Source organism: Giraffa tippelskirchi, chromosome 5 (genome assembly GCF_054371585.1).
Source record: "Giraffa tippelskirchi isolate mGirTip1 chromosome 5, T2T-mGirTip1v1.2.pri, whole genome shotgun sequence".
NCBI classification, from domain to species: domain Eukaryota; kingdom Metazoa; phylum Chordata; class Mammalia; order Artiodactyla; family Giraffidae; genus Giraffa; species Giraffa tippelskirchi.
In genome coordinates, this window is record NC_137279.1 from 63,562,616 (window position 1) to 63,706,794 (window position 144,179).

Consider the following 144,179-nt stretch of genomic DNA (forward strand, 5'->3'; position numbering starts at 1 on the left):
AAACTAAAAATGAAAATATCATATGATCTAGCAATCCCACTCCTGGACATGTATCTGGACAAAACTATAATTCAAAAAGATACATACACACTTATTTTCACTGTAGCACTATTCACAATAGCCAAGATGTGGAAACAGAGAATTATATTCCATATCCTAGGATAAACCATAGTAGGAAAGAATACATAAAAAGAATGAATGTATGTATATAATTGAGACACTTTGCTATACATCAGTGATTAATATGACATTGTAAATCAATAGTACTTCGAGTTAAAAAAAAATACAGACCTGGTGATAGGGTTTTCTACCTTTCCGTTATTCTTGCGTTTATTTGAAATAATTTCTAATACTATTGGGGACTTTTGAGGTGGTGCTAGTAGTTAAGAACCTGCCTGCCAATGCAGGAGACTTAAGAGACGTGGGTTTGATCCCGGGGTCGGGAAGATCCCCTGGAAGAGAGCATGGCAACCCACTCTACTATTCTTGCCTGGAGAATCCCATAGACAGAGGAGCCTGGCAGGCTACAGTCCATAGGGTTGCAAAGAGTCAGACAGCACTGAAGCGACTTACACACCCGCGCTAATACTATTGGCCCTTTGTCTCCAAAGTAGAACACACAAAACACAGTTCCTCAGTCCTTAGGGCAGTCAAGTCAACTGCTGGGAATCTGAATCCACCAACTGGTAAAAGGGAAGGGAGAAAACTTCATAGGTTTCCTTTGATGACTAAATAAAAGAAAATAAAAAAGGAAGCTTAGATTGGAATCCATTTCATAGACAGAGATTGGGTGGACGCCTCTAGATTTCAGAGATGGTAGAAGTTAACACGTAGAACTGGAAGGGGAGTAGGGTGGGTAGAAGACTTTTCCGAGCAGCAATATCGTTCTTATCAGATCAAGTCTATACCATGATTGTATCATTGTAATTAAAGCTTAGTCTTAAACCTCCTTCTTTATTTCTCTCAAAATTTCTGCAACTGCTCAATCTCAACTTCCTTTTAATTATTTTGTGCTTGATCTGCACAAGTCACCTCTGTTCCCTAAAACTAAGAACTGATATTAATCTATCTCTCCTCCCTCCCTTCCCCACTGGTAACCATAAGGATACAAATGAACTTATTTACAAAACACACAAATTCACAGACTTAGAGAATGGACAAATAGTGAGTGATTCCTATCCCATTTCTACCTCTTGATTCCTGGTCTTTTGAATCTTATCTATGAGAAAAATAGAACTGATTGGACACTGATTCAGAGCATATACATTGTTCTAGAAACCTTTGCTGCAGCCCTACAAGTTTTTGCTAAATATCTGGTGTTACTGTTAAGTCTCCAAAAGGTCATTCACCATTACATCAAGTCAGCTACTTCAGAATGATGGGAACCATGGTAAAATCAGTTAATTACATGATCATGGATCCATTGCACACTTATTTTCCTGTGAAGTGAGTTCTTTCATCAGAAATCAATTCTGATATGTGGAATACCAGGATATAGCATTCTGTAAATTCAAAGATGATAGTTTTATCAGAAGCAATGCATACAGGAAAGGCAAATCCATATCCAACATAAGTGTTATTCCAATAAGAACAAAATGTTGCACCTTTCATGATGGACATAGTGAGCCTGCCACCAGGCAGCTAGTTAGTCATGCCAGAGATTGGTTCCATATGAGGTCTTGGCACTGTTCTTTGCTGCTCTCAGGCTGATTGACCTTTGTGAACTGAAGTCCAGGCTGTTGAACTCATGAGTAATCTACCTCCCTGCTATCATGGCCACCTTGTTCAGGAGCTCTGGACAATGACAAGGGAGACTAGGGGAAGTAATTGCTATTACAGAACTGGTCAACTATGTATTTGATCATCAAAAGCTTCCTCTGCTTAGGTCACCCACTGATGGGCATTCATATGGAACACAAATATCTTCACATTTTTGCCATTCAGAAATCCCAAACTACATACCTTTTCCCTAAATATTTCTGTCACCAATTTTTCAATCATATTCCTTTTAAATCCCTAACATTTCACCCATTCCATTGGCCACAGCCCATGAATCAGTGGACCATCACATTTCTGGCTATTTCACCTGCAGAACAAAGTGGCTAATCAAGTGCCCTGCTTTGAGAAGACTTCCCCTCACCATGTCCTTCAGGGATGCTCCAAAAGGGGGCTGTGGTGCTACAGATGTCAACTTCATTTCTACAGAACCATCTGCAAACCAGGCTTGTGTCTCTTCTGTTCTGTTAACTGATCTTAGTTACTGCCCATGAGACCATAACTGCAAGGTGAGAGAGAGAAGATGGTGCAGCAGGAGTAGAGATCATGGGCATTTGGGCTACTCTTCATGTAATATAATCATACCTTTAGGGCCTTTTCAGGCTCTGTTACATATATACCACTTCAATTTGAGGATGGAATGTTGCTATGCACGTGAAACTTTATGACTTGGCAGGTCAGATAATGCCCAGCTCCTGATAAGAGGATCAGGTCAATGGAAATCTAGTGGCCCATCAATCAGCATTCAGTCTTTAAGGCTCAATTGCAGGCCAAGAGCTGTTTCTCAAAAGGAGGATATTTATCTGCAGAGAATAGCAGGGATTTGCAGTAAAATCCTAAGGTTTGCATTACTCTCCAGCTGAGGGGCCCGAGAAAGAATCCACATAGAATTTCTATGTTCTGCTGACACCATTGAATCTGTGAGGGCCATATTCCTAATGTGGTGAACAACTTGAACAGCAACTTGGACCTGCTGCAGAGTCCTCTCTTGTTCTGGGCCCCACTCAAAACTAGCAGCTTTTCTGTTCACTTGGTTAAAGGGCTGGAGTAACACACCCAAATGGACTACATTGCCTCCAAAGACCCAAGAGGCCCAGTAGGCACTGTGCCTCATTTTTGGCTATAGAGTGGCCCAGATGCCACAACTTTTAGGAACGCTAGCAGTTCCAATCTTTCTAAGTCTTTGAATCCTTTCCTCTACATTAAACCAAGATGGGAAAGGAAGAAGTAAAACTCTTACTGTTTGCAGATGACATGATCCTCTACATAGAAAACCCTAAAGACTCCACCAGACAATTACTAGAGCTAATCAATGAATATAGTAAAGTTGAAGGATATAAAATTAACACACAGAAATCCCTTGCATTCCTATACGCTAACAATGAGAAAACAGAAAGAGAAATTAAGGAAACAATTCCATTCACCATTGCAACAAAAAGAACAAAATACTTAGGAATATATTTACCTAAAGAAACAAAGGACCTATATATAGAAAACTATAAAACACTGATGAAAGAAATCAAAGAGGACACAAATAGATGGAGAAATATACCATGTTGATGGATTGGAAGAATCAATATAGTGAAAGTGAGTATACTACCCAAAACAATCTATAGATTCAATTGCAATCCCTATCAAGCTACCAACGGTATTTTTCACAGAACTAGAACAAATAATTTCACAATTTGTATGGAAATACAAAAAACCTCAAATAGCCAAAGCAATCTTGAGAAAGAAGAATGGAACTGGAGGAATCAACCTGCCTGACTTCAGGCTCTACTACAAAGCCACAGTCATCAAGACAGTATGGTACTGGAACAAAGACAGAAATATAGATCAATGGAACAAAATAGAAAGCCCAGAGATAAATCCACGCACCTATGGACATCTTATCTTCGACAAAGGAGGCAAGAATGTACAATAGTTTCTCTTCAACAAGTGGTGCTGGGAAAACTGGTCAACCACTTGTAAAAGAATAAAACTAGAACACTTTCTAACACCAGACACAAAAATAAACTCAAAATGGATTAAAGATCTAAACGTAAGACCAGAAACTATAAAACTCCTAGAGGAAAACATAGGCAAAACACTCTCTGACATAAATCACAGCAAGATCCTCTATGACCCACCTCCCAGAATATTGGAAATAAAAGCGAAATAAACAAAGGGGACCTAATTAAACTTACAAGCTTTTGCACAACAAAGGAAACTATAAGCAAGGTGAAAAGACAGCCTTCAGAATGGGAGAAAATAATAGCAAACAAAGCAACGGACAAAGAATTAATCTCAAAAATATACAAGCAACTCCTGCAGCTCAATTCCAGAAAAATAAATGACCCAATTAAAAAATGGACCAAAGAACTAAACAGACATTTCTCCAAAGAAGACATACAGATGACTAACAAACACATGAAAAGATGCTCAACATCACTCATTATCAGAGAAATGCAAATCAAAACCACAATGAGGTACCATTTCACACCAGTCAGAATGGCTGCTATTCAAAAGTCTACAAGCAATAAATGCTGGAGAAGGTGTGGAGAAAAGGGAGCCCTCTTACACTGTTGGTGGGAATGCAAACTAGTACAGCCACTATGGAGAACAGCGTGAAGATTCCTTAAAAAACTGGAAATAGAACTGCCATTTGACCCAGAAATCTCACTGCTGGGCATACACATCAAGGAAACCAGAATTGAAAGAAACATGTGTACCCCAATGTTCATTGCAGCACTGTTTATAATGGCCAGGATATGGAAGCAGCCTAGATATCCATCAGCAGACTAATAGATAAGGAAGCTGTGGTACGTATACACAATAGAATATTACTTAGGCATTAAAAAGAATATGTTTGAATCAGTTCTAATGAGGTGGATGAAACTGGAGCCTATTATACAGAATGAAGTAAGCTAGAAAGTAAAACACCAATACAGTATACTAACGCATACATATGGAATCTAGAAAGATGGAAATGACAACCCTGTATGTGAGACAGCAAAAGAGACACAGATGTATAGAACAGTCTTTTGGACTCTGTTGGAGAGGGCGAGGGTGGGATGATTTGGGAGAATGGCATTGAAACGTGTATATTATCATATGTGAAACGGATCACCAGTCCAGGTTCGATGCATGAGACAGGGTGCTCGTGGCTGATGCACTGGGATGACCCAGAGGGATAAGATTAGGATGGGGAGGGATGTGGGAGGGGGATTCAGGATAGGGAACACATGTACACTCATGGCGGATCCATGTCAATGTATGGCAAAACACTACAATATTGTAAAGTAATTAGCCTCCAATTAAAATAAATAAATTTATGTATATATATATATATATATATATATATATATATATATATATACCAAGATGGGATGGACATTTCCAACTCACTCACTGTGGGACTCCTTGTTTCAGCTATGCAACTAAACAGTGTTAGAACCCTTCCTGACTTCCTAAGTTGAAACACTGAATATAGAATCTCTGTGTAGTGAGCCTGTGTTATTCATTATATCCAACTCTATATTTCTACCATTAGTGTCCCATACCCTAATTATCCATTCACACATATGGTCTCTGATTTTTGTCTGTGTAAGTTAGGAGCCAAGTAGTTCTTTTGAAGTGTAACATGTCTACTCATGAGTCTCACACTGTACCTCAACTTTAGGGAACTGCAGTGACTTGTGTCCAGCTGTTGGTCTTGATGCAAAGTGGGATGCTGGCCATGAGTTCTGAGAAGAATCAGCAGTATCTTGCATGGCAACTGTCCCAAAGGAGGCCAATAGAGTCTGTTCCCTTCTCCCTTAGACTGAAATGGAAAGAAACATATGACCATGGGTAGAGAGGTCAATATCACTGGGGGTAGGGAACCCACTTCTGTAGATGGGGGAACTACTTCTGCTTGGAATGAAGGACCTTCTTCCACTGACAGAGAAAATTCATGAGAACTCAAATGTCAATGTCCCCAGTTTCACAAGGGTCCTCCCATACAGTTATATGTCAACATACAAGATCCCATTCTAGGAACTACTTTTCCATTTCTACCCCAATTTATGTGGCTACTGGATATTTCTTTAATTACCTTCTATGTGAATCAGCAGAAGTCACCTTCTATTCCTTACAAGTAAGATATATCTGATATCTTGTTTTATTTCTATATTTGATATAGATTGATATAGATATATCAATACCAGGTTCATAATATTCTAAACTGTTCTATAAGTGGAAATGTTACAAAATTCATCAAGTAAATAGAGCACAGTTTCTTCTTTATGCATTATTTTTCTTTTTCTAATTAAGAAGTAGTATGTGTCTGGAATATTGGCTTAAATTTAATCAGTAGCCATTTGTTTTTTGACAATTCTGAACAAATCAGACCTAAAAGAAAGCTCTAAGAGCTACAGCCATGCATACCCTGCAGTAATCAATTTCTCCACATGTTTAATACTGTGTTGGCAGCCACAGAACTCCTACTATGTGATGAAAAAGTGTGTGTTTCTTGAAAACACATGCTCAGCAATAATTAAGGACATTGGTAAAATATTTGAATATTCATGATTTTTTTTAACATCAGTACCAATGATACAGATGCTACCTCATAATTTACTTTGGCCATATTGTGGATTATGTAGAAAGGGAAATCTTGTATTTAAGTCAAATGTGCAAAATGAATTGCAACATACAGGTATTGATAGTTACAAAACCTTAACCATATGTTTTAGAAGAGCAGCTTTCCCAGATGCCAAACTATAAACGACCATGCATTCATTTCTTCAAAAATCACTGGATGGGTGACTATTATGTGCCAGGCATCACATTATCCATTGAAAATACAGCAGTGAACAGAAGAGTTGCAATCTGTCATGCAACTCATATTCTAGTAAGGTGTGACAGATAATATAAAACAAATTTAATAATAGAAAAGAGCTGTGATTATGTATATATAGAATAGTTAGCCTATCTTTTGGCCTACCTATGATAAAACATTAATATCAGGAAAGTTGTTTCTGTAAAGGTGAGATTAAAGGAGATAGTTAAATAAAATCAGAAACTGAGCCACATGGAGATCTTGGAAAAGGGTATTATGTAGACATAGAATATATGATATTTTGAATCAGGAAAAAATCAATGTATATAAGTAAAGATATTACTGTGACTAAAATACAGTAAATTAAGGAAAAAGTAATAGGAGATGAAAGTAGTCAAATGGGGATTCATATGCTTCAGATGTTATGGGCCATGGTTGGAACTCAGATTTTATTTTGATTACTGCATGCTCAGTTGCTCATTTGTGTCTGATTCTTTGTGAAACTTTGGGCTGTAGCCTGCTAGGCTCCTCTGTCCATGGGATTTTTTAAGGCAAGAATATTGGAGTGGGTTGCCATTTCCATCTTCAGGAGATCTTCCCTACCCAGGGATTGAACCTGCATCTCCTGCATCTTCTGAATTGCAAGTGGATTCTTTACCTGCTGATCCATCAGGGAAGTCGATGATTACTGAGAAGTCATTAATTGAATTTATGACTCATGTTCTGTAGTGCACATCACAAAGGAATAGATTCCTAGTCCTCTGAATTTCATAATGGCCACTATGTTGCCCTTTATCTTAGTGGCCTATTTACAAATTTATTACTTTTCCTTAAGTCCCACTAAGAATATATGAGGATGTTGGTTATCCCTCATTCTCTATAATATTTAATGTTTCAACCTTTGTTAATTTTAGTCATTCTTTGATGGGAGTAATTGCATATCATTATAATTTTAATTCATATTTCCTTGTTGACTAGAGGGGCTGAGCAAGTTTTTGTGTGTTTATTAGCTATCTGTGTATCTTTATTGTGAAGTGTATATCCAAGGTTTTTTCCCATTCTTATATTTATCATTATTGATTGTTGTTGCTATTCAGTTGCTAAGCTGTATCCAACTCTTTGTGATCACATAAAGTGCAGCACACCAGGATTCCCTGTCCCTCACTATCTCCCTGAGTTTGCTCAAACTCATGTCCACTAAGTCAGTGATGCCATCCAGTCATCTCATCCTCTGCTGCCCTCTCCTCCTCTTGCTCACAATCTTTCCCAACATCACAGTCTTTTCCAGTGGGTTGACTCTTCACATCAAGTGGCCAAAATATTGATTGTAAAGGTTAATTATATACTTTAGATACATATCTCTAATATCTGTATTCATCTAATCTATCATATTATACACACGTTAATATGTGGGAATTCTGCTAGATTTCAATGTATCATATTTCATTATTTATGTTTAATACTTTAGTGTTTCTTCATAAAGTCTTTGCCTACATTCAGATTGCAAAGATATTTATATTTTCTTTTAGAAATCTTACATTTTCAGCTTTATGATGATGGATATCTTGAATTAATTTCTGTGACTGGTATAATGTAGAGACTGCAGTGCATTTTTTCTAAAGTTATCCAGTTTTTTCAGCTCCATTAGTTGCAAAGACACTTAATTCTCCATTGAATAGGTTTCCTATTTTTGTTAAGTTTAATACTAAGTGTTTTTGGTGCTTTTGTAAATGGAATTGTTGGTACCTTTTAAACTGAAAATCAATAGCTTACTTGAAATTCCAGAGCTGTGGACATCTATTTCCACTTAACTGGTAAAAGTATGTCATGCACAGCTACCCACAAAGACAAGAGAGCTACAACATGCACTTTTTGTTTTTCTCAGAAATGCTCACCTTGAATCAAATTGTAACTTTTACTTTAAACAATATGAGATTAACATGAAGTAGATAAATGACTTTCAAGATGTGGCACCATCTCTCAAAGTCACCTTCAATTTCTGTTTTCTTCCCAAGACCACTCAATTGGAGTAATTTTCCACCATTCCTCCCTCTCCTATGGCACTATTACACCACCAAAATCCCATTCTTGAAGAAATGCTTTGCTAGTTTCTCTTTAAAGGAAAAGCATCTCACTGTAAAAAATATCCTAATTCACACAAAATCTACTGTAACTTAAACATATTTTTAAACACAAAATTGAATTAGTTTGTTGTGTACATTAATGTTAGTATCTTTACAATTATTTGGATTATATGCTCAAGTAAGTAATTATTCTTCATTACTTGCATCAGAGCTATTATTTCCTAATCAAGATCCTATCTTCATCTATTTCCTGTCGTGTACTTTTAATTTACAAGTGGATTTTTAACCAAATTATCATAATTTTATTTATCTATCTTCTTTGATAATGCCTTCCTAAATAGATTTAAGGGACTAGACCTGATAGACAGAGTGCCTGATGAACTATGGACAGAGGTTCGTGACATTGTACAGGAGACAGGGATCAAGAAAATCCCCATGGAAAAGAAATGCAAAAAAGCAAAATGGCTGTCTGAGGAGGCCTTACAGATAGCTGGGAAGAGAAGAGAAGCGAAAAGCAAAGGAGAAAAGGAAAGATATTCTCATCTGAATGCAGAGTTCCAAAGAATAGCAAGGAGAGATAAGAAAGCCTTCCTCAGCGATCAGTGCAAACAAATAGAGGAAAACAACAGATTGAGAAAAGACTAGAGACCTCTTCAAGAAAATTAGAGATATCAAAGGAACATTTCATGCAAAGATAGGCTCGATAAAGGACAGAAATGGTATGGACCTAACAGAAGCAGAAGATATTAAGAAGAGGTGGCAAGATACACAGAAGACCTGTACAAAAAAGATCTTCATGACCCAGATAATCACGATGGTGTGATCACTCACCTAGAGCCAGACATCCTGGAATGTGAGGTCAAGTGGGCCTTAGAAAGCATCACTACGAACAAAGCTAGTGGAGGTGATGGAATTCCAGTTGAGCTATTTCAAATCACTCAAAGATGATGCTGTGGAAGTGCTGCACTCGATATGCCAGCAAATTTGGAAAACTCAGCAGTGGCCACAGGACTGGAAGAGGTCAGTTTTCGTTCCAATCCCAAAGAAAGGCAATGTCAAAGAATGCTCAAACTACCGCACAATTGCACTCATCTCACATGCTAGTAAAGTAATGCTCAAAATTCTCCAAGCCAGGCTTCAGCAATACGTGAACCGTGAACTTCCAGATGTTCAAGCTGGTTTTAGAAAAGGCAGAGGAACCAGAGATCAAATTGCCAATATCCGCTGGATCATCGAAAAAGCAAGAGAGTTCCAGAAAAACATCTATTTCTGCTTTATTGACTATGCCAAAGCCTTTGACTGTGTGGATCACAATAAACTGTGGAAAATTCTGAAAGAGATGGGAATACCAGATCATCTGACCTGTCTCTTGAGAAACCTGTATGCAGGTCAGAAAGCAACAGTTAGAACTGGACATGGAACAACAGACTGGTTCCACATAGGAAAAGGAGTACGTCAAGGGTGTATATTGTTATCCTGCTTATTTAACTTATATGCAGAGTACATCATGAGAAACGCTGGGCTGGAAGAAACAAGCTGGAATCAAGATTGCCGGGAGAAATATCAATAACCTCAGATATGCGGATGACACCACCCTTATGGCAGAAAGTGAAGAAGAACTAAAGAGCCTCTTGATGAAGGTGAAGGAGGAGAGTGAAAAAGTTGGCTTAAAGCTCAACATTCAGAAAACTAAGATCATGGCATCTGGTCCCAACACTCCATGGGAAATAGATGGGGAAACAGTGGAAACAGTGTCAGACTTTATTTTTTTGGGCTCCAGAATCACTGCTGATGGTGACTGCAGCCATGAAATTAAAAGACGCTTACTCCTTGGAAGGAAGGTTATGGCCAACCTAGATAGCATGTTTAAAAGCAGAGACATTACTTTGCCAACAAAAGTCCGTCTAGTCAAGGCTGTGGTTTTTCCAGTGGTCATGTATGGATGTGAGAGTTGGACGGTGAAGAAAGCTGAGCGCCGCAGAATTGATGCTTTTGAACTGTGGTGTTGGAGAAGACTCTTGAGAGTCCCTTGGACTGCAAGGAGATCCAATCAATCCATCCTAAAAGAGATCAATCCTGGGTGTTCATTGGAAGGTCTGATGTTGAAGCTGAAGCTCCAATACTTTGGCCACCTCATGCGAAGAGTTGACTCATTGGAAAAGACCCTAATGCTGGGTAGGATTGAGGGCGGGAGGAGAAGGGGACGACAGAGGATGAGATGGTTGGATGGCATCACCGACTCGATGAACATGGGTTTGGGTAGACTCCGGGAGTTGGTGATGGACAGAGAGGCCTGGAGTGCTGCAATTCATGGGGTCACAGAGAGTCGGACACGACTGAGCGACTGAACTGAACTGAACTGATATTGACCATGGGCTTAGAGATGTGACTTGCTTTGGCCAGTGGGACAAAACAAATTTCATTCAGGTAGCATCTTCAAAAAAGCACTTGCATAATTTTATTTCTTCACTTGCTCCTCTGCCTTTTCTATGAAAATATACTCAGGCTAGCCTAGTGATGAAATACCAGAAACACTAGTAGAGCCAAGTTTCCCCAGTTTAAGCCAGGTCATCCCAGCCAAACAAGAACAAATTCTTCAGCTGACTGCAGATGTGTAGGCAAACACAGATAAAATTAAGCAAACATGGCTCTTATCATCTGAAATATTTAAATGTCTGGTTGTTGTCTGAAGTACAACATTAAGCACACAATTTTTGATGCAGAAAAAAATAAAAACCTGATTGACTTTTCTCAGAAGGCAAATGAAGTCATTATTCGAAAACCCAAAAAGCCATTAATATTCACTTATGAAGATGGGTATAAAATGTAAAAAAACTATCTACGTAAAAGTTGAATTCAGCAGTCAAGTAATGCAAGGATGGTTTGCTATAACACATTAAGGGGAAATGGAAGGAAATTACATGACTGATTTAATACATACCAATGAAAATATTAAATTAAACAGAATTTTCAAACATGGAAACAAATATCACTTAGAAATATAAGTGAATTCATCAAAGCCTACTGAAAAAATATTATTTAACATCCCCAATGAAGTCAGGAAGAAAAACAAAAGTGCTCCCTAGAATTGTTCTGATTAAATGTCATACTAGGGATTGTAGCTAATCCACTCAAATGAAAATGAATCCACAGTGGAAAAAGTGATATATAAATTAATAAAGAAAGTAAAAATGTCCTTATTTGAAAATATAAAATTTTGTCACAAAAATCTAACTCTTTGTGACCCCAAGGACTGTAGTCTGCCAGGCTCTTCTTTTCCTGGGATTCTCCAGGCAAGAATACTGGAGTGGGTAGCCATTTCATTCTCTAGGGTATCTTTCTGATCCAGGAATCACACCAGTTCTCCTGCATTGCAGGCAGATTCTTTACCCCCTAAGATACCAAGGAAGCCCCACAAAAATCTAAATGAATGTATAAAGTTTAGTAATTAATACAATAAGGGGTTCATGATCTGAGCCACAGTCAGCTCTCGGTCTTGTTTTTGCTGACTGAAATTGAAGAAAGTAGGGAAAATCACTAGACCATTCAGGTATGACCTAAATAAAATTCCTTATGATTATACAGTGGAAGTGAGAAATAGGTTTAAGGGACTAGATCTGATAGACAGAGTGCCTGATGAACTATGGATAGAGGTTCGTGACATTGTACAGGAGACAGGGATCAAGACCATTCCCATGGAAAAGAAAAGCAAAAAAGCAAAATGGCTGTCTGAGGAGGCCTTACAAATAGCTGAAAAAGAAGAGAAGCAAAAAGCAAAGGAGAAAAAAAAAAAGATATTCCCATTTGAATGCAGAGTTCCAAAGAATAGAAGGAGAGATAAGAAAGCCTTCTTCAGTGGTCAATGCAAAGAAATAGAGGAAAACAACAGAATAGGAAAGACTAGAGATCTCTTCAAGAAATTAGAGATATCAATTGAATATTTCATGCAAAGATGGTCTCGATAAAGGACAGAAATGGTATGGACCTAATAGAAGCAGAAGATATTAAGAAGAGGTGGCAAGAATACACAGAAGAACTGTACAAAAAAGATCTTCATGACCCATATAATCACGATGGTGTGATCACTCACCTAGAGCCAGACATCCTGGAATGTGAAGTCAAGTGGGCCTTAGAAAGCAACACTACGAACAAAGCTAGTGGAGGTGATGGAATTCCAGTTGGGCTATTTCAAATGCTAAAAGATGATGCTGTGAAAGTGCTGCACTCGATATGCCAGCAAATTTGGAAAACTCAGCAGTGGCCAAGGACTGGAAAAGGTCAGTTTTCATTTCAATCCCAAAGAAATGCAATGTCAAAGAATGTTCAAACTACCTCACAACTGCACTCATCTCACACGCTAGTAAAGTAATGCTCAAAATTCTCCAAGCCAGGCTTCAGCAATACATGAACTGTGAACTTCCAGATGTTGAAGCTGGTTTTAGAAAAGGCAGAGGAACCAGAGATCAATTGCCAACATCTGCTGGATAATTGAAAAAGCAAGAGAGTTCCAGAAAAACATCTCTCTCTGCTTTATTGACTATGCCAAAGCCTTTGTCTGGATCACAATAAACTGTGGAAAATTCTGAAAAAGATGTGAATACCAGACTACCTGACCTGCCTCTTGAGAAACCTATATGCATGTCAGAGAGCAACAGTTAGAACTGGACATGGAACAACAGACTGGTTCCAAATAGGAAAAGCAGCACATCAAAACTGTATATTGTCACTCTGCTTATTTAACTTATATGCAGAGTACATCATGAGAAACGCTAGGCTAGAAGAAGCACAAGCTGGAATCAAGATTGCCGGGAGAAATATCAATAAACTCATATATGCAGATGACACCACCCTTATGGCAGAAAGTGAAGAAGAATTAAAGAGCCTCTTGATGAAAGTGAAAGAGGAGAGTGAAAAAGTTGGTTTAAAGATCAACATTCAGAAAACTAATATCGTGACATCTGGTCCCATCACTTCATGGGAAATAGATGGGGAAACAGTAGAAACAGTGTCAGACTTTATTTTTGGGGGCTCCATAATCACTGCAGATGGTGATTGCAGCCATGAAATTAAAAGATGCTTGCTCCTTGGAAGGAAAGTTATGACCAACCTAGATAGCATATTCAAAAGCATGGACGTTACTTTGCCAACAAAGATCTGTCTAGTCAAGGCTGTGATTTTTCCAGTAGTCATGTATGGATGTCAAAATTGGGCTATGAAGAAATCTGAGCGCTGAAGAATTTATGCTTTTGAACTGTGGTGTTGGGGAAGACTCTTGAGATTCCCTTGGACTGCAAGGAAATCCAACCAGTCCATCCTAAAGGAGATCAGTCCTGGGTGTTCATTGGAAGGACTGATGCTGAAGCTGAAACTCCAATACTTTGGCCACCTCATGAGAAGAGTTGACTCATTGGAAAAGACCCTGATGCTGGGAAGGATTGGTGGCAGAAGGAGAAGGGTTCGACAATGGATGAGATGGTTGAATGGCATTACCGACTCGATGGACATGAGTTTGGGTAAACTCTGGGAGTTGGTGATGGACAGGAACGCCTGGCATGCTGTGGTTCATGGGGTCACTAAGGGTCGGATACGACCTAGGGGCTGAACTGAACTAAACTGAGTCAATAAAATAAAATTTCATTTGTTAGTTGCATAAAATCAACATGAAATAATCTATGATGCTATGATACATCCTTAACACTCAAAGATTATTCACAACAGAAGGAATACTCATAATAACCTTAACATTCTAATTCAATGTTGACTCATCACAATGACATCAGCCTTATCACAGGTGTACAGTTCTAAGCCAGTTTGATTGTTGCATGTGGATACATTTTTGTAGAAAAACAGGCATTTAGAGGTTGAAAAGTGAAGTGAAGTGAAAGTAGCTCATTCATGTTTGACTCTTTGTGACCCCATGGACTAATGCCTGCCAGGCTCCTCTGTCCATGGAATTCTCCAGGCCAGAATACCCTAATGGATAGCCATTCCCTGAGGGCTCAGACAGTAAAGAATCCTCCTGCAATGCAATAGACCTGGGTTCGATCCCTGCGTTGGGAATATCCTTGGAGAAGGGAACGGCTAACTACTACCATATTCTGGCCTGGAGAATTCCATGAACAGAGGAGCCTGGCAGGCTATAGTCATGGGGTAGCAAAGAGTTGGACATGACTGAGTGACTTTAACTTCACTTCACTTTCCGTTTGGAGGTTGAAGTGGTGGTATTTACAAGTTCACAAGAGATCATTTTCAACCATTTGACAACTAGTCAACCAAATTTTTTTGAGAGCTTGTACAAATGTATCAGTTCCTACCATTTGAATGTCAACATCAACCTATAATAGTTAATAATTGTTGAGTGCTTGTTATGTGCTAATGATATTCTAAGCATTTTAATTATTAACTCATTTAATTATTATAATAATCTTATGTGTAGACATTATTATTTCTATTTTATATAGAAGCAATCAATTTTTCAGTGATTTTTTTTTTCCAAGGTTAAACATAAAGTTAGGATTTGGACAGATACATTCTGGATGAACCCAGTTTCTTTACTTTTGACTCTAACACTTTATATAAACCTAAAATTATAAAGTTGAAAAGTCTATGAGGAAAATTATATTACTTTATCTAAATATTTTTAGATGTACAAAAATATATTGTTATTATGGGGTATACTTGTTAGTATTTTAAAGACTTTAGTTATATATAAAGACAAACCTAGAGAGCATATTAAAAAGCAGAGACATCACTTTGCTGACAAAGGATGGAATAATCAAAGCTATGGTTTTTCCAGTAGTCATGTCTGGATGTGAGAGTGGACCAAAAAGAATGCTGAGCACTGAAGAATTGATGCTTTCAAAGTATGGTGCTGGAGAAGACTCTTGAGAGCGTCTTGGACAGCAAGGAGATCAAACCAGTCAATCCTGAATATTCATTGGAAGAACTGATGCTGAACTCCAACACTTTGGTCATCTGATTTGAAGAGCTGACTCACTGGAAAAGGCCTTGATGCTGGGAAAGATTGAGGGAAAGAGGAGGAGCAGGCAACAGAGGATGAGATGGTTGAATGGCATCACTGACTCAATGGATGTGAATTTGAGCAAATTCTGGGAAATACTAAAGGACAAGGAAGCCCGGTGTGCTTCAGCCCATGGAGTCACAAAGAGTCGGACATGACTCAGTGACTGAACAACAATAACAAAAACAAACTAAACAGATTCTTACAAAACTTTTACAAACTACCTGAATGAATAATGAAAAAAATATAGCCAGGATAACTTTTGAGATGGAAGAGAAAATGATAGAGTTTGATACATTGAGGAATACAATAAAGTTATAACATTTGAATCTAGTAACACTAACACAGGGATACATACTTCAACCAGTGGGAACAAATGCTGTATACACTGAAACCAACATATACATATATAGACATTTGATTCATTTTTAAAACAGCATTACAAATCAGTAGGTTATTTGGGACTATTCCTTAAATCACTAAGTTTTGCTGAAAGAACTATTTGTCCATATTAAAATAAATTAAGCTAGTTTCCTACTTCATACCAAACCTTACTAAACATTGCAGCTATATTGAAGAAACATTAAAATTACAAAAAAATAATATCGGAATATCTTCTGACTATGACATAAGCAAGGATTTCTTAGGCATATCACAATGCCCCAGACTTCCAAATTTAATATATTCACAGTAATAATTATTCAGCATGACAAAAGGTACTATAAAGAAAATTAAAGAACAAGGCACAGTTCAGAGCAACTGCTTTTAATGTCTACCAACTGCTTCAAATGTCTACCATCAATAAAGGAATATCCAGAATACTAAGGCCTCTTAAATGATCAAAGCAAGCATTCCCTCTAAGATAGAAATAAGACAAAGACACTACTCTTGCCACTTTTATTCAACATAGTTTTGGAAATCACAGCCCCAGCAATCAAAGAAAAGAAAGAAATAAAACAAACCCAAATTGGAAAGGAAGACATAAAATTGTCACTATTTGCATATGACATGACACTACACTTAGAAAATCCTAAGACACTATCAGGAAACTACTGGAGCTCATCAATGAATTCAGGATACAAAAAAAATTTCAGGATGCAAAACTAATATACAACAATCACGTGCATTTTCATACCCTAACAGCAAAATATTGGATAAAGAAATTAAGGAAATAATCACATTTACTATAACATCAAAAAGAATAAAATACCTAGGAATAAGTCTGCCTAAGAAGGCAAAGGACCTGTACTCTGAAAACAATACAGTGCTGATTAAAGAAATCGAGAATGACACAAAACAGATGGAAAGACATACCATGTTCTTTGATTGGAAGAATGAATATTGTTAAAATGACCACATTACCAGGCAATCTACATACTCAGTGCAATTCCTGTCAAATTACTAGTGGCATTTATCACAGAACTAGGGCAGTTTTTTTTTCTTAATGTGTATAGAAATACAAAAGACCCTGAAGAGCCAGAGCAGTCTTGAAAGAGGATAATGAAGCTGGAGGAATGAGTCTCCCTGACTTCAGACTATAATAACAAAGCTATAGTAATTAAAACAATATGGTACTGTCATAAAACTAGACACTAGAAAGCTAAGAAATACACCCATGCACTTATGGTCAATTAATCCGTAACAAAGGAGGCAAGAGTATACGTTGGAGAAAAGACAGTTTTGTCAGTGTGTGATGCTGGGAAAACAGGACAGTTAAGTGTAAAAGAATTAAATGAATGAAATCAGGTAACAACATATACCAAAATAAACTCAAAATGGATTAAAGACCTAAAGGTAAGACCAGATACTATAAAACTCCCAGAAAAAAATACAAAACAGTCTTTGACATAAATTGCAATAGTATTTTTTTTGGATCTATTTCCTGAGTACTGGAAGCAAAAATAAACAAATTGAACTTAATCAGACTAAATGCTTTTACACATCAAACAAAACCATAACACAACAAAAAGACAACCTGTGGAATGGGAGAAAATATTTGTAAATGATGCAACTGACAATGGATTAATATTCAAAACATATAATAGTTCATAAAATTCAATATCAAAAAAGCAAACAACCCAATCAAAAATGGGCAGTAGACCTAAATATATATTTCTTCAAAGAAGATATACAGATCAAAATCAAATCTACAATGAGTTTTCACCTCACTCTGGTCAGAATGACTATCATCAAAAAGTCTATAAATAGCATGCTGGGGAGGGTGTGGAGAAAAAGTTCTCTCCTACCCTGCTGGTGGGAATACAAATTGTTACAATCACTAGGCAGCATGGTATGGAGGTTCCTTAAAAAACCAAAAATACTGTTACCATATGATCTCACTCCTGGGCAAATATTTGGAGAAAACTATAATTCAAAAAGATACATTTACCCCAATGTTCACAGCAGTACTATTTACAATAGCCAAGACATGGAAGGAACTTAAATGTCCATTAAAAGATGAATGGATAAGAACATGATACAAATATACAGATGAGAATGCATGCACAAAATGGAATTTTACTGTTATAAAAAAAAAATGAAATAACACAATTTGCAGCAACATGGATGGACCTAGAGATTATCATACTAAGTGAAGTCAGAGAGTCAAATATCATATGGTATCATTTAAATGTGGAATTAAAAATGACACAAATAAGCTTATTTAAAAAATAGAGGAATAAAATACAGAAATAGACCCATAGACATAGAAATAGAAAACAGACTTATTGCTATCAAAGGGGAACAGGGCAGAGAGATAAATTAAGAGTTTGGGCCTAACAGATATACATCACTATATACAAAATTCATAAACAACAAAATACCTACTACATAACACAGGGAGCTCTATTCACTATCTTTTAATAACTTACAACAGAGAAAGAGAATACAAATATATGTTTGTGTGTGTGCGTGTGTGTATGTGTGCATAACTGACACACTTTGCTATACATCTGAAGCTAACAAAAAACTGTAAATCAATTATGGTGGTGGTTTAGTTGCTAAGTTGTGTCTGACTCTTGTGACTCCATGGACTATAGCCCCCCAGCTCCTCTGTCCATGGGATTCTCTAGGCAAAAATACTGGAGTGGGGTGCCATTGCCTTCTCCAGGGGATCTTCCCGACCCAGGAATCGAACCCAGGTCTCCTGCACTGCAGGCAGATTCTTTACCAACTAAGCTATGAGGGAAGCCCTCATAGCTCAACTATATACGTCAATTAAAAAAAAGATCAGCATGCAGCTGATTTAGAACTGTATCTTGCCAAAAATGTAATATAAGTTATATAATAACATCAAGACTCACCTCACTTAGTAATCAGAGAAATGCAAATTGAAGAAGCAAAAATTTCCATTTAACAGCTCTTATATAGGTAACATTAAAACCCAATTATAAGATGAGAAACAAAAGAAACCGATAGTGCTCTGGATGAGTACAACTGCTTTCAAAAATAATCTGATAAAGTCTAAAAATCTTTAAGGGAGAACACAATTACAGGGAAGAAAACAAAGACATAGGCACCATGTGTCTTTCTATAACATCAAAAACATGCAAGAGGGTTCTACTCATTGCATGGGTGCAGAAATATGTATTAAATTCATAAACACATACACAGAAGGACAAACATAAATTTAACGTTGGTGCCTTACACTGAGGAAGTTGGAGATAAATGCCACTGGCAGGACCCTACCAGCCTAACACCGTCTACGATATTGATAAGAAAATCTAATAATATGGTGGATATGAATACATTTGTTATCTTGATCTTTACACACATATTCATGTTAAAATCTTTAAATATAAGCACATTTTGTAAAGTAGCCATTAAGTTTTTGACTGAACAAAAATAATTGAGCCCCTCATTTGTCTCAGTTAGACTTTAAGTTCACTTGGCCCAAAGGGTAGTGTGTATGGTTCAGGCCAGTAGGGAAGGATGGGTGGAGAAGGGTAAGCAGGTAAGCTGTAAAAACGTAAAAATATATTATATGTTTAGTGGTAAGTGGAAAAATATATAAAACAGAGATAAGGAGGCAGAGATTAATAAAGAATATTAAGTCTGTTCAGAGAAAGCCTTTGTGGTAAAAATGTCATTTTTATAAATGAAGAAGTGAGTGAGGGGAAAGCTTGGGGGAGATGGCTTAAAGAGAACAGCAAGTGCTAGGGTTTTGAAGAGGAAATGTTCGTCATTTTCAAGAAACATGAATCTGAAAGAGGCCACTGTGGCAGAAATGATTACATGCCACATCTTAGAAATCATTTCCAAAATTTAAAATTGTCATTAATAATGAAAACACACACCACATTTAAAGTTCTTTAAAAAATAATAATAGAAACATAAAATATGAAGCCTATTACAACCACAGGAATTTCATTTTGTGAAACAATTTGGTATTTTATTTTCCCCCAAACAAATAAGAAGGATCTTACTATGTTTTCACTGTATTTTTATGTAATATATGAGAAAAAGACTTTACCAAAAATTTACTGTTTAAAGTCAGTATGTTAGCTGTCCATTTAAACTTTGTTATAAAAACATAACTAGTAGGTGCTAAAAAAGCACTAATGAAAATTCACCCCAAATCAGTTTGTATGCATGTATTTTAATGAAATTAAGTGGTGTTGAATTTTGCTTCTGTTTTCCATGTAAATGCATTCAAATTCATATTTGTGCTGCAGAATTTGAAGTGTGCTTCAAGTACATTCAGAAGTGTCAAGAATGATGTATGGGAGAGACAACATCGAGATGTAAACAAACATAGAACTCTTTTGATCTCTTAGGGATTTGGAGAGCTGCAAATTTTGATGCAAGTCAAAACTATAATTTGAACACTGAGAAACAAAGATGGGATGGAATAAAAAAGAAGATTTAAAACCTAAAGGAACAGCAGCAGGACATCAAAGTAGCTTACAGACAAAACTAAATTTAGCATGAGGCCAAGGCAGAAAACTTCTTTCCCTTAAATATTTCTTCTCTATTAAAAAAAAAAAAGAATAACTAGGAACTCTTTATCAGAAACAAAGAAATTTCTTAAAATTATACATTATATAAACATTATAATACATACAAAATATGTTCCATCTAGTCATTTTATATTATATATATATATATGTGTATGTATGTATTATGGGCTTCCCTGGTGGCTCAGACAGTAACAAATTCTCCTGCAATGTGGGAGAGCTGCGTTCGATCCCTGGGTTAGGAAGATCCCCTGGACAAGGGAACAGCTACCCACTCCAGTATTCTTGCCTAGAGAATGCCATGGACAGAGGAGTATGAAAGGCTACAGTCCATGGGGTTGCAAAGTGTCGAATACAACTCAGCAACTTTCACTTATGTGTATTATATGTATACAAATTTACAGATAGATCATGGTAGATAAATAGAGATTAATGTGACAATGATAGAGACAGAGAGAAAGAGGAAGGAAGAAAGGAAGAGAAAAAGAAAGGAAGGAAAAAAGAAACTTTTAAACACTATTCGCCCCTATAGTCTGTATTCTATATCCTTTGACCAATGAATTTTGGAGCACAGTCCTTGGTTGTTAGACAGACCTGTGTTTGATTTTTGACTCTACGTTAATTAGAAATAATTTATTTGTATTGTATTCTTGTGCCTGCCAAAAAAATTAGCAGAAATTGTGAAACAAATTATCACAAACAGAAATCTAGTGTCTCAGATTTCTAAAGGACAGACATCTGAAGACAGTATCACTAGGCCACAATCAAGGTGTCTACAGGGTCACGTTCTTTCCAAAGGCCCTAGGGGACAATCCAACCCCTGCATCTTGCAGGTTCTTTTGGCTGCATGCAATCTGGCTTCTGGGTGTATCATTTTCATTTCTTTGTCTCTGTTTTTCATCTTACTTTCTCTTCTAGCAAATCCCTTCTCCCTGTCATAGGACATTGCGATTGCATTTAGAACCTGCCTGGATAATCTAAAATAACCTTTCCATCTCAAGATCCTTGATTTAATCATATTTTCAAAGCTCTTTTTCCTTATGATGTATTTATAGGTACCAGAAATTGGGACCAGATATCTTTATGGGGCCATTATTCTGACAAAATTGTAAAACAAGACAAAAAAAAAGCACAACACATTTCAAATGAAAATTAAGAAAGGAAACTTTACATCTCCTAAGAATACAAAAGAAGGCTGGCTCCAGACTAAGTGATTTGGAGGCCAGTGGTGTCATCAGAGTGGCAGCTTTGTGCAGAGGTGATTTTTTCATTCTGCTTTGCCAGGTAAGAGAACTTCAGCCTCAGGTTTCCTTCCTCATTAAATAAATAAATAATTAAGTAAAAATAAAAACAGCAAGTATGCTGCAACAGTTACCAACTATGTAGCATAGCCATGTCAGTCAACTCCAATCTCTTTGGCTTAAATCAGGAAATACACCCAGATCAGAATAAAACATTATGATCAATGGAAACTTGGTTTAAGTCACTAGGATTTCACCTGTGATCAGAGCTACCATTTAATTAATCATACCTAAATCACAGCCCAAATAGGACAGCTTAATTTGGCTCAAAGTAAAAGTGGCTCATATGATAAAGAATCTGTCTGCAAAGCAGGAGACCTGAGTTGGATCCCTGGGTCTGGAAGATCCACTGGAGAAGGGAATGGCTACTCACTCTAGTATTCTAGCTTGGGAAATCCCATGGACAGGGGAGCCTGGTGGGCTACAGTCCATGGAGTTGCAAAGGGTTGGACACAACTGAGCAACTAATACACACACATAGAAAACCTTTGTGTTTTCAGTTGGAGAAGGGAAAGAATGATGCTAGGGTGTAATCATTACATCAGACTCCCCAACTCCTGGGCCACCGACTGCTACCAGTCCATGACCTGTTAGGAACCAGGCTGCACAGCAGGAGGTGAGTGCAGAACAGTGAGCGAAGCTGCATCTGAATTTACAGCCACTCCCCAAGGCTTGCATCACCACCTGAGCTCTTCCTCCTGTCAGATCAGTGCCAGCGTGATGAATATAATGTGTTTGAATGATCATGAAATCACCCCCACCCCACTACCCTGGTCCATGGAAAAATTGTCTGCCATGAAACTGATCCCTGGTGCCAAAAGGTTGGGGACTGCTGTATTAGACTAAATGAGTAGTCTAATCATTTAACCACTAAGCCTTACTTTCCTCTTCCATAGAGTGGTGTGTTAAGTCATTGACCCATGTGTGTGCGCATGCTTGCTCAGTCCTGTCCAACTCTTTGTGACCTCACAAGCTGTGGCTTGCCAAGTTCCTCTGTCCAGGGAATTTTCAAGGCAGGAATATTAGAGTGGCTTGCCATTTCCTCCTTCAGGGGATCTTCCCAATCAGAGATCGAACCCATGTCTCTTGGGTCTCCTGCACTGGCAGGCAGATTCTTTATGACTGACCCTTAACCAGCCATTGACTCATCCTCAATGGTAACTAATCTGTCAGCTAGAGCATTATTACTGTCTTACAGGAGGACAACTGTTCCTGGAAATAATTGATAAAGGTTGTTCACCAAACTGACAAGAAACTTGCTTTATATACAGTTAAAATAGGCGATATTGTATATTAGATGTTACTGTTCAATATTAATGCTGCTGCTAAGTCGCTTCAGTCGTGTCCGACTCTGTGCAACCCCATAGACAGCACCCCACCAGGCTCCGCCGTTCCTGGGATTCTCCAGGCAAGAATACTGGAGTGGGTTGCCATTTCCTTCTCCAGTGCATGAAAGGGAAAAGTGGAAGTGAAGTCGCTCAGTCAATATTAATAAATATCTGAAATTAAATGCACTTTTCTGACTAAAAAAGAACTGGAGTCTTATGCAGCTGACCAGTTGACTTGTAATGGCTTGTAACTACCTTTCTAGGTAGCTTTTGGAAATGTATGTTTAATTCAGTGAACTGAGCTTCTAGAGATATCTTCAGGCTAGAAATAAAAATATAATTTTCCTGCTTGATTTCAGAAGCGATATTCAACAAGCCTTGTGCCTTTCATATCTGTGCTACAGAATCTGAAGTGCACTCAAACCATTCCTAAGGCATAGACAATGATATACAGATATAAACAAACACAGTGGATTTTTTTGTCACTTAGGACAATGAGCAATGATTATTAAACTTTATTTTTAAACAAGGATTTCTTTTACTTGTTCCACAATTTTTCTTTAATATAAAATAAAAATATTAATATAATTACAAAATTTTAAATAATATAATCTTAATTTATTTTAAAAATGTTGAATGCCTACTGTGTGCTACACAATGCCCTTAGTACTAGCAAAAGAGCAGGTTTTCTGATTTTGGGATAGATAGACAATTTAGCTCAAATGGTTCTCTCTCCCCCCCAAATGCTAATAAAATAAATAATTGAACATAAAATTACAAGAGACAATGTTCATTGGACTAGGAAATGAGGATCTTGACACATTTATATTACACCAACATTAGGAAAATGTCAACAAATTAAATGAAAGCAGCAAGGATGAGTTGATTTTTCCCCTTCCTGAAACATTATAGTTTGATGAAAAGTAACAGTAATAATATTTGCTGGTTACATTTTAAGTACTTGAGCATTAAGTGATGTAACAAGCTCTATGGCTATAATATTGTCATCCCTACTTTCACAATGCAAAAATTGGGGTACAGAGAGGCTAAAGAACTAGTCCATGGTCAGGACCAGGAAGAGACTGAGCTTCGAATACAAACTCAAAAAGCTGAATCCTAGTCTTCACTCAGTTATGCAGTATATGCTTTCCTGTGTAAGTCAGAGTTTGAGCAAGGAAGCAGGATGATTAAGAGTGATACAGAAGAGACTTAATGTAAGAAGTGATTACACTTCAGGCAACTGTGAAAGCCCTTAAAAAAATACTCTATGGAAGACGGTTACATCTGAGCCTGATGCTGGGCCTAGTGTCTCTACAGGTCAGTAGAAGTCATTAGATGAAATGAAAATTTGGATGTGAAGAAGAGGAGTATGATGAGCGCATGAGAACACAATGGAATCCATACCACTCTTCCTCTGCCTCCAACCTTGACTATGTGGAGACCAGCAGAAGGAGCTGGCACCCTTTACTGTGGAGCTCCTTGTGTTTCTGGCTTAAGACTCAAGGCAGCTGAAGCAGGAGATCCATGAGAGCTGAGGGGGCAGCAGCTTCCCCAAGCCTGCCAGACAAGTCTGCTGTTGTGTGACACTGTGTGCGAGTCACAGCACTGCCTGACATCCAACATCAAGCTTGAAAATGTAATTGTTGTTACTTAACCTACTTCTCTTAAATTTCATGCAAATATCCTTGTGGCCCATGCTAACCTAGAACTATGCAAAAAAGGGAAGTTATGAGAAATGTAGTCCAATCTTAGCTAAGTGATAATGATACAAAGTCATCATACCACATATAAGACAGACAGATTTTGAAGCAAAACTTAGATAAGACTTAATTTGAAGAAATATTCATAAACTTACTGGGAATGTTTGGAGCATTTCCTTTGGAATCCTTTCATCAAAGCAGCATGTTAGAATTTGAAGTCTACTACCTTGGGAGGCTACAAGCAACAGCAACCTACTACCCTCCAGAAGAAAATAGTTACACAGTGACTCAATCTCCCCATCCCATCTGGAAGGGTTCTTTTATGGTTTGCCAGGGTCTTGGAATAAGACCAGAAAAAAAACCATGTGGTCATATCCAAATTTGGAAGTTAGTTAAAATGAAAGTTTCGTTAAGAAAAATGACCCTCTTGTGAGTAGCTTTACTAAATAGATAATATTGTGAGGGAAATGTTCCATAGCACTGGGGAGTTGAGATCACAGAACTGGTAGTTGATTGGCCAGACTTCAATTTTAAATATGAAAGGACTAGACTAACATTACCGAGGACATTTAGGAAAGTAAAAATTACCATCAGCTTTGAAGCAAATTAAAATTTCTTTGTTTTAAATATAAAACAAAGTTTTAAAATAAATCATTCCAGAAATGCAAGAGACACAAGGACAGAAGAAGTTTTAAAAAGCTAGTTTATAGCTAGGAACTCTCAAGGAGCATTTGGAAGGATCTTACAAATATGGAATATTGTCTAAAAATTGTCACTTTTTCCTGAACCTCCAGAAACATTTACCACACTGCATTTCCAGTTTTCTCCAAACCTACCCACTGCCTTCTATCCTGTGCTTGTTGCCAAGCTGCAAAGTCAAAGTCAATTTTTTTATGGCAATAAACCTGTTCTATGTGGTAATCTGTGTGTCAGTTACATATTGGTGAATATCAAACCACCACAAGACTTAGTGGCTTAAAACAATGATTTACTATTTTCCATATTTCTTTATGTTGGCTGGTCTCAACTGGGCAGTTTTTCTGCTGCACATGTTACTGGTTGGGGTCATTCATATGTTTGTATTCATCTGGGAGATCACCTAAATTGGCTGTTAGCTGAAACATCTGGCTTCTACTCCAAATGGCCTCACGACAGAATAACCAAGAATTCTTTGTGTGTCCAAAATCTAAAAAGTAAAAACAGAGACTGTCAGTATTTTTTTAATGCCCACTGTCAAACTGTCACTTCCACCATATTTTACTAGTTAATGAAATTCACAATAAAATTCATGGAAAATTGAAACAGACTCATCTTCTTGAAAGAAAAAAGTAGCACGTACCTACAGAGATGGGAAGTGCAGTTGGCAAGCATTTCTATAGGCTAGAGTCAACAATGCTTTTCCTAAAGGACCAGATGGTAAACATTTTAGGTTTGAAGGCATCTGGTTTCTATCACTCACAACTATTTAATGCTGTTTTTACTATGCAAAAGCAGTCATAGATAATATATAGATGAATGGATGTGGCTATGTCCCAGTAAAACTTTGTTCACAGAAACAGGTAGTGTGCCTCTGGCTGTGGATACCTACCGTGATACTCTCTATGAAAGGAAGAGTTCTCATACTTAAGTAATTTACCTTCAAGAAATATGGATATATAGAAATGTTTATCTGTTTATAGGAATGAGAAAGCAGAATAATCCTAAATATTTATGAACAAACACAACTTACATAAAATCATGTAATGTCATATATTTAGATTTTTAAGTGAATATTCTCCCCACTCCTACTCTATGGTCAGAATACAAGTCCACACCCAATTGATGTTGGACATGGATATAATAATCATTTGAATTGAAGGAATGAATTTGGGAGTGACACTGTCTCCAGTTTGAGCAGCAATTTAAAAGACAACTCATGTTTCTCTTTCCTTTCTTGAGTAGCTTTGATTTTTTTGTTTGTTTGTTTTGTTTTGTTTCCTTTTTTTATTTTTTAAGTTTATTTATTTATCTATTTTTTTACTTTACAATATTGTATTGGTTTGCCATACATTGATATGAATCCACCATGGGTGTACATGCTTCCCTTCCAGAACCCCCAGTCCATCTCCCTCCCCATCCCATCCCTCTGGGTCATCCCAGTGCACCAGCCCCAAGCACCCTGTTTCATGCATCAAACCTGGACTGGCGATGAATTTCACATATGATAATTTACATGCTTCAATGGCATTCTCCCATATCATCCCACCCTCGCACTCTCCCATAGAGTCCAAAATACTGTTCTATACATCTGTGCCTCTTTTGCTGTCTCGCATATGGGGTTATCTTTACTGATTTACTAAATTGCATGTATATGTGTTAGTATACTGTATTGGTGTTTTTCTTTCTGGCTTACTTCACTCTGTATAATAGGCTATAGTTTCATCCACCTCATTAGAACTGATTCAAACATATTCTTTTTAATGGCTGAGTAATATTCCATTGTGTATATGTACCACAGCTGCCTTATCCATTCATCTAATGATGGACATCTAGGTTGCTTCCATGTCCTGGCTATTATAAACAGTGCTGCGATGAACACTGAGGTACATGTGTTTCTTTCAATTCTGGTTTCCTCGGTGTGTATGCCCAGCAGTGGGATTGCTGGGTCATATGGCCGTTCTATTTCCAGTTTTTTGAGGAATCTCCACACTGTTCTCCATAGTGGCTGTATTATTTTGCATCCCACCAACAGTGTAATAGGGTTCCCTTTTCTCCACACCATCTCCAGCATTTATTGCTTGTAGTCTTTTTGATAGCAGCCATTCTGACTGATGTGAAATGGTACCTCATTGTGATTTTGATTTGCATTTCTCTGATAATGAGTGATGTTGAGCATCTTTTCATGTGTTTGTTAGTGATCTGTATGTCTTTTTTGGAGAAATGTCTGTTTAGTTCTTTCGCCCACGTTTTGATTGGGTCATTTATTTTTCTGGAATTGAGCTGCAGAAGTTGCTTGCATATTTTTGAGATTAATTCTTTGTCCGTTGCTTCGTTTGCTATCATTTTCTCCCATTCTGAAGGCTGTCTTTTCACCTTGCTTATAGTTTCCTTTGTTGTGCAAAATCTTTTAATTTTAATTAGGTCCCATTTGTTTATTTTTGCTTTTATTTCCAATATTCTGGGAGGGGTGTCATAGAGGATCCTGCCGTGGTTTATGTCAGAGAGTGTTTTGCCTATGTTTTCCTCTAAGAGTTTTATAGTTTCTGGTCTTACATTTAGCTCTCTAATCCATTTTGAGTTTATTTTTGTTTATGATGTTAGAAAGTGTTCTAATTTCATTTTTTTACAAGTGGTTGACCAGTTTTCTCAGCACCACTTGTTAAAGAGATTGTCTTTTCTCCATTATATATTCTTGCCTCATTTATCAAAGATAAGGTGTCCATAGGTCCGTGGATTTATCTCTGGGCTTCTATTTTGTTCCATTAATCTATATTTCTGTCTTTTTGCCAATACCATACTGTCTTGATGACTGTGGCTTTGTAGTAGAGCCTGAAGTCAGGCAGGTTGATTCCTCCTGTTCCATTCTTCTTTCTCAAGATTGCTTTGGCTATTCGAGGTTTTTTTGTATTTCCATACAAACTGTGAAATTATTTGTTCTAGTTCTGTGAAAAATATCATTGGTAGCTTGATAGGGATTGCATTGAATCTATAGATTGTTTTGGGTAATATACTCGTTTTCACTATATTGATTCTTCTGATCCATGAACATGGTATATTTCTCCATCTATTTGTGTCCTCTTTGATTTCTTTCATCACTGTTTTATAGTTTTCTATATATAGGTCTTTTATTTCTTTAGGTAGATATATTCCTAAGTATTTTATTCTTTTCATTGCGATGGTGAATGGAATTGTTTCCTTAATTTCTCTTTCTGTTTTCTCATTGTTAGTGTATAGGAATGCAAGGGATTTCTGTGTGTTGATTTTATATCCTGCAAATTTACTATATTCATTGATTAGCTCTAGTAATTGTCTGGTGGAGTCTTTAGGGTCTTCTATGTAGAGGATCATGTCATCTGCAAACAGTGAGAGTTTTACTTCTTCTTTTCCAATCTGGATTCCTTTTATTTCTTTTTCTGCTCCGATTGCTGTGGCCAAAACTTACAAAACTATGTTGAATAGTAGTGATGAGAGTGGGCACCCTTCTCTTGTTCCTGACTTTAGGGGACATGATTTTAGTTTTTCACCATTTAGGATAATCTTTGCTGTGGGTTTGTCATATATAGCTTTTATTATGTTGAGGTATGTTCCTTCTATTCCTGCTTTTTGGAGGGTTTTTATCATAAATGGATGTTGAATTTTGTTAAAGGCTCTCTCTGCATCTATTGAAATAATCATATGGTTTTTATTTTTCTATTTGTTAATGTGGTTTATTACATTGATTGATTTGTGGATATTGAAGAATCCTTGCATCGCTGGGATAAAGCCCACTTGGTCATGATATATGATCTTTTTAATATGTTGTTGGATTCTGTTTGCTAGGATTTTGTTGAATAGCTTTGAAATACTATGAGGGAAACTTAAAATGTAGTGGTTTCTCCAACTAGGTTCTACAATGAGGAGACATGAGGAACAGAATGTTCCAGAACTGACTTACAGCCTAGGGCTGAGACTAGCCAAGTGCAAATCATCCACAGACCTCAGCACCAAAAAGAAATGTTTGTGCCTGTAAGCTACTGAATTTTTAGAAGTCTGTGAGACAAAGTTATTAGAAAAGATCTTATAAATATGCAAGGGACCTATTAAAATTTCTGTTTTGGATTATATATTGATTGAAAGCAAATTATGACTGAAAATTAGATTTGGAAAAGCTATTTTGTGATTAAATTTATAAATAATCTTTTTTATTATGATTGCCATCATGGCTGTCACTGGTTAGGAGAGATAATATGTGCTTCATATAATTTTTTGAGTATTTTCTTTCTAGATTATTCTAAATTAAGCATTGCTTCACTGATTAAAAAATTATTTCAATACCTCTACTTTTCCTTTCTAATTCTCACCTTAAAATTTACCTGAGAAAGGTAAGGAAGATAGTGAAACTATAGTAGAAGCATCTATGCATAGCAGAATAAAAATCCTCTATATAAAAATACTGATGAATATTATAATTATATGAATATTATACCACATAAAAGTTCAATAAATCACTTTAAAATATCAAATAATAATATGCTATTTGGGTCTTCTAATAAATTGAAGCAATACTGTTTGAAAAGCATATGCTTTGCTATTAAAGGTCTAATTTGTATTGTTTCTATAGAAAGCACCATATTTATTTTGGACAAAAAGCTTTATAAGAGACAACTCAAGTTCATACTAATTGTATTCTTACAAATTAAAAGTCTGACAGACATCTATGACACGATACAGCTTTGGTTTCCTTACTTTTGTATATATCCACATGTGCTAACATTGCCATCCCACCATAAGGAATTAGATGTAACCTTAAGACATAACTCCAAGCTTCTGAGTATGTAATAATGTTCAGATACTAATAAGCATCATCCCTAATATGCATAAAACCTTAGCATATTTGCATCATTCTCCACAACTAATACAAAATTAATGGTTTCAAAGATAGGTTACTATGTTCAAGTAAATCCAAGTAGAGATTCAAAACCAGCTATGTCTGATTCTGTAGTGCATGCTTCTAGTAATATAATACCTAGTTTCTAAAATAGTACGTAATTGTACAAGGTAAAATATATGATAAAGATTTTTGACTTGTTTAAAGCAAAAACTAATGGAAAATTTGATGTGCATTATGAACATTCTGTTAGAGTGACTGCTTTGATGGCTCTAATTAATAGTCTCTCTGTTTCCACATCCCTTGTCTGGTACCTTTGAAGTCCCTACACATTCTGATTCTGGAATGAACTTGGAATTTAGTTTGGCAAATAGAATGTTATGGAAAGGATGCTGTGATATTTCTGAGTCTAGACCTCAAGATGTTCTGTTTTTCTGCTTGAAGTAGCTCTCTCTGTCATGGCCAACTTGCCTCTGCCATGAGAACCTTGCCTCTGCCATCCTTGCCCAAGAATGCTTGGGCTGCCTTGTTGAGGATGAGTCAATACGTGGAGGAGAGCCAAAGCCTCCCTCAAAACAGCCAGTCAACCTTGAATAGCATAGCTACCTACCCCCATCTCTTCAGGAAAATGGGAAACATCAAGGGTGTATTCTGCCCAAAGATGGGCACAGTAAAGGATAAAAATAGTAGAGACCTAGTATACGCTGAAGAGATAAAGAAGAGATAGAAAGAAAATAGAGGAGAATTATAAAATAGATCTTATTGAGCCAGATTACTATGATGGTGTCACACAGAGCCAGACATTTCAAAGTGCAAAGTCAAGTGGAGCTTAAGAAACACTGCTGTTAATAAAGCTAGTGGATGTATGGAATTCCAGCAGACCTATTCAAGTCCCTAAAGGATGATGCCATCAAGGTTTAGTATTCATTATGTCAGCAAATCTGGAAGACCCAGCAGTGGCCACAGGACTGGAAAAGATCAATCCTCATCCCAATCCCCAAGAAGGGTAGTACCAAAGAATGTGCTAACCATTGGACAATTGCACTCATATCCCATGCTAGTAAGGTCATGCTTAAAAACTTGCATGCTAGGCTTCAGCATTACGGAAACCAAGAACTTCCAGATGTCTAAGCTGTGTTTAGAAAAGGAAGAGGAACTAGAGATCAAATTGCCAACATCCACTGGATTGTAGAGAAAGCAAGATAATTTCAGAAAAAAAAATCTATCTCTGTTTCATCAACTACACTAAAGTCTTTGACTGTTCAGTCATGACAAACTGTGGAAAGCTCTTAGAAAGATGGGAACATCAGACCAGCTTACCTGTTTCCTGAGAAACCTATATGCAGGTCAAGAAGCTACAGTTAGAACGCTGTATGCAACAACTGATTGGTTCAAGATCTAGAAAACAGTAAGACAGGGCTGTCTGCTGTCACCCTGTTTGTTTAACCTATACACTGAGCACATCAAAAGAAATGCCTACCTAGATGAGTTACAGTCTGGAATCAGGATAGGTGGGAGAAACATCAACAACCTCAGATATGTGGATGATACCACTCTAATGGCAGAAAGCGAAGAGGAAATAAAGGGCCTCTTAATGAGGGTGAAGGAAGTGAGTGAAAGAGCCTAAGTCTAAATATTAAAAAAAGCAAAATCATGGCATCTGGCCCCATCACTGCATGGAAAATAGAAGGGTAAAAGGTGGAAGTAGTGACAGCTTTCCTCTTCTTGGGCTCCAAAATCACTGCGGACAGTGACTACAGCCATGAAATCAGAAGAGGATTGCTTATTGGCAGGAAAGCGATGACAAACCTAGACAATGTGTTGAAAAGCAGAGACATTACTCTGCTGACAAAGATCCATATAGTCAAAGCTATGGTCGTCCCAGTGATCATGAATAGTTGTGAGAGCTGGACCATAAAGAAGGCAGAATGCCAAAGAATTGATGCCTTCGAACTGTGGTGCTAGAGAAAACTCTTGAAAGTCCCATGGACAGCAAGGAGATCAAACCAATCAATCTTAAGGGAGATCAACCCTGAATAGTTACTGGAAGGACTGATGCTGAAGCTGAAGCTCCAGAATTTTTGTCATCTGATATGGATGGATGACTCACTGGAAAAGTCTCTGATGCTGAGGAAGATTGCAAGCAGAAGGAGATGAGGGCATCAGAGGATGAGATGGCTGGACAGCATCACTGATGCAATGAACATGAACTTGAGCAAATTCCAGGAGATGGTGAGGGACAGGGAAGCCTGGAGAGCTGCAGTCCATGGGGTCGCAAAGAGTCAGACATGGCTGGGTAACTGAACAACAACAACAACAACAACCTATTCCCAGCCCCCATAGCTTGGGAGCAGAGTGTCAAAACCAGATGATCTCTAATTGGGATTTCTATCATAATTAGTGATGTTGAACATCCTTTCTTATGCCTGTTAGTCATCTATATATCTTTATACAAAAAGTTATAGGATAGTCTATTTTTCCTTTTTTCCTTAAGATTGTTTTGGCAATTTGGGGTCTTTTGTGGCTTATTTCAGGATTATTTGCTCTAATTCGGTGGAAAATGCCATGTGCTTTTTTTTTTTTTTTTAAGTAGGTATTTGCATTACATCTGTAGACTGCTTGGGGGCAGTATGGCCATTTTAGCTATATTAATTCTTCTAATCCAAAAGCATGGGATATCTTTCCATTTACTTGTATCAAAAATGAGATAGCACCTCACATCTGTAAGAATGGCCACCACCAAAATGTGGACAAATAACAAATGTTGAAGAGGATATAGAGAAAAGGGAACCCTTGTACACTGTCAGTGGGAATGTAAATTGGTGCAGCCACTCTGGAAAACTGTATAGAGATTCCTCAAAAAAACTAAAAACATAATTACCATGTGTGTGTGCTAAGTCGCTTCAGTTGTGTCCAATTCAGTGCAATCCTACGGACTGTAGCCTGCCAGGCTCCCCTGTCCATGGGATTCTCCAAGGCAAGAGTACTGGAGTGGGTTGTCATGCCCTCCTCCAAGGGATCTTCCCAACCCAGGGATTGAAATTCCGTCTCTTATATCTCCTGCCTTGGCAGACAGGTTCTTTACTACTAGCACCAGCTGGATCTAGCAATTCCACTTCTGGGTATGCACCCAGAAAATATGAGGGCACTATTTCAAAAACATACCTGCTTAAGGATATTATTTGCAATAGCCGAGACCTGGAAGCAACCCAAGTGCCCATCAACAGATGATTGTATTAAGATGTTACTCACACCAGAATATCACTCAGCCAGAGAAAGAAGGAAGTTCTACCATTTGCAGCTATGTGAATGGATGAACCTAAAGAATATTATGCTTAATGAAATAAGTCAGAAAAAGGCAAAATTGTATGTTATCACTCATATGTCTAAATCTCTCTCTCTCTATATTTATATATATAATATATATGCAATGAATATATACGCAAAACAGAAAGACTCACAAATATAGAAAGCAAACGTGGTTACCAAAGAGGACAGGGAAGGAAGGAAGGATAAATTAGGGGCATGGGATTAACAGATATAAGCTGCAATGTATAAAATAGTATGTGACAAGAAAATGCTGAATAGCACAAGGAATTATAGCCATTATCCTGTAATAACTTACAATGAAGTATAATCTACAAAAATATTGAGTCACTACACTCCATGCCCAAAACTAATACAATATTGAAAATCAATTGTATTTCAATGAAAAAAAAGAAAAAATCAGATGAATTGTCTTGCCGAATCCAGTCTAAATGCAAACCTGCTAGCAATGGAGTGACAAGATCAAGATGACAAAGTAGGTCATTCCTGATTTTTAGTTCCCGTCATCAAAAGATCAGCTAGCAAGTATCCATAGACTAAACATCAATATGAAAATCCTGGAACACAGGAGAGAAGCTGAAGCACTGCCTTGATCCAGAGACTGAGACAGGCAAGAATAATGGCATTAGAAGCATGAGAGGCAGGCAGAGTGCCAAACCACGGGTTTCTCCAGTAGGAAATAGAGAGCCCAAGGACATTCAGAACCCCTGCACTGTGGGTCACTTCCTGGGAGGCCCACTCAGGTCTTGTCCCATAGGGATAGAGGGTGGATTTGAGGAACTTGACTACTGGAGATCAGATTGGGATGGAGAAGGAGAAGGAGGCTAGGACCAGCATGTAGACCTCAGCAGGCTGCCTTTCTCTGTTCATCTGCTCCAGAGTGGACATCCCAGGCAGTACCCTGCAGGACTATAGAAATGAGTTGATGAATCAATCTGGCCAAGCATCTTGAGATATAGTTATGCTTGATTTGCATCCACAATCAAAGAACCATAGACGCCCTAGAGCCTTTTCTATCACCTTGCCTGGGAAAGACAGCAAATTTGCAGTGCTTCCTACTGCTGAATATAGTCCTAAGTTTTACCCAATCATGGAGCCTAACCAAACGACCTGAGAGGTGACATGGCTCATCCAACAAGCATGGTTAAAGTGGCACCAGAGCAGAGAGCCCAACCAGTGGGTCTATCCATGTGCAGAGACAAGATGGTGGCCCTGTTTGGCCAGAGAGCCCAGTAAGAAGATTTGCCTGATTCAAGCCTCAACCAACAAGCCAAACTGGCCTCGGAGCCAGTTCTGCAGCCCCAACAGGACGGAGAAGCAAATTCAAAGCCCAGTCCACTGGGTAATGTATAGCCCCCAGTACAGTCTGGCTTGGGAACTTGCTGGAGCAACTGGGAGCACCATGTCTGATCCTCCAGCCACATTTAAAGCAGTGTCAGAGTAGTTCTGCTTGTTTTGGGTCCCCAGCTAATCAGCCAAACCAATTTGGAACCTGTTCCACCCACTCAGGCAAGGTTTGTGGCCCAGCTTCATGTTGAGCATTGCTTTCAGTACCATTTAACCAGGAAATCTGACTAGAACACATGGGAGGCTTGCTGCAGTGTCCAACCAGAGGACCTGTTAGCAGTTCTGCTCCTCTTCAGAGCCCAGCTTATGGTCCTACCTGGCCAAGGAGTTCAGTGGGCAGATATGCCTGATTTGGGTCCACAGCCAACAAGCCCTACAAGCTATGAAGCCTGATTACCTAACCCATGATTGCAATCAAATTCAAAGGCCCACTTAAGGCTAAATATAGCTTCCAGCCCTGTCTAACCAGGAGGCCTAACCACAGTGTCTAGAAAGCTGTGATTTTTTTTTTTCTTTATCTCTGCCAACAATGGCACCCAAGTGGAAAATTCTATCCATCTACATTGGGCCTGGCTGGCCAAGAGCTTCATGGAAATTCTGCCTGATATGGATCCCAAGATATTCAGAAGTAATAGTCATGGAGCCTCTTCTATAGCCCCACCCATGTAGGAAAGCAAATTCACAGCCCTGTCCAGCTACTGAGTGTAGCATCTAATCTCATCCAACTAGGAAGCCTGAGTGGAGAACCCAAGCATCTGCAGAGACTATCATAGCCACTCTTGAGCAGGCAATCCAGCCAGCAGTCCTATCCAAGAGCTCTTAGCAAGGAGCATGCACCTAAACTCATAGCTCAGGCAGTGATGTCACCAAATAGAGACCCCAATAGCAAGTTGTACCTGTGCAAGGATGCTACCAGTAGACTCATCCAAAACTGCAAGCTGAGTTGACTGGTCAAAAGGACTGTCTCTGCTGAAGCCAAACTGTAAAGTGTGGAAGAGGAGACTGCTTACCCAAATGCATACATACCAAGGCAAGGAATCATGAGTCATGAAAGATCGGGTAAATATGACACCACAGAAGAAAAATAAGTTCCAATAACTGGCCCTAAAGAAATGATTTATGAACTTTCTGACAAAGAATTTAGAATAATCCTCTTAAATAAGTTGTAAGCTAAACAAGGACAAACAAAATTGAGAAAACAATGCATGGTTAAAATGAGAAGTTAAATAAAGAAACAGAAACCATTAAAAAAGAAACCCTAGAGTTTAAGAAGTCAATAATTAAACTGAAGAAGTCAACAGAGAGCAACTCAACCAAGAAGAAGAAAAACCAGTGAAACTCAAAAAAAAAGTCATTTGGAATTATTAAGTTAGAGAAGTAAACAAACAAACAAAAGAACAAGAAAAGAGAAAAGAAAAGTTGTGGAGTTTACTGAACTTATGGGACACAAATAAAGGGAACAATGTACACAGTATGGGGATCTCAAAAGGGAAAGAGATAAAGAGACGGACAGAAAGTATAGTTAAAGCAATAATAGTTGAAAACTTCCCAAACCTAGGGAGAGAAATGGACATTGAAATTCATGAAACTCCAAAGACTCCAAATAGGTTAAACCAAAGGGGCTACACCAAGATACATTATAATTAAATTTTCATGAGTCACAGGGAAAGAGAGGACATCACACTAAGTAAAATAAATCAGACAAAGACTTACACTGCATGAGCACATGAAATTCATGAAACTCCAAAGACTCCAAATAGGTTAAACCAAAGGGGCTACACCAAGATACATTATAATTAAATTTTCATGAGTCACAGGGAAAGAGAGGACATCACACTAAGTAAAATAAATCAGACAAAGACTTACACTGCATGAGCACATTTTTATGTAGAATCTGAAAACAAACAATCAAACATAAAAAAGGGAACAGATTGATAATCACCAGAGGTGAGAGACAGGAGATGGGATAAATGGATGAAGGTGTGCAGATTCCCAGCTGCAAGATCAATACATTCTGAAGATATAATGTATAGTATGGTGAAATATGTATATAACGTACGCGTGTGCTAAGTAACTTCAGTCGTTAGTTCATTCTGACCCTCTGGGATCCCATGGACTGTAGGCCACCAGGCTCCTCTGTCCATGGGATTCTCTAGGCAAGAATACTGGAGTGGGTTGCTGTGCCCTCCTCCAGGGGATCTGGAGGTTCAATCCCAACCCAGGGATTGAACTTGCAGCTCTTATGTCTCCTGCGTTGGCAGGTGGGTTCTTTACCACTAGTGCCACCTCAGAAGCCTCATATAATGTATAGTGTGATGAACTCCAGGAGATAGTGAAGGACAAGGAAGCCTGGCATGCTGCAGTCTATGAGATTGCAGAGTCAGACATGACTTAGCAACTTAACAACAAAATGGTAAACTAGAGTTAGCAACACTGCACTGTATATTTGAAAATTGCTAACAGAGTGGACCTTAAAAGTTCTCATCACAAGAAACAATAATTTTAAGTATGTGAGGTGATGGATATTAACATTGCAGCAATCATTTTCCAATGTACACATATATCAAATCATTATGTTATGCACTAAGTTATATCTGAGTAAAACTGGAAAAAAATCCTCATGAATCATGAGCTTGGTAAACAATTGATAAAAGTCACTTTTTTGGAGGAAGGATGTTAATTAAAAGGATGTACTGAAGAGGAAAATTCTGGAAATGTATTTTCCTACTAACAAATATTGAAAATTATTCTTTTAAGAAATGGTCACAAATTCAAAGTATATTCAAAAAACTGTTTTTATTCTGATAATATTTTGTACTTTTTTTGAAGTCAAATAAGATCTATCAAAGGACATAAAAATCTTGGGACTGCTACAGAATGTATGTATATGTCTATGTGTTTTGAAAATGCACAAAATTATTAAAGAAAGAAAGGTTTTTTAAGTTAAATATGGCCATGAAATAAAACTAAAAATAAAACATAAAACCTTCTGAAGTCTTCTGGGAATTTCAAATAATGTAATTTTTATTTATTTTCCAAAAGCTATATATTAAAGAAGGGAGCTACCCTTGTGTGTGTATATATATATATATATATATATATATATACACACACACACACACACACACAACGGAGAAGGCAATGGCAACCCACTCCAGTACTTTCACACTCATGTAAAACCCCATGGACGGAGGAGCCTGATAGGCTGCAGTCCATGGGGTCGCTAAGAGTCGGAAACGACTGAGAGACTTCACTTTCACTTTTCACTTTCATGCATTGGAGAAGGAAATGGCAACCCACTCCAGTGTTCTTGTCTGGAGAATCCCAGGAACAGGGGAACCTGGTGGGCTGCCGTCTATCACGTCGCATAGAGTCGGACACGACTGATGCGACTTAGCAGCAGCAGCAGCATTTTTATTAAAAAGTTTCACATATTTCAATTACTTAGGTCTGGCATATACATAAGTATGCAATAAAATGTATATTGCTTTGCATTCGGACTTTGGCTTTTATCCTTTCTTTAGTTGTTATTTTCTTGGTCAGACTTGCTGCTTTTTAACTATGAGCCAATCCCCTATTGTAAGGAAAGCTGCTGGTTTCAAACTGTACCACCCAGCAACCCTTAGATGCAATACAGCTGAGATCAGCTGAGTATAGCCAGTATTACCTGACTTCAAACACAGAATTTATGATCCTATGATAGTAATTTTTAAAATATTTTTTAAGCCACTAAGTTTAATGCTTTTTTTTTAAGAACAACAATAGCTAATTGATGAAAACTTTTTTAGACTTATCAACTAAAATTTTTGATAAAGATTTAATTACAAGCAAATAAGCTTCCCTCTTTAAAATTATTTTTACAGTTTTCACACGTTCAGTTAATGTTACCATCATCCACTAAGACTTCTTGAATTTACTGGTAGTTACCCTTGCAACTCTCATCTATCATAACTACAAGTCCTATTTACTCTATGCTTGGTATATGTGACATACAATTTTACCTCTCAGGATCTGAAATGCTGCCACATGCCATATCTAATCTCTTAGAAATTCATTTTTTCTTCAAAATATATGCATAATCTTATTATTGTTCATCACTTCCCATACTGTTAAACTCTTCAAGGGACTGTCGTCTCCTGCCTGCATTGCTCATGTAGATTGGCAGTGGTTTTCCATGCTTCTACAACTGATACTCAATATTCTATTCATAGGAAAGTTGCAAAAATGATACTTTATACCATAAGTCAGATTATGTCTGTTGTCTTCCTTGGCTTCCCACATCATGTTATAGGTAACAGAAGCATATTCATCACACACACACGTAGGAATTATGTCTCTGTAATTAATAAGCTAAGGCTAAGCTACATTTATCGGAGAAGGCAATGGCATCCCACTCCAGTACCCTTGCCTGGAAAATCCCATGGACGGAGGAGCCTGGTAGGCTGCAGTCCATGGGGTCAAGAAGAGTCGGACACGACTGAACAACTTCACTTTCACTTTTCACTTTCATGCATTGGAGAAGGAAATGGCAACCCACTCCAGTGTTCTTGCCTGGAGAATCCCAGGGACGGCGGAGCCTGGTGGGCTGCCGTCAATGGGGTCGCACAGAGTCGGACATGACTGAAGCGACGCAGCAGCAGCAGCAGCAAGCTACATTTATAACCAGGCACACAGTTGTGGATTATACTACTATATACTACATATACTACTAGAATATACTACTAGTTGGAATATAAATTTCACACTCATACCCAATTGATATGTATCTGTGTTTATATGTGTTTATTCCCTGTATAGTCTTCCTTTTATATGGAAATGCTTTATGTAAATCAGATCAAAGTGGATTCATTCTGGTTGATAGGAAGGAAATGCGATGGAATAGAATAAAATTCTCCTTCCTCTCATCCATCAGAAACTTCTGATATAATTCTATTGAGCCCTTGGTCTTCTGAGAAACACCTTAGAGATCCACTAATTTGAAGAACAATAAATAAATATAATATGTGATGAATACATCTGATAGAGAAAAAAATTATAGCATCTAATGTGCAAAAGACGTAACTCTAAGATGCATTAAAAGTCATAGTACCAGTTTTTACATTACCTCATCATCACTGCAGCGGAGAACAAACCAGAATCCTTATGAATTTGCTTTGTAAATTACTCTCAAATACAAAATCGCTTCACAAGTTTGTTTTATCTTTATAAATACACTGGGCTGTGGAGGCTGAAGATAATGACCTACAATGGGATGCATCTTTGGCTTCTATCTTTCTAAAGAATGGCTCTAGTTCTTAACTTTTTATAATAGCAAATCATTGGAAATATTTTAATAGCTGCATTTTTACAGTCTCTTCCACACCACTTTGCAAATACAGTCTCTTAGTATTAGGTTGAAAGAGGTAGGATGTAACAAGGGCGGGAACATGCCTGAATTAGCCCTGTGGTGACAGTTCTCTGATCATTTACAAATCTTGGCCCAGGGAGTTAAAATTTAACAAGTGGAGTAGTAAATATAGAAGATTGCTTTGAAAAATGAAATCCCTGTAGAGCAGGATTTGTAAGAATCTGAAGGAAATTTACATTTCAACACATTGTTCATTTCTACTTCCTATGGAAGACTCTCACAGAACAATTGCACTTTTCAGAGTTCTTTGCTTTAGTTTGAGTCAGTGACAAAAGTCCTGCTGCTAAGCCACGTTATCAGAACATTTTGAAAGGACATTCACATAGTCCAAAGTCACTTTGTTAAATAACACCCTTTACAAATTGGTGCTGTAAGAAAAAAATTAAAAACTCTGGATTTTGTTAATCATGATTCAATATCCTCAAAGGATTTCAGCTTTTATTTATGTAATTTATAAGATCATTTAGGGACATTGTTTTTTTTCTTTTCTTAATATGGAAAACTGATAAATGATCTCTTTATATGCATTTCATCAGTTGTATGTTAAAATTCTGTGAGGAATTGTATATATGTAGATGTTCTGTGAAACTTGCAAAACGTAGTCTTCAAGGTTAAAATTTTGTCAGTCTCTAAAAATTAGACTACCATATTCACTGAAGTAGAGTATCACTTATCATTCACAAACCATGCCATTTCCTTATAGAAAAAAGGTACCTGAACATTGTAAAGAGTTATTCTCTGTGCAAAATCTTATGCATATTAATATGTATGTAGCAATCATTATGTTCAGTGATATAGTGTAAATTCCCTCTTGGTATGTTTAACATTCAGTTCTATTCTTTAACTATTTTCATGTCTCCCTTTACTTGCCAATAAAACATATGATTTGCATTATAGCAATTACCTGTTTCAAAATTCCAAGTAAATGTTCTAAATCTACTAAATGTACCATAGCATAGTCCTACCACTTTAGAATATTAGAATTGGAAGAGTACAGAAAGGGTAACTAGACTACTTCCACACATGTGAAATTATCTCCAACATTTCAGATATTTATTCAGCTTCTATTTGAATCTTTTCAATGATGCATAACTATCTGGATGATAAGATATTTTATTACCCTTTTTGAATAACTGTGATTATTTCCAAAAATCTTTTTTTTTATATTAGAGTGAAAACTTCCTATGCTTTTCACTATTGCTCCTAGATGTCTCTAGAATCATGTAATTCTTCAAATGTGATAAAAATCTGTGTATTCAAAGACGATTGTACAAAATACTTGTGACATCTTAATTCATAATAGATAAACTCTAGAAACAGCCCAAATGCCCACAAAAAATAAATGGATTAATGATATGTACATTATTTATATAATGAGAAACAATTCAGCAATAAAATAAATGAACTACTAATAAAAGGAATGATATAAATGATTTCAAATACATTTTGTTGAATAATAGAAACAGGATACAGAAGTACATAATGTAAAGTACCTTGGATATGAAATATAAAAACTTCATATCCTTATGGTGATAGAAGTAAGAAAATGGTTGCCTCGGGGACTGTGGAGAAAAATGCCTAGAAATGATACAAATAAAAACTTTCTAGAAATCCATTTGTTTCAGGTCAACAATAATCAAATGCTGGTATTAAAAAATGATCAATGATCTTCTGTAAAATATAATGAGCAGTAAATGTTTAACAATGTTTCAAAAGTCATGAGTCTTTAAGGAAATCTGCTGCAGTTGGAAGTTGGCAATATCTCATCACACTTGATTCTCAGTCCAAACTACCTCATTTATTCACACAAAGTACAACAAAAAACTTGGATGAAAGATTAACTTTCAGCACGACACTTAAAATAATCAAATGCATCATGGAAACTGGTTTCTCACAGTCTGAATCTGAGAGTAATAGCTTTGTATCAAAATTAAAGTTAAAATTTGTCCAGTATTAACTAATATACCTCCAAAAGGAATACATTTTCCCCTTAACTCAGCTATTCTTAAAATGACTCAAAGAGATTAGATTCTAATCAAATGCAGTGTTTTATTTTTGTGAAATATCTCATTTAAGTACCAGGCAAGCACAATATAATTTGGAATTATTTGTAAGCAGATGCTTTATGCCATCTGTTAGGTACAGCATTCTATAGTTGGAAAGAAAATTTGGGGGCATAGATGCTTTTTCTAATGTAAGTTTGAATGTTTGATAACCAAAACTTAATATTTTAGAAGGAGCAATTTAAAATTTATGAACATAACCCCCCAAAATATGCTATGAGACCTCTTGTCCCATGAAGTGGTTTTCATCTTTGGGCAAGGAAGATTTGCAATTGCAACTGCAGTATTTAAGATGTTTCAATACAAATATACTATCAAGATACTTTTTATTTCAAGTGATTATGACATTAGATTTTAAAGTTATAGCCTTGTGTGTGTGCATTTTTTGTTTAGTTTGGCTGAGATTAGTATTCATTTAAATATACAATATCTATTTCTACTTCAATGAATTTTCTTATTGTTTAAAGATATACTTCTTTTTTTATGAAGTCTGTGTGAATTAAACAGTGATTTTAAGCCATTCATATAGTGAGTATATCTTTATTATTAATAGTTCAAGAGGCTCAATTAGAATTGGTAGGACTGATTTTCAGTTATTAACAGAAAATATTTCTAAATTCTTTTCACTGTGTGACTGTAGTTCAAGTTAAGGCCTTAGATAGAGTTTTAAAAGTTTTTATTTAAAAAGAGCAAAAAGAAAAAGAAATACTGTCCAGTGAACCAATCAATTGATGACTTTCAAAAACTCATATATAGTATTGAAGCAGTGGTCCACATATGCATTGACTGTTTATCGTATTTGTAACATTTTAACTTACCTTTTTCAAACACTAAAATCATACCATGTTATGTCCCTGAAATTTCTATGATAATTGAAACATTACAGAGATCATTATTCTAAATATCATCGTATTTTTCACATCGCTTATAAGAGAAGGTCAATAGGAGAACTCGATATGTGGCTATATATAAGGAAAATATTGATATTGTGCACACTGAATCACATCAGAAATTTTCTTAATATAAAGGGGGATCCTATGCATAGTCTTTCATTTTAGATTTGCCCTGTTTATTGTTCAGTAGCTAAGTCATATCCGACTCTTGTGACCCCATGGACTATAGCTGACCAGGCTCTTCTGTCCATGTAATTCTCCAGGCAAGAATACTGGAGAGGGTTGCTATTCCCTTCCCCAGGGGTTCTTCCAGACCCAGGGATCGAACTCGGATTTCTGGCATACAGACAGCGTCTGAGCCACCAATAAAAGATGAAATTTATTTTTAAAGTTTTCAGAGAAATTATTGTAAAATGATGTATCTAATTTGAACAAGTTAAATGCTTCTCTTTAAAAATCTTTGTCCTTTTGCAAGAAAGTTACATGTACTAATTTTCTTTTGAAATGTACTAACTTTTTAGGCTCCGAGTATTTATACTTCTTGTATACTTATGGAAGAATCATTTAAAGATTTGTTATTAGTTTTAATATAAATAAGTTTTTTATATTGAGAAAATATAACCAAATTAGATCACCTTTGCATAAAACATGAAGAAATTAGATATATTAAAATTATTAATATGGTAAAACTAACCAAATTCTATGATACTTTACTAAATATTTTCTAACTAAATCTTTTCTATCATCAAGGACAACTCTATTAAACATTAAAGATACATTTTTATCTCAAAGTTATTTATGATGGTATCACTGGGACAGAATATTGCAAGTAAATTTTGTGGTATCCTTTGAGAAGTTTTAGCAATTTCTTGGGCTACTTTATACATATATCATACTACTGAAATATAAACATAATTCAGCTTACTGAAGTTATTGCCTGTGGTCATATTTTGCAACATAGAACTTGTTCTGGGTTTCTGTGATAATAATATTGAGTTACTGTTATTGACCAAGGGAAGCTAACACAGAAAATTAAAATTGTGAAATCTTATATGTATGTCAGCAAAACTAATTTGAAATTACATGGAGAAAATTATAGGGTATAAACCATAGAAATCAAACAAAAATAAGAGTACTTAGGATATTTGAAAACACACAAATAATAAAAAAAAGTATAAATTTAAGAGAAACATATCCAGAGTGTTTTATAGAGAATATAAAGCTAAATGTCTGTGGCAAGGAGTAAAATTTAAAAAAAAAGAAAAGAATTTGAGCATTCTATCTTAATTGTATCACAAATGTGTACAGGAGATCAATATTCTTAGGTTGCATTTAAAATGCCATTATTTACACTGCATGAAAAATAAAGGGAAAATCATCCCTTTATAACAAATGATATCATCATTTTTTGGTGCCTTTCAGATCTTCCAATGTGAGATTCTGATGGACATAATAAGAAACCTTCTAAATCACATTTGTGCCTGCCATCCTTCATTACAAAAGTACTAAATAGGTAAATCTCAATTTCTGCTCTTTCCTTCAAAGAACTAATCACACACACAAAATTTGGTACACTGTGTCTTTCAGAAGATGGTATCTATTTGTTCCCAAAGGGTAGGTTTGAGTACTAAATGTTTTGGCAACTAAGAAAACATTCTATTGCCCTCAAGAGCTTTTATGTACAAAATTGAATATACACATGCAACATTTAAAGTATCATTTTATCATTTTAGACATTTTTATAAGTGATGTCAGAAATATTTTTATCTAATCTAAGAACTCTTTAAAATGTTTGGGTTTCTACAATATCATATGTTCTACTTTACATAATGAAAATTATTGTGCTTTCAGGTACACATTAGGATCTAATGAGGTGTGAATCTGTCAGTCACTCAGTCCTTTCAGACTCTTCGCAACCCCATGGACTGTAGCTCTTGAGGCTCCCCTGTCCATGGCATTTTCCAGGCAAGAATACTGGAGGGGGTAACCATTTCCTTCTCCAAGGGCTCTTCCCAACCCAGGTCTCCTGTATTGCAGGCAGTTTCTTTACCATCTGCACCACCAGGAAAGCCCAGTTACATCTAAGTTCACAGCAATTAGTTATTAGTAATAACTAATAAGTATGTAGCCATTATTCTGAGAGCATGCACCATTTTCCTTATTTTTAAGGATTGCTATTTGGTGTGAAAGATTAGTTTTAGATATTAGTTTACTATTTATATGCTTGAATATGACACAAGAGGTGCTAGAGAAAGAAGCATGGAAGTCTGAAATTTTACAAATCACTGAGTAGTAGCAAAATTGAATAAAATGTTAAATAAATCAATTTGTGATTTACTAGTGGTTAAGGTTATCTGACAGTGTAAATTGATGTGAATATCAGGATTAGATAACTTACATCACCATATAGATACAATTTGCATTTTTATAACTGATATAGATGCTGGCTCCTTGGAAGAAAATCTATGACAAACCTAGACAGTGTATTAAAAAACAGAGATGTTATTTTGCCAACAAAGGTACGTATAGTCAAAGCTATGATTTTTCCAGTAGTCATGTATGGATGTGAGAGTTGGACCATAAAGAAGGCTGAGTGCCGAAGAATTGATGGTTTCAAACTGTGGTGTTGGAGAAGGCTCTTGAGAGTCCCTTGGACATCAAGGAAATCAAACCAGTCAACCTTAAAAGAAATCAACCCTGAATATTCATTGGAAGGAAGGACTAATGTTGAAGATGTAGCTCCAATACTTTAGCCACCTGCTGCTAAGAGTCAACTCATTGGAATAGACCCTGATTCTGGGAAAGACTGAGGGAAGAGAAGAGGGCAGCAGAGGATAAGATGTTTAGATAGCATCATTAACTCAACAGACAACAGAGTTATGAGCAAACTCAGGGAGATAGTTAAGGACAGGGAAGCCTGATGTGCTGCAGTCTATGGGGTTGCAAAATCTGACATGACTTAATGACTCAACAACAACCAAAAGAGTTTTGTAAGATCTATTAATAGAGTTTTTTAAATCATTTTGCACCTTAAGAATTAGAAAAAAATATGCAGTTGACAAATACATTGTATATTTTAGTCACTCAAAAAAAAGTTTCAACCCTATAGTTGAAAAATTATTTTTATATATGATAATATGCTAAAATTGTTACTAGAATATATAGTATATTGATGTTGCAGATGTCAGCATAAGTGGGGTCACCTTCAAGAGAAGACCAACATATAACCTACCTAATGATTTTATAAGTTTTTTGACTATGTTATATGTAAATGCATATTTCAAAATATTTTTACTTTAAAATGAAGAATATATTTCTAGCACAAACATATATATACATAATGCATACATATATCTACATACACATGAACTTACATATAATAAAAGAACTTTAATATCATCATATTATATAATATGGAAAATATAATTTGTACTTTATTGCATATTATATTGGAGAAGGCAATGGCAACCCACTCCAGTACTCTTGCCTGGAAAATCCCATGGACAGAGAAGCTTGGTAGGCCGCAGTCCATGGGGTCTCGAAGAGTCGGACACGACTGAGCGACTTCACTTTTACTTTTCACTCTCATGCATTGGAGAAGGAAATGGCAACCCACTCCAGTGTTCTTGCTTGGAGAATCCCGGGGACGGTGGAGCCTGGTGGGCTGCCGTCTCTGGGGTCGCACACAGTCGGACATGACTGAAGTGACTTAGCAGCAGCAGCATATTATATGCCATATATCATATTTCAAATGGCATATGTCATGTTATACAATCTCATTACATATTTACATACACATTTCATCTGTACATTGTACCGATGTTAGCAAACATTTGAATTTCATGTGAATAACATTTAATTAAAATCGAATTAGTTTTCAATAACTAAATAAAGAACAGATAATCAGAGATTGATTGAACATGGAATACACAGAGACAAATGTACAAATTTGTCCAAGCACTAGCCAGGTCAGACTGGGTCTTAGTCAATGGCTGGTTATATAGTCCCATTAGCAATTAACATTCCTAACACTGTGATGAAGGTGAGCATAGCACAGTTTAGCCTGATGCAGTTCAACATTCAAATATTGTAATGATCTCACACTCATCAAGTCAACTATGCTTATTATTCAACTCCCTACAGTTTCTGACTTTAAAAGAGTATGCTAATTATCCTGCTTAGTTTTCTGGTCTGTCGAACAAATATATTTCTTAAGACAAAGAAACAAATTGATATGGGAATTTTATACATCAGTATTCTGAGCCTGCATGAAGTGAGAACCCTCGTGAGAAACAGGTCCTCTTTTATCCTAAATCATATTGAGAATTAGAGATGGTATAATCAAAGAGTAACTGAAGTAATTTTCCTGCAAAAACTCTTTAGACATGATCTGTTAAACTTTTCACAGTACCAGCTCTCTGCATTAGTAACCTTGCCTTGCACTGTACTTAGCACTTCAGCATAATGTTATAGATAGAATAATGTAAAAATATCTGTGCAAAAAATAAACAAAAAGCCTCAATTATATAGAGTTCAGGAAACAGGAGGAGGTCTCATGCCACAATAAAGCAAATCTTGCAATAAAGTGTGCCACATGATTTTTTGGTTTCTCAGTGCATATAAAACTTACATTTTACAATATACTATGTCTATTAAGTGTGCAATAGCATTATGTCTAGAAAGAGCAATATATAGAGACCTTAATTAGAAATACAAAAGAAAAATAAACAATTACAATATAATATCAAAGATCACTGATCACAGGCCACAAATTAAACATGATAGTAATAAGTTTGAAATGCTGTGAAAATTACCAAAATATGGCAGATATGAAGTGGGTAAATGTTATTAGCAAAATGACGCTGATAGAGCTGCTCACTGTAGGGTTACCACAACGTTTCAACTTGGGGAAAAAAATGCAATTATCTGTAAAGCATAATAAAGTGAAGCACAATAAAACATATGCATGTATTCATATACTATTTTCTCAAAAATCCTGTCTTTTCTATCATTGTTTCTGAATCGAGTGAGAAAGACACACACACACATGCATATATATATATATAGAGAGAGAGAGAGAGAGGGAAAGAAGATGATCTAGAGATCAAGAGAACTAAATATGTCCCTTATGTTAGCTTCAATCTTATCAATCAGAATCAAATTTGCTGCTCAGATGCTTAGATAACAAATTTAAATAATACAGTCAGATTCAATTTGCTCTGCTAGTTGATCAAGAGCCTAGTTAGTGGTCACCTTAGGTTATTATTATTATTTGATTAACTGATATGGTAGTGCTTTCAACTCATTATCTTTGAAACTCAGATGAATGCCTGAATGTATCATATAGTTTCCTTTAAAGATTTTAAACTCCTTGTATAATATCTTCCCCAAAGACAAATATATTTTGATAATATGTTCAATATCAAAATGTCATTTTCCTCATAGAAATCAAGAAGTCTTTGAAATATTTACAATTCCTAAAGACTACAAAGACTAACCAAGAGCTATAGAATATGATCCATTAATGTAGATAAAGCTATCTGAGAAATCTGAATTTTTGTCACTGTAGTGGAGAAGGTACTCTACTCCCCAAATTGTTAATAATATTGAATTGCCATTTCTCACATATTTCTAGGTACCCTAATGTGAACATCTTCCTGGAAATGTCTCTCTAGCATAACACATTTGCACTCCATGCTGCTGCTGCTGCTGCTAAGTCGCTTCAGTCGTGTCCGACTCTGTGCTACCCCACAGACGGCAGCTCACCAGGCTCCGCTATCCCTGGGATTCTCTAGTCAAGAACACTGAAGTGGGTTGCCATTTCCTTCTCCAATGCATTAAAGTTGCACTCCATACTAATCTATAATTCCATTTACTTTTAAGATACAATTTGCTTGTTTACTGGCTTAAAGTGTGGATTTCATTCTGATCCTCTAGGCAATGCAGAATACTCTTTCTTATTTTGTGTGAATGCATAAGGTACTATGGAACTATTTCAATCAGGTTGACTTTTTTTTGAAGCAACATTTTCCATTCTGCTAAAGTTCAACCGACACTGACTTCACTGAATGGCTGTTGGAAAATTGCCCTCAGAGCTTTATTTGGCACGGCTACCATCTTCCTAATGGAATGTTGTATTGTGAAAGTCACGCTCAGAGTGTTGATTCTGCTCCTAAGTGGCAGTTGGAGCATAACACACATTTAGTTACCTACCTGACAAGTTGTCTGTTTAACAGAGGAAAAATGATCTGACTATGACTGATGGCACAGCTGCCCTTTCTCAGTGATGGGTAAAATCAGCGGAGTCAAACCAAATCTGGCTACAACCGAACGCCTGTCTGCAGCCCTGTTCCCTCATTTCTCTTCATTTGGATAAGAAGGCTTTCCTTTGAGTGCAAATTCCCACAGTCTCCAATCTACCAACCGCTGTGCTTATTGCTTTCTTCTTTCCACTTTGAAATTACTTTAGAGGCATTATCCTTGCTCTGCTCCGCATTAGAGCAAAGCTTTTTATACATTTTTAGCTACGTGTTCTCTAGGTCAAGGACAACAGTGCTGAAAATTAGAGTCCTTGGTCAAAAGTATTTAGTAAATTATTTACTTTTTGGCCATAAGCTTCCTCTGCTGACACTCTGACTTGAGGTTTTTTCCCTGCGCCACTGAAGTAAGTTGCCTTTAGATACCGGCTTGGTAATTGTTGTGACATACAGTAAAATTGAAATCAAGATCCAATGACTAATTTGTTCCACCCTGTTGTTCTTTTGCCTCCCTTTATTTACTTATTTTTTCATTTAGGGTTGATAGTTCAGTATGTCCTTCAGTGGCAGAGACTGAAATGAAAAGACATATTGTAAAAATCAAAGCCAGTCAGTGAAGTTTATACTCATTCTTCACAAGGACAATGTTCAGGGGCAAAGTGTCACTGCGGCAATGCAAACAACTGATTTGTAGGGATTAGAAACACATAATCCAAACAGCCACACTGGGTATAAATACTGGATATTAAAATAGGCACTCGTTGGTAAAAGAGGAAAATTTATACTGAAAAGTCATATATATCACAGCTCTGTTTCCTTTTGACTTCAATTCATTTAAATTCAAGTGCAACAATCAGAAGACCTGGAATTTATATCAGACTCCAGGGAAGTATACATTGTATTCAAGCACACACACATAAAACTAGGCTGTGATGAATCTGGAAAAGTTAAGATGCAAGTGATAACAACATGCACAGAATTTAAAATCAGTTTTGGAAATGACATATAGTAATACCACATAAAAAATCAGAAAAAACCCCATAAACTAAGACATTATGATACTGTTTCTTACATGGAATCCACACCTTAGCTATACCAGAGGAGCATCCATGAAGTAATACTTGCCAAAACATCCATATTTGCAAAAATAACAAACAAAATCAATATGAATTTCTTTTTGTGAACCTCACTAAAGTAGAATCTTTAAACATATTTCGAAATTGTGGTTTTAACTAGATTATTTATTTACAAATGAGAGATAATTAGAATACAATTCCTTATGTTTTCTTGCATAACTGATGCAGAAAACCTGGCCAGAATAGCAGTCTCTGTAAACCAAAAACAGGATTACTAAGGGAGGAAGTGGAATTTATTGTTTTTGATTTGTAAAAATGTCCCAAGCAACATTTCCATAGAGAGAAATTTATTTTTTCATTCAAAATGGAAAATGGAAATGCTTTTTCTTTCTATGTACCCTAGAATAAACAAAAATGCAGTGTGCTAGATGATAACAAGCATTACACTGAAAAAAAATATAATAGAAAAAGAGCTATTAAAATATATTAATGCTTTGTAAAAGTATAATTCGTTGTATCTTAGTTGTTAAGTTGTGTCCAACTCTTTTGTGATTCCATAGACTGCAGCCCCCTGGGTTCCTCTGTCCATGAGATTATCCAGGCAAGAATACTGGACTGGATATTGCTGCAATGAACACTGGGGTACATGTGTCTTTTAGAATTGTGGGTTTCTCAAGGTATATGTCCAGTAGTGGGGAAGGATAGAGTGGGATGAGTGGAGAAAGTAGCATCGATATATATACACTATCATGTGTAAAATAGATAACTGGTAAGAAGTTGTTGTATAATACCAGGAGCCAAGCCTGGTGCTCTGTGATGACCTGGATGAGTGGGATGGGGCTCGGGGGAGTCTCAAGAGAGAGAGGCATATGTATAATTATGGCTGATTTGTGTTGCTGTATGGCAGAAACCAATACAATATCCTATTAATAAAGCAATTTTCCTTAAATCAAAAAAAAAATTAAAAAATAATACTGGAATGGGTTGCCATTACCTTCTCCAAGGGATCTTCCCATCTAGGAATCGAACCTGTGTCTCCTACATTGACAGGCAGATTCTGTACCATTGATCCACCTGGGAAGCCCAGGTGGGCTTTCCTTGGACCACTTAGAAAACTGAGGTGGTTGGGAAAGCTGCCAATCTAAAATCTCAAGACTTAGGTATATGCATAGAGACACAATCAAGATATTCTTAACTGGAGTAAAAGCCATAAACAGATAAAAAGGCTCAAACAGCAATGTGAACAGACTTCCAGAGGCTAAATGTGTACTAGCATGAGAATAAGAAACTCCTAAGTGACACAGTCTGAGGCAAAGGCAACACATTAGCAGACATTATCTCTAGGACCCCATCGTGTATCCTTAGTGATGATATGAAGGAGACCCTCTCATGTCTCTGATAGGAGTGAATAGTAATCATTTTGAATCATGTTAAGTGACTTCCTCACAGCAAAAGTCTACTTTCCTACAAAAGTCTATGATAAATCTTATTCCAGTTGGAGGAAGGACATGCCTTCCACTAAAATACCCCTAGCGTTTCTGTATCACCTAACAAGGGGAGAATAATCAACACGGATTAGGGCTTTGAGGAAACACATCAAGAGTGTGGCAGCTACAAGAGGGTGAGAGGGTTGGTAAGAAAAAAAGCCATATCACTGGAGAAACACCTGAAGATCTCAGTAACAAGGCACAGATCCACTAATAGATGGCTTTTTATTTGAAGATTACAGAATATACCCATTCCTTCACCTCTGTCACATGAACCAGCTCCAATATAATAACAAGGATCAAAGCTGAAAGACCGGCTATATATTAATACTACCGTCTTTGAGGAGGAAACCTTAGGGAAACTCAAAGTCAAGAGGGGAAGCAAAAACAATGATAGTAGAGGAATCTGATGCCTCTGACACATAAAGTTATAAGAAACATTAAACATAGATTAACTCATAACCAACATAGGTGAATAGTAGTGGTGAGAGTGCGTACGCTTGTCTTATTTCTGATTTTAGAGGAAATGCTTTCAATTTTTCACCATTGACGATAATGTTTGCTGTGAGTTTGTCATATATGGCTTTATTATGTTGAGGTATGTTCTTCTATGCCTACTTTTTGGAGAGTTCTTATCATAAATGGGTGTTCAATTTTGTCAAAGGCTTTCTCTGTATCTACTGAAAAAATCTTATGGTTTTTATCTTTTAATTTTTTAAATGTGATGTAGCACATTGACTGATTTTTGAATATTGAAGAATTGTTGAATCCCTGAAGTAAAACTGACTTGATTATGTCAATAATGATCATTATGTTGAAGTATGATCTTTTTAAGATGTTCTTGGATTTTGTTTACTAGAATTTTGTTGAGGATTTTTGCATCTATGTTCATCAGTGATATTGGCCTGTAGTTTTCTTTTTTTGTGGCATCTTTGTCTGGTTTTGGTATCAGGGTGATGGTGGCCTTGTAGAATGAGTTTGGAAGTTTTCTTTCCTTTGCAATTTTCTGGAAGAGTTTGAGTAAAATAGTTGTTAGGTCTTCTCTAAGTTTTTTGTAGAATTCACCTGTGAAGTCATCTGGTCCTGGGCTTTTGCTTATTGGAAGATTTTTGATTACAGTTTCTATTTCCAAGCTTGTGATTGTGATTGTACTCAGTGGGAGAAGGCAAGGGTGGGGTGATTTGAGAGAATAGCATTGAAACAAATACATTATCATATATAGAATAGATGGCCAGTGCAGTTCAATGCATGAAGCAGGGCACCCAAAGCAGGTACTCTGGGACAACTGAGAGGGATAGGTGATGAGGGAAGTGGGAAGGGGTTACAGGATGGGGGAACACATATATACCTGTGACAAATTCATGTTGATGTATGGCAAAAACCACCACGATATTCTAAATTATCTTCCAATTAAAATAAATACAATAATTAAAGTAACCAATATAGTGTACATCTTCACAAAAAGGCCTATTTTATTTTCAATTCCTACTAATAGATACATGTACAATTTTCAGCAAGAACTTACAAGGCATGCCAAAAGGCAAGAAAAACTAGTGTGTAACACATTTTGGAAATATCATAAAGGAAATTTAAGGTAACTATGATAAATATATGCGCTCTAATGGAAGAAGTAGGCAGCATGCAAAAACAGATGGGTAATGCAAGCAAAGAGATAGAAACCTTAAGAAGAAATCAAAAGGATACGTATGAAATTAAAAGCTATGAGAAGTAAAAATATACTTGAAAGCCCACTAGAAGACTCAGCACAAATGAGGAAAGATCAGTGTGCTTGAAGACAGACACTTTTCAAAATAAAATGTAAGCAATAGCAATAATAAAACATCCAAAAATTGGAGCCAATTCTAAAACATGCAGTTAAGATACGTGCAATTGGAATGGCAGGGGAAAAAAGACAAATCAGACCTAATATTCAAAGTAGATATGGATAAAATTTTTCAACAACTAACAACAGACACAGGAAGCTCAGAGAACTAAAAGCATGATAAGTAAGTAAATCAAAGAAATAAGCAAATAAAACAAGTAAACCCCCAAATAATAAAGCTAAGTAAATGTGTTAACTTGATAAGGCTGCCATTACAAAGTACTAACCTTGGATGCTGTAAATACCAGATTTATTTTTCTCACATTCAGCAGGGTTGGTTGCTTCGTAGAGACATGAGGTAAAAGATGGTGCATATAGACCTAGAGAAGGCTGCTTCTTTCTTGTGTCTTAATATCAGCTTCTCTTTATGATGTCTGTGACCAAATATCCTCATTCTTATTGGGACACCATTCTTATTGAATTTGGATCCATCCTAAAGACCTCACTTTATTAGCTCTATAAAATTATCTTTCCAAATAAGATCAAAACCTGAATACCAGGGGTAGAACTTCAGCCTGTGAATTGTGGGGAAGGGAGCTGTAGTTTCAGTTCAGTTCAGTTCAGTTGCTCAGTAGCTTCTGATTCTTTGTGACCCCATGGACTGAAGCACACCAGGCCTCGCTGTCCATCACCAACTTCTGGAGTTTACTCAAATTCATGTCTCTTGAGTAAGTGATGCCATCCAACCATCTCATCCTCCATCCTTCCCTTCTCCTCCCACCTTCAGTCTTTCCCAGAATCAGGGTCTTTTCCAAAGAGTCACTTCTTCGCATCAGGGGGCCAAAGTATTGGTTTCAGCTTCAACATCAGTCCTCCCAATGAATATTCAGGACTGATTTCCTTTAGGATGGACTGGTTGAATCTCCTTGCAGTCCAAGGGACTCTCAAGAGTCTTCTCCAACACCACAGTTCAAAAGCATCATTTCTTCAGTGCTCAGCTTTCTTTGGAGTCCAATTCTCACATCCACACATGACTACTGGAAAAACCATAGCCTTGACTAGACAGACCTTTGTTGGCAAAGTAGTGTCTCTGCTTTTTAATATGCTGTCTACATTAGTCATAACTTTTCTTCCAAAGAGCAAGCGTCTTTTAAATTCATGGCTGCAGTTACCATCTGCAGTGATTTTGGAGCCCCCAAAAATAAAGTCTGTCACTATTTCCACTGTTTACCCATCTATTTGCCATGAAATGATGGGACCAGATGGCATTATCTTAATTTTCTGAATGTCGAGTTGTAAGCCAACTTTTTCACTCTCCTCTTTCACTTTCATCAAGAGGCCCCTTAGTTCTTCTTTGCTTTCTGCCATAAGGGTGGTGTCATCTGCATATTTGAGGTTATTGATATTTCTCCCGGCAATCTTGATTCCAGCTTGTGTTTCTTCCAGCCCAGTGTTTCTCATGATGTACTCTACCTATAAATTAAATAAGCAGGGTGACAATATACAGCCTTTACGTACTTCTCTCCCTATTTGGAACCAGTCTGCTGTTCCATGTCCAGTTCTAACTGTTACTTCCTGACCTGCAAACAGGTTTCTCAAGAGGCAGGTCAGGTGGTCTTGTATTCCCATATCTTTAAGAATTTTCCACAGTTTTTTGTGATACACACAGTCAAAGCCTGTGGCATAGTCAATAAAGTAGAAGTAGATGGTTTTTTTGAACTCTCTTGCTTTTTCGATGATCCAACAGATGTTGGCAATTTGATTTCTGTTTCCTCTGCCTTTTCTAAATCCAGCTTGAACATCTGGAAGTTCATGGTTAACTAACTGTTGAAGCCTGGCTTGGAGAATTTTGAGCATTACTTTACTAACGTGTGAGATGAGTGCAATTGTGCGGTAGTTTGAGCATGTCCCTCCAGGGACAGGGAGACAAGTTGCAATTTAACTCATTGCAAAAGCCATATTCAAGTTGCTGAAAACCAAAGACAAAGAGAAAATATGGAGACAAGGCACATGGGGGTGGGGGAATACCTTTCTTTTGGAGAACAACAGTTTCAGTAGAAGTCTTATAAGAAATTATGGAGATATGAGTAGAACAGAATAAAATATGTAATAATTTAAAAATATATGAATCCAACCTAGAATTCTCTCTCCAGCAACATTACTCTTTGAAAACAAAGGGGTGTAAAGACTTTCTTAGACAAACAAACGCTGAGGGACTTCACCATCAGCAGATCTGCCACTCAAGGAATGCTTTAAAAGTTCTTAACCCAAAGGAAAATAAGATGGACCTGAAACTAGAAACTACATATAGAAAGGCAGAGTTAAAGAGAAGGAAAAAATGAAGGTCAAATAAATACTTTTCTTGTTCATAATTCATTTAGTGGTTACTGTTTGTTTAAACAATAATAGAAACATTTTGGTTGATTCTAGCAAAGGATACATGAAATAAATGACAACAATTTTATAAGGGACAGGAAGAAGGAATTTGAGAACACTTAGTTATATCTGTATTACTTGTGATGTACTATAGTGTTATTTGAAGATGAACCTAAGTTACTTAAAACCTATTTATTATAAACTCTAGGTCAACCAATAAAATTTGTTTTTAATAAATCCTGATTTGTTATCTAAGAGAGAAGTTCATTCATATAAAATAATTAAAACCCACAGAAGTAAAAAACATAATAAGAGAGAAAATAAGAAAGAACAAAATCAATTAATAGTAAAAAGTCACAAACACTGTAGTTTTTAATCCAACGTTGTCAAATATTACTTTAAGTGTGAACAGTCTATGAGTTAAGTGATAGATTATCATGCATTTTTTTTAAAAGCCCAACTATATGTTGCCTAAAATAAATCAGCTTTAAATATAAACATGCCATCTTTTTAAGATGGAAGAAGATATACCATGTTAACACTAATGAAAAGAATGTGAGGATGGGCATATTAATTTCAAAAACCAGAGGGATATTCATAATGATAAAATATTCAATTATCCAGTAAGAGATAACAATTCTGAGAATATATACATATAACAACAGAACATAAAAATACATGAGACAAAAACTACTACACTTGAAAAAAGACGTATCTATTCATTGTTAGAGACATCAAGGCTTCTTTATCAGTAATTGATAGATCAAACAGGTAGAATTTTAATAAAGATATTCTTTACACATAAATGCCAGTTTGGGAAATAAAACTTCCTTCAAAAAAATTTTATTCAAGAATCCTAACCCAAGAGGTTTTTCTTATTTAAATCCAAACAGTTCAGTTCAGTCGCTCAGTCGTGTCTGACTCTTTGCAACCCCATGGACTACAGCATGCCAGGCTTTCCTGTCCATCACAACTCCCAGAGCTTACTCAAACTCATGTCCATTGAGTCAGTGATGCCATCCAACAATCTCATCCTCTGTTGTCCTCTTCTCCTCCTGCCTTCAATCTTTCCCAGCATCAGGGTCTTTTCAAATGAGTCAGTTCTTCACATCAGGGAGCCAAAGTATTGGAATTTCAGCTTCAGCATCAGTCCTTCCAATGAACATTCAGGACTGATTTCCTTTAGGATGGACAAATCCTAACAAATATATCATAATTATACAGCAATGTCTATTTATTACGAGCCTACACTATGTATCTTTCTTCATCTGTTTTAAATCACTCTTTACCTACTTGTTTTTTAATCATCTGGCCATGTCCAACTCTTTTACCGCCCCATGGACTGTAGCCTGCCAGGCTCCTCTGAACATGGGATTTCCCAGGCAAGAATACTGGAGTGAGTTGCCACTTCCTTCCCCTGGGAACCTTCCCAACCCAGGTATTGAACCCTCATCTCCTGCCTTGCAGTCAGATTCTTTACGACTGAGCCACCAGGGAGCCCCTTAAAAACTTAGGTGCTATAAATATTAGAAAGAAAAGACATAAAATGATGTCAGTATTAAATATTAATGGGAAGTTTAAACAAATTAAAAAGTAAAGAAAATAAAATAACCTATATTATACTGGAGGAAAAAAGTAGTTTATGAAATGAATTTATACATATAAAATCAAGAGACTTTATTAGGCAAATAATATACGTTAAAACGAAATATGACAGAAAAATAGACAAAAACATTTTTATGCATGCTATTATATGGATCTCAAAATAGAAATAAAGAAATATAACACATTGACATCAACTATGAAAATATCACATGTCCAAAAATAAATATGACAGGGAATTTGCAGAGATTATATGATAAAGATAATTGTTTGGACTTAAAATAATACCTAAAAATAGAAGATGTACTGCATTCTTATTTGTACTTGCAAAGGAAAACTTATTACCATAAAATAAGTATTTCTGAAAAATCAATTTTTGCGTTTAATTAATTATAATTGGAAGCTAATTTTATTGAATTAGAAAAAAGATGACTTTAAACCAAAAAGAATTAATGAAACTAGAAAAATTATTTTCTGTAAAATCATTTTATGTGTCATTGATATATACACATTAACCATTGAAAAGTGAAAGTGAATGTCGCTCAGTCATGTCCAACTTTTTGCGACCACATGGATTCGGCCATGGAATTCTCCAGGCCGGAATACTGGAGTGGGTGGCATTTCCCTTCTCCAGGAGATCTTCTCAACCCAGGGCTCGAACCTAGGTCTCCCGCATTGCAAGTGGATCCTTTACCAGTTGAGCCACAAGGGAAGCCTATTAACTAACCAGTAACAAAAGAGTCCGAAATGCAGTACTTGGATGCAATCTCAAAAACAACAGAATGATCTCTGTTCATTTCCAAGGCAAACCGTTCAATATCATGGTAATCCAAACCTATGCCCCGACCAGTAACGCTGAAGAAGCTGAACTTGAACGATTCTATGAAGACCTACAAGACCTTCTAGAACTAACACCCAAAAAAGATGTCCTTTTCGTTATAGGGGACTGGAATGCAAAAGTAAGAAGTAAGGAAACACCTGGCGTAACAGGCAAATTTGGCCTTGGAATACAGAATAAAACAGGGCAAAGGCTAATAGAGTTTTGCCAAGAGAACGCACTGGTCATAGCAAACATCATCTTCCAACAACACAAGAGAAGACTCTACACATGGACATCACCACATGGTGAACACCGAAATCAGATTGATTACATTCTTTGCAGCCAAAGATGGAGAAGCTCTATACAGTCAGCAAAAACAAGACTGGGAGCTGATTGTGGCTCAGATCATGAACTTATTATTGCCAAATTCAGACTTAAATTGAAGAAAGTGGGGAAAACCACTAAACTATTCAGGTATGACCTAAATCAAATCTCTATGATTATACAGTGGAAGTGAGAAATAGATTTAAGGGACTCAATCTGATAGAGTGCCTGATGAACTATTGACAGAGGTTCATGACATTGTACAGGAGACAGGAATGAAGACCATCCCCATGGAAAAGAAAAGCAAAAAAGCAAAATGGCTGTCTGAGGAGGCCTTACAGATAGCTGGGAAAAGAAGAGAAGTGAAAAGCAAAGGAAAAAAGGAAAGATATTCTCATCTGAATGCAGCGTTCCAAAGAATAGCAAGGAGACATAAGAAAGCCTTCCTCAGTGATCAATGCAAAGAAATAGAGGAACACAACAGAATGGGAAAGACTAGAGTTCTCTTCAAGAAAATTAGAGATACCAAGGGAACACTTCATGCAAAGATGGGCTCGATAAAGGACAGAAATGGTATGGACCTAACAGAAACAGAAGATATAAAGAAGAGGTGGCAAGAATACACAGAAGAACTGTACAAAAAAGATCTTCACGACTCAGATAATCACGATAGTGTGATCACTCACCTAGAGCCAGACAACCTGGAATGTGAAGTCAAGTGGGCCTTAGAAATCATCACTACGAACAAAGCTAGTGGAGGTGATGGAATTCCAGTTGAGCTATTTCAAGTCCTGAAAGATGATGCTGTGAAAGTGCTGCACTCGATATGCCAGCAAATCTGGAAAATTCAGCAGTGGCCACAGGACTGGAAAAGGTCAGTTTTCATTCCAATCCCAAAGAAAGAAATGCCAAAGAATGCTCGAACTACCACACAATTGCACTCATCTCACACGCTAGCAAAGTAATGCTCAAAATTCTCCAAGCCAAGCTTCAGTAATACGTGAACCGTGAACTTCCATATGTTCAAGCTGGTTTTAGAAAAGGCGGAGGAACCAGAGATCAAATTGCCAACATCCACTGGATCAGCGAAAAAGCAAAAGAGTTCCAGAAAAACATCTATTTCTGCTTTATTTATTTCTGCTTTATGCCAAAGCCTTTGACTGTGTGGATCACAATAAACTGTGGAAAATTCTGAAAGAGATGGAAATACCAGACCAGCTGACTTGTCTCTTGAGAAATCTGTATGCAGGTCAGGAAGCAACAGTTAGAACTGGACATGGAACAACAGACTGGTTCCAAATAGGAAAAGGAGTATGTCAAGGCTGTATATTGTCACCCTGCTTATTTAACTTCTATGCAGAGTACGTCATGAGAAACGCTGGGCTGGAAGAGACACAAGCTGTAATTAAGATTGCCGGGAGAAATACCAATAACCTCAGATATGCAGATGACACCACCCTTATGGCAGAAAGCAAAGTGCTAAAGAGCCTCTTGATGAAAGTGAAAGAGGAGAGTGAAAAATTTGGCTTAAATCTCAACGTTCAGAAAATTAAGATCATGGCATCTGGTCCCATCACTTCATGGCAAACAGATGGGGAAACAGTGGAAACAGTGTCAGACTTTATTTTTCTGGGCTCCAAAATCACTGCTGATGGTGATTGCAGCCATGAAATTAAAAGACACTTACTCCTTGGAAGGAAGGTTATGACCAACCTAGATAGCATAGTTAAAAGCAGAGACATTGCTCTGCCAACTCAAGGCTATGGGTTTTCCAGTGGTCATGTATGGATGTGAGAGTTGGACGGTGAAGAAAGCTGAGCACTGAAGAATTGATGCTTTTGAACTGTGGTGTTGGAGAAGACTCTTGAGAGTCCCTCGGACTGCAAGGGGATCCAATCAATCCATCCTAAAGAAGGTCAGTCCTGGGTGTTCATTGGAAGGATTGATGTTGAAGCTGAAACTCCAATACTTTGACCACCTCATGTGAAGAGTTGACTCATTGGAAAAGACCTTAATGTTGGGAAGGATTGGGGGCAGGAGTAGAAGGGGACGACAGAAAATGAGATGGTTGAATGGCATCCCCGACTCGATGGACATGAGTTTGGGTAAACTCCGGGAGTTGGTGATGGACAGGGAGGCCTGGCATGCTGCGATTCATGGGGTCGCAAAGAGTCGGACATGACTGAATGACTGAACTGTCTGACTGAAAGTGAAAGTGAAAGTTAAGAGGTTCAGTCATGTCCGACTCTTTGCGACCCCATAGACTGTAGCCTACCAGGCTACTTTGTCTGTCCATGGGATTTTCCAGGCAAGAGTACTGGAATTAACCAGTAGACTAGAATAAAAGAGTACAAAAATTAATATTGGTAAACATAAGAATTGTGTATATACTAAAATAGTTACTTAAGCTTAGGACAATCATCCGTATAAATGGTGCCTGCAAAATCTAATTGCAGCCTTCAGGAAAAAGAAAAAAAATGGATTCCTACTTCACACCATATGGAAATACCTAAAAAATATTATAATAAAAATAAACAGGGATATACAGGTTTAGAGTAGAGATTTTCAGGGTGACATATTCCTAAAAGCTTAAAGGGGGAAAAAATGTACTTACTATATGAAGATTAAAATCTCTTTAAACAAGTCTACTATGCATATAATATAAATGAAAAAGTAGTCTAGGATAAGGAAATTTATGTCTCATTATAAAAATCATAAGACTACTGCATAAGAAATCTAAATTTTATGAAATTTTAAGAAGATAAATTATAGAAAAAAGTAACCAAAGATATTAGATTGTTTAGAGGAATAATATGTCATGTGGAAATCTGGTTTTAATATGAAAAATAAATAAACAGTCTCAAATTCCAGAGAAAGGGAAATTAAGTAATCAGTGGTAAATTAGTGTATTCTCGTTGTTTAGTCACTAAGTCATGTCCAACTCTTTGAGATTAATGGACTATAGCCCATCGGGCTCCTCTGTCCATGAAATTCTCCAAGCAAGAATACTGGAGTGGGTTGTTATTCCTTTCTCCAGGGGATATTTCCGACCTAGGGAGCAAACCAATATCTCCTGCTTGGAGGGTGGACTCTTTACAACGGAGTCACCAGGGAAACTCAAATTAATGTGTATCTATAAAATTAACAAAATATAAAAAGAATATATATCACTAAACATTTTGTGGAGTAAAGGAGATTGTCATAAATTAATGACAGACATATAATTTTCAAGGCCTCTTTAGAAGGCAGTCTGGTAATATTTAATTAAACACACCTACAATTTCAATAATATCTAACAATTTCGTTCCTCAAAATCGGTTCCACAAAGCAAATGCAGCTGAAAGTGAAAGTGTTAGTCACTCAGTCATGTCCCACTCTTTGTGACCCCATGGACTGGAGCCTGCCAGGATCCTTAGTCCATGGCATTCTTCAAGCAAGAATATTGGTGTGGGTTGACATTCCCTTCTCTAGGGGATCTTTCTGACCAGGAATTTAACCTGAGTCTCCTGCACTGCAGGCAGATTCTTGACTGTCTGAGCCACCAGGGAAGCACTAACTACTAAAGTGTAATTGTAGTAAAGATAATCAATGAACCTAGACAGCATATTAAAAAAAAAATCATTGAACCTGGACAGCATATTAAAAAGCAGAGACACTACTTTGCCAACAAAGGTCTGTGTAGTCAAAACTATGGTTTTTCCATTAGTCATGTATGGATGTGAGAGTTGGACTATAAAGAAAGCTGAGTGCCGAAGAATTGATGTTTTTGAACTGTGGTGTTGGAGAAGACTCTTGAGAGTCCCTTGGACTGCAAGGTGATCAAACCAGTCCATTCTAAAGGAAATCAGTCCTGAATATTCTTTGGAAGTACTGATGCTGAAGCAGAAACTCTAATAGTTTGGCCACCTGATGTCAAGAACTGACTCACTGGAAAAGACCCTGATTCTGGGAAAGACTGAAGGCTGGAGGAGAAGGGGGCAACAGAGGACATGATGGCTGGATGGCATCACTGGCTCAATGGACATGAGTTTGAGCAAACTCCAAGATCTAGTGAAGGACAGGGAAGCCTGGCCTGCTACAGTCCATAGGGTCGCAAAGAGTCAGACATAACCAAACGACTGATTAACAACAAAAATAATTTATTTCTGAACAACATAACAATTTTATAAAAATTTAATATGCTTAGATTCTACAAATTTACTTATTAAAACTTTACTTTCAATTTAATATGAGCCTTTCAATGAATTTTAACTGTTTAACTTACATAATTTGTTTCATTTGTTAGATTATTTTTACTTCTATGTGTTTTTCAATGGCTCAATCAGAAATGGCCCAGTAATTAAAATTATTTTCCCCAATGCATTAGTTTAATTAATAAATGATGGTATATTATGAATGAGCATCGAAAGTGAACGCTAAGAAAATATTAAATTCAGGTACCTATACTCTATGTCAAAGAACTTATTTTTCTTTGATACGACTTCAAAAGTCTTTCATCCTCATGCTTAACTGACACTTAAAACAGTGTCATGGTGGGAGTAGAAATATAAGTGACAGGTCTAATAAATTAGCAATATCTTGCTCACTACACTCCCCCTCATTTTTGCTTGAAACTTCACTTCTTATTAAAATTTGTATTCTTCAAAGTTGAATGGGAGTTCTATGAGTTTTATCTGCTTTAAAGATGAGCTAGACTCAAAATCCTACAGCTGAAAAATGTCACTGATCTTTCTCTTGGAGTAGCATAGAGCTTTCAGTATTTCCAGGAGGCTGGGTCAAGTCTCCAATGATTAAATAAATTGCCTTTCAAATGCCACAGTAATCACAGTCTGGACTACTGTATGACTGATAGTCTTCCCTACAAATAATAAGGTATTTGTACTTCCTGTTTTCTTAAAATATGAACACATTAGAATATACATTTTAACAATAATCATAATTGACAGGAGGCAGTGATGGCAGTGATGTTTCAATACCTAGTTCTTTGATCAGTGGTTCTAGATTATTGCTTTTTTTAAACTGGGTCCTGTGAATCTGTTTGGTGGGCCTCAACCAGCATTAGAAAATGAAAAATAAAAAGTGATAGAAAAGAACTGCATGTAATAGAATAAAATTTAAATAGAGTGTTCACATGTATCAGTACCTCTTAAAAACTCTTTGCTTATACATCCACATATGTTTATAATGCTGTATATACTCTGTGTCTTGGGGCTTCCCTGGTGGATAAATAATCCACCTGCAATACAGGAGATGCAGGTTTGATTCCTGGGTCGTTAAAATCTCATGTAGGAGGCCGTGGCAACCCACTCCAATATTCTTGCCTGGAGAATCCTATGGATAGAGGAGCCTGGCAGGTTATACTCCATAGGATCGCAAAGGGTTGGACATGAGTGAAGTGACCGAACACTCATACATACTCTGTGTCCTAATGCAGAACCATGTTCTTATCATGAATTGTATGAACTGTACAAGAAAAAAAAATATTTAAAAGCCATTTGTTTATATATGGTACTATAATTAGAACCTTTGTCCATTAGGCTTAAAATAAACCAGAAAGGGCATCAGACTAGATATATTAAAACAATATATACAAGTCCCAATTTCTTCATCTAGTTTGTATTTTCTGAGAACTCATTCTGTTTAATATAGTGAGAGAAAAAAAATTAAAAATGATAATACCCACAGTTTAAAAACACTTGCATGGATAGCATGAAGTATCACAAATAAAGTTTTTTCATTTGTATAATGTCCCATGAAAGTATATTTATCTGTCTGAATTAGAAAATGTAAAACTCCCTAGGGAACTATGTCTCCTCTTGCTTGCTGCATAAGAATTTCTTCAGATATTTAAAATAACAATATTGAATCACACTGCATAAAAATTTAAAATATATATATTTTTTATTACATTTGTATATGCATGTATGCACAATTTATTAAGAGTAAGCATCATGATGCTTATGTTGTAAACATCTTTGGATATACACCTTCTTAATAGAAAATTACGCTATCCAGAAAGGCAGATGATTCCTCCACAATGCTCACACATCTTTCTGACAAAATAAGTCAAACTCCAAACTGTCCCTGGAATGAAGTTTGCTAAGGGTAGTGTTAAACCCACAGAATGAAACTGACAGAATCACATGCAGTTCTAGAATTGAAAGAAATCATTCAAGCTAATGTAAATATGAGAAAGAGATGAATTTGATTCTAAAAGTGAAAAAAAAACTTTGGAATAGTAACAAAATCAAGGTTAATTATACTTGGTTTGCAAACTAGATGCCTAATTTAAATTTTTATAACATTTTATTAATTTTCATGCTATGCTTGCAGAGTTTCAAAAAAGTGTGATTTTAGGAGGACATTCGACTCTTATCCATACTGGATGTCAATTTTAATATTATTCAGAACTTTGCAATGTTGCCCATTCATTCTGAATTAAATCAGACTGAGGACACAAAAATGTCAAACTAAATCCATTAGTCTTCTCTTCACATATTCAATAATAATTTTTATTATACTATTGCATGTGGAAATTTAAGTCTGGCCTCTAACCACTTTTAATAGAAAATTTATATTTTGAGAAAATGTATATTATAATAATATTACATAAATATTTTAGAAACCAACGCTTATCATAAGTAACTTCAAATACGTATTTGATAGATTTTCATTCTTCCTAGTTTTCATCCTATGAGATAGATTAGTAGGGATGAAAGCAGGCTATTATTTTGATACAATGCCATTTAAAGTTGTGTGACCTCTCTCAAGTTACTGACCTTAACCAACTCTGATGATTCTTCTGGGTAAAATGCTGGTTACAATATTATTTACCCCATAAGATTGGAAGATTAGATAAGATAATGCAAGAGAAATATTTGAAACAATATGAGACGAATACATATTATATGCTATTACTATTTCTGCCATGATTATTTTTTGTAGTTACTCATAGATTAAAAAAAAAAAGAAGTGTGCTTCTGCTTTGACCAAGTGTGCTTTAGTTATAATCTTGTCTGCTCGATTTTATGAAAGAAAAAGTGTTCAAGGTATCTCAAAATAATCTGGTATCTTTATCATATCTATTACTTTGACATATATGTTGTTTCTGACATTACATTCCTTGTTACGTTAGTATACTGGAATGCCCTCTTCCATACGGATAGTGCTATGCCAGGTGGGAAAGTTAAGGTCAGCCATGTTTCTGCAAAATGACTACCTTCCTTAAACATGGTTTATAGGAGGCAATTTGACTAAATTTGGCCCAATGAATAACCTTCTCAGGATTTAGGATTGGGACAAAGAGTCAATCTACATTTCGATAGCTTGACCAGTAAAGCAAGGTTTTAGGAGCTTAATATAAGAAGTACAGATATATGTGGGGTGTGGAACATGGTGTAGGTGTCTATAGATGTAAGAAACATCTATGTTTACTGAAGAAGCAAAAGAATCTTTCCTAAATAGAGAAAAAGAAATGGAAGAGATGAACAGGAGGTTAGAAATATAAAGCATTAAGATGGCTGTTTAAACTGAGATCCTAGTGCCTTTTTGAAGTACAATTCCATTCTTTTATTTTATGAATCATCCCTGTACCCTTATAATGTATTCTCAATTTAGGTTGGTGAATTTTGATTCTTTTTTTGTTTTTTTCTGAAGCCAAGTGAAAGTACAAGGGGAACAGTCCTCTCTATACACCAAAGTAGGAGTCAACACACTTTTCATATAAATGGAGAAGTAAACAGTTAGAATTTGCAGGCAGAGATTCTCTATCACACTACACGGCCTTGCCATTGGAGCACAAGCATAGCCATTGGTTATAACTGGAAGATATATGTGGCTGTGCTTCAATGAAACTTAATTTATGGGTATTGGCATATGAATTTAAAATTTTACCTGTCATAAAACATTATTCTTTCAGTTTTTAGAGGGAGGGGATATATGTACACCTATGGCTGATTTATGTTGATGTTTGACAGAAAGCAACAAAATTCTGTAAAGCAATTATCCTTCAATTAAAAAATAGATAAATTTTTAAAAATGTAAAAAATTAAGAAAAAACATTGTAATATGTGCACCATACAAAAATAAGTGACAGGCTACCTAACAAACCTAGTAAGCAGGGGAATCACTCTGAAATTTATAACAAAGTTTAAATGTTTCCCAATCAGTTTCTTTTGCAAAACACATCCTGAATTCTTCTTTTTAGGTACCATACTAATGGTTATCCACTCTACTATATTCTTCTTTTCTATATTCCTTCTCTACTACAAATAAATATTTCTGCTTATGGCAAGATAATTCATGTTTCTTAATTTCTTTACTCAAGAGAATTTTAGTTTATAAATGAAATCATACAACTTATTTCTTTCTAAAATTTTAAATTTCGTTATTTGAATTTTGTAAGTTACTAGAAATGATAGGCATCATAAAGACATAGAATCAATAGCAGATCACATTAAAAGTATTTGAAAACAAAAGGTAACTCTTAAAATCATCAAAGCTGCTTATTGGTACATAGCAATTATATGTACAAAGATGGAAAAAAATTAATGTGGGTTTCATTATCAATTAAATCAAAAATTATCCTAGATTGAGACTATAAATGCTATTAGACTACTACCATAAGAAAGAAAAGTTTTATTGCACACGTCAATATATACCATTTCTAATTAGATGGAGATAAATATTCTTTTCAATATAGTTCTGTGGTGCCACAAAAATAAGACTGTCAAATATATTTGATAAAATAAATAGCTTATCAAAAATATTGTAGCAGGGACTAATGGTGTCAAGATAAGCTTGTTAGGAAGTACAGCAGCATTTGAAGTCAATGTATTTTAAATTCACTTTAGTCCAGCAGGATTTTAGGAGGTCTAGAAAGATATTAGGCCAATTTTGCATGCCAAGTACATAAATGTCAATAGCACTTTAGAACAAGAGTGGATGTGAGAATGTTTCCAGTTCAATATTTTGCTCTAAAGGCAAATAATCAGTATGAGATTTTGCAATGGAAATCTAACAGAAAATCCACTGAGGAGAAGAACAAATAAGTATACTAAACAGAGATGTTTTGGAATAATGAGATTCCACTGGTTATTTGATTCACAGACAATTCCCATAGGGCTTTTTATGAATTTCATGTTTTCCTAGAAGGTCACAAATTTGAGACTTTCCCCCTGTCCTCAACAATGGCATTCAGTAGTAGAGGTTCCTTTTCAGTGTTCTGCTGCTCTTACAATACATTACGGTATTTATTTTGAAACTTGAGCAGAACTTTTATTGAGTAGTGCCCTACAACTGACCACTATTTCCTGAATATGGAATTTCCAATCCAGTTCCACACAGAATTTAGAAGGTAAAATTTCTGACGGAAGGTACCAACATCAATGGTTTTCAAAACCTACCGGAAGACTTGAAAAACACATAATTAGTATCCAGTTAATATCTATTAAATGAATACTCTTATACCTAATGCTATTTACTTGTGTTGCAAAGGTATTTGAAAATCTAGTTTGAAGAGTTATGGTATTAATAAATAAAGTATGAAAATTCCTCCTCTGTGAAACTGTCATTGTATCAGAATGTGTAATGTAGGTAACTATAGATGTTTTATAATAAGACTCCCTGACTTCAGACTATACTACAATGCTACAGTTATCACATCAGTATGACACTGGCATAAAAAAATGATACATAGGTCAATGCAACAGGATACAGAATCCAGAGACAAATTCACATCCTTATGGTCAATTAATCTACAACAAAGGAGGCAAGAATATATGACAGAAAAGGCAGTCTCTTCAATAAACGGTGCTGGAAAATCTGGACAACTACATGTAAAAGACTGAAATTACAACATTCTCTAACACCATATACAGAAGTAAACTCAAGATAGATAAAGACCTAAATGTAAGCTTAGATACTGTAAAATTCCTAGAGGAAAACAGAGGAAGAACATAAACTGCAGCAGTATCTTTTCACATCCATTTCCTAAAGTAAGAAAATAAAAGCAAAAATAAAGAAATAGGATCTAATTAAACTAAAATTTTGGCACAGCAAAGAAAACCATTAACAATGAAAAGAAAATTTCTCCTACTGAATGGGAGAAAGTGAAAGTGAAAGCGATGTTGCTCAGTCGTGAATGATGTGATCAATAGAGATTGATACACAACATATATAAATAGCCTATACAACTCCACAGCAAGAAGATAAACCACCTGATTAAAAGTGGAAATAAAAACTGAACAGACATTTTTCCAAAGGGGAAAGGCAGATGGCCAAGGTGATCAACACTGCTAATCATCAGGGAAAAGCAAATCAAAACCACAATGCGATATCAATTCGCACCTATCAGAGTGGTCATCATCAAAAAGAACACAAATAACAAATGTTGATGTGAATGTGGAGAAAAGGGAGCACTCCTACACTGTTGGTGGGAATGTAGATAAGTGTAACCACTGAGGAAAACAGTACGAAGTTTCTTCAAAAACTGAAAATAGAACTACCATATGACATAGCAATTCCACTACTAGCTATATATATGGAAAAAAATTAAAACACCAATTCAAAAAGCTATGCTCCAGTGTCCATAGTAGCATTGTTTATGATTGTCAAGACATGGAAGCAATTTAAATGTCCATCAATAGATGAATGGATAAAGAATACTTGTTGTTCAGTCACTAATTTGTATCTGACATTTGTGACCCCATAAACTACAGCACATCAGGCTTTCCTATTCTTCACTAACTCCCTGAGTTTGCTCAAACTCATGTCCATTGAGTCAGTGATGCCATCCAATCATCTCATCCTCTGTCGCCCCCCTCTTCCTCTTGTTCTCAATCTTTCCCAGCATCAGGGTCTTTTGAATGACCTCTTCACATCAGATGGCCAAAGTATTGGAGTTTCAGCTTCAGCACCAGTTCTTCCAATGAATAATCAGGGTTGATATCCTTTAGGATTGATTGGCTTGATTTCCTTGCTGTCCAAGGGACTCTCAAGGGTCTTCTCCAGCACCACAGTTTGAAAGCATCAATTCTTCAGCACTCAGCCTTCTTTATGGTCTAACTCTCACATTTGTACATGACTACTGAAAAAACCATAGCTTTGACTATAAGTATTTGTCAGTAAAGTGATGTCTCTGCTTTTTAACACACTGTCTAGGTTTGTCGTAGCTTTTCTGCCAATGAGCAAACATTTTTTAATTTCATGGATGCAGTCACCATCCGCATTGAATTTGAAGCCCAAGAAAATGAAATCTGTCACTGTTTTCTTTGTTTCTCCATCTGTTTGCTATGGAGTGATAGGGCCAGGTGCCATGATCTTCATTTTCTGAATGTTGAGTTTTAAGCCAGCTTTTTCACCCTCCTCTTTCAACTTCATCAAGAGGCTCATTCATCTCCACTGTCTGCCATTAAGATTGTATCATCTGCATATCTGAGGTTGCTGACAATTCTCTTAGCAGTCTTGATCCCAACTTGTGAGTCATCTAGCTCAGCATTTTGTATGATGTACTCTGCATATAAGTTAAATAAGCAGGGTGACAATATACAGCCTAGGCATACTTTACCAGTTTTGAAGTATTCCCTTATTCTGTGTCCAGTTCTAACTGTTGCTTCTTGACCTGCATACATATTTCTCCAGAGGAGGTAATGCTGTCTGGTATTCTCACCTCTTTAAGAATATTCCACAGTTTGCTGTTATCCACACTGTCAAAGGCTTTAGTAAATGAAGCAGATTTTTATTGGAATTCCCTTGCTTTATCTATGATCCAGCATACGTTTGCAATTTGATCTCTGGTTCCTTTGCCTTTTCTAAATCCAGTTTCTACATCTGGAAGTTCTCGGTTCATGTACTGCTAATGCCTAGTTTGAAGGATTTTGAGTATAAGCTTGCTGGATGTGAATTGACTGCAATTGCAGGGTAATTTGAACATTCTTTGGCATTGCCTTTCTTTGGGATTGGAATGAAAACTGAACTTTTCTAGCCCTGTGAGCACTTTTGTGTTTTCCAAGTTTGCTGGGATAATGAGTGTAGCACTTTAACAGCATCATCTTTTAAGATTTAAAATAGCTCAGCTGGAATTCTATTACCTCCACTAGCTTTGTTCATAATAATGCTTCCTAAGGCCCAGTTGACTACACCCTCCAGGATGTTTGGCTCTTGGTGAGTGACCATACCATTGTGGTTATCCTGGTCATTAAGACCTTTTTTGTACAGTTCCTCTGTGTATATTTGCCACCTCTACTTAATATCTTCTGCTTCTGTTAGGTCCTTGCTGTTTTTGACCTTTATGGTGCCTATCTTTGCATGAAATGCTCCCTTGGTATCTCTAATTTTTTTAAAGTGATCTCTCTTCCTTCACACTCTGTTGTTTTCCTCTATTTCTTTGCATTGTTCACTTAAGAAGGCTTTCATATCTCTCCTTGCTGTTCTCTGAAACTCTGCATTCAGTTGGCTATATCTTACCCTTTCTTCCTTGCCTTTTGCTTCTCTTCTTTTCTTAGTTGTGTAAGGCCTCCTCAGGCAACCACTTTGCCTTCTTGTATTTGTTTTTCTTGGGGATGGTTGTGTTCATCACCTCCTATACAATGTTATGAACCTTCGTTCATAGTTCTTCAAGCACTCTGTTTACCAGATGTAGTCCCTTGAATCTATTTGTCACTTCCACTGTATAATCATAAAGGATTCGATCTAGGTCATACCTGAATGGCCTAGTGGTTTTTCCCTACTTTCTTCAGTTTGAGCATGAATTTTGCAATAAAGAGCTGATGATCTGGGCCACAGTCAGCTTAAGCTATTGTTTTTGCTGACTGTAGAGAGCTTCTCCATCTTTGGCTGCAAAGAATAAAATCAATCTGATTTCAGTACTGATCATCTGGTGATTTCCATATGTAGAGTCATCTCTTGTGTTGTTGGAAGAGGGTGTTTGCTATGACATTGTGTTCTTTTGACAAAACTCTGGTAGCCTTTGCCCTGTTTCATTTTGTACTCCAAGGCCAACCTTGTCTATATTACTCCAGGTATCTCTTAACTTCCTACTTTTGCATTCCAGCCCCCTATGATGAAAATGAAATATTTTTTCTTTTGGTTTTAGTTCTAGGAGGTCTTGCTGGTCTTCATAGAATTGTTCAACTTCAGCTTCTTCACCATTACTGACTGGGGCATAGACTTGGATTACTGTGATATTGAATGGCTTTCCTTGGAAATGAACCAAGGTCATTCTGTCATTTTTGAGATTACAACCAAGTACTGCATTTTAGATGCTTGTTGACTATGAGGGCTATTCCATTTCTTTTAAGGGATTCTGTCCAGAGTAGTAGATATAATGGTCATCTGAATACTGCTGCTGTTACTGCTAAGTCGCTTCAGTCGTGTCCGACTCTGTGCGACCCCATAGACAGCAGCCCACCACGCTCCCCCGTCCCTGGGATTCTCCAGGCAAGAACACTGGAGTGGGTTGCCATTTCCTTCTCCAACGCATGAAAGTGAAAGGTGAAAGTGAAGTCGCTCAGTGGTGTCCGACTCCTAGCGACCCCATGGACCGTAGCCTACCAGGCTCCTCCGTCCATGGGATTTTCCAGGCAAGAGTACTGGAGTGGGGAACACATGTAAACCCATGGCTGATTCATGTCAATGTATGGCAAAAACCACTACAATACTGTAAAGTAATTAGCCCCCAACTAAAATCAATAAATTTATTAAAAAAATAAAAGAGTCCTGGAGTGGGGTGCCATCATCTGAATACTACTCAGCCATAAAAATAGAATGAAAATTTCCTATTTCCAATAACATGGATGAACCTCTAGGGCATTATACTAAGTGAAATACGTCAGACAAAAGCAAATGCTCTATGATATCACTTATACATGGAATCTAAAAAATACAACAAACTATAAAACAAAGAATATAAGCAGACCCATAGGCATAGAGAACATATTAGTGGTTACCAGTGTGTGGAGTGATATTATGGGGGGTGGGGGGATGAAAGGCACAAACAATTGGGTGTGAGATAGTCTATAAGGATACACTATGAGATATATAGTCAATAGAGTGCAACCTTTAAAAGTTGTTTAATTTTTTTTTAAAAAAGCAGACACAAAATATGAAACACATAGGCCTAGTAAAATATTCCCATTTCTATTCATTTTTGAAGCTATTAAAGGCAGAGGCTAAATCTGTTGATACAGTGGGAAATATTAACTTTTCTAAGTTATTTGCTGAAATATTATAGAAAAAACAATGTAATTTTCAAATGTTACTTATCTGACATGTAAAGATTTCTATATGAATGCGGTCTATGCATGCGTGCTAAGTCACTTCAATCATGCCCGACTCTTTGTGACCCTATGGACTATATCCTGCCAGGCTCCTCTGTCCATTTGATTCTCCAGGCAAGGATACTGGAGTGAGTTGCCATGCCCTTCTCCAGGGGATCTTCCCAACCCAGGGATTGAACCAGCGTATACAGTCTTCATCTAATGTGAATAGACACAGTGTAAGAATCTGGTATAAGAATTAAGAGAATTCAAACAGACTGACAGATATTTTTCAGTATTCTGCATTTAAGTAAATATATTTCCATTTACTTTTGGGTCAACTCTGAATTTGACTTATTCTCAGTTATTATAAGTGAATTCCTCTTCAGTATAAAGTTTCTCAAAATAGCTCATTCATAATATACATAGAACACTTTTCTTCAGACACAACACATATAAATAAGTGAAAACCATATCAGGTTTTGAAAAAATATCTCTCATGGATGTAGCTATCCTGGATTATGTAGGACAATATTCATGTGGATTTGTGAATCACTGTTGTTCAGTCATTCAGTCCTGTCCAACTCTGTGACCCCACAGACTGGTCATTGCATCAGTGAAGTCATCTAGCCATCTCATCCTCTGACTCCCTCTTCTCCTTCTGCCCTCAATACTTCCCAGCATCAGGATCTTTTCTAATGTGAATGACTAGACAATCATTTTTGGGGTTTCCCTGGTAACTTAGTGGTAAAGAATCCACCTGCCAAAGTAGGAGTTGAGGGCTTGATCCCTGGGTTGAGAAGATCCCCTAAAGGAAATGACAACCCACTTCAGTATTCTTGCTTAGAAAATTCCACGGACAGAGGAGACTGCCAGGCTACAGTTCATGGGATTGCAAATGAGTTGGACACGACTGAGTGGCTAAACAGCAACAACAAAGACAATCCTTTACAAAAAATTACAATAATAATGTGGTCTTGGACTTGGCAGATGTGGAACTGTATTCTGGTCTATTTATCACTGAGCCATTGAAAGTCTAAAGGAGCACTGGATATTGGCTTTATTCAGTTATTGACATCTTACTGAAGAAAAGACAGCAACAATATTTTTCAGTCAACATAATCCCATCACAAAGACAGGGATGTTGATTCTGCTTTCATAGTTTCCAAGTATATGTAGAGAAATATGCAAGCATTGTGCAAATTTCCATGGAAAAAGATCTCAAATTTGAGGCTGGGGTATTAGGTACGTATTTGTTCTGTCCTGGAAGAAAAGAAGACTTGGAGAGGCATAAACTTAAGACCCCGTTCCTCCAAAAGATCTGTGGTGAATCACAAAAAGTGTCCTTCAAGTCCTCAAAAGTCAGAGATAAAAGCCCCTTTCTAAAATGTGTTCATTTGTTTCCTTCATTACTCCTGTCACTAACAAGTGTTGCTTTTGAGAAAAAAATAAATTTTTAGAATACACATTTTACTTAATGTCATTATAATGTGAATGAATATAGATATAATTACTCTTTCTACCAGATTTTCTCTCTCCATTTTTGCATTTGTAAGTATGAAAACATTTTTTGTTATTCTTTATAAAATATATATTTTAATACCAAACTAAGCCCTATACTTTATATGCAAATCAGTAAGATTTTCTAATACAAAATATACTGAATTCTTTGCATAATCCTTAAAAGAACTTTGATTTTTTTCATCCTTACTCATGAAAATCCATGAATGGAAAATCTTTTTCAGCTTCTACTATTAAAGTATTGGGCTCTGAGAGCAATCTAGGTACAAAATACAAAAAAAAAAAGAAAATGGATATATGAATATTCCAAGTGTGTATTATGCTAAAATAATCATCTGATAACCTAAATATGGATGATAAGTAATATGCACTGAAAAGCAACATAAAAGTGCAATTTTTGTCACAAAACAGACACTCATGACAGTGTACACTTCATTTTTACTGAAATACTCAAGGATGTCTAAGCCAAACCCTGTGAAAGTACGAGGTGCACACAGTGTAAAGAACTGTCATAATTTGCAATTATCAAGAATATAAGAAGATTAAATGGCTCAGTTCCTTTCTTTCTTATAAATTCTTATAAACTGAGTTTATCTTCTTGCACAGAACAGAACAGTATGGACAAACTACAAAGACAAATGTAACTAGGTTTTGAAGTTTTTCTTTTGAGCATTATTTTACAGTTAAGATGATGATTGTCCCTGCCAAACAGAGTATAAAAATTCAGGAAATAGCTGAATTCAAAGACTTGAATAAAACATACATCACCATGTCATTATTAAAAGTATATGTTGAAGAAATTATAAAGCTATTTATAATTTGGCAAAGTAAATAAGTTCAGTTAATATCAGACACTAAATATTACTGAAAGGAGTAATCTTTGTCACTGCATGTGTCAGAACAACTGTTCTTGCTTCCTACTCGGTCTCACTAGGGTCTATTTTCCAATTTATTATATATGTCATCAAATGATTTTTAACTATATTTATTATTTCATCACTATGGTCAAAATTATTCCCCTAAATAAATGTAGGGTTATATTCTTAAATAACTACACTGATTATGCCATCTTTCTGGTCAGGTACTTTAATGGATTCCCCAGAGCCTATAAGAAGAAAGCTTAAATTCACTTGCAAGATCTTACTGTTTTAAACAGCTGTGGTATCATTTTACTTTGGTTCTTTATATGGAAAAATAATGCATCCTATGTTTCCCAGGTGGCGCATTGGTAAAGAATCTGCCTGCCATTGTAGGAGATGCAAAAGACGCAGGTTCAATCCCTGGGTTAGGAAGATCTGGAGAAGGAAATGGTAATCTGCTTTAGTATTCTTGCCTGGGAAATCCCATGAACAGAGGAGCTTGGCAGGCTACAGTCAATGGGGTCGCAAAGAGTCGGACATGACTGAGCGAGCACTTAAGCAGGCACACAGGCTTTTATGTTGCTACACAAATTAGATTCTTTTACCCTTGCTGTTTTATAATGTTTTTCATGATTTTTAAAAATCAAGAGAATTCTTTAAGATTAATAGCAAGCCTTATTAACATTTAATAACAATATTTTAAATTCTTGAATTTTCACATTTAATTCAATCAACTCCCCAAAGACTTATATTCCAGGCATTTTTATTTTCAAATTTAGCTATAAAAATAATACTGCATTTATCATTTCTGTATATATATTCATCTAAAAATATATCATTATTTTAAAAACCATTGCCTAATTGTTTTTAAATCGAGTCCTAACACTTTACTTTCTCATTAACCATGTAGGTACATTTTTTTTTCTACCCTTATTATCACCAAATATCATCTACTTCTTTGTTCTTCCATGTCTGATAGTCAAAAATAACATTTTAATCCTTTGTATTTTTTAAGAAATATCCTTTGTATTTTTTAAGAAATAGTAGGATTAAGTATTTATTCCTGGACTAGTATTTTAATTTTTTCTGTGAGTTTCATTTATATATTTTTTACACATTTGTTTATTTGCAATTCATTGTCCTTTCAATTTCTAGAGATGAGAGATACTAAATACTAAAATGAACAACTAGAGTATTGCAGTGTGCTCAAATATATTTCAGAGTTCAATTCTGAGCACTATTTCTTACTAACTATGGTTGTGGGCTGGTTTCTCTATTATACAATTACAATAAAATGAGTAACTATCCCAGGTATTTCTCATTAGCATTGGAAAGAGAATAAATTTTAAATGTTTAGAACTTCCCTAGACATAGTATTATTAACAGTTGTTAATGTAGCTCAATTTTCTGTCATATGTCTTGTAAATATATTTCCCCAATCTCTCTTATTAAATGTGTGTGTGTGCTTCTGTCTACAAACACAAACACATGAACACTCATATTATTTTTAACATAACTTTATCATTCACTTTTTATTTTAACTTTTAATATACAAATTGACATCTTTATATTCTGGTTCCAAATTGGGAAAGGAGTATGTCAAGGCTGTATATTGTCACCTTGCTTATTTAATTTATATGCAGAGTACATCATGAGAAATGCAGGGCTAGATGAAGCACAGGCTGGAATCAAGATTGCCAGGAGAAATATCAATAACCTCAGATATGCAAATGAAATCACCCTTATGGCAGAAATCAAAGTGGAAAGGAATTAAAGAGCCTCTTGAAGAAAGTGAAAGAGGAGAGTGAAAAAGCTGGCTTAAAACTCACATTCAGAAAACTAAATCATGGCATCTGTTCCCATCACTCCATAGCAAATGGATGGAGAAACAAAGGAAACAGTGAGAGGTTTTATTTTCTTGGGCTTCAAAATCACTGCAGATGCTGACTGCAGCCATGAAATTAAAAGATGCTTGCCCCTTGGAAGAAAAGTTATGACCAACCTAGACAGCATATTAAAAAGCAGAGACATTACTTTGCTAACAAAGGTCCATCTAGTCAAAACTATGGTTTTTTCCAGTAGTCATGTATGGATGTGAGAGTTAAGACTATAAAGAAAGCTGAGCGCCAAAGAATTTATGCTTTTTACCTGTGGTTCTGGAGAAGACTCTTGAGAGTCCCTTGGACTGCAAGGAAATCAAACCTGTCAGTCCTAAAGGAAATCAGTCCTGAAAATTCATTGGAAGGACTGATGCTAAAGCGAAAACTCCAATACTTTGGCTACTTGATAGGAAGAACTGACTCATTGGAAAAGACCCTGATGCTGGGAAAGATTGAAGGTGGGAGAAGGGGATGACAGAGGATGAGATGGTTGGATGTCATAACCGACTCGATGGACATGAGTTTGAGCAAGTTCTGGGAGTTGGTGATGGACAGGGAGGCCTGGCGTGCTGCAGTTCATGGGGTCACAAAGAGTCGGACACGATTAAGTGACTGAACTGAACTTAACCAAACTTGCTCTTATTATCTCCTCATTCCCCAATATATATATTTATTCTCATTAATGTAGTTATTATTGCACTTTGAATGTAAAATTTGATTACTATGATACATGATATGTTCACATGTATGCACATAATCTTGAAAATAAAAAGATTGATGTCTTATTTAACTGGCTCTGTTACTTCCTGACAGTGCCCTTATACAACTTTGGATAGTTTTCTTTCCCTAATATCAGAACAACATTCACAAATCTTCTTCTTTTATAAGATGCTCCACAATCTTACCTCTGGTCTTTCATAGAAAATACTGAGACTATCAATCACTTTTTTGCAAAGTTATATTTGTCCTATGATAACTCATATTTCTCAGTATTATACATACACCTTTTCTTGACTTTTATTTTTTATTATTTTTTTTCTTTTATGAGATAGGTACTCTTTTATATATTTTATTTTTTATAGAAGTTTAGTTAATTTACAATGTTTCAGGTACACAGCAAAGTGATTCAGTTTATATATAAACTTACATATATATATATTTATACATATCCTTTTTCAGATTCTTTTCCATTATTCATTCAGTTCAGTCACTCAGTCGTGTCCAACTCTTTGTGACCCCATGGACTGCAGCACGCCAGGCTTCCTTGTCCATCAGCAAATCACGAAGCCTGCTCAAACTCATGTCCATCGAGTCAGTGATGCCATCCAACCATCTCACCCTCCATCGTCCCCTTCTCCTCTCGCCTTCAATCTTTCCCAGCATCAGGGTCTTTTCCAATGAGTCAGTTCTTCCCATCAGGTGACCAAAGTATTGGAGTTTCAGCTTTAGCATCGGTCCTTCCAGTGAATTTTCAGAACTGATTTCCTTTAGGACTGACTGGTTTGATCTCCTTGTGGTCCAAGGGACTCTCAAGAGTTTTCTCCAGAACCACAGTTCAAAAGCATCAATTTTTGGCACTCAGGTTTCTTTATTATAGTCTGACTCTCACATCCATACATGACTACTGGAAAAACCACAGCTTTGACTAGACAGACTTTGTTGGCAAAGTAATGCTTTTTAATATGCTGTCTAGGTTGGTCTTAGCTTTTCTTCCAAGGAGCAGGTGTCTTTTAATTTCATGGCTGTAGTCACCATCTGCAGTGATTTTTGAGCCAAACAAATAAAATAAATAAAATCTCTCACTGTTTCCATTGTTCCCCAACTATTTGCCATGAAGAGATGGGACCAGATGCCATGACCTTAGTTTTCTGAATGTTGAGTTTTAAACCAACTTTTTCACTCTCCTCTTTCAATTTCATCAAGAGGCTCTTTAGTTCATCTTTGCTTTCTGCCATAAGGGTGGTGTCATCTGGATATCTGCGGTTATTGCTATTTCTCCCTACAATTTTGATGCCAGCTTGTGCTTCATCTGGCCCAGCCTTTCTCATGATGTATTCTGCATATAAGTTAAATAAGGAAGGTGACAGTATACAGCCTTGATGTACTCCTTTCCCCATTTGGGACCAGTCCGTTGTTCCATGTCTGGTTCTAACTGTTGCTTCCCGACCTGTGTACAGATTTCTCAAGAAGCAGGTCAGGTGGTCTGGTATTCCTATCTCTTTCAGAATTTTCCACAGTTTGTTGTGATCCATATAGTCAAAGGCTTTGGTGTAGTCAATAAAGTGGAAGTAGATCTTTGTCTGGAATGCTTTCCTTTTCCATGATCCAGCAACTTGATCTCTGGTTCTTCTGCCTTTTCAAATCCAGCTTGAACATCTGAAATTTCACAGTTCATGTACTGTTGAAGCCCAGCTTGGAGAATTTTGAGCATTATTTTGCTAGCGTGTGAGAAGAGTGCAATTATGAGGTAGTTTGAACATTCTTTGTCATTGCCTTTCTTTGGGATTGTAATGAAAACTGACCTTTTCCAGTCCTGTGACCACTCCTGAGTTTTCCAAATTTGCTGACATATTGAGTGCAGCACTTTCACAGCCTTATCTTTTAGGATTTGAAATAGCTCTACTGGAATTGCATCACCTCCACTAGCTTTATACATTGTGATGCTTCCTAAGGCCTACTTTACTTCACATTCTAGAATGTCTGGCTCTAGGTGAGTGTTTATCTGAGTCATAAAGATCTTTTTTGTATAGTTCTTCTGTGTATTCTTGCCACCTCTTCTTAATATCTTCTGCTTCTGTTAGGTCCATACCATTTCTGTCCTTTACTGTACTCATTTAGTTTATTAAATTTTCCATTATAGTTTATTACAAATTGATACACATTTCAACTGTCCTCTAAAATATTTGATTTCTAAGGAAAAAATTATATGTTCTACATATTATCTCATGTAGGTGGACTTTGCTTAGTCACTCAGTTGTGTCAACTCTTTGAGACCCCATGGACAGGTTGCCATGCCCTCTTCCAGGGGATCTTTCCAACTCAGGGATTGAACTCAGGTATCCCTCATTAAAGGCAGATTGTTTACCACCTGAGCCACCAGGCAAACCCAAGAATACTGGAGTGGGTAGCCTGTCCCTTCTTCACGGGATCTTCCCATCCCAGGAATAGAACCAGGGTCTCCTGCTTTGCAGGCAGATATTATCTTGTACTGCTTTATATATTTTGGCATTCACTGGTGGCTCAGCAATAAGAATAAGCCTATGGGGCAGGAGACAAGGGTTCAATCTCTGGGTGAGGGAGATCTCCTGGAGGAGGGCATGGCAACGCACTCCAGTATTCTTGCCTGGAAAATCTCATGCACAGAGGAGCCTGGTGGGCTACTGTCTATGGGATTGCAAAGAGTGGGACACAACTGAAGCAAGAGCATGGTTCAGTTATATTATGAGATATTCAGATATATTATCAGATATATTATCAGATATATTACCTTCGGACTTTGTTACAACAATGAATCACATTTCATCTTTGTGTTTAATCGCCTTCCCTTCTCTCATTTTATTTTTTGTTCAAGTTTTTCCAGTATTAAAAGTAATAGAAAATTTCACATAAAATTTTAATAACTTTCTAACTTTCATTTTACTCATTTCCTGATTGAACACAATGAATGAGGAATCTGAATTTACTGCTTTAACTAAGCATTTTTATTTTGCATCTATTTATATATCATTATTGTTCTTCAGTCAAGTAACATTTTTTGTTGAGGCTAAAAATATCCCTTTAAATTAATTCATAAACTCCCTGAGATCAAGAAGTTTATCCTACTATCTTCTTATTCCAAACAACCCATGTTGAAGTATTCCCCTGCAAATGTAGGAGACATAGGAGATATGAGTTTATATACTGAATTGGGAAGATGTCCTGGAGGAGAACATGGCAACCCACTCCAGTATTCTTGTCAGGATAATTTCATGGACAGAAGAGATTAGTAGGCTATGGTCCATGGGGTCTCACGAAGTTGGACACAACTGGGCAACTAAGCAGCAGCAGCATGTATCTGAAAGTGTGTCATTCAGACATGTCCGACTGTTTGCAAGCCCATGACTGTAACCCATCAGGCTCCTCTGTCCATGAGATTCTCCAGGCAAGAATACTGGAGTGGGTTGCCATGCCCTTCTCCAGTGGATCTTCCCAACCCAAGGATCAAATCTATGTCTCCTGCATTGCAAGCAGATTGTTTACCATCTGAGCCACCAGGGAAGGCATATGTATGTATATATATATATATATATATATATATATATATATATAATATATATATATATCACTTATGCTATCATAGAGGTATTAGACATAAATAATTTTACATTTCCTTTATATGTTGCTTATTCAAATTCATTCAGCTATTTTTACAATTCAACCTATTTCAAAAGACAATGTTTTCAGATTGGTAAGTAGATTTATTTTTAATTGTAGAAGACATGTTAAAAGTACTGATATCTTAAATGATCAAGTTAGTAAAACATAGAACATTATTTTCTCAATGCAAACTCCTCCAACTCCTTCAAGTTATTGTTTTTCTCTATCAGTTCCACACTTGAGCCTGATATGGGAATCAATTGAGATTAAAATTTGAAGGCAGTGCATTTGACCAGAAACTTTTGATCTCTATTTCTCTTGCTGTGTCTCAGAATTTTTCTCAATTGGATTTTCCAGCAAGGTATAATGTACTGATCAAAATAAACCCTAACCCTAACACAGACAGTAAGCTCCTTGAGAGTGGTCATAGTGGTGTTTTATGGATCTGATTCCAAAGACAAGGACAAGAAAAGAAAAATAAGCACATTGGACTTCATCCCACTAAAAATCCTATGTACAGCCAAACAAAAAAAAATCAATAAAAGTCAACCTATTGAATAGGAGAAGATGTTTCCAAACCATATATCCCATTCAGTTCAGTTCAGTTCAGTCACTGTCGTGTCTGACTCTTTGTGACCCCATGAATTGCAGCACGCCAGGCCTCCCTGTCCATCATCAACTCCCAGAGTTTACCCAAACTCATGTCCATTGAGTCGGTGATGCCATCTAGCCATCTCATCCTCTGTCATCCCCTTCTCATCTTGCCCCCAATCCTTCCCAGCATCAGGGTATTTTCCAATGAGTCAATTCTTCGAATCAGGTGGCCAAAGCATTGCAGTTTCAGCTTCAACATCAGTCCTTCCAATGAACACCCAAGGCTGATCTCCTTCAGGATGGACTGGTTGGATCTCCTTGCAGTCCAAGGGATGCTCAAGAGTCTTCTCCAACACCACAGTTCAAAAGCATCAATTCTTTGGTGCTCAGCTTTCTTCACAGTCCAACTCTTACATCCATACATGACCGCTGGAAAAACCATAGCCTTGACTAGACGGACCTTTGTTGGCAAAGTAATGTCTCTGCTTTTTAATATGCTATCTAGGTTGGTCATAACTTTCCTTCCAAGGAGTAAGCGTCTTTTAATTTCATGGCTGCAATCACCATCTGCAGTGATTTTGGAGCCCAAGAAAATAAAGTCTGACACTGTTTCCACTGTTTCCCCATCTATTTGCCATGAAGTGATGGGACCAGATGCCATGATCTTAGTTTTCTGAATGTTGAGCTTTAAGCCAACTTTTTCACTCTCTTCTTTCATTTTCATCAAGAGGCTCTTTAGTTCCTCTTCACTTTCTGCCATAAGGGTGGTGTCATCTGCATATCTGACGTTATTGATATTTCTCCCTACAATTTTCATTCCAGCTTGTGCTTCTTCCAGCCCAGCGTTTCTGATGATATACTCTGCATGTAAGTTAAATAAGCAGGGTGACAATATACAGCCTTGACGTACTCCTTTTCCTATTTGGTACCCGTCTGTTGTTTCATGTCCAGTTCTAACTGTTGCTTCCTGACCTGCATACAGGTTTCTCAAGTCGTTTCCAAAGCAAACCATTCAATATATCCCAATAAGGGCTATATTAATATAAAGTACTCATACAGCTTAAGGACAAAAAAACAAATTTAAAAATGAGCAGAGGATATGAATAGACATATTTCCAAAGATAGTCATATGGTCATTTGGTATATTAAATGATGCACAGCATCATAATCGCCAAGGATATGCCAACCAAAACCACAAGGACATTATATCACAGCTGACAGAACTGCTGTTCAGTCACTCAGTCCTATGTTTGAGTCTTTGTGACCCCATAGATGCTGACAAGAAAGGCTAGTATCAAAAAGACAAGAAACAGCAGATGTTATTTAGGATGCAGAGAAAAGGGAACACTCATGCTTTGTTGGTGGGAATATAAACCTCCATACTCTCTGAAAAAAAAATAAAAATAGAACTATTTTATGATCTAGCAATTCTAACTATAGATATCTATGTGAAGAAAACAAAAACATATTTTGAAGAAGATATATGTACCCCTGATGGCCATTACAGTATTATTTTTACAATAGACAAGATATAGAAAAAAATGGTGCCTATTGATGGATGAAAAAGATGTGGTGTATACAAATACAATGAAATATTACTCAGCCCATTAAAAAGAGAGCAATCTTACTATTTGAAGAAACATGGATGGACCTTGAGAGTATTATGCTAAGTGAAATAAGTCAGACAGAGAAAGACAATTACTACATGATTTTACTGGTATGCAGAATCTAAAAAGTAAAACAAAATAAAACCCATACTCATAGATAGAGTACAAGTTGATGGTTGGGTCAGGGGGCAAAATGCATGAGTGAGATCAAGAGGAACAAAATTCTAGTTATAAATTAAATAAGCCATGGGATGTAATGTACAGCATGGGGTAGTAGTCAGTAATATATTAACTTTGTATGGTGACAGATGGTAACTAAATTTATTGTAGTGATCATTTTTAATGTATATAAATGTTGAATCACTATGTTGTGTACATGACACTAATATAAACTGAGGTGAATATACTTCATATAATGTATAAAAGGAATTCTCTCTACTATTTTAGACATCTTGCCTTGATACTGATGCTTTAATGGTTTCAACTCTAAAACTTTGAAAAACAGAAAAGCTTGCCAACCATCTCATAGTAATTCCATGATTAACTTTCACTACACATTTACTGAAACTCCTATCAGTGCCCATGTACTCTTTTCTTACAGATTATTTTTGTGTAATATTAATTTTAAAGTACTCTCCATTTTGTCACAGGTCATCATTTTGTTTCAATTTAATCAAACATAAGTAGCGTATGTTTCATTAAGCTACTTTCTTTCTTTAGATAGATGTGAATTGTGTTTTGCTAAGAAAAGTTTTAAGATTGTCTCTTTGGAATGAAATCACATAATAAACTGCATTCTGTGTTTGTAATAGCACTCATGGCTTTCAGGTACAAAGATTAGCTTTTTCTGTCTTGAATGGGACAACCTATACTTTAAGGTTAATTACTTACTGACAAAAAGTACTGTACTCCTTACAAGAGTACTTTTAAGGGCTGTAAAATTGAAAAATGAGTCAGAGAATCTCTCAGTTCATCAGTCTGAAAAGGCTATAGTCTTTCATATATGTCATCTCTTAATGACTTGGCTAGAGAAGGCAATGGCAACCCACTCCAGTACTCTTGCCTGGAAAATCCCATGGACGGAGGAGCCTGGTAGGCTGCGGTCCATGGCGTCGCTAAGAGTTGGACACAACTGAGCGACTTCACTTTCACTTTTCCTTTCATGCATTGGAGAAGGAAATGGCAACCCACTCCAGTGTTCTTGCCTGGAGAATCCCAGGGACAGGGGAGCCTGGTGGCCTGCCGTCTATGGGGTCGCACAGAGTCGGACACGACTGAAGCGACTTAGCAGTAGCAGTAGCAATGAATTGGCTAATACTTTTGATTTAGAGCTTCCAAAAGTAATAATCACATCTTTGAAAGGATTAATCTGTAAGCCTCTTTGCCTGATACGTACTGCGTTAAAAATCACAAATCTCTAACTTTTCTCTCACTTGACCCATTTTTTTTAACAGAGTATACACTTTATATTACACTTTCTATTTAATCAAATACAGTACAAATCTTCCACAAGAATTAAGGCACTTTGCCATTAATGGAAAAAGAATATATATGTACACAAAATCATAGTTAAATATTTTTGAGTGTGTTTCTTTACTTAGCATTTAGCTGAATATGCATAATAATATTTTGCTATGTTTGAAACCTTCATATTTTCCTACAAAATAGAGGAAAAATACTTGACTATCAATCTGCCAAATAACTAAAATTTCCCCTTAATTTCTTATATATATTTAGCTAATAAACATGATTCAAACATGATTTAAATATGCAAACACAAAACTTGATTGACTCAATATCAATGAATTATTTCAATAAAGAAAAACTTTTAATAGTCATGTATGTATCTAAGTTATTTAAAAAGAAAGCTATAGACCATGTGGGGAAAATATGCATTCAGCATTATTAGAATTTTCATCTTTAAATAAATAGCAAATCATTGAAACAAATTTGTTACTCTCTGTATGACTATCTATATGACATGCAACAAAAGTTCTCTGCACAATTCCTACTACTGAAGAAGGGAGAAAATCAGGTAAAATGCAATCTAAATGCATTCTATGTAAACATTACCAAATAATGTTTTATCATGTATTAGATTAATTGGTGACATTTATGAATACACAAGTTTTCTCCAAAATGCTTCAATTTCTATAAAATTATTTCTATTGAAACATAAATGAAATTTAGCACAACATTTTCATTCTGTTTATAGATTCTAAACTATAAAATATATGTCTACCCATAGATGCTTTCACTTAGATAAAATTTTAAACTGTTAAGAAAGTTAAATCAACTTTGAGTCTTTTTTCTAGTAAAGTCAACTATTAAGTTATTTTAATGTACAATTAAGATTCATGTACTTTTCAGTAGAAAGTTTCTATCACCATATTGGAAGAAAGGTAAATATTGGGTTTCCAAAGGATGTTTCTGTAACATATTACAGAAAACCCAAACAAATCTTTTGGCCAACCCAATACTTTTCAAAGCAACTGGGTTGTTTTACTATAAGTTCTGTGTTTTACATGTAAACATTATAATTGAAAATGGAGAAGGTATATTATTTACAATAATGTATAATCCTAATTAGATAGGACTCTCCTACTCTAAATTGCAGAATAACAACTAAAATTAAATTAGCCAAAAGAAAATAAATTGATTGGTTTGTAAAACTGTAAAATCATGTCATTCATTCTTTTTGGAAAAGAGTATATTTACATAATAAACTTTAATGGTCTGGACTGAATCAAGTAACCAATACTGAGTCAGTGATTTTATCTAGGGAAGTGGAATGTTCTGATTGGCCAGAGTTAAGTTAGGAACAAGTAACTAGGATAGCACAGGATGAGAGTTAGAGAGAAGTAATTTCCAAAGGGAAAATTATCATTCTGGAAAAATTGAAAAGAACAGATGCCCTCTATATCTACTATGATTTAGGGACCCTTCATTTATTGACCATTAATGAAGCATTATCCCTGTCATTCATGGTTTCATATTGCAGACAGCAAAGTAAATGCACAACTAAAACTTAGTAAATTATTGTATTTCGCATGTAATATTATCATAGACTCACTTGAAAATAAGTATCTAGGACTTTGGATGATAGAACTTTAAAATAGTATGGCAATATGAAGGATTCTGTTTTAGAGTGATTAATTCATCCTCCAAAAGGAGATTATAACTTGTTTCTATATATACATTCAGCAATAAACAATGATCAGGATCTAAAGAACACAAGTAGACTAGAAAAAAAAAACTATAAACACAAAGAATAAAGTCTTTTTTATTGTTATAATGCTAAATATAAATAGTAAGACATTTTACAGGATGACATTTTCCAGTCAAGTCACACAAAATGAAGTCTGAGCAATTTCAAATATAAATACAAACTAAAATAGGTACTTAAACATACATTTCTCAAAATATGGCAAGTAGGGGAAAGGATACTGAAGGTTAAGAGAAGGATCAGCAGAAGAAAGAACAAAGAAGGAAGGGTGAAGACTGCCTGAACTGTCAGAGCCATAAATTCAACAATCCAAGCAGAGGGCATGATACCGCTAGTTTAACAGTCATAACACAATGTTTTAATTCATATCTTGGAATGGAACTGCTGGTCTAGGTTACTGATTCACTACAAGGATCAAATGATAGATCAGACTCAAGGAAATCAGATTTCATACCTAATATCAAGTGACACTAATAATTTCAAAGACACAAATAAATCAGGAGGAAAGGGTCTGAAACATCAGTGGCAACTCCCCCAAGCCCTTCCTTTCTGAACAGGCACCCCTGTCCCCCAAAAAACAGATGCAGACACCAAGTGATTTTTTTGGTAGGCTTTGGAGGAGAGATTTTAACCCTCAAAACATCTCCATTTTATACTTTAGTTCACATGGCATCTTTAAGGAGCCAAATTTCAAGAATCCACAGATTCTGTATATATTTGCATCAATGGGAATATCCTTTTAAAAACAATCCACAGATTTAGAACATCCATCTAGCAAAATTTTGTTACAAGTCTTGTGGGCCCAGTTATAATATTGAAAGGAATTTGACTGGGTCAGTTTCCTTCTCTTTTATACCTGCAGTCATCTTTCAAACCCCTGTTGCTTTATCTCCTCCCTCCACATGCAGCTGTATGTTTCAGTGTAGGAGAAACTGCCAAAATACTTACAAAATTAGTTGAATAATTACACTTATGCACCCACAAAGAGTTATGGTTGCAATTGTTCCACAACCTCATAAACACAGTATATTGGCCTTTTAAAATTTCAGCTATTTCAATGGATAGGAATTATATCTCACTGTGATTCTAATTTGCATTACCTTGCTGATTAGTGATAATTATCACATTTCTATATTTTTATTGACCATTACTAATCTTATGTTACTCAACACTCAAAAAACGAAGATCATGGCATCCAGTCCCATCACTTCATGGCAAATAGATGGGGAAACAATGGAAACAGTGACATCATTTTTTTTGAGCTCCAAAATCTCTGCAGATGGTGACTGCAGTCATGCAATTAAAAGACACTTGCTCCTTGGAAGAAAACTCATGTTAAACCTAGACAGCATACTAAAAAGCAGAGACATTACTTTGCCAACAAAGGTCCATCTAGTCAAAGCTATGGTTTTTCCAGTAGTCATGTATGAATGTGAGAGCTGGACCATAAAGAAGTCTGACCGCAGAAGAATTGATGTGTTTTAACTGTGGTATTAGAGAAGATTCGTGAGAGTCCCTTGGACTGCAAGGAGATCAAACTGGTAAAACTTAAAGGAAGTCAAACCTGAATATGCATTGCAAGGACTGAAGCTGAAGCTCCAGTACTTTGGCCACCTGATGCAAAGAACTGACTCACTGGAAAAGACCCTAATGCTGGGAAAGATTGAAGGCAGGAGAAGGGGACGACAGAGGATGAGATGGCTGGATGGAATCACTGACTCAATGGACATGAGTTTGAGCAAACTCTGGGAGTTGGTGAAGGACAGGGAAGCCTGGCATGCTGCAGTCCATGGGGTCGCAGAGAGTCAGACGCGACTGAGCAACTGAACCACGAATGATGAACTGAACGATGAATCTTATGTTAAGAAATATGTCCATGTGTCTTGCCTATTTTATTGTTATTTTTTACTTATCTGTAATTGATTTCAAGAAGTCACTCACACAATCTGGATCCTAGTGTTTTGCTGCATATATGTATGTAGTTATATCTATAATGTATGTATATAATATTGTATATAATCTTATATATATATATACACATGATTCTGTATATGTTTGTACACAGTTTTGTATATAATTATGTATATAATTTTGAAATTTTGTTTAAATATTTAAAATCTTATAATTAATGCTTTTTGTGTCCTAAGAAATTTCTAATTCAAGTTCACAAAGATATTCTGTCTCTTTTTAGTGTATTTCTTATACACACATTTTTATGTTTTATCTCAAATACATCTTCTCAGGCAGTATGGGATTAGCATTGTAATTAGTGTTTTATTATACATATATTCAGTCAATCCAAGATTATATGCTGAGAATTCCCTCCTTTATAAAATGTCTTGGCACCTTTGCCAAATTTATATTGAAAATGTCTATGGGGTTCTGTTGCTGAACCTGCTAATTGTTCCACTGATCTGTATCCCTCTCCATTCTTTGTGATAACTTTGACTTTCAGAAATATATTAGTGTTGCATGTATTTAAAATAATAAAGTTAAATCAACAAGGATGGGGGAAAATCCATACGTGAGTATAAACAGAAAATTTAAAATAACTATATTTCAGATATAATTCAAATTGCATTTCAAATTTATTAAACAAATTTTCCAAGCTATAATAGAAGTGTGTATATTAGATCTTTAGAAAAAACAAATTCACCCCATTGCCTAAAATTGAGTTATGATAGACTATTTAACATTTTAAATATTACAAAGCATTCAATTTTGCTTTAATATTGCTCTCGGTTTTTCTTTGTCTCAAGGGAATATATGTCTCTGTGTTGTGAAGAAAACTTTTTTATTTGAAAACAATTACGCATTTCCTCAGGCTTTTGAACTGTGGCTTGACCCACGGGGATCACTTCATGCTTGAGAGGTAACCCAGTGTCCCTAGCATCATGGAGCAAGTATTATAAGAATCTACATTCAGAGTAAACATTAAATTCCTTTTTGCACTAGTATTTCAAACGTATATTTTTAGTATCATTATTCTACATGAAAAATAATTTTCCTAGAGTATGTTTTAATTAAGTAAGAAATAACTTAGCATCTACATTAATGAAACATTTTAATTATATGGCTTTTATTCAAGAAAATATAGGAATAGTGCAATGCCACCAAAAAAATATTTCTAGGAAAAAAATAAATCTCAAATATACTTGCCTGGCAAGACATAAATTGAAGTATATGAGAAATACTATCATTCATAACAGTCTCTATAGACAGCAGAGAATAATTGCTGTTAGGAATGCACTAGGCCTGGTGTGCTGCAGTCCATAAAGAGTCAGCCACGACTGGGCAACTGAGCAACAATGCACTACAATGAGGTTCAGCATGTCCTGTTCATAAAATCAGGCTGACTGGCAATCCCAAACTTGAGGGGTTATATAGTATTATTTCTAGAGCAGTGACATTTTCAAGAGAAAAAAAAAGGAAGCTGTCCTCTTTTTCTAGGTGATATTGCAGCTACTCTAAACATCTTCTGGTCATTTCCTACCACTTAACATCAAATCACATCCACCAAAATCGCATGTCTATAATGTCCATGTAAAAACTGTGGTATGTGAAAGCAAAAAATAAAGAGTTTTAATAAATTAAAGAAATTATTCTAAAGAGCTATTTTAAAAAGTTTTAAGGTCTTTAAATACTAATTTTGTCCCTCTCCCCCAATATTGTCTCTTTTTTCATCAGTTTGAAGCATACATAAATTCCAAATGAGAATTAGATTTTCTAAAGTCCAGGCTTTTTGTTTGCTTTCAAAACATGCTGAGAATCAAAACAAGAGGTTTCAAAGGGCAGAAGAGGAGTTCATGGCTTAAAAAAAATCAGGATAGTGGGGGAAGAAGATGACCCTCTCCTCAAAGGACTAGACAGTAATTATGGATTAGAAGTAAGAAAAAAAAAATTTTGAGGTTTTGAGTTTGAAGAATGTCAGAGGCTCGAGAATAAGACTTTTGATTTGGGAAGATCATCATGAAAGGAAGGAATTAGACTCAGTATTAATCTGTTAGGGCTGCCACAACCAAGTACCACAGACCGCGATTTTCTTGTTATCACCTGCATCCCAAAGTCCTCTGGTCAACCTGTCCTCTCATTAACATGCTCAATTGCTCACCTGTGTCTGACTCTTTACACCCCATGGACTGTAGCCTGCCAGGCTACTCTGTCCATGGGAATCCTCCAGGCAAGAATAATGGGTTGCCATTTCCTTCTCAAGAGGATCTTCCTGACCCAGGTTCAAACCCATGTCTCCTGCACTGGCAGGTGGGTTCTTTACTACTGAGTTACCTTATTAATAGCCTCCTTATTAATAGTCTAAGACTATGGGAGACTCTAAGAAGCAAACTCTTCAAAACATTGGTAACTCTTTTCTCAAAATGAACAGTGTCATTGTGAAAGGAGAGGCTCCATTTCTGCTACTGAACATGACAGAATGGTGTAAAAATGGTCCTTATTGAATTATAAGTGAATAATTCCCATAGTGTGTATATTTGAAGAACTAGATTTCTTTAAACTTCATATTTCTGGGTTTTAAGCTCTAGCATAAATGGTTAGGAACCACTGCTTTCAGACAATCTGTCTGAATTTAAAGAGGCTAATGCCATTTGGTGATAGGGGCATATGCTTTTGATGTCAATTACACATTACATCACTTTAGTGGAGAGATCTCGGTTTAATGCATTTTTTTAGAATCTAAAACTGATGATACAAGAGATTAAATGTCTCTTATCTTGAGACTGGATGATTGTTAGTGTCCATCAAAACATTTCTCTTCCTAAGACCTAATGAATCAGGTCCTATGCCTTAGTACTGTGGCCATTAACCAATTACTGAACCCCAATCCTTTTCTCTTACCCATTTACTTTAACACCAATCAGTTTAGTATTAACTGTCTACCTTGCAACTAGAGTTTGAGATATGCTCAATTTACCATAAATTGCACACTACATTTGTCCTGAGGTACATAAAGGAGAACTGCTGAATAGCAAAATCCCCTTGTACTTAAATCTGCCAGACACCAACAAAATTTCTAAAATTAGGCTACTTGAATTCAAATTGTATATTTGCAGCCTGTAGTAGTACTCCAATTCATGATATTTGCTACTATGTTAGAGTTATGTCCATTCCTGTGACACACAAATGAAGAGAAAGAGAAGAATCTGCTTCATTTCTGAAATACAGAATTACAAACAAGATAGGGATGATCCCTGTCCTAGGGATAATGCTGACATTTATTCCATCTGACACAGCTAACTTCACAGAAATTTCTTATAATACTATATGAAGACAAGCCCTGTTTGGCATGTGCAATTTTGAGGTATATTAAGGTGGTCATTGGAATCAATACAATTCCCATTTTCGTGTCCTTTCCCAAAGCATAGATATTCTTAGTTAAAACCAATATGAGATGATTCCATACATTTTTAAAAGCTATAAAAACTATACCATTTAATCAAAAGTATGCTTACTTTTCATGTACATATTCTTTTTAATTTGGCCATTTTAAATTTAAGTTACAGGCAATTTATCATAGTGTATATAATAACATATTAATGGCCTTTAGTATTTCTCAGTATCAATAGGAATACTAATAATTTATTTTACACTTACTATGTGAAAGTGTTACTGTGTTACGTGTTAAGATTTGTTATGCTAGCCAATCTTAATTCTACGAGATGGCTCTCATCACTAACATATGAGTCATGAGAAAACTTACACAACAAGAGCATGGCAAAGTTGATGACTATTGCAAATTCTGTCAGACATAAGAAGGCTTTAACCTAATAGTGCCTCTTGGTAGCAAATTTGTTAACTTTTTCTTCTTTTATTTTTTCGTTCCAAAATTTTGTAATATGGCATACATTAGTTAGTTGTATAACTTATTAGTATTTTTAAAGAGGTATTTGTAGAGACAATTTAATGAACAATAAACTTCAAATTAAACTGATCATAAGAATTTTTATAGTTCTATTAAATATAAGGTTAATCAAATATTTGGCAAAAGAAGCTTATTTAAACTTTCTGTGAAAAATTTAAACATTATAAGTAAAGCAATATTCCTCCTTGACCTTTGCAATTTCAGTCCTCAGATGTAACTATTGCTATGAATTCAACTTAGCTGTGTATATATTTTTGTTTTGTCTATATTCTTAGACCACTCAGATTACAATAAAACAGGTGGATTTGTATACATTCATTTTGCCTCAGGGATTTTTTTTTTATAAGACCAACAGCAAAGATTAATATAACTGTCATTTCTAAAAGCCAGTCCTATTAAAAAGAGCCAGAGTTTATAGAAATAAGATCATATATCACGTCTAGGGTAGGACATCTACATAAGATACTTTTAGAATATTTCAGTGTAAAAGAAAATTGTCAAAAACTTTCACATTATGTGAAAAGACTCAGGAGTCAACTTGAGGAGGCTCCCATCAGTCAAAGATGAAAATTTTAGAGCATCCAGAAAAGGTACTAACTGCATTTTATTCAAAAGTATCACATGTTTAAATCCTTGTTTTAATAATAATACAGAAAGCATTTCATTGGTCACTTTGAGGAATGCTAAAAAATATTATTTTGCAAATGGTAAGAAAAGGGAAAAAATAAGACATTTATACCTGCCTCTTCCCCAATTATCTGTAACTGAGTTAAAGGCAAATAGAAGTATGTATTTACACAACACTTCCATATAATAATAGAAGAATGCTATTACAGTTTCATTTTTCTAAACCTAATGACTTAATTAATCCAGACAATGGTCACCAGTAGCTAATAATATCATAAAAAGTAAACATACACATATTACATATCACTCCCACACTGGAAGTTTGCAATATAAGCTAGGAAGTAATTTTAGTAAATAAAGGGAGTCAATATGAAGCATATCAAGCCTCTAGAATAGGGATGCCCAATAAAAATTTTTGTGTAGCAGGAAATATTCTGTATGTGCACTACCCACTAGAGAAGTCATTAGTCACATGAGGCTCCTAAATAGTTGAGCAAAGCTAGTGTAACGGAGAACCTGGAATTTTAAGTGCAAAAGGTGAAAGAGGAGAGGTGGCTTAAAACTCAGCATTCAAAAAACTAAGATTGTGGCATCTGGTCCTATCACTTCATGGCAAATAGATGTGGAAACAGTATCAGGCTTCATTTTCTTGAGCTCCAAAATCAACGTGGATTGTGACTGAGCCACGAAATTAAAAGATGCTTGCTTCTTGGAAGAAAACCTATGTCAAACCTAGACAATGTATTAAAATGCAGAGACATCACTTGGATGACAAACGTCCATATAGTCAAAGTTATGGTTTTTCTGGTAGTCATGTATGGATGTGAGTGTTGGACCATAAAGAAGGCTGAGCACTGAAGAATTGATGCCTTCAAACTGGTGCTGGAGAAGACTCCTGAGAGTCCCTTGGGCAGCAAGGAGATCAAATCAGTCAATCTTGAAGGAAATCAACCCTGAATATTCATTGGAAAGACTGGTGTTGAAGCTGAAGGTCCAATAATTTGGCCACCTGATATGAAGAGCTGACTCATTAGAAAAGACCTCGGTGCTGGGAAAAATTGAGGGCAAGAGGGGAAGGAGTTGACAGAGGATCAGATGGTTGGATGGCATCACTGACTCAATGGACATGAGCTTGAGCAAACTCAGGAATATAGTGATGGACAGAGAAGCCTGGCAGTGCAGTTCATGGGATCTGAAAGAGTTGGACACGACTAAGAGAATGAACAACAACAATAACAAAACGTTAAATAACCTAAATTTAGCAATTTAGATTGTTTCTACTGACAAATACACTGGCCAACAGAGCTCTGGGTCAAAGCACCAAATTATAATTAATACACATAATAAGGAATGTATTAAGAGAAACTATAGAAATGCAGGGTGAAATATCCAGATTATGAGAAATTATGTAATAAAAGTGATCCAGTTTTGTCAACAAAAACTTGTAAGAAAAAATTAGAGATCAAAGTGAAAATGTATTGGACTTCCAAGGACCAACAAGTGATGATGTAAGACTTCAAAGCGTAATGAAGTACATTGTCCACAGAAAAGTTGTGACTTGCAACCCAGTCTATGCCAGTACCTCTGGAGAGAAGTAATGCCTTAGAGGGAATGGCCACATTAGATTTGTTAGAGAGCCCAGAACTTAGGAAGTGGGTTCTCAAACTTTTCAAGGGTTGTGGACCCATGAAAAGGTGATGGAAATAAAACAATTACTGGACTTCAAAGGACTATGCAGTCTTAGTCAGTAATCACTTCAATAGGAACCAGATTGGTTAGATTCTTTCCACATTAAAATAAAACTTGAGTGAATATTCTATTGTTTGGACTGAATGAAAGGAGGAAATCCTAAAAATATTAATATTCAAAAGGTCAGTAACAGTAATAATGGCAAAAACAATATACTTGAACAATATATACTAATAACTTCTCTTGATGCTAATTATACGTTAATATAATATTGTCAAACCCTCACAATTGTAATTTTGTCTATGTTGTAAATTAGAAACTGTAGTACCGAAAGACAGACTAATAACCACAGTTTACTAGGCTAAATACTTTAGCAATATTTTGGTCACTGGATGGAAGAGCCAAATCATTGGAAAAGACCCTGATGCTAGGAAAAACTGAGGGCAACAGGAAGAAGTGGGTCACAGAGGATGAGATGGTTGGATGACATCACCTACTCAACAGATACCTGTTAGAGCAAACTCCAGGAGACAGTGAAGGACAGGAAAGTCTGGCATGCTGTATTCCATGGGGTTGCAATGAATCAAACACGACTTAGCCACTGAAGAACAACACATGGTTAAATGGTAGCTGAATAGTCTTCTGATCCTATGATCATAGTCATTTAAATGACTGGGTCTATATCCCATCAAGGTGAAATGTAAGTCGTAATCATTTGAAATGAATAACTTCAGAATAAACATAGAGATACTTACTCTAAATATTCTTACCATGTAAGGCAAAAATGTATTGTAACTGTATATAAACATTTATATACATAAATTTATAAATTATAATTTATAAATTATAAATACATACGTTTGTATAAGTATACATATACAAAATATAAATTATACATACACAGTTACCAAATTTTTGTCAGTATAAATTTTTGTCTATGTTTGTAAATATGTTTATGTATACATATAAACATATTTGTATATCTATATAAATGTTTATATCGTTAATATAAATTCTTGCCTTACATAAGAATATTGAGAATATCTCTATGTTTATTCTTAAGTTATTCATTGCAAATGATTACGACTTACATTTCACCTTGATGGGATACAGACTCAGCATCGCTGCACGCGCGCCTCCTCGCTCCGAGTCAGGGGAGGGTCCGGGAGGACCCGCCGGGCGACCAACAAGTGGGGCAGTGCGTGCGCTGTGTGTGCACGCGGCCAAACCCCGTGGTGAGCCCACGAGGATGGGGACGCCCGGTTCTTCCCCAGTCCCGCACCCGTGAGGAGTCTGTCCCGCCTGCCCTCCGTCCCGAGCTGCAGCCAGTGGCGGTGTGCGGGCACCGGCTAGGGCCACCTGGATGGAGAGCGCGTCCCCAGGACATTAAGCCTCAGGGTCGGACTGGATGGAAGCCGGATCTGCCGAGGTCGGACGGATGGGACTAGTGGACGCGGCTCCTCCGCGGCACGCGGTGGCACTGGGTCGTGGGAGGCTCCGGGCGTGGCCGCGGCCAGCCAGCATCCCAGGCGTCGCGGAACTGCCCTCGAGTGTGTGGCGTTGAGACCCCGCGCTTGTTTTCCTGGTGGTTCGGCCGTGTCCCGGTTTTCTCTGGTCCCTGCCCCGCGGCCCTCGCTGTGCGTGCTTGCCACCCCTCCCCGTCACTGCCGGCCTTCCCCGCGGCCCGCGCCGGTGACCGCCCGCCCCCTGTTCCCCTGTCTGGAACCAGCCGGCCTCGCCTCACGTGGGTGTAGTTCCCTGGCCTCAGCAGCGCCCTCGTTCCCCGAGAAGGGGGGGTTGCGCGTGAGGGCCGTGGGGGCGCCGGGCCGCGGCGGGAGGGCGTTCTCCCGGGCCGGCTCTGGCTCTGGGCGTTGGCGGCGGTGGGCGCGAGCCCCGCGAGGGCGGCCAGCCGGGGGCCGGGGAGGCCAGTCGGCGTCCTGGGTGCCGCGGGACCGCCGCTGTTGGGGAGGCCTCTAAGGTGAGACCCCGAGGCGCGCCCCAGAGGCCGACTCGCTTCCGGGTCGTTTTGAACCGGCCCCGGGGCCCCTCGCCGTGGCGCATGGCCACCCCACCTCCACCGCCGGTTCCGTGCTGCCGCCGCGTCTTTCGCTACGCCGGCCTACATGGCCGCACGCCGTCAGTGCCTCCTCTCCATCCGCCACGTCCGTCCCGCCAGGCTGATCCCCGGTGCCGCGCACTATTGCGTCTCGCTGCCCGGCGCCGCCGTCTGTCCGCCGACGTCGTCGCGTGCCGGGGGAGGCGGGAGCGCCCGTGTCCCCTCGCCGCGCCCCGCTCCGGCCCCCTCGGGCGGGTGGACGCGAGGGCGCGTCGGCCGTCCCCGACGTGCCGGGCCGGTGTCCCCAGCGCCGGGCCCGCGACGTGGGGGCGCCCCCGCGTTCCTCCGCGCCGCCGCCGTGGCGCGCTGCGCCCCTCGCGGGCTGTTTGGGCGGTCGGCCGTCGTCGCCGCGGGCGGAGGGGGTCGGTCCGTCCCCCGGTCAGCGCCTTCCTGCCCCTCTTCCTCACCTAGTGGGTTTCAGGCTTACCGCCGCGCCTCGTGCCCGGCAAGCCTGCTTCCTTGTGCTTGCTTCTCTGGAAAAGGAAATGGCAATCCACTCCAGTATTCTTGCCCGGTAAAGCCCTTGGATGGAGGAGCCTGGTGGGCGACAGTCCATGGAATCGCAAACAGTCGGACGCCACTGACCGACTTCACTTAACACTTAATTCTTATATACATATATATTGCTATTTTTGTATCTTTTTTCATAAAGTAAAAGATCCTGTGTCTATCCTTCCATATGCATTTTCATTTCACAATATATTTTTGAGATTTAGCCTTGCCATTTCTTTCTCATTTTTAATGATTAAATATCATTGTATAATGTGAGTATGTCATAATTTAAGATTATCCGTATTGATGAACAGTTATTATTTCCAACAGTTTTCTTTTACAAGTAGTATTGGAATAATCATTGACATATGGCTACTAATTATACAGAGACATAGGCTTGCTGAGTCAGTGAGTACGCTTGTAATTTAAACTGATTTTGAAAACTCTACTACATTAGTTTATGTCTATAATAGTTTATATAAAATGCCTCTCTTAACATTTCAGTAAGCTTTGATGTTACTCTTTATCACATCTGCCAGTCTGATGCACAAAAACATGTTATTCTGCTATAACTCCCATTTCCTTTATATTAGGTTTTTTTTTTTTTTCTGTTGGTATAACCCATATGCATTTCTTCAGTAAAGAGACTATATGCATCATTTCTTTTTTATAATTTAGTGTGATGAATAGTTTTCTTACTAATTTAAATAAGTTTAATTTTATGTAATATGTATATCAAGAAGAAAACTCTCACTGATGTTTAATGTGTTTATTAACAATTTTCTGTATGCTTTTTGTTTTGATTACAGTCTTGCCTGGTTTGTTCTTGTAAACATATTCTTTCATTTTTTTCTAGGTTATTTTTCAAGTTCAGATGTTTATTTTAACACTGTCTTGTCTTTTTGCTACATTCTAACTGCTTGAGTGAGTGAATGTTTTTGATGCAAACTTCGAAGTATACCGTTTAGTCTTTAATAAATCCAGGTCTACTTTATACCTGGCAATCTGTGGTGGCACAGAAATTGGTAAGCTTAACTGATTATTACATCATACTACTATTTATATTTTAATACTTGTAATTTTGGCACTTGAGAACACAAAACTAACAGAGAAGAAAAGAAAGAGAGTTAATAACAGGTATGTTTGTGTTGAAATGAACTAAAAACCCCCTTTAAAAATATTTATGGGTTAAATAATTCATATGAAATTTGTGAGTATTACTTTGTGATCACTGTTATAAGACTATAAGAGAAATGCTTAATACTTAATTGAAATCACAGTTAAAATGTATACTTTAGCTGGTTTCATGAGCCATTAGATTACAAACTCTATTGACACATAGCATGTCTTTCTACTTTACTAAGGAGTCCTCATCCTCTGAATATTTGCGATCATTTATTCAATAATTAATTTTGAATGGACTTTTAAATGAGACTTTATTCACAGCATACACTGAGGTTTCTAATAATCTAAATGCTAAAAGTATGTGTATAACATGTAATACTAACATTTGTCTATTTTGCGTCCCAAAATTCTTGTTTTCGAATGTCTAAGCCATTCTCTTGATATATTTTCAAAATTAAACCAAGGTCCAAATTAGTCTTCAGAGGAATGTGCAACACCTTTAAATCAAGTGCTAAATTCTGTATGTGTGATAAGATATAATCTTATTCATTTTTATCTAATTATTCATTTTGAGGGAGGGAATATTAAATAGAGTTCACTTTCTAACCTGTTTAATCTAACCAGTTATTAGGCTGTCAAAGACGATTTCCTAACACAGTTACCGACATTGATAATAATAAATATAACACCAATAAGAATTAATAACAATATAATGATGGTGCTTAGAATTTATTCTTTACATTCCTTGGCCTCCATAGGTAGACTTGTCTCTTAGTACATTTACTAAATACTTGTTATCTATTATTAAATAATAAATGTACTTATTTATAAATTACTCTAAAGATTTTGACTCATTAATATGTAGAGACTCATTCTTAACCTTGTGAGATATATCATAGTTGATGATTTCAATGACTTCTGATTAAAAGTAACTTTAATAAATAAAGTGATAAGAACAATTATCAAATATACTATTATTATTTAAATTAAGTACAACAAAACTAAACTAGATTCCATCATGCACAGAAACTTAAAATACAATGGAAAAGTTTAGAGCAATTCTCAGCACTGTTTGAAGGTGTTAATACCTGTTCAGAGACCTAGTTAAATGAGCATACCTAAAAATAAGCACAAAACTGCAAAATATTTTCAAACTAAATGTTTATAAAAGATTAGGTTTGTGAATTAAAACTAAAACAAATAATATTTTTTCAATAAATTTAAAAATATTTTGCTGAACGTATACCCAACTTGGACAGACACACAAACACCTATGTAGGATAATTATTACATTACATTCTCATAGTTGATATTATGAAAATTTCCTAAGTAAACCAATCACTTTAAGCTGATTTAAAATTAGGACACTGAATATTCTTTTTTCCTAAAATCTTGAGTAATATTATTACATGCACTAGTATTTTGTTAAATGCTGATCTAATCACATTGTTTTGTGTGCACCATTCAGTTCAGTTCAATTAAGTCACTCATGTTTGACTCTTTGTGACCCCTGAATGTTGAGTTTTAAGCCAACTTTTTCACTCTCTTTCACTTTCATCAAGAGGCTCTTTAGTTCTTTTTTGCTTTCTGTCATAAGGGTGGTGTCATCTGCATATCTGAGGTTATTGATATTTCTTCCGGCAGTCTTGATTACAGCTTGTGCTTCATCCAGCCTGACATTTTGCATGATATGCTCTGCATATTTGTTAAATAAGCATGGTGATAGTATACAACCTTGACGTACTCCTTTCCCAATTTGGAACCTGTCTGTTGTTCCATGTCCAGTTCTAACTGTTGCTTCCTGACCTGCATACAGATTTCTCAGGAGGCAGGTCAGGTGGTCTGGTATTCCCAACTCTTGAAGAATTTTCCACAGTTTGTTGTGATCCAGATAGTCAAAGGCTTTGGTGTAGTCAATAAAGCAGAAGTAGATGTTTTCCATTAGCTTAGTCTTTACGAAAGGTTTATGCTTCAACATAATCTACTATAATGTAGGAACAAAATAGAGTAAGTTTCAAAAAAAAGAAAAACCTAATGTCTCTCTATTTTACAGTAGTATATCCCCTGATTGAATATGTAATTGCATTTTTTATGTTTCCAAAAAAAAAATACTAAAGCATCAACAATTTTCTAACCCATTTTTTAAATAGGAAAAAATGTGAGAAATATGTGTGGCTATTGATCAGATAAAGAAAGGGCAGGAACAAATTCTCTAAGGGTTTAACTTAAAGCAAGCATGTACCATATGACAGGAAGGTTCGAGTGGAAATCTCTTAAATATCCTCAAATCCTTGATCAAGATAATAAATCCAAAGCTGTAGCATACCCTGGGAAGATTTGTAGAGTTTAGTGTCACTATCACAGATTTAAAGGATGAAGACCTAGACTCTTATCAAATCCCATTTCAACTTACCTCCTTGGCTTCTGCAAACGTCAGATGGAACTGTCACAGCCGAGAGGAGTCTGGGGAGACACAACATCTAAATGTAGTAATGCTATCACGGATAACATCCCGGAACAGAAAAAGGACAGTCAGTAAAAATAATGTTTTGTGAAGCAACCATTCATTCCTGTTGGTAAAGTAGGGCAGTCTAATACAGATAACACCAGCCTTTTTCAGGGAAAAATAATTGGGATATTCTGTGACATTCTGAGGACATGACATAATTTTAGGAAAGCAAGCCCCAAACTGTGAAAATCAACTACTGAGCTTTGCTTAATAAGGTCTGATATTTCTAATGACAGAAAAAAAAAAAATCAGTAAGTTTGGAGTCTACATTTTCAACTTCTTAAGTTTCAGAAAGTGATACACATTTATTTTAAATGGCCATGTATGGCTGGTGGCTACCATAGTGGACAACACAATTAAAAATAATCTGGCATGGAAGAAGCACAAGGCATCCAACAAGGTTTGAGATTATTTTATGGTGCATCTCTTTGGGATTCGCACGCTTAAAATCTACCTTGTTGGTCATAAATGCTTCTCCTTTGCAAGTCCTGAGCAAATTTTATCCTCTGAATTCCAGTTGAGCTATTTCAAATCCTGAAAGATTATGCTGTGAAAGTGCTGCACTCGATATGCCAGCAAATTTGGAAAACTCAGCAGTGGCCACAGGACTGCAAAAGGTCAGTTTTCATTCCAATCCCAAAGAAAGGAAATGCCAAAGAATGCTCAAACTACCACACAATTGCACTCATCTCACATGCTAGTAAAGTAATGCTCAAAATTCTCCAAGCCAGGATTCAGCAATATGTGAACCGTGAACTTCCAGATGCTCAAGCTGGTTTTAGAAATGGCAGAGGAACCAGAGATCAAATTGCCAACATCCGCTGGATCATCGATAAAGCAAGAGAGTTCCAGAAAAATATCTATTTCTACTTTATTGACTATGCCAAAGCCTTTGAGTGTGTGGATCACAATAAACTCTGCAAAATTCTGAAAGAGATGGGAATACCAGACCACCTGACCTGCCTCTTGAGAAACCTGTATGCAGGTCAGGAGCAACAGTTAGAATTGGACATGGAACAACAGACTGGTTCCAAATAGGGAAAGGAGTACGTCAAGGCTGTATATTGTCACCCTGCTTATTTAACTTCTACGCAGAGTACATCATGAGAAACCCTGGGCTGGAAGAAACACAAGCTGGAATCAAGATTGCTGGGAGAAATATCAATAACCTCAGATATGCAGATGACACCACCCTTATGACAGAAAGTGAAGAAGAACTAAAGAGCCTCTTGATGAAAGTGAAAGAGGAGAGTGAAAAAGTTGGCTTAAAGCTCAACGTTCCGAAAACTAAGATCATGGCATCTGGTCCCATCACTTGAAGGGAAATAGATGGGGAAACACTGGAAACAGTGACAGACTTTATTTTCTTGGGCTCCAAAATCACTGCAGATGGTGATTGCAGCCATGAAATTAAAACACACTTATTCCTTGGAAGGAAGGTTATGGCCAACCTAGATAGCATATTTAAAAGCAGAGACATTACTTTGCCAACAAAATTTCATCTAGTCAAGGCTATGGTTTTTCCAGTGGTCATGTTGGATGATGGACTTTCCTGGTGGCTCAGAGGTTAAAGCGTCTGCCTCCAATGCGGGAGACCTGGGTTCGTTCCCTGGGTCAGGAAGATCCCCTGGAGAAGGAAATGGCAAACCACTCCAGTATTCTTGCCTGGAGAATCCCATGGACGAAGGAGCCTGGTAGGCTACAGTCCACGGGGTCGCAGAGTCGGACACGACTGAGCGACTTCCCTTCCCTTCCCTTCCCTTCATGTATGGATGTGAGAGTTGGATGGTGAAGAAAGCTGAGCGCCAAAGAATTGATGCTTTTGAACTCTGGTGTTGGAGAAGACTCTTGAGAGTCCCCTGGACTGCAAGGAGGTCCAATCAATCCATCCTAAAGGAGATCAATCCTGGATGTTCATTGGAAGGACTTATGTTGAAGCCGAAACTCCAATACTTTGGCTACCTCATGCGAAGAGTTGACTCATTGGAAAAGACCCTAATGTTGGGTAGGATTGGGAGCGGGAGGAGAAGGGGATGACAGAGGATGAGATGGTTGGATGGCATCACTGACTCGATTGTCGTGGGTTTGGGTAGACTCCAGAAGTTGGTGATAGAGAGGCCTGGCGTGCTTCAATTCATGGGGTCTCAAAGAGTCGGACACAACTGAGCGACTGAACTGAACAGATAGCCTTATGAGTCTATCAAAATTCCTCAACTTCTCAGCAGCATATGATTATATTCAGAGAAATCCTCAATAGAAGAGATGAGGAGGACTCAAAAATAACCTCATGTTTATACTTTCTGTGTCTTCTAGATGTTGGGCCTAGAATTCTTTATTGTTGTGGTTCAGTTCAGTTCAGTCGCTCAGTCGTGTCCGACTCTTTGTGACCCCATGAATCGCAGCAAGCCAGGCCTCTCTGTCCATCACCAACTCCTGGAGTCTACCCAAACCCATGTCCATCGAGTCGAGGATGCCATCCAACCATCTCATCCTCTGTCGTCCCCTTCTCTTCCCGCCCCCAATCCTACCCAGCATTAGGGTCTTTTCCAATGAGTCAACCCTTCGCATGAGGTGGCCAAAGTGTTGGAGTTTCAGCTTCAACATCAGACCTTCCAATGAACACCCAGGATTGATCTCCTTTAGGATGGATTGATTGGATCTCCTTGCAGTCCAAGGGACTCTCAAGAGTCTTCTCCAACACCACAGTTCAAAAGCATCAATTCTGCGGCGCTCAGCTTTCTTCACCGTCCAACTCTCACATCCATACTTGACCGCTGGAAAAACCATAGCCTTGACTAGACGGACTTTTGTTGGCAAAGTAATGCCTCTGCTTTTAAATATGCTATCTAGGTTGGCCATAAACTTCCTTCCAAGGAGTAAGCGTCTTTTAATTTCATGGCTGCGGTCACCATCACCAGTGATTCTGGAGCCCCCAAAAATAAAATCTGACACTTTTTCCACTGTTTCCCGATCTATTTCCCATGGAGCGATGTGGTCAGATGCCATGATCTTAGTTTTCTGAATGTTGAGCTTGAAGACAACTTTTTCACTCTCCTCCTTCACCTTCATTAAGTGGCTCTTCAGTTCTTCTTCACTTTCTGCCATAAGGGTGGTGTCATCCGCATATCTGAGGTTATTGATATTTCTCCCAGCAATCTTGATTCCAGCTTGTGTTTCCTCCAGCCCAGCGTTTCTCATGATGTACTCTGTATATAAGTTAAATAAGCAGGGTGACAATATACAGCCTTGATGCACTCCTTTTCCTATTTGGAACCAGTCTGTTGTTCCATGTCCAGTTCTAACTGTTGCTTCCTGACCTGCATACAGGTTTCTCAAGAGACAGGTCAGATGGTCTGGTATTCCCATCTCTTTCAGAATTTTGCAGAGTTTATTGTGATCCACACAGTCAAAGGCTTTGGCATAGTCAATAAAGTAGAAATAGATATTTTTCTGGAACTCTCTTGCTTTTTCGATTATCCAGCGGATGTTGGCAATTTGATCTCTGGTTCCTCTGCCTTTTCTAAAACCAGCTTGAACATCTGGAAGTTCACGGTTCACGTATTGCTGAAGCCTGGCTTGGAGAATTTTGAGCATTACTTTACTAGCATGTGAGATGAGTGCAATTGTGCGGTAGTTTGAGCATTCTTTGGCATTGCCTTTCTTTGGGATTGGAACGAAAACTGATCTTTTCCAGTCCTGTGGCCACTGCTGAGTTTTCCAAATTTGCTGACATATCGAGTGCAGCACTTTCACAGCATAATCTTTCAGGATTTGAAATAGCTCAACTGGAATTCCATCACCTCCACTAGCTTTGTTCGTAGTGATGCTTTCTAAGGCCCACTTGACTTCACATTCCAGGATGTCCGGCGCTAGGTGAGTGATCACACCATCATGATTATCTGGATCGTGAAGATCTTTTTTGTACAGTTCTTCTGTGTATTCTTGCCACCTCTTCTTAATATCTTCTGCTTCTGTTAGTAGATCTCCATATTTAAATAAATTTTAAAACAGTTAATAGTTTTTTACATTCAATATTGTGATGAAAAAACACATTGTATCAAATTTTGGTGTTGATAATATCTTCTATTACCCAGAAATAAACATTCCCAAATGCTAATAATACAAATTATAGAAAATTAGGGCATTTACTTGATATATTTAGGTATTTCCCTTCATCCATTAACAAATATAGGAAAATGTTAAAAATGGTTCATTGTTTTGCTAACACTTTAAAGTTGTCCTTTTATCTTTGTCCTTTTAAAAAGTTCTTTAGTCATTTATCATCTGGGCTGTGACTATTCAACTCTGACAAATTCTGAGGATTCAATTCATATGAAACATTTACTATATTTAACTGTATTTTAAAAGCTTAGCAATAGTAAATTCATTTCTGTTAAGTGAAAATCAGAAAAATCAGAATTTATATTCCTAGTGTACTTTTCTTTGAATAATATATATTAGCCATTATGCTATAATTCCCACAACCCCATTGTTAAAAAAAAAAAAAAAGAATTGAAAGCAGTTACTTTCAATGAGCTTAAATTTTAAGAAACATATAAGAAAAAAAATTGAAAAATCCAACATGTATGTTCGCATAAGGCATGAATTGTCAATTAGAATAAAAGCAATTACAAATATTTTTAAATGTTCAGTTTTGTTTTTAACTTAATCAAATTCAAGAAATGTATTTATATTTGTTCTAACAGGAATTTCTAAGGAAAAGTAACAGTAAATGACTCTACCTGAGCAAATAAAGCTAATAATTATTAAAATGGTCAAGGGGCAGGATAAGTAGGCCAGGAGACAGAATGAGAACAAAAGCATCTTAGTTGAGCAGATAGTAGGCATACATTTTCTTGGATATCATCACTGGAATACAAGGTTTTCAACATGTTTTAATTTGAGTTCCCTTTATTCACTCTTTTGTGACTCTATTTATAGAAAAAAATTTAGATTATTCTAGTTTCAATCACTCCTCTAACCTGTGACAGTACCACTAAGACGTAAATGGGGGAATGGTCATTTCTCCTAAAGAAAATGTGCTGTTTGGACTAAGCAGTGGAAGAGGACAAGAAAAATCACAAATGCTTGTTACAGCAATCAGCTGGATGACATTTTATATCATAATATTTACCAGATACGGTAGACTAAAAACAGGTTTGGTTGTCCCATTTCTTGTTGGCTTGCATTCTCCTTACAATATTAGGAAAATAATAAATCTCTGACTATATAAAGAGGCAACAATTCAACACAACAAAGATGAATAATTAATATGCCTGACTTTAAGACTTAAATCTACATAAATCGAGATAGTATGGTATTGATGAAAGAATAGATAAATCAATGGAACAAAACAGAGAGCCCAGAAATAGTTCCACACAAATATAGTAAATTGATCTTTGAATCATATCATGAAAGAAAGCACTGATAAATTGAAATTCCTTAAAGAGAAAAATTTCTGCTCTGCAAAGACATCATCAGGAAAATAAGACAAACCAAAGACTAGAAGAAAATATTTGCAAAATGTCTATACGAAAAAGGTCTCTCAGCTAATTTTAAAAAAATCTCTTAAAACTCAACTAGATATAAATAAAAACCCAATTAGAAGATCATGAGACCTGAACAACCATCTCATCAAGAAGATACATAGATGTACAAGAAGCATATAAAAAAGTGAGTCATCCTGTATCACTGGGTACTTTCAAATTATAACAATGAGATACTATTATACATCTACTGAAATATCTTAAATCTAGAACACTCACAACACCAAATGCTGGTGAGGATGTGAAGCAACAGGAAGTTTCATTCATTGCTGATGGGAATGCAAAATAGCATAGTCACTTTGGAAGACCATTTGGTGGTTTCTTACAAAACAAAACTTACTCTCACCATGTAATCCACCAACTGCAATCCTTGGTATTTACCCAAGTAAATAAATTGAAAACTTATGTCTATACAAAAACCTGCACACAGATATTTAAAGTAGCCAAAACTTTATTTATAACTTTCAAAACATGGAGGCAATCAAAATGTCCTTCCATAGGTGGATGGGTAAACAAATTGCAGTAAATCCAGATATTACATTATTTACACAAAAATACATGAACAAAACTTAACTGTGTATTAGTAAGTGGGGGGAAAAAAAGCAATCTAAAAGCCTACATGCTATACGATTCCATCTATAGGATATTTCGGGAAAGTTGAAATTATGAAGAGAGTAAGAAAAATAAAATAAAATCAGTGTTTGCCAGGGGTTGGGAGTTGGTGAATAGGTGGAGCACAGAAGACTTTTCAGCAGTGAAACTATTCCACATGATACAGGGTATATGTCATTATACATTTGTCAAAATTGCAGAAGGGATGACACCAAGATGAACTATGGACTTTGGGTGATAGTAATGTGTCAATATTTGCTCATTGATATAACAAATGTTCTGCTCTGGTGTGGGATGTGATGAAGAGGCTGTGAGGGGAGGGGAGTGAGGAATGAATAGGGGGAGCATGGGAGCTGTTTGTACTTTGCACTCAATTTTGCTGTGAACCTGAAACTGCTCAGAAAGAGCTTCTCTAAAGATACTTGAGGAACTCAGAAACTGTTTTTTAGCCAGAGCTTTATAATCCATGCTATTCAAGACAATCTCTGAACTGTCCCAGATTTGGCTAGTGACCACTCCTCCAGCTGCCTTCTATGTTTCCACATATTTTTAGCGCTTTATTATTTTCTAACTCCAAGATTACCTTGAGATTTCATAGTCTCAATCCAGGAAACATCTATTTTCTAAGAATACATAATTCCTTTTCTATGGAGCATGGTACACGCACTAAATGTCTCTATTGCCACTGGAGAAACTGGCGTGCCATTGATACTCATGGAATATATCTCAGAAAGTATTTTAATTCATGAGATCCAATGAAGCATCACTGGGTATCTTTCCATCTAGTATTATCATTTATATTAACTCACAGAAGACTGTTCTCAACAGTGATAACATACTGATAATTATTCATATACTAAATCTTTAGTTCAGTTCAGTTGCTCAGTCATGTCTGACTCTTTGTGACCCCATGAATCGCAGCACACCAGGCCTCCCTGTCCATCACCAACTCCAGGAGTCGACCCAAACCCTTGTCCATCGAGTCGGTGATGCCATCAGCCATCCCATCCTCTGTTGTCCCCTTCTCCTCCTGCCCCCAATCCTTCCCAGCATTAGGGTCTTTTCCAATGAGTCAACTCTTCGCATGAGGTGGCCAACGTATTGGAGTTTCAGCTTCAACATCAGTCCTTCCAATGAACACCCAGGACTGATCTCCTTGAGGATGGACTGGTTGGATCTCCTTGCAGTCCAAGGGACTCTCAAGAGTCTTCTCCAACACCACAGTTCAAAAGCATCAATTCTTCGGCGCTCAGCTTTCTTCACAGTCCAACTCTCGCATCCATACATGACTACTGGAAAAACCATAGCCTTGACTAGGTGGACCTTTGTTGGCAAAGTAATGTCTCTGCTTTTAAATATGCTATCTAGGTTGGTCATAACTTTCCTTCCAAGGAGTAAGCATATTTTAATTTCACGGCTGCAATCACCATCTGCAGTGATTTTGGAGCCCCCAAAAATAAAGTCTGACACTGTTTACACTGTTTCCCCATCTATCTGCCATGAAGTGATGGGACCAGATGCCATGATCTTAGTTTTCTGAGAATTTTAAGCCAACTTTTTCACTCTCCTCTTGCACTTTCATCAAGAGGCTCTTTAGTTCTTCTTCGCTTTCTGCCATAAGGGTTGTGTCATCTGTATATCTGAGGTCATTGATATTTCTCCTGGAAATCTTGATTGCAGCTTGTGTTTCTTCCAGCCCAGCGTTTCTCATGATGTACTCTGCATAGAAGTTAAATAAGCAGAGTGACAATATACAGCCTTGCCGTACTCTTTTTCCTATTTGGAACCAGTCTGTTGCTCCATGTCCAGTTCTAACTGTTGCTTCCTGACCTGCGTACAGGTTTCTCAAGAGACAGGTCAGATGGTCTGGTATTCCCATCTCTTTCAGAGTTTTCCACAGTTTATTGTGATCCACACAGTCAAAGGCTTTGGCATAGTGAATAAAGCAGAAATAGATGTTTTTCTGGAACTCTCTTGCTTTATCGATGATCCAGCGGATGTTGGCAATTTGATCTCTGGTTCCTCTGCCTTTTCTAAAACCAGCTTGAACATCTGGAAGATCACTCCCACACATAAAACTATTAGTAAAACTTGATATAGCTTTTCAATTATAAGAGGACTGTGGTCAAAACTTACTTGGAATAATGCTCTTATTATTCATTTGTATGTGTATAATGATATCAACAAGATAATATCAGGTTCCCTAATCTCCATTTCTATTCACTTGCATTATATTTCTTATCTTGGTTATATTAATTGCTTTTAAAATCTATGAGTATGTTCATCAGTTCCATTTCTCTTGATTCCATATAATATTTGGTTTTCTCATTCCGACTTTTGTAAAGCAATTATCCTCCAATTAAAAAATTAAAAATTTAAAATTAATATGGTTTACTTAGAATACTCCCATTCCTTTCCCTATTTTTATACCTAATCCCCTCTAAACTCCTATAGGTCTTTTCTTTCCTTAATTTCTGTTATATATTTGTGGGTTTCAAAAATCTGCATTCGTATTTCTTCATATTTCTTAATCAGATAGAGCACATAATATACATAAAGCAAAAAAGTGTGCCCTTTTTTGTTCTCTTGATACAGTATGAAAATGTCTATATAGCAGTGCATAGAGTTCCTTATTATTTTCATAAGAGATCTATTGAATTCACATGCCATAGAATTCACCCACCTAAAAATGTATAGTGCAATAAGTTTTAGCATAGCCACAGAGTTTTGCTACCAATACTACCATCTATTACAGAACATTTTCATCACTTCGAGAAGAAATTCCATAGCTTTTAGATATAACCAGTCAATCCACGATGACCCTCAGCCTTAGAGAACCACTAATCTTTCTATCTCTATGTACTGCTACTTTGGAACTTTCACATAAATAGAATAATATATGTGTGTTTTTATGACTCTTTTCACTTAGCACAGTATCTTCAAAGTTCATCATATGTGGTGGTGTTCTTCATTCTTTTTTATGGTCAAATAATGTTTCATTGTATGTATGTGTACATATTTTGCTTGTGTTATGTATAATATATTTTATATATCTGTTCATCACTTGACAGATATTCAGTTGTCCATCCTTCATTTCATTTATGTATACATGTATATGTGGAATTGCTGCATTAAATGGCAGCTTTATGTTTAACTTTTAGGAAATTTAACAGTGATTTACAAAGAATCTGCAAAATTTTACATTCTTACCTACAATACATGAGGATGTCAACTTCTATCCATCCATATAAAAAAACATATTATCTGAATTCTAATTATAACATATTCTAATATACTTAAAGTAGTGTCTTGTGGTTTTGATTTTCTAGTCTCTGTATCATTTATATTCACTCCAGCCCTTGTTATTCCCTTCTTTCTGCTTGCTTTAATTTGATATTTTTGTTGTTGTTTCCAAAGGTGGAATAGCAAGTCGTTGATGTGATCTATGAGCCATCTCTTCTTTTTTAATGTAGGCATTTGGAATTACAAATAGTCTGCTGTGCCCTCACATAGAGACACCTTGCCACAAGTGGTGGCTGAGAGGAAGAAGAAATCTTCAACTTCTTATCCCCAATTATATCAAAATTAATGTCTGCCAAAGGTAGCTGAGGAAAGGATGAAAAATGCTGATGTTCTCTCCATCCAGATCAGGTGTCATTGTCCCCAAACTGGGACCTTGGGAGAAAGGAAGCCTGTGTCCTTAGCTGTACCCATCTGGAGACTGTGGTTTCCATTACTCTGGGCTAGGAGAATGAAAGGGGCAGGTCATGCTGCAAACACCACAGCTTCTCTCTGTTCTTGTGGAATTTCAGTAGACATTCTTGACTAAATGTTCCATCATTTGCTGTGCTTTTAGGTCTATTCCCAGATACTTCATATGTTTTTATTCTTAAACGACTTCTATCCTTTTCACCGAGAATTGGGTACATGGAGCTCCTTAAAATGTCATACCAGAATTCAATCTCCTCATTTTTTAATATTTATTGTAGTTTAATGTATAGATAAAATATCATTGAAGCAATAAATAAAGAGCCTCTGAATGAAAGTGAAAGAGGAGAGTTAAAAAGCAGGCTTAAAACTTAACATTCAAAAAACGAAGATCATGGCATCCAGTCCTGTCACTTCTTGGCAAATAGATGGGGAAACAGTGACCGACTTTATTTTCTTGGGCTCCAAAATGATTGCAGACAGTGACTCCAGTTATGAAATTAAAGGACTCTTGCTCCTTAGAAGAAAAGATATGACAAACCTAGACAGCATATTAAAAAGCAGAGATATCACTTTTCCAACAAAGGTACCTCTAGTCAAAGCTATGGTATTTTCAATAGTCATGTATGGATGTGATGACCATAAAGAAGGCAGAGCACCAAAGAATTGATGCTTTCAAACTGTGGTGCTGCAGAAGACTCTTGAGAGTCCCTTGACTGCAAGGAGATCAAACCAGTCAATCCTAAAGGAAGTCATCCCTGAATATTCGTTGGAAGGACTGATGCTGAAGCTGAAACTCCAATACTTTGGCCACCTGATGCAAAGAGCTGACTCATGGGAAAAGACTCCAATGCTGGGGAAGATCGAAGGCAGGAGGAGAAGGGGCTGACAGAGGATGAGATGGTTGGATGGCATCACTGACTCAGTGCACATGAATTTGAGCAAACTCTGGGAGACAGTGAAGGACAGGGAAGCCTGGTATGTTACAGTTCATGAGGTTGCAAAGAATCTGACACCACTGAGAGACTGGATATCAACAAGATATGCCCCTTTAGGTGTGTCCTATAGCTTGTTATTAGGAATAATACCAGAAAAAATACATATTTGCATGTTGGGAATATTTTTAGAGATGAATATGTAGAGTTACTTTATCAAAGTGTGAAAGATTTTCTTGAACCAATGGATTAATGCACACACACACACACACACACACACACACACATATATATACATATTTTTTTTTTTTTTTGCAAGTGCGCTCAGTCACATCTGAATCTTTGTGACTCTATGGACTGTAGCCCGCCAGGATCTTCTTTCCCAGGCAATATGTATTTTTATAGTTACTGTCAAATACATTTACACTGGGGTGGTTGCTGTTGTTTAATCACTAAGTCGTGTCCAACTCTTTTGTGACCCCATGGACTATAGCTCACCAGGATTCTCTGTCTATGAGATTTTCCAGGCAAGAATATTGGCGTGGGTTGTCAATTGCTTCTCCAGGAAATCTTCCCAACCCAGGAATCGAACTCACATCTCCTGCATTGGCATGTGGGTTATATCATTTTTAATTCTACAAGAAATATAGAAGACTGCCTTTTCTCCACAGACTGACTGAAAGAATGTGTTATCAAACTTTTGAATATTGGCATTACTGATAGATGAGAAATGGTTACTTTGGAATAATTTGAAACTGCATTTTTTTCTTATTAGTGAGGTTAGCATTTTGTCTTATCTTTGAGAGCTTTGGTGATTTGTCTGTGTATATATTCTGCTCCATTTTCACTGCAGTTTGATCTTTTCCCTTGATGTTTTTAAAGTTCTGTTACAGAATTTAGAATTTTTCTGTAGCATGTATTACAAATATTTTCCCCCTGTTTGTCTTTTGTCTTTCCTCTTATTCCTCATGGAAAAGTTTATTTTAATGTTTTAATATTCTCAAATGTGTCAATATTTTCTTTCATTATATGTGAATTTGAGTCATATTTAGAAACATTTTCCCCAGAACCATTACTAAGAAATTCAACTCTGATTATTGGATTTGTGAAAGGCTATTTAAAACTTTTTACCTCATAGGAGGGGTCGGAGTAAGCTGGCTCTGCACCTTTATACTTTCTCCTGCACTGAACATGCTTACAATACTTGGAACTTTAGCAACTATTTACTGTCAGAAAGAGAAGATGAGAGTATCATATAAAAGTTGGTTTTCACAATTTTAAACCACTGGCAAGAGCAACATATCCACAGCTTTCTGTTACTCAAAAATAAACAACATTCCTATTTATTTCATTGATGATTAAATAGGCAAGTTAATGATTTTTGCAGATAAAAAAAGTTCTAGGGGATACACTAAGCCCCATATGTAAGCTTATATGTGTCATTTATTCATCTCCTTGTGTGTTAGTGACCAACTTTCACTTTTCATACTATTGAATAGAGTGCTTACTTCCTTTAATCATAAAGCACTTTTATTCTCCATCTCCTTGAGCTATTTACTTTGAATCTTATAATATGCATTTAGTTCTTAGCACAAATATTAGCATATTTATAAATTTAATGTCCTTCTTTATAGAATTAACAGAAATACATTTGAATTCTAAATCCTAATAATATAGCTGTGTGGGATTGAGACAGAACATACCTCCTAGAGTAATGATGACCAGAAAATAAAGTTATTTTTGGTGAAATTTGTAAGCCAAGGAGACAATGAATTAATTGTTCATGCTGATTTTCATAATGCCACACTTCAGTTTCCCTTGGATTTATTTAATTTTAATTACTGATTAATGAATTAATTAATGTTCAGTAAACACCAAACATAAGATCAGAGATATATAGATAATTTAAACATTTATAATGCAGAAGTTCTAAATGGTGAAGATTTATGGACATTCAGGTCAAGTCTCAAATAATAAAAATGTTCTAATTAGGAAAGGAAATAATTTATGTCACATAAAGAAAAAATGGAACTTGTGAGAGAAGACTATAATATAAGGTAGCAAAATTTTACCAAACATCATGTATAGCCGACCTTCTTTGGAAATCTCTTCACAAAAATTCCCTGAAGAATCTTTAAATCAAAACAAAAACTGCTTGATTTACATTTAGTTAATAGTCAATTATCATTCAATTTTCCTAACAACTGTGTATACTATACAATTCCTTCAAGTAATAAGCTAAGTCTTCAATAGGAATTATTAAAGCTCTTATCCATGTCAAATTAAGAAAACTATATGGGTTTTGAAATTGTTTGATCCTCTCCCTCTTTCTTCCTGTCCCTCTCTCTGTCTCTTATTCTCTGTCCCCTTTCTTTCTCTCTTTTCTCAACATCATATGGGATTTTCTTGTGTGTTCTTAACTAATGATTTCTTTTACCCCTTACTTTTTTTTTTTTTTTAATTTTATAAATTTATTTATTTTAGTTGGGGGCTAATTACTTTACAATATTGTAATAGTACCCCTTACTTTTTATACTGGGCTTGCTGTTCCCATGAACTGTTTTGTTTTATTTTTCCTTCAGCCACTCTGTTTCTAAACTCCAGCTACTAGTCAGACCTATGTACGGTGACATTTGTGAAGCTTCATTTTCCTTCAATGTATTCTGCTAGAGTATTCATTTATTCAACTTGTGTTTTTGAGAACCAACCATGTGTTCAGGATCAATGAAACAGATACAAACACACAGACTCTTAAGAAGCTTACAATAGAGTGTTAAAGACAGAAAAGTGGTGCTGTCGATTATTAATTGAAATAATAATTATATGAAGTAATACATACCAGAAGAAAATGAAAGCTGTGTTTGCTTATTCTCCAAGAAAAGCTGCTATACTTCTGTGCTGAAGCATTTTGCTTAGAAAGATGCCTGTCATTCTGCTCAGAGTTGAATCTTGGCATGACAGCTCTGGGTCTCTCTCAGCAGCTCTGCTGAGTTTTTCAAAAGGTTTCTGTCTTAATTCTTCCACTTTAAGACAAAAATTGACTCTTCATTTTAATATAACCAGGAAAGAAATTTAATTGCTCAAATTCATGAACCTATAATACATCATACTTAATTGTATCAGTTTGGTCAGTAGATTTACTATATGCAATATCCATTAAGGAATTTGTTGTAGGGATTAAACTTTGCAGAATTGTGTAACCTTGTTGCTTCTGCATCTAGTATTGTGAACAGGGTCATTAGGGCCAGCATTTGGGAAGAGAAGGTTGGCAAGAAATGAGGGAGAGTAAGCCCAAACTGGAACCCACAAGAATAAAATGAAACACAAATTAAAACTGAACCCCACTCCATCTCTCGTAAACAACACCATTGATAATGTCAGGAACCTGCAGGATGCAGCCTTTTAGTTCAGATGTGTATCTGCATCCGGTCCCACATTTGGAAAAGGTGGAGAATCAGATGAGAGTGGAAAGAATGAAGGGACTGATTGCTGGATGACACCAGCTATGTGAGCCAGCTGTTCAGTAAAAATATACATGAGATTCAAAGTGTGCATTGACTACAAGCACCTTCACAGTGGGGAAATGCTAACTTACTTCTGTTTAACAAATGTCATGTGGATTTCTTAGGCCAACACTAACCTGGAACCAAAAGAAAATGGAATTCTGGGGAATATAGATCCAGTTTAGCTAAGGAGACATATTAGAAAAACTCTACACTATTCTTTATAAACACACAAAAGCATAGCAGTCCAAAAGATTCATACTTTGCACTCTAAAGCTCATTTTTGAATAGGATAGATAATCTATTTTATCTCATTCTGAAACTCAAAACCAAGAAGTCTGTCTAGTGAGCCAATTAAAATTGTAAAGAACTTGCAGTCATGAATAGAAATCCAACTGAGTGTGTAGCTAGTTAGTGATTAAGAATAAACTGCAAAGAAAGATATTGACTTTCCCTACAGAAAACAATGATTAAACCTCAAAGAATAGACTATGGCAAGACTGTTATTCATTCATCCATCCATATTCCTCAACTTCATTATTCCTCATCTATTCATATGATAAATATATATTTATTTCCTATAAATTAGGCAGTATCCAAATCTGCAAGGCCACAAAAATATATACAAAGATTTGCCTGCCATTTAAAAACTGATATTAAGTGAAGAAGCAAGACATTTTAATATATCACAAAGCAATGTGAGGAAAACTGTAACAGGAAGAGTACCCTAAGTATAGCATTATTGTCTGAGAAGGAACAGATATAATACATTCAGTACAGATAAACAACCTTATGCAGTATTAGTGTATGTATCTGTATTTCAACTCACATGAAAAATAGGAAGCCAGCATTAGAGAAAAATAATCCAATAAGATATATTATTTGTTTGGCTATTTGGTTGGGTATTATGCTTGGTTGATTTTTTTTCTGTTGTTTGCAATTTTTGCTAGGTTGAATATGCAAATAAATGTAAATTTAAAGCTGAAGTAATAACACAGGAGTTTCAGTTTTAATCATGGGTTTTACACTGTGGCAGTATGGTTAATTTTGTATCTACCAGACGTTTCTTATTCTTACTTACAATTTTGTTTTAACAGCAATATGCACTTGGAGGCGTGAAATGATGGCTTTAAATTGGTTTTAAAAGATTCTGTTTTCCTTTGCCAGTTGGGCATTTGAACCAACTCTGGCCAACGACGTGCCCAGGAAATTTTCCTAAAGGGTTTTAAAGAAAGACTTTACTCTCTTTTTGGAAGAATAAATAGGATTCTTTTCTTTCCATTGCTTTTCTGAACTCTTTTGTTCTGGTCACTGTACCCTGAGGATGTGGAACCTGTTGCCTCTGCATGGTTTCCCTATGACCTTGCAGACAGTGGGAAGGCTAAGGAGTCACAAGGCAGTCCAATCAAAGCCAGGGTATTGATAAGCTGTCTCACTCAACCCTAAAATGCCTAACTCTAGGGCTCTTTAAATGGTAAAGAGTCTTCCTGCAATGTGGGACACCAGGGTTTGATCCCTGGGTCGGAAAGATCCCCTGGAGAAGGAAATGGCAACCTATTCCAGTATTCTTGGCTGAAAAATCCCCTGGATGGAGGAGCCTGGCAGGCTACAGTCCATGGGTTTGCAAAGAGTCAGACACGACTGAGTGACTTCACCTTCATGTCTCTTCTTAAGTGGATTTTCTTTTCTTTCTTTTTGGCCTGTGTAGCTTGTGGGATCTTAATTCTCTGACTAGAAATCAAACCCACACCCTCTGCAGGGGAAGCATGGAGTCTTAACCACTGGACCACCAGGGGAGTCCATTACATGGATTTTTAAGAGCAGTTTTAAGGTGGTAGGTATTATGGTACTTGAAGCTGAGACATCCCTAAGAGGATGAGCCTTCCATGAGCTAAGAAATATTTGCCTAAATTTAGATATGCTCAAGCATTTTTAATTCAACAGAAATATATCAGTAAAATTAAAAGGTAAGTGAGAAGAAATTAAAGCTTATAGATCATATGACTTACTATTTGAAAGTGTTATATTCCTATGCCTTTATTCAACAAACATTTATAAAGACATTTCATATACAATGTACTGGGAACTAAAAAGTATGGAGACATGAAAAACAATGCTCACAATGTGCATTATATTTGTGTAATGGGAAAAATTATTTGGGGGACAAATGCAGAAAACTGGCTAGAAGGTGGCAAGTGTTGTTAAGAGAGACACTGAATAAATTTCCAAGGAGTTTAAAAGAAGAACAAGCCTTGTTTTCTTACAGCATCAATGCAAGTATTATGAAGAGACTGACATATTTTTCATTGAAAGTTGGGTGAAATTTGTATAGGAAGTTATGATGCAGAAGGATATTCATGGAAAGGAGAATAATTAACAAATATATTAAGTCAGAAAAGCTATGTGAAGTTCTGAAGCATAAGTAAAAGGCTGAAGTGGGATATGAGACTGATTTTATGTGCAGGTGAGGATGGCAGAATTAGGAAAGCTTTCTAACTCATGTCACATTTCTTTCCTACAGGGTTTTGAAATTCAAAGAAATGTTTTGAATGAGATCATAACTATGACCAAAGCTTGACTCTCTGGAGATAGATCTGGTTCTAGTGTGTAGAATTGATGGGAAAAGAGAAAAATTTGACCCCAAAAGAATTAATACTAGATAACTTTTAGAATAGACACTGTGAGTGCTAAATTATAGGAATATCTGCGTGCTACTCGCAGTAGTATTGTTAGAAAATTGCAATTTAGTGGGAAACAGAAAATATTGTCTCTCTTTAACCTTATCAGTAGGAAACCCTGTTGTTATGTCTAACACTTATATATCACTACATTTTTAAGGTTAGTTCAGTTCAGTTCAGTCTCTCAGTCATGTCTGAATCTTTGAGACCCCATGGACTGCAGCATGCCAGGCAACCCTGTCCATCACCAACTCCCAGAGCCTGCTCAAACTCATGGCCATCGCGTTGGTGATGCCATCCAACCATCTCATTCTCTGTCGTCCCCTTCTCCTGCCTTCAATCTTCCCCAGCATTAGAGTCTTTTCCAATGAGTCAGTTCTTCCCATCAGGTGGCCAAACTATTGGAGTTTCAGCTTCAGCATCAGTCCTTCCAATGAATATTCAGGACTAATTTCCTTTAGGATGGGCTGGTTGAATCTCGTTGCAGTCCAAGGTAGTCTCAAGAGTCTTCTCCAACACCACAGTTCAAAAGCATCAATTCTTCGGGGCTCAGCTTTCTTTACAGTCCAACTCTCACATCCACACATGACTACTGGTAAAACCATAGCTTTGACTAGATGGACCTTTGTTGGCAAAGTAATTTCTCTGCTTTTTACATACTGCCTAGGTTGGTGATAGCTTTTCTTCCAAGGAGCAAGTGTCTTTTAATTTCATGACTGCAGTCACTATCTGCAGTGATTTTGGAGCCCAAAAAATAACAACTCTACTGTTTCCACTGTTTCCCCATCTATTTGCCATAGAGTGATGGGACCAGATATCATGATCTTAGTTTTCTGAATGTTGAGCTTTAAGCCAACTTTTTTACTCTCCTCTCTCACTTTCATCATGACGCACATTAGTTCTTCTTCACTTCTGCCACAAGGGTGGTGTCATCTGCATATCTGAGGTTGTTGATATTTCTCCCAGCAATCTTGATTCCAGCTTGTGCTTCATCCAGCTCTGAATTTCTCATGATGTACTCTGCATATAAGTTAAATAAGCAGGGTGACAATATATAGCCTTGACGCACTCCTTTCCTGATTTGGAACAAGTCTGTTGTTCCATGTCCAGTCAGATTACAAAATTTCATCATATAATACATGAATAACAAGAACATTAATTTCCAAAATAATTTAGGCAAGAATAATTACCATGAGTACTTTCCAAATCTGTCATCTTTTTGTGGAGGTTTGATTATATCTATTCTTGTATGCATGGAGACTCTTGTGTGAGAATAATTTAATAAGTTTTGGATTAAATAATCCCTTGGGAAATTTAATTTTTTTAATGTATGGACTCTGAAATTAATGCTCTTATATTTTATTTATAAATTTCATGATATTACATCAGAATTTCCTCTTTTGCAAAAATGTATCATTTCAGGAAAGTTTATAAATTTTTGACTCTTTAAGTATATAAGTATCAACGGTTTTTGGAAAACCAAATACTAACCATTCATTAAAACATTACTAGACTATTTTACTTCTTCAGCTTTGGAATTGATGTTAGATAGAGAGCTTGAAGAACACTGATAAGGTCAGATTTTGTTCTGTGTAAGCTAACAGTATGGTAAAAGAGATAGGACTTTTGTCTACATATCTGTGTGACAATTATAAGAGTCCTTAGATGAAATCATTGCCTATACTTCCCAAGGTATTCTACAGATGACAAAACACACTGATACAGTTGGATTTTGAAAAAAAGTCCCAAATAAATATTAAATTTTAAAAAGTTCTGGAGATGTACATCATAGTGACTATAGTTAATCACATTGTATTATACATTTGAAAGCTGTTAAAGAGAGTAGATCTTAAAAGTTCTCAACACAAGAAAAAAATTGCAGCTCTATGTGGTGGTGAATGTTATCTAGACATTGGCATAATCATTTTGCAATACACACAAATACTGAATTATTACGTTGTACACCTAAAATTAATATAATGTTATATATTAATTATATCTTAGTAAAACAAAAGAATAAATAAGCAGATTGACCAAGGGGTCAATTTAAATTCTTTAAATTTTAGTTTCAAGGAGAGATAATTGAAGACAATAATTAGGGACTTCTGTTGTGGTTATATTGTGTCAAGGGGTTTTCAATTATTGTGAGATTTGTTAGATTCAATTTTTTCCCTTTTGTTACAAGAATAAGAAGACATATTTTATTGGGTAATAGAAGATGTAAATTTAGCTGCATAGACAAAGATATTATGGGAAAACATGAGAAAAAATCTTATCTGTGATAATGATAAATAACTTTATAATGTACATTGTATTTGGTATTGGCACATGAGAATAGGTCAGATTTATGCAGACAGATGGAAGAAAATCATCTTCAACATAGAAAATGCTCATAGGAAATACACAAAATCTAGAAAATTTGTTTCAAGAGTGGAACTCAATAAAAGTTTTAGTTGACCTTGGCATTTTCATAAATTTAGATATAATAAGATATATGATATTTGTTCATGATTTAGTGAAAAGGCAGTACCTTTACTTTATTGCTTTTATTTAAAAAGTAGATGGAAGGTTAAAGAAAAGTTCATTTGAGAGGGAGACATTGAAACTTCAAAAATATAAGAGTGAGAGAGAGAGAGAATTCACTTAAGAAAAGAAATTAATAGTTCCAGTGAACAGATACAACAGAAGGAAGGATCACAGTAGTTGTCACCGATTTCCTTATTCATACTTCTAGTCATTCAATAAGCGTATCTGCCAAACTTTGCGTTAGTTATCAGGGCACAATCGTTTGCACAGTAGACACAAGTTACTTCCATGAAGCATTGGTAGAAAAAGATGTAAAACCATAAAAGATACCTAGATATATGATTACCTATTTTAATAGAAGCTATAAAGTAGACAGTACTGTGGGAGAATAATGGATCAGGCAAAACTGGAGGGCAGTCATTGCTGAAGGAGAACAGAGTCAAGGTGAAGGAATTTCTAGGTGATGAATTCTGTGAGCACAAGCTTGAATTGGGGAGGGCTCTGGTGCTGAAGGAACTCTAAGAAAAGGAGAGCTCCTAGAAGCATTCTGACCTAGGGGAAGCGTGACACATGATGAAGTCAGGGAAGAAGGCAGGAGAATGAGTCATCACTTGCAGCGCCACAGATGTGATTTTAAGTGCAATTGAAAGACATTATAATGCTTAAGATAATCAATTTAAAAATTTTAAAAATGATTCATAAATCTGGGTGCAGAATATATGAGAAAAAGAGGAGGGGTGAAATTCTCTCATCTGGGAAGAAATGATAATAGAGACTAAGGTGGTAGCAGTGGAATTTTTAAAAGTTGAGAGATTTGAGATATTATTTGAAATAGAAACAAGATATTTTAGAGTCTTTTACAAGTGTAAAAGCGCTGCAGCTGTGACAGAAGGTGCAGAACCGTGGCCAAGAGGATTTACTCCACACCCAAGGTCAGGGGCGGTGGCCTAGAGGAGCTACCCCACGCCCGAGGTCAGGGGTGGTGGCCAAGAGGAGCTACCCTACCTCCAACGAGCGGCAGCTGCATGGGTGCAAGAGGGTGGAGAGGATCTACTCCACGTTCAGGGTCAGGAGGGGCGGCCGTGAGGAGATACCCCTCGTTCAAGGTAAGAGGCAGCAGCTAAGCTTTGCTGGAGCAGCCGTGAAGAGATATTCCACGTCCAAGGTAAGAGAAACCCAAGTAAGATGGTAGGTGTTGCGAGAGGGCATCAGAGGGCAGACACACTGAAACCATAATCACAGAAAACTAGCCAGTCTGATGACACAGACCACAGCCTTGTCTAACTCAATGAAACTAAGCCATGCTGTGTGGGACCACCCAAGACAGACAGGTCATGGTGGAGAGGTCTGACAGAATGTGGTCCACTGGAGAAGGGAATGGCAAACCACTTCAGTACTCTTGCCTTGAGAAACCCATGAACAGTATGAAAAGGCAAAATGATAGGATACTGAAAGAGGAACTCCCCAGGTGGGAAGGTGCCCAATATGCTACTGGATATCAGTGGAGAAATAACTCCAGAAAGAATGATGGGATGGAGCCAAAGCAAAAACGATACCCAGGTGTGGATGTGACTAGTGATAGAAGCGAGGTCTGATGCTGTAAAGAGCCATATTGCATAAGAACCTGCAATGTTAGGTCCATGAATCAAGGCAAGTTGGAAGTGGTCAAACAGGAGATGGCAAGAGTGAACGTCGACATTCTAGGAATCAGCGAGCTAAAATGGACTGGAATGAGTGAATTTAACTCAGATTACCATTATATCTACTACTGTGGGCAGGAATCCCTTAGAAGAAATGGAGTAGCCATCATGGTCAACAAAAGAGTCTGAAATGCAGTACTTGGATGCAATCTCAAAAACGACAGAATGATCTCTGTTCATTTCCAAGGCAAACCATTCAATATCACGATAATCCAAGCCTATGCCCCAACCAGGAATGCTGAAGAAGCTGAACTTGAACGGTTCTATGAAGACCTACATGACCTTTTAGAACTAACACCCGAAACAGATGTCCTTTTCATTATAGGGGACTGGAATGCAAAAGTAGGAAGTCAAGAAACACCTGGAGTAACAGCCAAATTTGGCCTTGGATTAGAGAATCAAGCAGGGCAAAGGATAATAGAGTTTTTCCAAGAGAACACACCAGTCATAACAAACACCCTCTTCCAACAACACAAGAGAAGACTCTACACGTGGACTTCACCACATGGTCAACACCGAAATCAGATTGATTATATTCTTTGCAGCCAAAGATGGAGAAGCTCTATACAGTCAGCAAAAACAAGACTGGGAGCTGACTGTGGCTCAGATCATGAACTCCTTATTGCCAAATTCAGACTTAAAGTGAAGTAGGGAATACCACTAGACCATTCAGGTATGACCTAAATCAAATCCCTTATGATTATACAGTGGAAGTGAAAATAGATTTAAGGGACTAGATCTGATACGCAGAGTGCCTGATGAACTATGGATGGAGGTTCGTGACATTGTATAGGAGACAGTGATCAAGAACATCCCCATGGAAAAGAAATACAAAAAAGCAAAATGGCTTTCTGAGGAGGCCTTCCAAATAGCTGGGAAAAGAAGAGAAGTGAAAAGCAAAGGAGAAAAGGAAAGATATACCCATTTGAATGCAGAGTTCCAAAGAATAGCAAGGAGAGATAAGAAAGCCTTCCTCAGCGATCAATGCAAAGAAATAGAGGAACACAACAGAATGGAAAAGACTAGAGATCTCTTCAAGAAAATTAGAGATACCAAGGGAACATTTCATGCAAAGATGGGCACAATAAAGAACAGAAATCATATGGACCTAACAGAAGCAGAAGATATTAAGAAGAGGTGGCAAGAATACCCAGAAGAACTGTACAAAAAAGATCTTCATGACCCAGTTAATCACGATGGTGTGAGCACTCACCTAGAGCCAGACATCATGGAATGTGAAGTCAAGTGGGCCTTAGAAAGCATCACTACGAACAAAGCTAGTGGAGGTGATAGAATTCCAGTTAGGCTATTTCAAATCCTGAAGGATGATGCTGTGCAAGTACTGCACTCAATAAGCCAGGAAATGTGGAAAACTCAGCAGTGGCCACAGGACTGGAAAAGGTCAGTTTTCATTCCAATCCCAAAGAATGGAAATGCCAAAGAATGCTCAAACTACCATACAGTTGCACTCATCTCATACGCTAGTAAAGTAATGCTCAAAATTCTCCAAGCCAGGCTTAAGCAATACTTGAACCGTGAACTTCCAGATGTTCAAGCTGGTTTTAGAAAAGGCAGAGGAACCCGAGATCACATTGCCAACATCCGCTGGATCATCGATAAAGCAAGAGAGTTCCAGAAAAACATCTATTTCTGCTTTATTGACTATGCCAAAGCCTTTGACTGTGTGGATCACAATAAACTGTGGAAAATTCTGAAAGAGATGGGAATACCAGACCACCTGACCTGTCTCTTGAGAAACCTGTGTACAGGTCAGGAAGCAATAGTTAGAACTGGAGATGGAACAACAGACTGGTTCCAAATAGGAAAAGGAGTACGTCGAGGGTGTATATTGTCACCCTGCTTATTTACCTTCTATGCAGAGTACATCATAAGAAACGCTGGGCTGGGGAGGCGGGGCTAAGATGGCGGAGGAATAGGACGGGGAGACCACTCTCTCCTCCACAAATTTATCGAAAGAACATCTGAACGCTGAGCAAACTTCACGAAACTACTTCTGAAGGCTGGCAGAGGACGTCAGGCTTCCACAAAGACAGCGCATTATCTTCAAAAGAGGTAGGAGAAATTATAAAAGATAAAAAGAGAGACAAAAGAGTTAGGGATGGAGACCCGTACCGGGGAGGGAGTCGTAAAAGAGGAGAAATTTCCAAGCACCAGGAAACCCTCTCACCGGCGGGTGTGGGGGAAGATTTCTTATCTCGGAGGGCAACGTAACTGGGAGGAAAAAATAAATAAAACCCACAGATTACGTGCCTAAAGCAACTCCCAGCAAAGAACCGCAGACACTCGCATCATCCGCCACCAGCAAGTGGGGGCTGAACAGAGAGGAGCGGGCGGCACTGCCTAGGGTAAGGACTGGGCCCGAGTGCCCTGAGGGCAATCTGAGGGAGCTAACGTGAGATAGTAACCTAAACTGTGGGACAGCCAGAGAGAGAGAACTATCCCGCGAAAAGCCCAACTCTAAGGCACTGCCGGCCCGCTCACAGAACAAAGGACTGAGCGATACCAGAGGAGAGCTAGCCGGCTGCGGACCGCCCCATCCCCCGCCGAACACAGCGGGCAGGCGGGGCCCGCCAGAGCCAGAAAGGGGCAAACTCGGCCCCAGAGAGGGCACCCCCTACCAAACTGCAAACAGGCTCCCAGTTTCTAAGCAAAGACTGCCTGAGATCCCGGAGGGTCGACAGCCGCCGGGAGGGTCGCAGCCAGAGACCAGCTTCCCAGAACCGACACAAAGCACACCGGAGCCGGGCGCTCCCGTAAACCGAGGCGGGGACCAGGGAGGTGATAAGCCGCACCACCCCAACAGGGGAGAGCCCGCTCGCCAAACTCCTGGCCGCCTAAGCAGCTCCGACTGGGAACGGCACAAGCCGCAGGCAAAACCGAGTCTGCGCCTTTGTGGAGTAACCGGGAGCCTGAACCTGAGCGGCTTAGACCTGGGAAGTGCACGCATCTCAGGGCCCACTCCCCGGCCCACTCCCCGGCTGAGTAACCTGAAGCCTGAGCAGGGTAGACGGGGAAAGCACACACGCCGTGATCGGGGGCGAACCCAGTGCGGCCGAGACACTGCGAGCTCACCACACACACGCCAGGTTTGCAGTGTTCCTTCCTCCCCACAGCACGATTGAACAAGCGAACCTAAAGAGACCACCTCCACCCCTTTGTTGCAGGGCGGAAATTAGATACTGAAGAGACCTCCAAACAGAAGCCAAATAAACAGAGGGAAGCGGTTTGGAAGTGACAGGCCAACAGATTAAAATCCCTGTAGTTAATACCGACTGCATTGAAAAGGACTTATAGATCTTGAAAAGTATAAGCAGGAACAAGGATCTATCTGAAACTGAGCAGACCCCACACTGCTCACAACAGCTCCAGAGAAAGTCAGGGATATATATATTTTTACTATTATTATTTTTTTTTTAATTGTTTTTTTTTAATTAAAAAAATTTTTTTTCTATTCTTTCCTTTTTCTTCAAGTCCTCTATTACACCTTTAACTTTCATTTTCATAACCCACTATTAACTTGCAAAAAAAAACCCCTATTTTTGAAACAAACTGCATACATATATCTTATACCTTTTGTGTTTTCTTTTTTTTACTGTTTTTTTCCTGTTTTACTTTTTTTACTGTTTCTTTTTTTACTGTTTTACTGTTTTATTGTTTTTTTTCTTTTTACACTGTTTCCTTTTTTTCTTTTTTTTATATTGTAAGTTTTATAAGAGTCTAACCTCTACTCTAGATTTTTAATCTTTGTTTTACATATTTGATATCAATTTTGTACATTTAAGAACCCAATCTTTAGGACCCATTTTTACTCAGGAGTGTGATCACTGGCCTGATTACTCTCTCCCCCTATTGATGCTCTTTCTTCTCCCCCAGGGAACCTCTATCTCCCACCCTCCTCCTTCTCTTCTCAACCCAATTCTGTGAATCTCTGAGGGTGTTCTGGGTACCGGAGAACACTTCAGGAACAGGACACTGCCCAGATCTCTCTCTCCCCTCTTGATTCCTCCCTTTCTACTCATGCTCACCTCTATTACCTTCCTCCCCCCTCTCTATGTATCTCTGTGAACCACTCTGAGGGTTCCAAGCTGTGGAAAATACAGAGGGAAGTGCTTACTGGCTAGATTGCTCTCTCCACATTTGAAGTCTCCTCTTCCCCTCCTGGTCACCTCAACCCCCACACCCACCCACCTCATCTCTCCATGTAACTCAGTGAAAGTGAAACTTTCTGGTATCCCTCACTGTGGAGAATCTTTTCACCATTAACCTAAAAGTTTTATTATTGATGCTGTATGGAAGGAGAAGTCTTGAGGCTACTGCAAGAATAAGACTGAAAGCCAGGGGAAACACTAATTAATAAGAGACCATCCAATAGCCTCCACATATACACTGAAACCAAGCTCCACCCAAGAGCCAATAAGTTCCAGAGCAAGACATACCACGCAAATTCCCCAGCAACGCAGGAACATAGCCCTGAGCATCAATATACAGGCTGCCCAGAGGCACACCAAATACATAGACATCTCAAAAATTAATACTGGTCACTCCATTGCACTCTAGAGAGCAGAAATCCAGCTCCACCCACCAGAACACCGACACAAGCTCACCCAACCAGGAAGCCTTGACAAGCCACCTGTCCAACCCCAACCACAGTGAGGAACCTCCACAATAAAGAGGAACTTCATACTACCAGAATACAGAAGGGCCACGCCTAACACAGCAATCTAAACAAGATGAAAAGGCAAAGAAATACTCAGCAAGTAAAGGAAAATGAGAAATGCCCACAAAACCAAACAAAAAAGGAGGAGATAGGGAATCTATCTGAAAAAGAATTTAGAATAATGATAATAAAAATGATCCAAAATCTTGAAAGCAAAATGGAGTTACAGATAAATAGCCTGGAGACAAGGATTGAGAAGATGCAAGAAATGTTTATCAAGGACTTAGAAGTAATAAAAAGGAGTCAATATAGAATGAATAATGAAATAAAGGAGATAAAAGACACTCTGGAGGGAACCAACAGTAGAATAACGGAGGCAGATGATAGGATAAGTGAGGTAGAAGATAGAATGATGGAAATAAACGAAGCAGAGAGGAAAAAAGAAAAAAGAATCAAAAGAAATGAGGAAAACCTCAGGGACCTCTGGGACAATATGAAACGCCCCAACATTCGAATTATAGGAGTCCCAGAAGAAGAAGATAAAAGGAAAGGCCATGAAAAAATACTCGAGGAGATAATAGTTGAAAATTTCCCTAAAATGAGGAAAGAAATAGTCACAGAAGTCCAAGAAACCCAGAGAGTTCCAAACAGGATAAACCCAAGGCGAAACACCCCAAGACACATATTAATCAAATTAACAAAGATCAAACACAAAGAACAAATATTAAAAGCAGCAAGGGAAAAACAACAAATAACACACAAGGGGATCCCCATAAGGATAACAGCTGATCTTTCAATAGAAACCCTTCAGGCTAGAAGGGAATGGCAGGACATACTTAAAGCAATGAAAGAGAATAATCTACAACCCAGATTACTGTACCCAGCAAGGATCTCATTCAGATATGAAGGAGAATTCAAAAGCTTTACAGACAAGCAAGAGCTGAGGGAATTCAGCACCACCAAACCAGCTCTCCAACAAATGCTAAAGGATCTTCTCTAAACAGGAAACACAGAAAGGATGTTTCAACACGAACCCAAAACAACAAAGTAAATTGCAACGGGATCATACTTATCAATAATTACCTTAAATGTAAATGGGTTGAATGCCCCAACCAAAAGACAAAGGCTTGCTGAATGGATACAAAAACAAGACCCCTATATATGCTGTCTACAAGAGACCCGCCTCAAAACTAGGGACACACACAGGATGAAAGTGAAGGGATGGAAAAACATATTTCATGCAAACGGAGACCAAAAGAAAGCAGGAGTCGCAATACTCATTTCAGATAAAATAGACTTTAAAATAAAGGATGTGAAAAGGGACAAAGAAGGACACTACATAAAGATCAAAGGATCAATCCAAGAAGAAGACGTAACAATCATAAATATATATGCACCCAACATAGGAGCACCACAATATATAAGGCAAATACTAACAAGTATGAAAGGGGAAATTAACAATAACACAATAATAGTGGGAGACTTTAATACTCCACTCACGCATATGGATAGATCAACTAAACGGAAAATTAACAAGGAAACACAAACTTTAAATGATACAATAGACAAATTAGATTTAATTGATATTTACAGGACTTTCCACCCCAAAACAATCAATTTTACCTTTTTCTCAAGTGCACATGGAACTTTCTCCAGGATAAATCACATCCTGGGCCATAAATCTAGCCTTGGTAAATTCAAAAAAATTGAAATCATCCCAGCCATCTTCTCTGACCACAATGCAGTAAGATTAGACCTCAATTACAGGAAAAAAACTATTAAAAATTCCAACATATGGAGGCTAAACAACACGCTTCTGAATAACCAACAAATCACAGAAGAAATCAAAAAAGAAATAAAATTATGCATAGAAACGAATGAAAATGAAAACAAAACAACCCAAAACCTATGGGACACTGTAAAAGCAATACTAAGGGGAAGGTTCATAGCAATACAGGCGTACCTCAAGAAACAAGAAAAAAATCAAATAAATCAACTAACTCTACACCTAAAGCAACTAGAGAAGGAAGAAATGAAGAACCCCAGAGTCAGTAGAAGGAAAGAAATCTTAAAAATTAGGGCAGAAATAAATGCAAAAGAAACAAAAGAGACTATAGCAAAAATCAACAAAACTAAAAGCTGGTTTTTCGAGAAGATAAACAAAATTGACAAGCCATTAGCCAGACTCATCAAGAAACAAAGGGAGAAGAATCAGATCAACAAAATTAGAAATGAAAATGGAGAGATCACAACAGACTCCACAGAAATACAAAGGATCATAAGAGACTACTACCAACAGCTATATGCCAATAAAATGGACAACTTGGAAGAAATGGACAAATTCTTAGAAAAGTATAACTTTCCAAAACTGAACCAGGAAGAAATAGAAGATCTTAACAGACCCATCACAAGCACGGAAATCGAAACTGTAGTCAGAAATATTCCAGCAAACAAAAGCCCAGGACCAGACGGCTTCACAGCGGAATTCTACCAAAAATTTAGAGAAGAGCTAACACCTATCCTACTCAAACTCTTCCAGAAAACTGCAGAAGATGGTAAACTTCCAAACTCATTCTATGAGGCAACCATCACCCTAATTCCAAAACCAAACAAAGATGTCACAAAAAAGGAAAACTACAGGCCAATATCACTGATGAACATAGATGCAAAAATCCTTAATAAAATTCTAGCAAACAGAATCCAACATCATATTAAAAAGATAATACATCATGACCAAGTGGGCTTTATCCCAGGAATGCAAGGTTTTTTTAACATCCGCAAATCAATCAATGTAATACACCACATTAACAAATTGAAAGAAAAAAACCATATGGTGATCTCAATAGATGCAGAAAAAGCCTTTGACAAAATTCAGCATACATTTATGATAAAAACCCTCCAGAAAGCAGGAATAGAAGGAACATATCTCAACATAATAAAAGTTATATATGACAAACCCACAGCAAACATTATCCTCAATGGTGAAAAATTGAAAGCATTTCCCCTAAAGTCAGGAACAAGGCAAGGATGCCCACTTTCACCACTACTATTCAACATAGTTTTGGAAATTTTGGCCACAGCAATCAGAGCTGAAAAAGAAATAAAAGGAATACAGATAGGAAAAGAAGAAGTAAAACTCTCACTGTTTGCAGATGACATGATCCTCTACATAGAAAACCCTAAAGACTCTACTAGAAAATTACTAGAGTTAATCAATGAATATAGTAAAGTTGCAGGGTATAAAATCAACACACAGAAATCCCTTGCATTCCTATACTCCAATAATGAGAAAACAGAAAGAGAAATTAAGGAAACAATACCATTCACCATTGCAACAAAAAGAATAAAATACTTAGGAATATATCTACCTAAAGAAACAAAAGACTTATATATAGAAAACTATAAAACACTGATGAAAGAAATCAAAGAGGACACAAACAGATGGAGAAATATACCGTGTTCATGGATTGGAAGAATTAATATAGTGAAAATGAGTATACTACCCAAAGCAATCTATAGATTCAATGCCATCCCTATCAAGCTACCAATGGTATTTTTCACAGAACTAGAACAAATCATCTCACAATTTGTATGGAAATATAAGAAACCTCGAATAGCCAAAGAAATCTTGAGGAAGAAGAATGGAACTGGAGGAATCAACCTGCCTGACTTCAGGCTCTACTACAAAGCCACAGTCATCAAGACAGTATGGTACAGGCACAAAGATAGAAATATAGATCAATGGAACAAAATAGAAAGCCCAGAGATAAACCCACGCACATATGGACACCTTATCTTCGACAAAGGAGGCAAGAATATACAATGGAAAAAAGACAATCTCTTTAACAAGTGGTTCTGGGAAAACTGGTCAACCACTTGTAAAAGAATGAAACTAGAACACTTCCTAACACCGTACACAAAAATAAACTCAAAATGGATTAAAGATCTAAACGTAAGACCAGAAACTACACAACTCCTAGAGGAAAACATAGGCAAAACACTCTCCGACATAAATCACAGCAGGATCCTCCATGACCCACCTCCCAGAATATTGGAAATAAAAGCAAAAATAAACAAATGGGACCTAATTAAAATTAAAAGCTTTTGCACAACAAAGGAAACTATAAGCAAGGTGAAAAGACAGCCTTCAGAATGGGAGAAAATAATAGCAAATGAAGCAACAGACAAACAATTAATATCAAAAATATACAAGCAACTTCTGCAGCTGAATTCCAGAAAAATAAACGACCCAATCAAAAAATGGGCCAAAGAACTAAACAGACATTTCTCCAAAGAAGACATTCAGATGGCTAACAAACACATGAAAAGATGGTCAACATCACTCATTATTAGAGAAATGCAAATCAAAACCACAATGAGGTATCATTTCACACCAGTCAGAACGCCTGCTATCCAAAAGTCTACAAGCAATAAATGCTGGAGAGGGTGTGGAGAAAAGGGAACCCTCTTACACTGTTGGTGGGAATGCAAACTAGTACAGCCACTATGGAGAACAGTGTGGAGATTCCTTAAAAAACTGGGAATAGAACTGCCATATGACCCAGCAATCCCACTGCTGGGCATATACACTGAGGAAACCAGAATTGAAAGAGACGCGTGTACCCCAGTGTTCATCGCAGCACTGTTTACAATAGCTAGGACATGGAAGCAACCTAGATGTCCATCAGCAGACGAATGGATAAGGAAGCTGTGGTACATATACACAATGGAATATTACTCAGCCATTAAAAAAAAATACATTTGAATCGGTTCTACTGAGATGGATGAAACTGGAGCCCATTATACAGAGTGAAGTAAGCCAGAAAGAAAAACAACAATACAGTATACTAATGCATATATATGGAATTTGAAAGATGGTAACGATAACCCTATATGCGAGGCAGAATAAGAGACACAGATGCATAGAACAATTTTATGGACTCTGAGGGAGAAGGTGAGGGTGGGACGTTCTGGGAGAATAGCATTGAAACATGTATATTATCATATGTGAAACAGAACACCATTCCATGTTCGATGCATGAGACAAGGGCTCAGGGCCGGGGCCATGGGATGACCCAGAGGGATGGGATGGGGAGGGAGGTGGGTGGGGGGTCCAGGAAGGGGAACACATGTAAACCCACGGCTGATTCATGTCAATGTATGGCAAAAACTATTACAATATTGTAAAGTAATTAGCCCCCAACTAAAATAAATAAATTTATAAAAAAAAAAAAAGAAAGAAACGCTGGGCTGGAGGAAACACAAGCTGGAATCAAGATTGCCGGGAGAAATATCAATAACCTCAGAGATGCAGATGACACCACCCTTATGGCAGAAAGTGAAGAGGAACTAAAGAGCCTCTTGATGAAAGTGAAAGAGGAGAGTGAAAAAGTTGGCTTAAAGCTCAACGTTCAGAAAACTAAGATCATGGTATCTGGTCCCATCACTTCATGGGAAATAAATGGGGAAACACTGGGAACAGTGTAAGACTTCACTTTTGGAGGCTCCAAAATTACTGCAGATGGTGATTGCAGCCATGAAATTAAAAGGCGCTTACTCCTTTGAAGAAAAGTTATGACCAATCTAGATAGCATATTGAAAAGCAGAGACATTACTTTGCCAAAAAAGGTCCGTCTAGTCAAGGCTATGATTTTTCCACTGGTCACGTATGGATGTGAGAGTTGGATGGTGAAGAAAGCTGAGCGCCGAAGAATTGATGCTTTTGAACTATGGTGTTGGAGAAGACTCTTGAGAGTCCCTTGGACTGCAAGGAGATCCAATCTGTCCATCCTCAAGGAGATCAGTCCTCGGTGTTCATTGGAAGGACTGAGGTTGAAGCTGAAACTCCAATACTTTGGCCACCTGATGCGAAGAGTTGACTCATTGGAAAAGACCCTGATGCTGGGAAGGATCGTGGGCAGGAGGAGAAGGGGATGACAGAGGATGAGATGGCTGGATGGCATCACCGACTCGATGGACATGAGTTTGGGTAAACTCTGGGAGTTGGTGATGGACAGGGAGGCCTGGTGTGCTGCGATTCATGGGGTCGCAAATAGTCGGACACGACTGAGCGACTGAACTCAACTGAACTGAACAAGAGTCTTTGAGTCTGTGTGACATTAAAAGTTAATTTTAAAAGGTGCATTGTCTCATGGTCAAAATGTATTTAGAAGATAGTAGAAATTAATAATATTAACACCTATATGAACATATTTACGAATTAGATTCTAGAGGTACATATAAACTAAAAATCATATTTTAGATATATAGAATGCCAAAAATTTTAGCTGATACTATTATTAAAAAGGGCTTCTCAGGTGGCACCAGTGGTAAAAGAACCCTCCTGCCAGTGCAGGAGATGCAGGAGATGCTAGTTCAACCCCTGAGTAGGGAAGATCCCCTGGCATAGAAGATAGCAACCCACTCCACTATTTTTCCCTTGAAAATTCCATGGACAGAGGGCATGGTGGGCTATAATCCATGAGATCACAAAGAATTGGACATGACTGAGCATGCACGCACACATGCATGCAAACACAAATGCAAACACACACACACAAGCACATCATTCAAAAATATATTCCTGACCAATGTTTTCTTAAACCAAATGGTAGAAAATGTTTCCAATAAGGTACTTGATTATATCATTCAAGTTAAGAATGACACACTGTGAGCTCTGAAATTCTTAATTATTCACTTGAAAATCATATTACAATTAAAAAACAATGGCCTGGGATATTTGTCCCCTCTGTGTTTCTTATAAAACAATTAACTTCATTGAGCACAATTCATCAAAAACTGCTGGAAATCCTCTGGGTATAAGTTTTTTGCTTAAAATAATTAAAAAGAAAGGGGAACAAGTTAAGATGATTATTATTGAAAACGAAAAAGGAGAATTAAGAGTTGTTAAAATGACCTCTAATATTAAGAATCAAGCACTGCTACATGCAAATATGATTGTTTCACCTGATGATTTTAGGTTGTTCAACACAGTAAATTAGAATGTAGATTGCAAGAACTGTAATTCTTACTGCATTTTATTGTACTGCACGCTGTTTACTGATTTTTGCATACTGGCTACAGATAACGTAAGTCTCTAAATAGTGACCTCTTAAAATAACCAGAATGTTAGAAGAAAAGGCAATTACTGTTTGTCAGTTAAGTGTTACAATAAATTGAATATTATTTAATTTAATTTTAAATAGACATTAGTAATATTGTCTTATAGGCAGAAAGCCCAAAATTTAAATAAACATTGAAACAACATGTTTGTCTTTTGTTGAGAATTTATAGGACAAGAACTAAAGTTTAATCTTGCAGAGAATTTTCTTAAGAATCCTGGCTGTGAAACAATAGAAGACATTTTGGAACAGAGATAAAATAGTCAATACAGTTTACTTAGAATACGGGCAAATCAACACTGATGATTAATTTAATACTCATGTGATAACAAACATAATGTTTATTAGTTTTATTATCAATATATTTAGGACAATAAATTTTATTAGTGATTTCTTTTTTTTCATAGGAATAAGAAACTGCTATGCATTTCAATTTCTAGCCATTAACACAAGTCAGTTAACACAAAGCTGAAAAGTTTTTACCAAAGTTCAATTGTATGTTTTTAATCTTAACACAGACTTCCCAGGTGGTTCCAGAGGTAAAGAATCTGCCTGCCAGTGCAGGAGAGACAAGAGACATAGATTCAACCCCTGGGCCTGAAAGATTACCTGTAGGAGGAAACGGTAACCCACTGCAGTATTCTTCCTGAGAAATCCCATGGACAGAGGAGCCTGGCAGGCTACAGTCTGTGGAGTCACAAAGAGTCAGACACAGCTGAGTATACACACACACACAGACACAATGTTAACATTCCTCTTTATTGGGTATTTTTACATGACATTATATTCCATATTTTTGTTCATAATATTGCTTAATAACACTATGGAGACTCAAGTATTTCATGCATTGTTAAAGCAATTTTCTGTTAGAAACTATATTGCATGAATTTCCTATTAACAAAAAATTCCTATTAAGTTGTGCCTTGTAAATTCAAAACATTATTTGAAAAATATTAAATATTACTAAGTATTAACTATTAAGATATGGTATAATTAAGTCATTTATTTACATATTTCATAAATCATTATCATGTAACACTTTTCCAGCAATGAGTGTATATCAGTGTATAAAGAGCTAAACTAACTGCTGTCAAGAACTTTATTATCTAATTTTCTATATAGCAAATGCAGACACATTTTTTGTGGGATCAGATTATGATAATGCTATAAATGAAACAAACAAGGAAAAGATAGTGCTGATGAGAGTTATTTACAACCATAAACTGTAAAGTTTAAAGACTGCATAGAGTGAAATTTTTGTACATCTGAAAAATTGAATATAAACAGATATGTTTCTATAATTTTTTTTCTATAAAAATGACTCTAAGGCAGAGGATATTATATACTCTAGCCATGAAAATAAAAGTAAACGTGTTAGTTGTTCAGTCGTTTTTGACTCTACAACCCCATGGACTGAAGCCTAACAAGGCTCCTCTGTTTATGGGATTCTCCAGGCAAGAATACTGGAGTCAGTAGCCATTCCATTTTCCCGGTGAATCTTCCTTATCCAGAGACTGAACCTGTCTCTCCTGCATTGCAGACAGATTCTTTACTGTCTAAGCCACCAGGGAAGCCCATATTCCCACTCAATGTGTATACATACACAAACAAGCACACACTCACTATTACCCTGGATCTTGTGGTATTACCTTGCATGTGAATGTATCCCTTCTTAAACCTGAAATACACTTGTTTGGAAGTTTATCACTGAAAAAATTATGCCTAATAATATTACTCTTAAGTATGTTTTAAATGATGTAGTATTAAATATAGACATCATATTTTTATACTAGAATCAACAGCTATATCCTAGAATCAACAGTTATATAGTAGAATTAATAGCTCTGCATTACATTCTGACAAAACTGCTCTTGAACTATTGTCCAGAAATCTGAGCCCTGGAAACCCCTTTAATATCTCTATGACTCTAACCCCTATTTCTCAAGTAGTTAGGCTTTTCAAGTTAGGCTCTTTCATTCATTCTTTCACTAACTAACATAACTTCCCTCATAGATCACTTCATGGCAGATAGATGGGAAAAAATGGAAATAGTGGAGGATTTTATTTTTTGGGGCTCCAAAATCACTGAAGACAGTGACTGAAGTCATGAAATTAAAAGGCACTTCAGTTCAGTTACTCAGTTGTGTCCGACTCTGCGACCGCATGGACTGCAGCACACCAGGCTTCCCTGTCCTTCAACAACCCCCAAACCTTGCTCAAACTCATGTCCATTGAGTCAGTGATGCCATCCAACCATCTCATCCTCTGTGCGTCCCCTTCTCCTCCCACCTTCAATCTTTCCTAGCATCAGGGTCTTTTCCAATGAGTCAGTTCTTCCCATAAGGTGGCCAAACTATTGGAGTTTCAGCTTCAGCATCAGTCCTTCCAATGAATATTCAGGACTGATTTCCTTTAGGATGGACTGATTGGATCTCTCAAGAGGCTTCTCCAACACCACAGTTCAAAAGCATCAATTCTTCAGCGCCCAGCTTTCTTTATAGTCCAACTCTCACATCCATACATGACTACTGGAAAAACCATAGCTTTGACTAGACAGACCTTTGTTGACAAAGTAATGTCTCTGCTTTTTAATATGCTGTCTAAGTTGGTCATAGCTTTTCTTCCAAGGAGCAAGAGTCTTTTAATTTCATGGCTGCAGTCACTGTCTGCAGTGATTTTGGAGCCCAAGAAAATGAAGTCTCTCACTATTTTCATTGTTTCCCCAAATATTTGCCATGAAATGATGGGTCCAGATACCATGATCTTAGTTTTCTGAATGTTGAGTTTTAAGCTAACTTTTTCATTCTCCTTTCATCAAGAGGCCCTTTAATTCTTTGCTTTCTACCATAAAGGTGGTGTTATTTGCATATCTGAGGTTATTGATATTTCTCCCAGCAATCTTGATTCCAGCTTGTGCTTCATCCAGCCTGCATTTCACATGATGTATTCTGCATATAACTTAACTAAGCAGGGTGACAATATACAGCCTTGATGTACTCCTTTTCCTATTGGAACCAGTCTGTTTTCCCATGTCCAATTCTAACTGCTGGGTTTTGACCTGCATACAGATTTCTCAGGAGGCAAGTAAGGTGCTCTTGCATACCCACCACTTTAAGAATTTTCCACAGTTTACTGTGATCCCCACAATCAAAGGCTTTGGCATACTCAATAAAGCAGAAGCAGGTGTTTTTTTCTGGAACTCTCTTGCTTTCTCAATAATCCAACGGATGTTGGCAAGTTGATCTCTGGTTCCTCTGCCTTTGTAAATCCAGCTTGAACATTTGGAACTTCTTGGTTCACATACTGTTGACACCTCCTTGGAGAAATTTGAGCATTGCTTTACTAGTGTGTGCGATGAGTGCAACTGTGCAGTAGTTTGAACATTCTTTGGCATTGCCTTGCTGAGTTTTCCAATTTGCTGGCGTATTGAGTACAGCACTTTCACAGCATCATCTTTTAGGTTTGAAATAGCTCAACTGGAATTCCATCACCTCCACTAGCTTTGTTCATAGTGATGCTTTCTAAGGCCCACTTGACTTCACATTCCAGGATGTCTGACTCTAGGTGAGTGATCACACCATTGTAATTATCTGGGTCTTGTTTTTGTATAGTTCTATATATTCTTGCCACCTCTTTTTAATATCTTCTCCTTCTGTTAGGTCCATGACATTTCTACACTTTATTGTGCCCATCTTTGCCTGAAATGCTCCCTTGGTATCTCTAATTTTATTGAAGAGATCTCTAGTCTTTCCCATTCTATTGCTTTCCTCTATTTCTTTGCAATGATCTCTGAGGAATGCTTTCTTGTCTCTCCTTGCTATTCTTTGGAACTCTGCATTCAAATGGGTATATCTTTTCTTTTCTCCTTTGCCTTTCACTTCTCTTTTCTCAGCTATTTGTAAGGCCTCTTCAGACAACCATTTTCCCTTTTTGCACTTCTTTTTCTTGGTGATGGTCTTGATCACTGCCTCTTGTATAGTTTCATGAACCTCCATCCATAGTTCATCAGGCACTCTGTCTATCAGATCTAATCCCTTGAATCTGTTTGTCACTTCTACTGTATAATCGCAAGGGATTTGATTTAAGTCATGCCTGAACGGTCGAACGGTTTTCCCTACTATCTTCAATTAAAGTCTGAATTTGGCTATAAGTAAGAATTGATGTTTTCAAACTGTGATACTGGAAAAGTCTCGAGAATCTTTTGGAGTACAAGAAGATCAACCCACTCACTCCTAAAGGAAATCAGTTCTGAATACTCATCGGAAGGACTGATGCTGAAGCTGAAACTCTAATACTTTGGCCACCTGATCCTAAGAGCTGACTCATAGGGAAAGACCCTAAGGCTGGAAAGATTGAGGGCAGGAGGAGAAGGGGAACACAGATGAAATGGTTGGATGGGATCACTGACTCAATGGACATGAGTTTGATTAATCTGGGTGATTATGAAGGACAGGGAAGCATGGTGTTCTGCAGCCTATGGGGTCACAAAGGGCCAAATAAGACTGAGACACTTAACAATAACAACCTCATTGATAATGAGTCTTCTCCAACTTATAAACTTCCTTCTTTGAAAGAGCCAATATCCCATATTCTAAGTACTTGAATATAGCAAATAATATTGACTGAATTAAAAGTGTGCATCATGACTACAATAGAAGAATCTATCACATAATGTATATCTCAGACTGGAAAAGTTTTCACCTAGTAAGTTCAAGTAGAGAAGTGAAGTGAAGTCACTCAGTCATGTCTGACTCTGCGAATCCATGGACTGTAGCCTACCAGTCTCCTCCGTCCACGGGATTTTCCAGGCAAAAATACTGGAGTGGGTTGCCACTTTCTTTTCCAAAGTTCAAGTAGAGAGGTTCCAAAAGAAAACAAGTTGTATATTTGGTAGGAAAAGAAAAGTCTTATCAAATGCAAGCAGAAATGGTAGAGAATATTGTTGATCATAGAAATAAAGCTTGATCCATCCTTCTGGGATTCTAGCAACATGTAAGCTGATGAGTCTGAATAAGGATACCAGACTCCCAAGCAACGGACACCAATAGGTGACAATGTAAAAGTGAAAGAAACTTCTAAATACAATCTGATCATTAGGGCCTCTATAATAACCTTCCAAAGACTCAGCCATTTTACGAGAGGCCAGATTCAACATTGTCAGTGTTAGTTCTCTTTTCTTTCCAGATATCTGCATGATAGGACTTCTTTGCAATGATTAAATATTGAATCTTCTGATGCTCTGAATGAAAGCTTCAGTGTGTATAAAAAGCATTATTAGTTGTGCTGGAAAAAAATGCACAATGTGAGAGTTGCAAGGTAAGTTTTATATGGGGCAAAATGAGGACTGCAGCCCAGGAGATGACATTTCATATAGCTTTGAGAAATTGCTCCAAGGAGGGGAGAGAAGAAGTCAGGTTATAGAAAAATTTTGTGACAAAGGGCAGATAGTTCTAATATCAAAAGATTATTACTAATTAAAGAAAATCAGATAACCCGAGTTAAGAATTTTGTCCTTTTCTATGTATGTGTGCTCAGTTGTGTCCAACTCTTTGTGACTCCATGGACTGCAGTCCCAGGCCCCTCGGTCCATGGAATTTTCCAGACAAGAATACTGGCATGAGTGGCCATTTCCTACTTCAGGCGATATCTAGACCCAGGAATAGAACCCATGTCTCTTGTATCTCCAGCATTGGCAGCAGATTCTTTACCAATACACCACCTGGGATGCCCTTCTCTGTGTATGGAAAGATGCAAGTTTCTGGGATCATTGAAATCATTCCTGAGATATGAGTCTAAGCTATGTTGGGCCAAAATCCTGTGTTTTCACATCCTAAGTTTTCCTCAGGGCTCATTGTAGTGAGTGGCTGCAGTCTGGAGATAGATAGTTATTTACTATCAGTATATAATACTGGAAATAGCAGGTATTCTTTCCTTCTTGAGTTCCCTCAGGGCTCACCAGCTCACCATCCATGGTGGCTGCAATTGCTGCTGACTGTAACATCCTTGTATGTGGATCAAGCAGGAACAGATTCTATTTCTCAGTTGCCTCAATATAAAATTGTCCCCCAAAACTTAGAATTTGAATACAGCATATCAGTATACAAGGTAAAGTAAATGAGTAGGACTAGGTCAAATTGACAACATTTACTGGATCTTAGAAAAAGCAAGGGAATTCCAGAAAAACACCTACTTCTGCTTCATTGACTACACCAAAGCCTTTGTGTGGATCACAAAAAACTGTGGAAAATTCTTAAAGAGATAGGAATACCAGACCACCCTACCTATTTCCTGAGTAACCTGTATGCAGGTCAAGAAGCAACAGTTAGAATCGGACATGAAACAATGGACTGGTTCCAAATTGGGAAAGGTGTGTGTCAAGGCTCTATATTGTCACTCTGCTCATTTAACTTATATGCAGAGTATATCAGGAGAAATGCCAGGATGGATGAAGCTCAAGCTGGAATCAAGATTGGCAGGAGAAATTTCAATAACCTCAGATATGCAGATGATACCACCCTAATTGCAGAAAGTGAAGAGAAACTAAAGAGCCCTTTGATGAAAGTGAAAGAGGAGAGTAAAAAAGCTGGCTTAAAATTCAACATTCAGAAAACTCAGATCATGGCATCTGGTCCCATCACTTCATGGCAAATAGATGGGAAAACAATGGAAACAGTGATAAACTTTATTTTCTTGGGCTCCAAAATCAGTGTGGACAATGACTGCAGACATGAAATTAAAAGACACTTGCTACTTGGAAGAAAAGCTATGTCAAACCTAGAGAATATATTAAAAAGTAGAGACATCACTTTGTTGTCAAAGATGCATGTAGTCAAAGCTATGGTTTTTCCAGTAGTCATGTATGGATATAAGAGTTGGACCATAAAGAAGACTGAGTGCCAAAGATTAATGCTTTTGAACTGTGGTTCTGGAGAAGACTCTTCAGAGTCCCTTGGGGAGCAAAGAGATCAAACCAGTCGGAGATCAATGCAAGAGACGCAAGAGACCCAGTTTCGATCCCTGGGTTGGGAAGGTCCCCTGGAGGAGAGCATGGCAGCCCACTCCAGTATTCTTGCTTGGAAAATCCCACGGATGGAGGAGACTGGAGGACTATAGTCCATGAGGTTGCAGAGTTGGACATGACTGAAGTGACTTAGCACATATGTCCATATTATGTGTGATCTTTAGTTGACCTTAAACAAAAGTTCCCTATGAACATACAGAAAAATAAAATGAGTGGGGAGAATAAAGTACAGCATGAACCTGAGTTACTTAATGATTCATGGGCTTCTCTGGTGGTTCAGAGAGTAAAGAATCTGCCTGAAATACAGAAGACCTGGGCTTAGTCCCTGGATTGGGAAGATCCCTGGAGAAGGAAATGGCAATCCACTACAGTATTCTTGCCTGGGAAATCCCATGGACAGAGAAACCTGCCAGGCTAGAGTCCATGGGGTCACAAAGAGTCAGACGTGACTGAGTGACTATCACTTACTCACTCATACCATATAATAATCTTGTTAGCATTTTCTACAGTACTGGATTTGACAGATTGGCTATTCACAGAAGAGAGAAAATTTGGTAACATTTGATGAAATGAAAAATATAGTAGCTGTAGGGCCCAGTATTCCATGAAAATTTAAAAAAGAACCTACATTTCATCACTAAAAGATAAACATTGCAAACATAAAGCTTGATCTGAAAATATTTTGGAATATTTACCTCATGTCTGCCCCCTTTTATGATCAATGGTAGCCAATTAAAGAGTGTATTTTTAGTATAGAAATCACAAAGAATATTACAATATTATTAATTCCGTAATACTAATGTTAATGACACTTCCCAAGACTGTGTATATTGCTTTTGGTTGCTTATTGCTCAGGGACAAATAACTCAATAAATTCACGCCAATACTGAGATTTTCTTTTTAAATACCATTCTTCATTATGATATTTTCTATCAGTTCAGTTCAGTTCAGTCGCTCAGTCGTGTCCGACTCTCTGCGACCCCATGAATTGCAGCACGCCAGGCCTCTCTGTCCATCACCAACTCCCGGAGTTTACCCAAACCCATGTTCATCGAGTCAGTGATGCCATCCAACCATCTCATCCTCTGTCGTCCCCTTCTCCTCCCGCCCCCAATCCTACCCAGCATTAGGGTCTTTTCCAATGAGGCAACCCTTCGCATGAGGTGGCCAAAGTATTGGAGCTTCAGCTTCAACATCAGACCTTCCAATGAACACCCAGGATTGATCTCTTTTAGGATGGATTGATTGGATCTCCTTGCAGTCCAAGAAACTCTCAAGAGTCTTCTCCAACACCACAGTTCAAAAGCATCAATTCTGCGGCACTCAGCTTTCTTCACCGTCCAACTCTCACATCCATACATGACCACTGGAGAAACCATAGTCTTGACTAGACGGACTTTTGTTGGCAAAGTAATGTCTCTGCTTTTAAATATGCTATCTAGGTTGGCCATAACCTTCCTTCCAAGTAGTAAGCGTCTTTTAATTTCATGGCTGCAGTCACTATCAGCAGTGATTCTGGAGCCCAAAAAAGTAAAGTCTGACACTGTTTCCACTGTTTCCCCATCTATTTCCCAAGGAGTGATGGGACCAGATGCCATGATCTTAGTTTTCTGAACGTTGAGCTTTAAGACAACTTTTTCACTCTCCTCCTTCACCTTCATCAAGAGGCTCTTTAGTTCTTCTTCACTTTCTGCCATAAGGGTGGTGTCATCCGCATATCTGAGGTTATTGATATTTCTCCCAGCAATCTTGATTCCAGCTTGTGTTTCTTCCAGCCCAGCGTTTCTCATGATATACTCTGCATAGAAGTTAAATAAGCAGGGTGACAATATACAGCCTTGACGTACTCCTTTTCCTATTTGGAACCAGTTTGTTGTTCCATGTCCAGTTCTAACTGTTGCTTCCTGACCTGCATACAGGTTTCTCAAGAGACAGGTCAGATGATCTGGTATTCCCATCTCTTTCAGAATTTTCCACAGTTTATTGTGATCCACACAGTCAAAGGCTTTGGCATAGTCAATAAAGCAGAAATAGATGTTTTTCTGGAACTCTCTTGCTTTTTCGATGATCCAGCAGATATTGGCAA

The 144,179-nt window shown here is 37.1% G+C and overlaps 1 long non-coding RNA gene across 1 annotated transcript; it reads right to left on the bottom strand.

The window, feature by feature from the left end:
• Nucleotides 1-25,937: 25,937 nt before the first annotated feature.
• Nucleotides 25,938-98,017, bottom strand: LOC145505092 (uncharacterized). Its single transcript, XR_014052834.1, has 3 exons — nt 96,915-98,017; nt 96,332-96,424; nt 25,938-26,152 (listed from the first exon to the last, which is right to left on the bottom strand). It is a non-coding gene; the product is annotated as an uncharacterized LOC145505092 (long non-coding RNA).
• Nucleotides 98,018-144,179: the final 46,162 nt, after the last annotated feature.